Source organism: Esox lucius, chromosome 20, assembly GCF_011004845.1.
Source record: "Esox lucius isolate fEsoLuc1 chromosome 20, fEsoLuc1.pri, whole genome shotgun sequence".
Taxonomy (NCBI): domain Eukaryota; kingdom Metazoa; phylum Chordata; class Actinopteri; order Esociformes; family Esocidae; genus Esox; species Esox lucius.
The window spans coordinates 5,736,185-5,880,363 of NC_047588.1; the positions used below are offsets into that span (position 1 = coordinate 5,736,185).

The 144,179-nt window shown below is 43.1% G+C and overlaps 2 protein-coding genes across 7 annotated transcripts; one reads left to right on the top strand and one right to left on the bottom strand.

The window, feature by feature from the left end:
• Window positions 1-2,372: 2,372 nt before the first annotated feature.
• Window positions 2,373-9,705, top strand: LOC105028213 (riboflavin transporter 2). Of its 2 annotated transcripts, none has more exons than XM_020040754.2 (4): window positions 2,373-2,527; window positions 6,410-7,465; window positions 9,015-9,138; window positions 9,405-9,705. In XM_020040754.2, the coding sequence occupies exons 2-4, from the start codon at window positions 6,450-6,452 to the stop codon at window positions 9,615-9,617; spliced, it is 1,353 nt and encodes a 450-aa protein (XP_019896313.1). In that variant the 5' UTR covers window positions 2,373-2,527; window positions 6,410-6,449; the 3' UTR covers window positions 9,618-9,705. The 2 variants fall into 2 exon arrangements, with proteins under 2 accessions (XP_019896313.1, XP_010899089.1); XM_010900787.3 differs by lacking the exon at window positions 2,373-2,527 and adding an exon at window positions 5,133-5,479.
• Window positions 9,706-27,216: 17,511 nt separating this feature from the next.
• Window positions 27,217-88,156, bottom strand: LOC105028214 (nuclear factor of activated T cells 1). 5 transcript variants are annotated; one of them, XM_034289099.1, is made up of 11 exons: window positions 87,643-88,156; window positions 82,788-83,916; window positions 80,607-80,763; window positions 70,746-70,948; window positions 67,585-67,757; window positions 65,773-65,913; window positions 57,919-57,974; window positions 55,344-55,476; window positions 47,155-47,799; window positions 29,172-29,333; window positions 28,775-28,849 (listed from the first exon to the last, which is right to left on the bottom strand). In XM_034289099.1, the coding sequence occupies exons 1-10, from the start codon at window positions 87,770-87,772 to the stop codon at window positions 29,206-29,208; spliced, it is 2,895 nt and encodes a 964-aa protein (XP_034144990.1). In that variant the 5' UTR covers window positions 87,773-88,156; the 3' UTR covers window positions 28,775-28,849; window positions 29,172-29,205. The 5 variants fall into 5 exon arrangements, with proteins under 5 accessions (XP_034144992.1, XP_034144994.1, XP_034144990.1 ...); XM_034289102.1 differs by having other exon boundaries at window positions 87,597-87,651; XM_034289100.1 differs by lacking the exon at window positions 87,643-88,156 and adding an exon at window positions 85,687-85,900.
• Window positions 88,157-144,179: the final 56,023 nt, after the last annotated feature.

Below are 144,179 nucleotides of genomic sequence, written 5' to 3' on the forward strand. Positions count from 1 at the left end.
ATGCAGTACGTGGTCTGGCATTGTCATGTTGGAAAATGCAAGGTCTTCCCTGAAAGAGATGACGTCTGGATGGGAGCATATGTTGTTCTAGAACATGGATATAACTGTCAGCATTGATGGTGCCTTTCCAGATGTGTAGGCTGCCCATGCCACACGCACTCATGCAACCCCATACCATCAGAGATGCAGGCTTCTGAACTGAGCGCTGATAACAACTTGGGTTGTCCTTGTCCTCTTTAGTCCGGATGACATGGCGTCCCAGTTTTCCAAAATGAACTTCAAATTTTGAATCGTCTGACCACAGAACACTTTTCCACTTTGCCACAATCCATTTTAAATGATTCTTGGCCCAGAGAAAACACCTGCACTTCTGGATCCTGTGTAGATACGGCTTCTTTTTTGACCTATAGAGTTTTAGCCGGCAACGGCGAATGGCACGGTGGATTGTGTTCACCAACAATGTTTTCTGGAAGTATTCCTGAGCCCATGTTGTGATTTCCATTTCAGTACCATTCCTGTATGTGATGCAGTGCTGTCTGAGGGCCCGAAGATCACAGGCATCCAGTATGGTTTTCTGGCCTTGACGCTTGATGCACAGAGATTGTTCCAGATTCTCTGAATCTTTGGATGATATTATGCACTGTAGATGATGATAACTTCAAACTCTTTGCAATTTTTCGCTGAGAAACTCCTTTCTGATATTGCTCCACGATTTTTCGCTGCAGCATAGGGGGAATTGGTGATCCTCTGCCCATCTTGACTTCTGAGAGACACTGCCACTCTGAGAGGCTCTTTTTATACCCAATCATGTTGCCAATTGACATAATAAGTTGCAAATTGGTCCTCCAGCTGTTCCTTATCTGTACATCTAACTTTTCCGGCCTCTTATTGCTACCTGTCCTAACATTTTTGGAATGTGTAGCTCTCATGAAATCCAAAATGAGCCAATATTTGGCATGACATTACAAAATGTCTCACTTTAAACATTCGATATGTTATCTATATTCTATTGTGAATTAAATATAAGTTTATGAGATTTGTAAATTATTCCATTCCTTTTTTAATCACAATTTGTACAGTGTCCCAACGTTTTTGGAATCGGGTTTGTAACAATACAGCCTCTGGAGTTTGTGGTGTTTTGAAAATGGCTTTCCTGGCACTCAGCTCTGTTGTGCGAAGAACAGCTTAGATGCTTATAACAGCTCTTGGCCAAATACCAGACCCATTCATGCTTTATCGTTTTGCAGACACACTCAAATTTGGGTAAATGTACTCTGCCTACCAGTGCTGCTGCCCAACATTCCCCCTGAGGGAAAATGTGTGATTTTTTTTCAGGCTGACCATAGTCACTTTCTACAGCACAGTTAATTGAGAAGTTTTGTCCAACTTTGCAGGCTCAACACCCCAACTGTGCTGATAATGAAGGGAATAACAGCCAAGCAATTAAACAAAGTTAGCTTGCCAGTTTGGATCATTTTCCTGCCTTAAACTCATGGCTATGTGAAGCATGAATCACACACAGGATTAACTCAAAGAAAATCCAGGGTAAAAGTTATCAACATTGTTTTCTCTGAACTCCATAATGTTATCAGCATAAAACAAAAGTACCCTGCATGAAAATCAGTTTGTACAGAATTTGTAATATGTTGAATGTAGATTTTCGGTCAGGTTTACTTCTACGCACCAATGTAGGTGGGCTGTGCGTGTAAACTTCAAAACACTTTTTGTCTCATGTTCAAAAGTAACAATTTAGATAAGGATTAGAATGAGGCATTACAGGATATAGTTAGGTGTAATGGTTTACTTTAAGGTTAGATCTTCGGGGTTATGGTTAGGTTAAGGTTAGGGTCAGAGTAAGGTTTAGGATTAGAATTAATACTTTTATTTAAAGACAATCATTTTTACTCTCCCCATTTAGATACCTAGATTGTGTGTGTGCATGTGTTTGAGAGAGATGTAGAGGGGCACTCTATGTCTGGACTGAAATGAAATCTTGTCAAACTCCTGGGCCAATCAGATCCATTCAGTTGACATCATGGAATTCTTGCTGAACAAAAGCAACAATGGAGCCCCTATCAGAAATTGCCAGTTGCCATCCAAAGCCGTCTAATGGTTGGCTAAGCTGTTACTGCGCACTAACCATCCCAACCAGCAGGTTTGGCATAAACCTGCTACTCCCCACCCAACTTCCAAAGCCCCCCAGTTTCCCAGCCAACCATCCCCTTTGTGGCCTCTTTAGCCCAGGAATTGTCTCCCTGACCGGACCCCTGTGATCCGTGGGTCGGCCCTCCGGAGTCACGTGAGAGTCTGGTACTGTAACCGTACACAGACAAAGCATACCTCCAATGTTATTTTACAAAAAGTCAGACACATCAGCAACTTGCACAAGGTTGTTTCGGAGTGTGTTTTATCAGCACTATAGCCTCAGAGACATAATATCAAGGGACATTGAGTGCACTGTAGGACTCAAACTCCGGCAACCAGCACATCCAACTGGGACTGATTGATAGAGAGTTTACCGTGTCAGGTAAGGGGAATTCTTTCAGGTTCTGATAGTTACTTTGAGAGTGGAGTAATTATACATTGATTTAGTCCTGAAGGTGTTGACAATCATGTTAGATCATCTGAGGAGGATGGCTGATAAGGATGATTTTTTTTTGTGGTTAGATGTCGTTGTAAAATCTTTGAATTTACTTTCTATTTATTGATTTAATATATCAGAGCTACTTTTCAGCTTTGTGCATAACTATAATTTTTCAGCGTCAACAATTATGTCAGACCGACAATTTTGCAATGAGAGTAGCTGGTCCATCAAACCACTGTGGATCGTATGCGGAAAACAAATAGCTGAAAAGTTGAGATTGACAGGAGCAAAAAAGTGAATTGTGTCTGCTGAAAAATGTATTGAACATTCTATTTTCCTGTACCAAGCTGTACTCTATGTACTTGGCAATGGTCCCAAACTAACCCCATCTTCAGAGTTGGAAAAGCTCTGAGGATTTAAATGTCATGTCACGTTAAATCCTTAAACCACTTTTCTATTAGTGGTGCATGGCTGTATGTCCAGTATGAAGTACAGTGTCGCTTAGTTAGCTCTACTTTTTAGCAAAATGGGTGACAACTTAAAATTATGCACCAAACTAACTGAAATTGTTGATATCCAGTATGGATTTTGGGTTTCACCTGGTAGTTGAAATAAAATTGCCATTGCAATGCAGGTTCATATAAAAAACATTTGAATATCCAAAAATGTTCCTAATCCCAGTGGCTTTCTCTTTCATAGCTTTCTGACACTATTTTATAATTGTCAACTCAATGACTTGCAACTCTTTTAGCACATCTACTGTTATACTGGCAACAAACTGTGTATGCCATTATATTTTAGTAATACAAAAGGCCAACTTGAAATTTCTGCTGATTTTAGTGTCAAAAGTATAATTATTATTTAATAACTTGATTATATTATTTTTTCAAACTGATGAGGAAGTTCATAAATTTATGTAATTTGCGCTTCACAGCAAATTCTACATACAAGTTTGTCTGACTAAATCCTGAATCTGGTTTTTGGCTTAAACAGCAAGGGTTTGAAGTAATACCTGCTGTTTCTTTTGAGCAAAATATATTGAAAAGTTAATTATTTTTCTGTTATTGTGGAGGCTTTCCTTTTGCATGGTTTATATTCTTTGTTTACAGAAATCGTCTTTATTCTTTAGACCTCATTATATCCTTTAGAAAATAACAATGCTGGATTAGGTTTCACTGTCCAAGATGCATCTGAATCAGTAAACAATGGGAATTACAGACCACAGAAAGCAAACTGAATCTCCTTTTTAAAAAACAAATTGTGTAGCCTAATGGTTAAATTGTGTTGATATTCTAATTCCTCGCATTTGCAACCTTAAACAACTCTTTAAAATTACAAAAAAATTATATCACACAGGTTTTTCAAATTAATGAACGATAAAACATAGGCCTATCTTACAAATCATAAAACTTAGCACATGTGGCCTGAATACAAACAACTATTATATTCTCTGAAAGAGAGAAACAAATACAGAGAGCGCAAGGTCATAACGGATGGCTGTGTGAATGGACCATGGAAATAGTAACCTACTAAATGTCTAGTCAAAGAGCGTTCAAGGACACAGTTGTACATATAAATGATTCACAAAGATGTCAGAGTTTCATATTGAGTCGAATGGGTTAATCAGGGCACTTTAGTAACATGTTTCATCATCACCCTTCAATGTGATTGCAAATGGAAACCTGGCATAAAGTAGTAGGAGCGTTGCTGGTTACGCCTCAGGTTACAGTTATGAAATCAGGCGGTGTCAGAACAACCCTCTAATCACAAACATAGGTTATGTACATAGACTGTATATGGTTATGTATTGTGGTATTCAAACTTATGACCAGTTAGTAGTATTATAATGGGCAGATACCTTTGTCCCATTGTCTCTCTCTCGCGCTCTCTCTCGCGCTCTCTCTCGCGCTCTCTCTCGCGCTCTCTCTCGCGCTCTCTCTCGCGCTCTCTCTCGCGCTCTCTCTCGCGCTCTCTCTCGCGCTCTCTCTCGCGCTCTCTCTCGCGCTCTCTCTCGCGCTCTCTCTCGCGCTCTCTCTCGCGCTCTCTCTCGCGCGCTCTCTCTCGCGCGCTCTCTCTCTCTCGCGCTCTCTCTCTCGCTCTCTCGCGATCTCTCTCTCGCTCTCTCGCGATCTCTCTCTCTCTCTCTCGCTCTCGCTCTCTCTCTCTCTCTCTCTCTCTCTCTCTCTGTTGTCACTTATACACCAACATTTATAACCCCAGCTTCTTCCTTTTGTGTACTTACAATTTAATAAAAAAGAATAAAATCCAAATAAAAAGAAAACCTCCCTTATTCTACAATTTACAAAATGTTCAAATCCACAGTTACCTCAATTCCTAACACTCAACTTAAAATAAAAACATTTTAAAATAATTTTTGACTGTGGCTGTGGAATCTGACATTGTTGCTACAAGAGTTGACAGTCTAATTAAAAGAATTTAGTGAAAAGCCTCTCAGGCATGCTACAGCCAGTACTTCCTGTTTAGGGGGCTGGGCCAAGGTCATATTTTTTTGAGCTGCAGGAGAGGGGGTGTGGCTACAGAAGCTGTCTCTCTCCTCCCCCCTGCTACGACAGCATGCTGTAGAGCGGCAGAGAACATGGCTCAGAGCTTTTGAAAAGAGGGAACTTTAAAGCTGGTGAATTTGGGTGTCGTATATAGGAGGGGCGCGGGCTTGCGTGCCTACTGCTATGTCAGGTGCATATGAGAGACACGGAAGCAGAGGACGCATGATCCAAGTGTATGCGGAAGAGAAAGGGGGGAGCGGGGAAAAAACGGAATTCGCACACTTACGGGCTGATGTAAGCCGGCCATACAATACTCTGATCACAATGGAGTGAGAGGTTTCCTAAGAGGAGTAGGTGATAGCAGCTGTTACCTAACTGACTCTTTCATAAGGTAAGGATTCTCTATGCTCTTGGCACGTGGGCATTATGAAATAGGTTTTTAGGGACATGTTAAGAGCCAAATGCTTTAGTCCAGTTGAGCTGGTAGTCTGGTAGTTAAATAATTAGATGGGATGTGATGACAATATAGACATATATAGCTCTTGAAACTGTTTGTTTGATCCAGGTCAAACTGTAAATGTGTTCCCTGAGGTTCTGGCTAAGATTAAGCCAAATTGGTCCCCTTAAGGCAAAAGGCAATATCTTTTTTAGGGGTTAGGTTTGGGGTAAATGTTACATTTGGAGTAATATTTAACTTTAATGTTTAACTTTGTTTAAGCTTAGGATTTATGGGGTTTGGTTTACTGGTTTATGGGAATAATGATAGTGAAACGTGTGTGCGCACCTCCAAACAGTAACTGTGTTTCTCTCTGCTGATACATTTTAATTTCCTCGTCACTATGAATCAGCAGACTCATAGAAGCTTTAACCACATACTGTGTAAAAGTAGTGTAGTATTAACATAATGGGTGAAGATTGTGCAGCTAGAGATGTGTGCGCACTGTTTAGAGACTAGTGTGTGAAAGGTCAGTGTGGCACATGCTAACTAAGTACTCCGGAGGACTGTTGGGGGGGGCAAGGCTTCACCCGGCCTCATGGTCACCCAGAGCAAAGGCTGTCTCTTGTTACCCACGACAACGTGCGTTCCAGATGGCCTCGGATAATTCCATTAGGAGGCTGGAATGAGCTAAACGCACAAGTTCATATAATGTTTTCGTTGTGTTATCGTGACCTCACCAAATAACTGATCTATCCGCATCCCGTAATTTTGATCTATTAATGCAACAAAACCCAAGGATGCTTTTTTCATGTTGTCGTGCTTGGCTGATGGTGATATTCGTCAATGAAACTGAATGGCCCTTGTGTTTCTTCTCATTTATAGAAGACTACAACCAATCTCTGGCTGTGCCCTTTCCATCGCCATGTCTCTATTAACCCACGTGCTGGCCTGCCTGTTTGGCATGGGCTCCTGGGTGGCCATCAACGGAATGTGGGTTGAACTACCCCTAATTGTCCCTGAACTCCCAGAGGAATGGTACCTGCCCTCCTATCTCACCGTGCTCATCCAGATGGCCAACGTGGGTCCCCTGTTCGTCACCCTCATGCACCGCTTCCGCCCAGGTTTGCTGGACGAGCGGCCAGTCATCTACGCCATCGTGAGTCTGGGGGTCGTGGCCACGTTCCTTTTGGCCTTATTCTGGAATCACACCGTGCCCCTCGGGGGCACTATGCACAGCGTGGCCCTCCTGGTCCTCTGCTTCCTGTTGTCAGTGGTGGACTGCACATCGTCTGTGACTTTCCTGCCCTTTATGATGCGTCTTGGGCCTCAGTACCTCACTACGTACTTCGCCGGCGAGGGTCTTAGCGGCCTCGTGCCCGGTGTGGTGGCTCTCGTTCAGGGTGTGGGCTTAGTGCACTGTCAGAACATTTCGGTGGCGAACCCTGGTAACGGGACCTCGGACGAGGGCACCGAGCTCAAGGGTCAATACCAGCCGGCCAACTTCTCGGCCCGGGTGTTCTTCCTCTTCCTCAGTGCCATGATGGCAGTGTGCCTGGGAGCCTTCCTCCTGCTCAACCACCATCCGGCCATAGCCAGGGAAAGGAAGCGCGAACACTACTTCGGCAGAGCCCTGGCAGACGAGAAGAGCGACCAGGCCCTGTCTCTGAGTCGCAGGGGTCCGGAGGAGAAGCCCATGATCAGCCCCCAGGACAGCCCCGCCCGGCAGAGCTCCTTCGGCACAGGCTTTTACAGTGTGCCGGAGGTGGTGTTCATCTTTGGGGTGTTGGCCTGGGTCAACGCCCTGACCAACGGTGTGCTCCCCTCGGTCCAGTCCTACTCCTGCCTGCCCTACGGGAACTGGGCCTACCACCTGGCTGCTACGATGGCATCCGTGGCCAACCCCGTGGCCTGCTTCATCGCCATGTTTCTGCCCCTAAGGTAAGCCCATAATGTGAGCATCATTGACAGATCACAGCCTGTTTGTTGTTCTTGTTCGATGAAAGATGGTGGATTAGGAATGGGAGTGGTTATTGTAGTCTGGAATGCATGACTGATGCGGCACTGAATCTGGGCTTTCCTAAAAACCAGATCACGGAGAGTTTGCTGCGGAGCCACTGGGCCTTGAGATTCCCAGTGGTGTCTAGGATGCAGCCCAGCGTGTGAACCAACAGGAAATATCCCTGAAACATTAAAGGCAACCCAACAAAACATGCTGATTGGATGGTCTAAACCACCGTCATGTCTTCAACATTTTAACTTCCTACCCTATCCCCTGGCTATCTGCACAGTATGGAATAGCACTGAGTAAAACACCTAAGTAGTAAGCTTACATGGTAATGCTTCATATTGAACATGAATCTCCATTTTAGCCCATTCGCTAACCATGATTTGTGTGAAATGTTCTAAACTGAAGTGAGGTGGATCAATAGTGTATGATGAAATAACTTTGCAAATAAGAATGCCTCTTGTTTCTTTAGCCCAGTAGCATCAGGGATGGCAGGTTCAAAGAATGTGGGTTGAAATAGATCTAGTATTCTTGTAAGTAAAGCTTGCTTTTATGTGAGCAAAGAGTTAGGTAAATGAAAAATAATGACCCCTGTTCTGAAGTAGTGGGTTGTCTAAGCTGCTGCCTCTGAAAAATAACCACCCCTGTCCTGGAGTAGTGGGTTGTCTAAGCTGCTGCCTCTGAAAAATAACCACCCCTGTCCTGGAGTTGTGGGTTGTCTAAGCTGCTGCCTCTGAAAAATAACCACCCCTGTCCTGGAGTTGTGGGTTGTCTAAGCTGCTGCCTCTGAAAAATAACCACCCCTGTCCTGGAGTTGTGGGTTGTCTAAGCTGCTGCCTCTGAAAAATAACCACCCCTGTCCTGGAGTAGTGGGTTGTCTAAGCTGCTGCCTCTGAAAAATAACCACCCCTGTCCTGGAGTTGTGGGTTGTCTAAGCTGCTGCCTCTGAAAAATAACCACCCCTGTCCTGGAGTTGTGGGTTGTCTAAGCTGCTGCCTCTGAAAAATAACCACCCCTGTCCTGGAGTTGTGGGTTGTCTAAGCTGCTGCCTCTGAAAAATAACCACCCCTGTCCTGGAGTAGTGGGTTGTCTAAGCTGCTGCCTCTGTTGCATCAATGGGTTCCAGTCTGGCCACCTGCTCTTTCAGCAGAATCTTTCCTCACTTCCATGTCCAATAAACATGACAACAAACATGTCATAAAAACTACATATTTAGATGACTGTCAAAAAATCAAAATATTTATACAGTACCAATCAAACACTTATTCAAGTGAATAGGTGTGCCCAAATCTTTGAATGGTAATGGACATGTATAACTCTCTCTCGTGTGTGTGTGTGTAATGTACTTTATATATAGTATAAAAAGTGATAGAGAGTAATCTGTTTTAAAAGCACAGTAATGGCTCATATCCTAAAAATACTTTATTTTAACAAGAATTTGTAACACCTCAACTCGTCCATCTCCTCCTTGTCCTTCTCCAGGTCATTGGTTCTGATGGGTCTTCTGACATTAGTTGGGACAGTATTTGGGACTTACATCATGGCCATGGCTGCGCTGAGCCCTTGTCCTCTACTGGTCCACAGCGCCTCAGGAACAGCACTTATTGTAAGACCCATTTTTTTTATCGATTGGGATAGATTAATACACTCAAATTGGGGGGGGAGATCTGGGGTGTGAATTTGTGCTTATTAAAACAAAGTAAAAATGGGATGTCGGAAGTCAAACAATGCTACTTAAACAGAAGTCAGTAGTAATAAACTAATGAATACTGTTAAGTGCGTAGTTGAATTCTGCCACTTACCAAGGATCCTCTAATAAACTGTGAATGTTGATACATTTTGTTTGTAATGTTTATCTTTTCTATGCTGTAGGTCATTGCCTGGATCCTGTTTGTCCTGACCCTTTCTTATGTGAAGGTGATCATTGGAGTGATCCTTCGCGATGAGGGCCACAGCGCCCTTGTGTGGTGTGGAGCAGTAGTGCAGCTAGGCTCCATGCTTGGAGCACTGTCCATGTTTCCCTTGGTCAGTGTTTATAGACTGTTCCAGTCTGGGGATCCCTGTAACACCAAATGCCCAAAGTAGGAATCAAGATCTGGCCTACAATTGAAAATTACAATATAAAAAAAAAAAAAACCTAGTCAGATGACTGGCACTGAAAATATGACTTCATCATACAAGTTAGACTTTAAATCACATAAGTTAGGCATTCAATTGTGATGTAACCAGACTATTGAAAAAGTTTTGAAACATATCCAAATGCTTGCAAAATTCTCTCTTTTGGCAGCAAATCGTTAGCTCAGGTCACGTTCTGTAGGAACTGAATGGAACCAAACTGCTCATTTTTAATACAGTGGGGAGAACAAGTATTTGATATACTGATGATTTAGCAGGTTTTCCCACATACAAAGCATGTAGAAGTCTGTAATTTATCATAGGTACTCTTCAACTGTGAGTGACGGGAATCTAAAACAATAATCCAGAAAATCACATTGTATGATTTTTAAGTAATTTGCATTTTATTGCATTACATAAGTATTTGATACATCAGAAAAGCAGAACTTTATATTTGGTACAGAAAACTTTGTTTGCAATTACCGAGATTGTACGTTTCCTGTAGTTCTTGACCAGGTTTGCACACACTGCAGCAGGGATTTTGGCCCACTCCTCCATACAGACCTTCTCCAGATCCTTCAGGTTTCAGGGCTGTCGCTGGGCAATACAGACTTTCAGCTCCCTCCAAAGATTTTCTATTGGGTTCAGGTCTGGAGACTGGCTAGGCCACTCCAGGACCTTGAGGTGCTTCTTACGGAGCCACTACTTATTTGCCCTGGCTGTGTGTTTCGGGTCGTTGTCGTGCTGGAAGACCCAGCCACGACCCATCTTCAATGCTCTTACTGAGAGAAGGAGGTTGTTGGCCAAGATCTCGCGATACATGGCCCCATCCATCCTCCCCTCAATACAGTACAGTCTTCCTGTCCCCTTTGCAAAAAAGCATCCCCAAAGAATGATGTTTCCACCTCCATGCTTCACGGTTGAGATGTTTTTTTTTTGTACTCATCCTTCTTCTCCCTCCAAACACGGTGAGTGGAGTTTAGACCAAAAAGCTCTATTTTTGTCTCATCAGACCACATTACCTTCTCCCATTCCTCTGGATCATCCAGATGGTCATTGGCAAACTTCAGACGGGCCTGGACATGCACTTGAGCAGGGGGACCTTGTGTGCGCTGCAGGATTTTAATCCATGACGGCGTAGTGTGTTACTAATGGTTTTCTTTGAGATTGTGGTCCCAGCTCTTTTCAGGTCATTGACCAGGTCCTGCCGTGTAGTTCTGGGCTGATCCCTCACCTTCCTCATGATCATTGATGCCCCACGAGGTGAGATCTTGCATGGAGCCCCAGACCGAGGGAGATTGACCGTCATCTTGAACCATTTTCTAATAACTGCGCCAACAGTTGTTGCCTTCTCACCAAGCTGCTTGCCTATTTCCTGTAGCCCATCCCAGCCTTGTGCAGGTCTACAATTTTATCCCTGATGTCCTTACACAGCTCTCTGGTCTTGGCCATTGTGTAGAGGTTGGAGTCTGTTTGATTGAGTGTGTGGATACATGTCTTTTATACAGGTAACGAGTTCAAACAGGTGCAGTTAATACAGGTAATGAGTGGAGAACAGGAGGGCTTCTTAAAGAAAAACTAACAGGTCTGTGAGAGCCGGAATTCTTACTGGTTGGTAGGTGATCAAATACTTATGTCATGCAATAAAATGCAAATTAATTATTTAAAAATCATACAATGTGATTTTCAGGATTTTTGTTTTAGATTCCGTCTCTTACAGTTAGAGTACATATACAGACCTGTACATGTAAGTAGGAAAACCTGCAAAATCGGCAGTGTATCAAATACTTGTTTTCCCCACTGTACATTAAAAAAAAATTCTGTGCGCTCTAATGAATATGACACTGTGCCTAAAGTGTATTCATTAAACATTGGCACTTTTTCAAAATGTTGGCAAATATTTATTTTGACCAATCAGATGTTTTCACCTACATAGATATTCTAAGAATATCATATTGAAATGGATGCTAGCTTAGCTGGTTCCTAAATGTGTGAATGTCTCAGACAGCACGAGATCTGCTATAGGCTGCATTTACACAGGCAGTCCATTTCTGATATTTTTTCCATGAATTAATATTTGACAAATCACATCAGATCTTCTCACAATTAATTTTTTGGAGCTCATCTGATTGGTCAAAAATATTTATTAGTGGAATAAATATCCAAAATGATTTGTCTGCCTAATTAAAACCCAGTATAATGGTTCTGGACCGAAAATATCTTATTTTATTTATTTTATTGCTTAGCTTTTTACAATTCTTCTTTAAAAGAAGATGAAAGCCATCTTTACTTGAAAGGTAATGAAGTATACTGTTATGATAATAGTGATGATCTTTGTTACCTGGCCCTAACAAAACAGTGCCTAAGTTTTACAATCTCTAGACTCCAAATGTCAACCAAAAGGTCATTTATGTTAATTGTTTTACGACTCTATTATGTTGTTTGTTTCTTTTCCTAAACCAAAATATGTTACATGCCTGGTATACATTGTCACTGCAATTATTGTGTTGCGCATTGTGAAAAATGTATTTCTCATTGTGATTAAAAATGTATACATATCTATTTTCTATTTCACTCTGAATTGCTTATTATTCACGTCTTGTAAGCTTTGTTTTTCATGAGCATGGATATAAAGCGTTACTATAATCCTAATCATATTTGAAATATATTGCTTCTTGTATGTGACCAGTAGATGTCAGTCTAGGATAACATGATATACAACTCAAGATGAACCTGAAACACGACAAATAACTTGAGCCGGGGGTTAAAATCTTAGCATATAGCTCATAGGTATACATTTAGAATAGGCCTTCAACCCACTAGCAATAGCTACTATTAGCATTAGAGACAAAAAGCATGTCTTTGTACACTCTTGTACAGTATTCAGAAGCTGTTCTGCTTCTGAGCAAGTAAACCCCTAAAGCTTTATATTACTTAGTGTATTTTTGTACCCACTACTTAAATGATTGCTTCAATTAAATAACTCCATATTGTTGTCAAAAATAAACAGGTTTCCAGTAGGAAATATGCATTCCTTTTCAGGCAAGGTTGCACAACTCTGTACAGACATCCACACGGGCTAGGATTTTTGGATATCAGGTAAGTTACAAGTAATCAGAATGTACAGGATTTCAAAAATTCTACAGATTTTGGGGCACAGTGGAAAGGTTTTCCTAGCCTGAAGGAAATAATGAAAAAGGATTTATTAAAAAGTAGCAAATGATCATTTCAAGTGTAATTATATTGTAATTGACTGATAATATTTACACCATTTTAGCTTGATCGACTGCCCACTCTCGTTTTAAACAAAAATATCTGGTGACAAAAACCTCTAGGAGAACAGGACACAACTTCCCAAGAACATCCTAAAATCCTCCTTGGGTATGTCCCCAAGACCAACCAGGAACTAGACAAAGCCTTGAGGGGACCCTGAAAAGACATCCTTAAGCCATTTTGCAATATCCTGTGTATGTCCTAAGGAATTATTGTAACTCACAAAGAATTAAAGTTGAAATCCTAAGAACTTCCTGCAAAATATCCTTATTGATGTCCAGGGAACTGAAAGTGAACTATACAGAGAATATTTGCTTAGGTCCATCATGCAACTTACTAAAGGCTTGAAAAAAGATCATCCTTGGAACATTTTTTAAAACTTCTTATGTACAGGGAGCCTACCGACAACTAGACTAAGATATGGGTATTATGTCCCTGAGTTGTTTACCAAGAGCAGCACATTTATACTAAGTAACATTCCGGGATGTGTATAAATGCACTGAGTGAATGACAGCAAGTCTGGTTCTGACAACAGTCCCACAGAGAATGTTTACTTAAGACCAACATGCAGCAATATATTATAACCTTCTCTCAAATCTTCTATCATGTGATGGCTACTTGACCAATAGAAAACATCCAGTGGATAACTTTTAAAGGACATAAAGGACACATTGCCAAATGTAATTAGAATGTCCTGTTTTGCTATTGGAATGTTTTCTGGCCATATTCAATTCTGTGAATAATATAGTTTGACTTTAAAAATGTTTATCATGTTTAATCATGCCAATTTGATGATGAAGAATTGTTGTTTATGCAGTGACACACCTCTTGACACACCCAAAGACACACCTCATTCTCTAATTGCCTTTCCTTATTCTTTTTGCATGCTTCCTGAAATGGCTCAACTAATATGTAGAAGTGATACATGCCTCTTGGGTATTTCCCCATGCCGCAAGAGTCCCTTCTCTATCATTTCCAGAATCCTACTCCCTCACATTACCTCAGCCAGAGTGGTTGATAGATGCAGGTGTGTCCGCCTCTTCACTCAGTCGCAAAAGATAAAGAACGCTGAGAAACCCAGTCAAAGTCTTATTCTGACAGCGGCCCCAAAGGCCTTGAATGGACATCTGGGTTCAACATTTCCTATTGTCACAAGCCATAGTTAAGCTCTTGTGTCTCTCTGTTCCTTTAAAGTTTTAGATGCATGCTGGGGCCTCGAATATAACATCAACAGAGGTGGTGAGGACTAGGTGCAGTCATTTATTTTATTTCTTCTTTGTTTATTTGGGTCGTTCCCATAGGCATGATTTTGTATAGACAACCCGGGCTGTTTGCCGTTTTCTTCTATTTTTCTCTTGTATGTACTCTCTTCAGTAAATGTTTTTGTTTTTGTTTTGTGAATGCACAATCTATCATACAGGTGCACAGAATGATTACTTAAGTGTGGATTAGCAGCACTCTCTCTCTCTGTCTCTGTCTTTCTCTCTCTGTCACCCAGTTTGCTTCTGTTAATGTCTCCCACTCTCTCCCTCTAGACCCAAATCTCCCTCTGTCCCTCTCCAGGTTTCTTGGCTCCCTTGGATTATGCATACGGCAGACACCAAGATCGTAATTTCAATTTAAAACATATGAGGGGAAATCCTAGCCTGCGTTTCTGTTTAATGGCCCTACATGGGATTGGAGAATGCAGAGAATGATTGAATTTCGTGTGAAGGCCAGGAACAATCAAGTCTGGCCTGGCGTTATGCAATCAACCATTCCCCCTTCACAACGTGACGTCTGGTACAAAAAAAAGGGGGGGGGGGGGGGCTGGAAAGCTTGACGTCTAGACGAGTCCAAAAAGAGAATTCACTAAACAAATTCGAGACAAGATTCAAAGAATGCTCAGTGATCCTAGAAGCCAAATTAGATTTCATTCACCACTTCAAATGAAGCGGCAAAACGAATGCTTGACATCCTATATTTCCTGACAGATGGAAACGTAAGGACTTCATAGGAACTCTGCCATGCACTCATCATTTATAAGATTATGTCACGTATGTTTCCGTTCTGCTCTTTCCACCTGCTTTGCTGCGTATAAAAGTTTTAGTTGCAAAGGCTGGCTAAATCCCAGGGGTTAAAACTACCACTTTGGTCAAACTCACCAAAAAGACATTTACTGCAACATCATTGTTGCATCATCTTTTTTTGCATCATCTTTTTGGCCCTTTTGGGATGGCTAACGATTTTTGTTCCAATCTTTCCATTATACAGTTGTCATGACCCTGGTAACTCTTACTGTGCGCCAATGTACACATTATCATAAGGTAAAGAAAACACTTAAGGCTTTTTGCAAAAAGCAATGCTTTTGTAAAACATTAATATGGCCTCTATTGTGTAACAGGAGGTTCCCTATAAAGATTACAGGGTTGTCTTGCAGCTAAATACATTTTGGGCTGCAAAGTAGATGGATATGTCAGATGTCTATAGCTCCTGCTACAGTAATAGTTGGACTTGTAGCTATATCTTATTATATATCTTGTTATAACTTAAACATCCATAAATGTGTGCAGGATTATTGAAATTTGATTAATATCTGAGAAATTGCATAGTCCACTTTACCTAGCATGCGTGTACGCATTACATTGTCACGCAGCCCCTAACCTGGAGATCACAGCACCCAAAAGCCACCAACCTAACCCTAATACCTGAACCACTTCTGTGAGGTGGCATGAGGAAGCAATTCCTGAACTACATATGCTTTGTCTGCTTTAGTTATTGGAGTATCCTAAACATCTTGAGAGGCTTCATTCTCGTCTTTGTCACTGGTCCTAAACCCTCCCATTGCACCATGCTACATAATAACAAAAGTAATTTAGTGATGTTGGTATTTTTCTTTGCCAAACAAAACATGTATGAACAATCATGTATAACTATGATGAAGAATGTGTCCTTCTACATAACTGGGATTTCGGCAGGGAGAAATATTGCAAAAGTTCTAGCATTCATTGAATTAAAATATGGTTGATTATAAGTTAACTAGTCTGTTTACTGTAGGCCTGATTTATTCAATATATAAAGCATTTCAGACAGGATATTAGTGTAACATGGGTTATAATAGCAAAATTGTCCTTCTAAGAGAGGGGATGGATGTGGTATCAGAACAAAACGAGGGAATGTATTTGTTATAACAGTCCTTTAAAATCCTTTAAATCTAAAAAAATAACAGAATTCTATTTAAGATGAGGTGAGATCACAGTGTGAAATTTAGCATCATTTAAAAAATGGTTCTCTTTGTGGGGATTGGCTTAATGAAAGATTATTTATTTGTTAAACACAGTTGACTAGCTTTGCAGGAATTCAGAGAAAGCTGTGTGATAAGCCTATGTTGTATGGCATATTATATAACGGAAAGAAAAAGAGGTCCTGCCCAAAAAGACTGCCTAGTAGGTCGGAAGAAACCTAGAGAGGAACCAGATTCTGAGGGGTGACCACTCTGGCTCTCCTGGGTAAAGATTTTAAGAGTGCAAGATAATAATAAAAAAATGCATGTGGGTTGTGTCCCGAGTAAACAGAATCCAAGTAATCTGCATGACAAGGTGGAAAAGGACAGGGACAATAAAGAATCCCTCGAATCCCTTCCCTTTCCAACTCATAGAAAATGATAGGAGATGACTCAGAGCTTTTCTCTTGGCAAAGGGAGGGTACACAAAGTATTTAATGCAGGGGTGCTAGTAATTCTGTTACCCATGTTCTTGAATAAAATAATAAATATTTTTTTTAAATCAATATTTAAATATTAAATCATTTTTTGAACAATGTCACGTATGACATTTATAGACTAACTTTTAGTTAGATTCATATTATTGTTTGAGTGGATGTTTAACAATACAACATTTTTACTTAGGGTGCCAATCATTCTGGAGGGTAATGCATATACATATATATTTTTGAACAGACGAATACATGAAACGAATACAATAACTAAACTCTAAAGCATTCAATATTATGACTGAACTCTAAAGCAGTAAAGTGACTGAACTGTAAATACGTGCAATTACTATGCATGCATTACATTTTCAAAAAGAAAGGGACAGTAATGTCACATAGGCAGTTTATAAGTGTGCAGAGATAAAAAGTATACACTGTACAAAATTATAATCAACTTATTACAGCACCAAGGCAACACTAGAAAGGCAATTCATTCTGTAAGAAACCCTGATCCTAACATAAAAAATACTGGGAATGTTTAAATCTTAGATCAATTGGGTTATATATTACTGATTTAGCTCTCTTATCCAGATAGTTTTTGTGCATTGTGTTAGTCCAGTTAGTACTTATATTCAAAGCTAGCTAGGCAGGATTAACATGCAGCTTAGTAGTAGTCCACTAAGAAGAAAAAAAACACTCACAGAAAAGGAATTGCTATTGTTTTTGGCCCCAGGCCTAGGTGTACCTGAGCCAGCAGTCAAATATTTTGAACAGAAAGACGGAAGACACATGAATTAGTGTTGACATTCTGAAGTTCAGGGTTATTCCGAGCATATTTCCCTAACTTCAGAGCCTGTAACTTCCTCAACCATTCTACTAATTAGCACCCTATAAAGCACAGGCATAAAGCACACATACTTTATATTTAATTGCCTGCAGTTCGTAAGCATGTCGAAAATTAAGGGTCTATAAACTTTATCTCAATGTAAATGAGACTATTTTTCAATGTAGAAACTAACAATATTGTTCAGCTATCCCCAGAGCAGTATGTTTGAAGAACACTACTGCATCCGTAAACAACCGTTTCCACAGAAGATTCCATGTGGAACCTAAAAGTTGTTCTGTATAGAAACCAAAATTGTTCATTCAAAGAGAGAAGAAATAAGGGGTTGTAAATAATTCAAAAATGTTGTATGCTCTACAATTTCAATTTCCCATTTCAATGCCTGTTATGTAGCTGAAAAAAGGCTAAATAAATACATTCATATGGACAGCTATAGGGTAGTGTTACCAAAGTTCACCTTTCAAGATGAATACGTTATTAGGTAGTAGTATGTATGAGTGACAGTCTGTTCTGCTGTATCTTTTATAGACCATGAAGACAAACACGCTTATACACATTCACACACACACACACACACACACACACATAATCCCATTGCAGTAATTTAATGGGCTTCTGTTAACATAATAATCAGCTTTTATATCAACGTATGCCTGTTTCCAGTGTTACGTGAGTGAGACGATGAAATAGAATGTCCGAGCTGCGTTCAGAGTAGGAAATACCTCTGCGTTTACTGGGACTCTACAATATGAAGGTACTTCCTTGTGAGTCTTCTGCCATTTGTTTTCCGAAGTTGATGTATTTAAATGACTGGGTCCCAAACGGTTTTAGATTAGGGACACCCTGATGGATCACAAAATGACTGAGTCCCAAACGGTTTTAGATTAGGGACACCATGATGGATCACAAAATGACTTGGTCCCAAACAGTTTTAGATTTGGATCACCCTGATGGATCACAAAATGACTTGGTCCCAAACGATTTAAGATTAGTGACACCCTGATGGATCACAAAATGACTGGGTCCCAAATGGTTTTAGATTAGGTTCACCCTGATGGATCACAAAATGACTGGGTCCCAAACGGTTTTAGATTAGGGTCACGCTGATGGATCACAAAATGACTGGGTCCCAAATGGTTTTAGATTAGGGACACCATGATGGATCACAAATGACTGGGTCCCAAACGGTTTTAGATTAGGGACACCCTGATGGATCACAAAATGACTGGGTCTCAAACGATTTTAGATTAGGATCACCCTGATGGATCACAAAATGACTTGGTCCCAAACGATTTAAGATTAGTGACACCCTGATGGATCACAAAATGACTGGGTCCCAAACGGTTTTAGATTAGGGTCACCCTGATGGATCACAAAATGACTTGGTCCCAAATGGTTTTAGATTAGGGACACCCTGATGGATCACATATGACTGGGTGCCAAACGGTTTTAGATTAGGGACACCCTGATGAATCACAAAATGACTGGGTCCCAAACAGTTTTAGATTAGGGACACCCTGATGGATCACAAAATGACTGGGTCACAAACGGTTTTAGATTAGGGACACCCTGATGGATCACAAAATGACTGGGTCCCAAACAGTTTTAGATTAGGGACACCCTGATGGATCACAAAATGACTGGGTCCCAAACGGTTTTAGATAAGGGTCACCCTGATGGATCACAAAATGACTGGGTCCCAAACGGTTATAGATTAGGGACACCATGATGGATCACAAATGACTGGGTCCCAAACGGTTTTAGATTAGGGACACCCTGATGGATCACAAAATGACTGGGTCTCAAACGATTTTAGATTAGGATCACCCTGATGGATCACAAAATGACTTGGTCCCAAACGATTTAAGATTAGTGACACCCTGATGGATCACAAAATGACTGGGTCCCAAACGGTTTTAGATTAGGGTCACCCTGATGGATCACAAAATGACTTGGTCCCAAACGGTTTTAGATTAGTGACACCCTGATGGATCACAAAATGACTGGGTCCCAAACGGTTTTAGATTAGGGTCACCCTGATGGATCACAAAATGACTTGGTCCCAAACGGTTTTAGATTAGGGACACCCTGATGGATCACAAAATGACTGGGTCCCAAACGGTTTTAGATTAGGGTCACCCTGATGGATCACAAAATGACTTGGTCCCAAATGGTTTTAGATTAGGGACACCCTGATGGATCACAAAATGACTGGGTCCCAAACGGTTTAAGATTAGGGACACCCTGATGGATCACAAAATGACTGGGTCCCAAACGGTTTTAGATTAGGGTCACCCTGATGGATCACAAAATGACTTGGTCCCAAACGGTTTTAGATTAGTGACACCCTGATGGATCACAAAATGACTGGGTCCCAAACGGTTTTAGATTAGGGTCACCCTGATGGATCACAAAATGACTTGGTCCCAAACGGTTTTAGATTAGGGACACCCTGATGGATCACAAAATGACTGGGTCCCAAACGGTTTTAGATTAGGGTCACCCTGATGGATCACAAAATGACTTGGTCCCAAATGGTTTTAGATTAGGGACACCCTGATGGATCACAAAATGACTGGGTCCCAAACGGTTTAAGATTAGGGACACCCTGATGGATCACAAAATGACTGGGTCCCAAACGGTTTTAGATAAGGGTCACCCTGATGGATCACAAAATGACTGGGTCCAAAACGGTTATAGATTAGGGACACCATGATGGATCACAAATGACTGGGTCCCAAACGGTTTTAGATTAGGGACACCCTGATGGATCACAAAATGACTGGGTCTCAAACGATTTTAGATTAGGATCACCCTGATGGATCACAAAATGACTTGGTCCCAAACGATTTAAGATTAGTGACACCATGATGGATCACAAAATGACTGGGTCCCAAACGGTTTTAGATTAGGGTCACCCTGATGGATCACAAAATGACTTGGTCCCAAACGGTTTTAGATTAGGGACACCCTGATGGATCACAAAATGACTTGGTCCCAAATGGTTTTAGATTAGGGACACCCTGATGGATCACAAAATGACTGGGTCCCAAACGGTTTAAGATTAGGGACACCCTGATGGATCACAAAATGACTGGGTCCCAAATGGTTTTAGATTAGGGTCACGCTGATGGATCACAAAATGACTGGGTCCCAAACGGTTTTAGATTAGGGACACCCTGATGGATCACAAAATGACTGGGTCCCAAACGGTTTTAGATAAGGGTCACCCTGATGGATCACAAAATGACTGGGTCCCAAACGGTTTTAGATTAGGGACACCATGATGGATCCCAAATGACTGGGTCCCAAACGGTTTTAGATTAGGGACACCCTGATGAATCACAAAATGACTGGGTCCCAAACAGTTTTAGATTAGGGACACCCTGATGGATCACAAAATGACTGGGTCACAAACGGTTTTAGATTAGGGACACCCTGATGGATCACAAAATGACTGGGTCCCAAACAGTTTTAGATTAGGGACACCCTGATGGATCACAAAATGACTGGGTCCCAAACGGTTTTAGATAAGGGTCACCCTGATGGATCACAAAATGACTGGGTCCCAAACGGTTATAGATTAGGGACACCATGATGGATCACAAATGACTGGGTCCCAAACGGTTTTAGATTAGGGACACCCTGATGGATCACAAAATGACTGGGTCTCAAACGATTTTAGATTAGGATCACCCTGATGGATCACAAAATGACTTGGTCCCAAACGATTTAAGATTAGTGACACCCTGATGGATCACAAAATGACTGGGTCCCAAACGGTTTTAGATTAGGGTCACCCTGATGGATCACAAAATGACTTGGTCCCAAACGGTTTTAGATTAGGGACACCCTGATGGATCACAAAATGACTGGGTCCCAAACGGTTTAAGATTAGGGACACCCTGATGGATCACAAAATGACTGGGTCCCAAACGGTTTTAGATAAGGGTCACCCTGATGGATCACAAAATGACTGGGTCCCAAACGGTTATAGATTAGGGACACCATGATGGATCACAAATGACTGGGTCCCAAACGGTTTTAGATTAGGGACACCCTGATGGATCACAAAATGACTGGGTCTCAAACGATTTTAGATTAGGATCACCCTGATGGATCACAAAATGACTTGGTCCCAATTTATTTAAGATTAGTGACACCATGATGGATCACAAAATGACTGGGTCCCAAACGGTTTTAGATTAGGGTCACCCTGATGGATCACAAATGACTGGGTCACAAACGGTTTTAGATTAGGGACACCCTGATGGATCACAAAATGACTGGGTCTCAAACGATTTTAGATTAGGATCACCCTGATGGATCACAAAATGACTTGGTCCCAAACGATTTAAGATTAGTGACACCATGATGGATCAGAAAATGACTGGGTCCCAAACGGTTTTAGATTAGGGTCACCCTGATGGATCACAAAATGACTGGGTCCCAAACGGTTTTAGATTAGGGACACCCTGATGGATCACAAAATGACTGGGTCCCAAACGGTTTTAGATTAGGGACACCCTGATGGATCACAAAATGACTGGGTCCCAAACGGTTTTGGATTAGGGACACCCTGATGGATCACAAAATGGGAGGGAATGTGGACGTCATTGACGTCAAACGTCATTGGTTTTGGAAAACTTTTTAAAGTGAAAATAATGAACATTCTCAATGGAAGTGCAATATAAATTGTTGTTATGAAGGGTGAGACAATGGCTATGTTTAATCTGTTTTTCTCAAGTTTCTCAGAATTGTACACCTTCATTCAAATTGAATGCATTGTTCCTGATTTACCGATTTTCACGCTAAATGCAACATATGGCGGTTCAATCAGATTTAACTTTTACATTTTCATATCAGACACACTACAATAGAGTTTCCTGATGACTTTAAACTGTAATCAGTGGCTCGGGTAGAAAGGCAAGCGAAAACAAACCAATAATAAAGATCAAAACAAATACAATATATTGTATTTTGTACCACATCTTTAAATACTCAGAATATGTTCAGTTACATCTGAGTCTCTGCAGTGTCCGAAACACCTAATTACAGAGCAACCCAGTATGTGGATGAATGGATTTCTATGTTATCTATCTTATTTACTGTATTCTCACTGAGACCCACTCTAAAACCTCCTGTTGAGAAGTCCCATAGCCTCCTCTCTGTCGGGAAGTCTATTCACCAGGGGTGTGCCATCAGGTCACCCATGGGTCATGCCGGGCATCTATTAGAGTGCTTATTTAGTGGATTACTCCTTTAAGAGGAGCGATTGGCCTGCTAAGAGAAAGAATCATTACCCCTCTGCCCGCCCCCACCATACCAACAATCAATACAGAGGCATCATTAAAATGAATAGCTGGACATTCCCCGTTTCTCCGGATACTCGTTGTGAAATCAGTGTCAGGGGAAATGAAGATGGATCCAGGAGAAGGCGTCTAAAAGCCTCTAGTGATTGTCATGAAGTCATCTTCTGCTCACTGCAGAGAGAGAAAATGGGTACAAAGCGCCCACCTGAACTCCAACAAAGCCCCGTGCTCTCAGTTTATTAAGAGCTGCCTTTGAGTCTGGTACAGTAGGATAAACAGAACGTGGCATGTACAGTGGTTGGGGGGAGCCCATTGCCCCTCCCTGATTTTGAGAATTTTAAAAGAATCGAGCGGGTGTCAGAATCCAACGTATTTGATGGATTGGCACCGGACCGCCTTAGCGGTCACTGAAGGGTTCTGCTAAGACTTTTAGTGATTTATCTGAAGGGCTGAAAAGCTGGATTCTGTTGTGGTAATTATTACACTTTGATGCGTGGCTAAGGTCACGTTATTCCAATACGTTCTACATTTGATTTTGACCTCATCACACCAGATAATCTTTTTCCTCATGCTCCTTCAGGGGGCAGGTCATATGCCTTTTACTTAGGAGTGACTTCCTTCTAGCAACTTTACCATGAAGGCCTGATTAATGTGTGAGTGTTGTAAAGGTGGTTGTCTTTTTGGCAGCTTCTCCTATCTCTGCAAAGAAACTTCTAAGCTCTTTTAGAATGGTCACTGGTTTCTTGGTCAGAATCTGTAAGTTTCACAACAAACTAAGAATTTGTTCTGGTCCGTTAGTGCAGCAGTTGTGTACTAAAGAAATAAAAACAAGACAAATCTACAGCCCCATCTTGAGTTGTGTATTGAGTTGTGGTTACCTCCATTACCAATTCCCTTATAGACTAGTTATTGAAAGGTCTTCTCTGGGAAGGTGATCTCTAGGAAGAGTTTTGGTGGTTCCAATCTTCTTCCTTTTCACGATGATGGAGCCCACTGTGCTCCTGGAAACCTTCAGTGCCTTAACATTTGTTGTTGAATTTCCTGCAGGTAGACTTCTAGAGACAATATATGGATTATTGGAGGACACAGGATGCAGTTGAGCTCAATTCAGAGTGTCACGGCGAAGACTCTGAATACTTACGTATGTGAACCTAAAACCGTGTTTTAAATTAATAAAGTATAAATTAAGTCTATAAAGAAAACATATTGTGGAAAAAGTGAAGGGGTCCGAATTATTTCCAAAAGCACTGCATTGTTGATTTTGCAAAGAAATTCACGATCGCAGAACTGCGGAAACCTGGAGGGAGTGCCTTATGAAAATATAGATTGTAATTTACTAGTCAAGTCACCTCAAGCAAAACAGTATGTCCTTGTCTAAATTTGATAAATTCTTGCACGACATTTCACGCATCGCAAAAGAGAGAAATGGTGAATAAGGTTGAATGATTGCAGATGGAGAATGAAAAAACATGCACATGATTTTTCCAGTCCATCTGTTTGTCTTTTTCAGTGTCTCTTAAAGTGTCTATTAAAAGTTGATTTGTCTGCGTTACCGTGGTGATGTGACCGTGTCAGCGGGTCATCTGTTAGGCTTGTCACATGTCCAGTGGGCCCATGGGAAGTGTGCACCTGTGGACACTCCTTCCCCAGACACATGCACTCTCAGGAAGAAGCGTTCCAAAAAAGTTATTCGGCAATCTCCATAGAATAGGCGTTTATGGTTTCCATAAGAACCGTTTTAGATTTTAAGTAGAATATTTTTTCCTTTCTATGGAACCAAAAAGTGTTGCAACTGAAACCTTTAAGGGTTCTTCAAAGGGCTATTCCCATGGGGACAGTTGGAGAAACCTTTTTTGTAAGAGTGTACTGAATGTACACCCAGATGCAGGCATAAATATACACACACAAAAACACACATACACACACACACACACAGACAACTCTCACCAACCCCACTTCGTCTTCCTGTGACAATCTTCTACTGAATCTTCTTCATGGCAAGCACATACTGATTACCGTTATCCTATGAAATATTCATTAAAACAAAACAACTTTTATCTCAAACACACCCTTTTTTGTGATAAAATACCACACAGTTTTCCCGTTTACATAAAAGATGAAAGTAAATGTACAAAAAAAACTAGCTTAAAAGGACAGCATATCAAAGTCCCACTGTATGTTCAAGCAATCATCTCTTAAAGCATCTCCTAAATTCACCCCCATGGTTCCCTCAACATGCCCTTCATAACAGAGGTATATGCCAGATTTACGATCTGCAGATGGCTAGACATCAGGAGAGTAAAGAGGAGGATGAGAAAAGCTAAGACCTGTACTTCTGTGCCTAGCTAAGCACCCACTATATAAAAGCAGAAATCAAGGGCTCTGTGGAAATACAATGGCAGAGGAAGCTGGGCTTTAAACAACCTGTAAATCCACACTCTGAAACGTCTTACCAGTACTCTGGCCAGGTGAAAGGGTAAAGGGGACAGGTGCCCTCCCAGTGGGCCTAATGGCTCGCGTTAGAATCATTATGATTTTTTAACCGCTTACAAATGAAGGGGAGCCAATAGGGAATCATGCTGTTCTCTTCAAAATACTCCAAAATGAAGATGATAGGACCATTTCTCTCCGTCTGTCTATTAAAATAGATTTTTAAATCAACTGTGTGGTTCCCCTACCTAATAAAACAATACTGGTTCTCAATGAATAGTCAAATGTGTCAAAGGTCAGTGAGGAAGGTCTAGGTGAGAGCGGGTGCCAGGAAAAAGAGGCGTGACTGCGTCTTTTAATAGAGGGGATATTTTGAGACTGCCATGGGCGTACAAGAGGGAGCATCGTCCAGGCCTGCCTGCCTTCTGTCACAGTGACGACAGGGCATTCACATCTTCTGTGCTGGATGGAAAATGTCTGCAGGACCGGCAGGTGGCACACAGGACTGTTCCCATGGTGAAAGACAATGCCACACCCACCAACTGCACTAACACAACGCAGCACTGTGTAGGATATCCTTGAATGGAGACACACCTGAAAGAAATACACTCTTATTTGAGTGATGGCAGGCTGCACAGGATCAGTCTAAACTGAGTTAACGGCTTGAATCCTCAGCCGAGGCCTTATATTGCATAAAAAGAAGAAGAAAGTCAAACAATGGCTGTCTAATGGCCATCCTTTTCTTTTTGAAGATATGTTGTCACACTTTTAATTTTTTATTGGACAGTGAAATGTGAAAGATATAGGAGAGTTTTAGAGAGTTTTAGACTGAAAAAGCAGTAGGTCGCACTCAAACCTCGACCGTGGCAGTACATGTGCGCTCGAGGTAAAAAAAAGAAGGCAATTGTTAATGGAAATTACACTGCTGGCCCTGTACTGTACTTTGTATGTGGTTTTACGGGGCTGCATAAAGCCATAGTAAGATAGTAGAATGTGTCCCATACATGTGATTTTCCTTTCAGCATTTATTGGGTATTAGGGGACAGGTCTGAAACCACCCGGTTTTACTATGGTCAAGTAGTATTACACAAAAAAATCTAAATAAATTGAAAGCTTTCGAGTTCAGAGAACGTCTTAAACTTGGACCTGAAGCACATCCACGTGGCCCATTATGGATGGAAAAGGCGGTGAAGCCATTCAATGTGCTTTTAAATATCCAATAATGGTAAGTAATTGATTTCGTATTGCTGCATGGAAAATACTGTTTCTGTGTTAAGGGGTAGTTTGATATCTGAAAAATGCTTTGTCATTCCAGACAGTGAGTGATAAAATGGCCTATAGGATTTCTGGTAATGATTTGTGCCGAAAGGAAAATCTTTTAGAAGCATAGATAGATTCATGGACAATGGCATCTGGTAAAGACACCAACATACAGTAAAACAGTTAGAGTTTCAGTGCATGTGTGTATTCATGTATGTGTGTGTGTCTGACTTGTGTGTTACTGACATGTGTGTGTCTGACTTGTGTGTGTCTGACTTGTGTGTGTCTGACGTGTGTGTGTCTGACTTGTGTGTGTCTGACGTGTGTCTGTCTGGTGTGTGTGTGTGTCTGACGTGTGTCCTTCTGGTGTGTGTGTGTGTCTGACGGGTGTGTGTCTGATGTGTGTGTGTCTGACGTGTGTGTCTGACGTGTGTGTGTCTGACGTGTGTCTGATGTGTGTGTGTCTGACATGTGTGTGTCTGACGTGTGTCTGTCTGGTGTGTGTGTGTGTGTCTGACGGTGTGTGTGTCTGACGTGTGTGTGTCTGATGGTGTTTGTGTCTGACGTGTGTGTGTCTGACGGTGTGTGTGTCTGACGTGTGTGTCTGACGGTGTTTGTGTCTGACGTGTGTGTGTCTGACGTGTCTGTGTCGGATGTGTGTGAGTGTATGTCTGGTGTGTGTGCTACAGAAAAAATCAAATCCATTTCCTAATTACGGCAAAGCACAGATCAACATTTTTATCAATATGGCATTTATTAATTCATTTCAGAGAACACATTGAGTGTACATAAAACACCATTATAATTTCCATAAATATTTCATATTAAAGAGGAAATATGTTTCACTTTGTGCCTGGATAGAAAATAGTTAAGAGTTACAATCATGTTGTAGCGAAGAGATGTTGGAAAATAAGGCACAATATATATCAATCTGTTACATAGAGCCATGCTATTATATTCCACATGTATTAATGAAGCTAGGTAATGGTATAGTAAAGCGAAATCGTGTCTAGCATTAGTATTCTCGGCATGCCGAAGAAAGACACTGTAAGTACGACAACATAGAAAAAAAAATGTAGATATGTCCTCTTTTTCAATGAGAGACCGCATAGCTCAGATACGGCTGTCTAGTCTATCACACTAAGGATATTGGTTGTCGTTCCTATAACGTTTGGTCAGGATTGTGGAGAAACCTGTGCTGTTACTATGGTAAAGTGCATACTGAGCCATTGTCAACCTGCAACAGTGAATAAGCCTGAACAATAAATTCACCCGAGGTAAAAAAAAAAAAAAGTATATATTTCATACATGAATTATTGCCAAGCGGTAGTCTCCATTCAAACACCCCTTCTCTAACTTGATTATACAGCCGAGAGGGATGCGATTATCATAGGTGGTCCTTATCATTATAGATCATGAGCATGCAAAGTTTTAGATGTTTTGGTATCTAGGCTATCGTCTCTGATTGTCTAAGCATTTCTGAATATGGTATAAAGAAAGGTTCTGTAGAAGGGCAGAGTCAGGTGCTGAAGACTTGAAGAGGCACTCAGGATAGATAAACAGAAGAGCCCTACAATTTGGATCCTTACAAATGGGGAAATGCTAAAAAGAAACAGGAGCTTAGCTAAAAAACTGCATAATAGATTTAAGGCAATCATAAAGTACATTTCAAATACGTGTTTATACAAAGAATACAATACAGAACATACAGTATAAATGAACGCAATAATAATAATAATAATAATAAAAAAAAAACACAAGTCTAACCTATACACAAGTCCCTACATATTTTCCAGCCATTTTTAGTATCCCTGTAAACGAATGATTGAAATGATTTAAGCTGACGTAGACATAAGCACGCCCGGTTCGAATGAGACAAAGACGGTTGCATTCTATTCAGTGAGAGGTGTTGTAAGGCACCGCTTGTGTTCCTGTGGTTTGCCGGAAGACTCTGACCGACATAAGACCGCCAGTGTCCCTGAACATACACGCCAAGAAGATGCCATTGATACAGAGATCAAGTATTCACATCTGACTGTTTGGTCCTTGGAAGAGCAAGAGTTGTCATTTAAAACGTGTTTGTAATGGCCACTGTCCGACCCGTTATATAGAAGGCCTCTTGTTACATCGGTTCAAATCAAGCTTCGTAGTTTCCTGTCGCCGACCACCAGCCGGCCGATCGGTCTGCAGCGTCGCGAGGAGCCAGCGAATTGGGCATCGGCAAAATGCAGGGATGAGGAAGTGGCGTTGTGAAAGCTCTCTGTCGAGGGTTTCCTCAGGTAGATCTAGCTTTGGTTTGTGGTCCCCTTGGTCTCTGCCTGGTCATCTGCAGAGAGTTTATGCACTGAGATGCACTGAGATGCTGGACAGGTCATTTCTGATGATCTCGTTGACTGTGGAGACAAAAAAAGAAAGACTGTTACTTGAAAATTAACAAGAAGATCCATTTAATCTTTGTTGGAATAATTATCATCTACTTCTTCATCATCGTCATCCCTTTCTGTGGAAGCACCTGTATCAGATGATGTTTGGAAGTTAAATGCCGTCTCTTGACTTTTTCATAAATCAGCATGAATGCGGTAAAAAAGGGAATGTCATTGTTTTTCTTCTGATCGCTTATAACACGTATTAAGTGTTTTTCTTAAGAATTCTTTGTGATGTATAACAGAGCTCTGAAATCACCACAGAGGGATTTAGGCACAAAGACACACTCACAAAAACCCTTGTTCTCTTTCCTGTCTTTCCTGTTCTAGATCCTGTGCCCGCGCATTTCCCACAGTCGGGCAGACAGAGAGCAGTCCCCTCTTCTTATCTGCTGTGTGCTTTGGCACATTGGGGGGAAATGGCTGAAGATGGCAGGGACCCCGGACCCTTGGACTGAGAGCAAACAGGAGGATCCTCAATGCACCCGGTGACAGATCAGAGGAACAGACAGAGAGATAAAAAGACAGAAAGGGGAGACAGACAGAGACACACAGACACACAGAGACCAAGATGAGAGAAAAATTCAGAAGGAGACACAGACAGAGACACTGAAAGACAGAGATGAAGAGAAAGAGGAAGCAAAAAAGGAGAGGAAAACTGAAACTCGGAGAGAGAAAGAGAGCGAGGACGACCACTCTGTCTGGACTTCAGTGACACCACCATCCACACTACGGAGCCAGAACTGGAAGTCCGCCCTTCCCCGTGTCCAGTGTGGCTCCCCCAGAACAAGGCAGAGTGGGCCTTTCTTATCAGCCTCCGGCTCGCTGAACAAACATGTCCACAGCGGAGCCGGTCCTGCCCACACAGACATCTCAACCCCCCCAAAAAACAAAACCACCTACACACAAAGAGAGGAGAGGGCACTTATTCCAACGCCTTCCTGCCTGTTGTCAAACAGTGTTTTTATTTCATCGCCGGTGTTTTGGTTATGGTCGGCATGGCTAAGGAGAAGGTCGAGAAAAGAAAAAAAAGAAAACACTCCAAGCATTAACGGACAGAGAATGTTCACCGATGGACCTGCCCGCACACCAGGTTAGGGCTTACCTCCATGAGGAACTTCCATTGGAAAAACTCAACGTGATCCCAAAACCTTTGGCTGTTTTCACCAGCTTTTCCGCTCCGGGGCTAAACAGGCGTTTCCCCGCCGTTATTTTTAGGTCACGCCTCCGCGGAACAAGAAAAAAAAGGAGCCACAAATGCATGTAACAATTAAATGATCAAACTTTAATGGAAGCCTTTGAACTCCATGGTTGTGAGAGACACAGGAAACAAGCTCTGGGCCCTGAAGTGTTGTTGAAAGAGGGAAAGCCCAACACCTTGGCAGTCGTACCGTGCAAATGTACCATCTCTGTTCTTGTCAGGCATTGTTAAAAACAGTGCCATTGCCACCCCCACATATTAACCACAGTGTTGTTATTCTATCCTTTATCAACTAATATTTTCCACTTTTTATGGCCCGAGATCTTCCATTGTGATTTGATCTTTCTTTGCTGATATTTTTTCTCTTCTTCTCAGGTATTTTAACCGACCTGCTCTGTTGGGGCCATGTTGACGTTCAGAAAGCCGCAGAAACAGGATGTGGCCAACTGTTACACCACAGATCACACGTTTATTTTTAGCTAGCCCGTGCTGTTGATGATGCCGCTATCAGTTTGCTCCGTCTCTGAGGGAAATTTTTAAGTAGGCGATGAAATTATTTACTGACCAGGGACAAATTGTTTGTCGTGGAATTAGAGTTATACTGTGCGTTCTTATATTATGCTAAATGGCACTTGCATTAATAAAACATGTCTAATTGTAAGGAAGTTTGTATTTCATCTTTATACAGTTGTCACCAGGAAGGAGCTGATGGATAACTTTTTAAAAACATTTAACATTGAAAACCAACATGAGTATTTCACTGGACAATACCATGTAGTTTCCCTGTTTCAGACAGTTTTCATTTGGCAAGCTACCTAATAATCACTTTGCAATTCTCTACCTTAAGTTACTCTAGGCCTTTAGGAAGAACAAAAAAATCATAAAAGCCCCTAACTCTCTTCACTTCTCCAGCCCAACTAACTTTCTCTAGTATAAATCAGATCAACAACAAACACACAGTAAACATTGTGGCAGATTTGAGAGGGAACATTTTGTTCAATGGGATAGCTGCTGAATCTTACCCTGTAAAATTTGTAAAACCTTTTCAAAAAGAGTAATAAATGACAATACATATCACGCATGTAATAACTTCATCCTTTGGTAGATAGACTGCAGGTATTCACTGTAGTTTGAATGATGATTTCCATCCAGGAAAATCAGTTTCTGTTAATACTTTCACAATATTATTGCAACCACTTCAGATGTTAAGGCGTGCTTCTCCTAGGATCACAAATTGATGGATGAAGACACTGTGTTTTATTGTGTAACTCCAACCTGTTTGAAATGCTTCTCAAAAGCATCGGAAACTTTTTTCTCTCTTTCCGGTTGCCATTCACATGCATGGAAAACTACAAGAGGGAGAAAGGCTTCGGTGAATAAACAAAAACAGTGGAAAATTCTGCTGAACACATTCCACTCAGGCAAAACACTGCAACCCTCATCTCTAGAAAATGAAAAATAAATAAGGTGACACTCGTTATTAAAGTTCAGAGAGCCTCTCTGATGATGGGGGGGGGGGGTTGTAAAAGTTACAAAAGAGATTGGTGACACTCAATTGTGATTCCTCACCACCTTGGTGCGCCTTCTCGAAAACATCAGGAGGGAAGAAGTATCCATCAGTGCATACACCCACGTTCACCCATGGTATCTTCTATGGGTTTTTGTGGAGTACACATCTCTTTGCACTTCTAGGGATGGACATGCATGGAAGGAGTACACATCTCTATGCCCTTCTAGGGATAGACATGCATGGAAGGAGTACACATCTCTATGCCCTTCTAGGGATGGACATGCACGGAAGGAGTACACATCTCTATGCCCTTCTAGGGATGGACATGCATGGAAGGAGTACACATCTATATGCACTTCTATGGATGGACATGCATGGAAGGAGTACACATCTCTATGCCCTTCTAGGGATGGACATGCATGGAAGGAGTACACATCTATATGCACTTCTATGGATGGACATGCATGGAAGGAGTACACATCTCTATGCCCTTCTAGGGATGGACATGCATGGAAGGATTACACATCTATATGCACTTCTAGGGATGGACATGCATGGAAGGAGTACACATCTATATGCACTTCTAGGGATGGACATGCATGGAAGGAGTACACTTCTCTATGCCCTTCTAGGGATGGACATGCATGGAAGGAGTACACATCTATACGCACTTCTATGGATGGACATGAAACAGAAGATGTATTTATCTGTGTGTTCTGCTCAGTTTCTTCTTATTTCTCTGTTTCAATACATCAGGGAAGTTGCCGATTTCTCTCAGCCCTCACTCTCCCCATGGGGTGTGGCCCTCTTGAACAAGCATGCCCAGAGCTCTCCAAGGTCCTCACTCTTTTGGAATAAACGGTTATTTGAAACAGCTGTGAAGCACCTCCGAAAGAGCAGAGCTCAACTGCAAAATCATTTGAATGAATAATGTTTGTCAGGTATTAGAATGTGGCATGAAGGGACCAGAGGAGGACAGGGGAGGTTAGGTTACACACTGCTGTTAGGTTGAGCTAACGTAATGGGCCTGAAATGACCACCAGAAAAGAAGGACCCCACAAAAGGTTAAAGAGCTTGTCAGCGTATGGCCCTGATAAAGACTGATCCCAGACCAACGGTCCATCAGACCAGCAGTGAAACAATTTGGCCTTCTTGTGATTCAATTATCCGGGCAGAAGCATTACCACTTCATTTGGGGCCAGGGGACCAAGTCACACGAGTCGCTCCGGCCCAACCGGACCCGCGTGGGGGGGACTGTACCTGACCCCCATTGGGGGGACCGAACCTGACCCACGTGGGGAGGACAGAGTCCGAACGAGCGGAGAGAGCGTCATCTCCGGGTGGTTCGATAGTATCCAGGCTTCCTCGTAGAACGGAGGATAGCCCCATGCTGCAAGGAGACGGAGACGAGCTCTTAGCCGTGAGAGCCCACGGGGGTCTCCGCGAGCGTAACCCGATCTCACCTTAACCCAGTCAACGTCTGACAGGGAACGACCCGGTGGCTGACTTCACCCACCTCCTATTGGACTTTCGAAACCACGACTCTGGGGTGTACATGTTCAAGGAGAAGCACCCTGACTGAGATTTTCTTTTCATGAGGGAAGGTGTAGTTGCCTTCCTGAGCCACTGTAAATAAACGACATGAACTGCAGTGGTGTGAGGGTCGGAGACCTCAGCGCTGCATGGAGGGGTAACACTTCCTAAGATTACAATTCCCCCACTCCTAAAGTGCCCTATCATGCCTTGTGAGAAACACAAGCCTGGCTTCCACCTATTGTGTATTTCTGGCCCCCTTCTGCATGTGAGGAAATGTATCTGAGTCACTGTGATCATTTATATAAACATATAGAAACAAGGACACACACTGGCACACAGGCATACATACACACACACACACACACACAAGCAGAAACACACACACATGCAGAAGCACGCACACATGCAGAAGCACGCACACACATAGTTACAAAAACGCACACACACATACACACACATACATGCAGAAACAAACAAACACATGGAGGAGCACACACACACACACACGACGGGCACACACACACCGGTGTTGTGCTGAACATAGCATGACAATGTGTACCATATAGGAACAATGGGAACCTACAGATCATTGCTACTCTTCAGTATGGATGAAACCTGTACCTCACCAAATGTACAAAACAACGCAACCCATTCAAAACCTTGTATGAACTTGTCGTGGATGGGAAATGGATTCGTCAAGGAAGCTGAAGTGGAGTTGAAACTGCTGAAGAGGGACAATTGAATTTCCTGCTACATATGATTTGTTTCCCCACAATATCAAATCTGCTCTCGGTTTCAGCTGAAATGCTAAACGGACAGTTTGCAGCGTCCCACACACCTTCTGAGACAGAGGGAAGGGTTGTTTGCGTGTCAATGAAATTTTCACAAGTGCCTGTAGAAGGCGAGTGAATGGGTCGATCTCAAAACTCATAACCCCACGCACGCCGTCGCTATAGATCGCTGTAGATAAAAAAGTGCTAGTTCACTTCATGTATCATCTTCAGCCAAGCAGGTAGGCAACAGTGATCTGATACCCTGAGAGTTTAAGGATGTGATGATCTGGACTGAGAAACTCTACTGACATGTAAAGCTGCCCATGTGGAAGCACTCAGCCAGACAGCACACAGGAAGGGCAAAAGACAGAGAAAGATAGAGGGAGATGGGAGGGAGACAGGGAGGGAGACAGGGAGAGAGACAGGGAGAGAGACAGGGAGAGAGACAGGGAGGGAGACAGGGAGAGAGACAGGGAGGGAGACAGGGAGAGAGACAGGGAGAGAGACAGGGAGAGAGACAGGGAGGGAGACAGGGAGAGAGACAGGGAGGGAGACAGGGAGAGAGACAGGGAGGGAGACAGGGAGAGAGACAGGGAGGGAGACAGGGAGAGAGACAGGGAGAGAGACAGGGACGGAGACAGGGAGGGAGACAGGGAGGGAGACAGGGAGGGAGACAGAAAGGGTGAGGGAGATAGAAAGTGAGAGAGGTCATTACAGAGATGCGATGGCTGTTTAAAACAACTGGAGCTGGAGTGGACCTTTAGGCTTTCTGTTTGAGTTTTATAGCCGTCCTGCTGCAGCTGGGCCAGAGCCAATCAGACGTCCCCGTATGCGGGGCCATAGTCAATCGGCTTCCTCCGTTGCCAAGGTGCAAGAGAGGTAAAAAAATAAGGGGGGAGGAAGAAAACTAATGGTAAACAGAGGCTGTGGTCAAGCCACGCTGGCGGAGAGAGAGAGGGGAGGATAGAGAGAGGGGAGGATAGAGAGAGGGGAGGATAGAGAGAGGGGAGGATAGAGAGAGACGAGGAGAGAGAGAGAGGAGGAGAGAGAGAGGGGAGGATAGAGAGAGAGGAGGAGAGAGAGAGAGGAGGATAGAGAGGGGAGGATAGAGAGAGGGGAGGATAGAGAGAGGGGAGGATAGAGAGAGAGGAGGATAGAGAGAGACGAGGAGAGAGAGAGAGGAGGAGAGAGAGAGGGGAGGATAGAGAGAGAGGAGGAGAGAGAGAGGGGAGGATAGAGAGAGAGGAGGATAGAAAGAGGGGAGGATAAAGAAAGGGAGGAGAGAGAGAGGGAGGGATTCCTTGAAACTCCAGAAAGATCCCCCCTGATTGCTGCTACTGCTTGCTGAAAGCTCTGAATACTGAACACAGCAACACGGGAGGTTGGAAGGAGAGATGCATTGACAAAGGCCAATGCCATTTGTTTTCTGAATACCAGCGTCGAGCACAGAGTGGTACTGCTCTCATCCCACCACCAACTGTGCCTTCCTATGAGAGCCTCTGATGTGCTCCTGGTCTTCTAGACAACCGGCTTTATTGGTCTCCCGAGCCAGATGAATCCCGCTCGTTGCCAGGCGAAACAACCCCAGGCCCCTTGAGACAAAGCGCTAGCGAGGCTCTGAGCTCAACCCAGACAGAAAAACACCAGGCAGTAGCCGGCAAAACTGCAGCAGCCGCATGGACCCGAAACAGGCTGACGTAACAGCAGCTAACCACCCTCCAATCACACAGCCAATCTAGAAACAACAGCCAGCCAGACTGAAATTAGAAGGCCAATCTAGAAACAATAGCTTTTTTCCCCTTTCGTCACGGAAAACCGCCCTGTTTGTTTTGGCAAAGAGGTTTGCCTTTGATCTGGTGATGGGTGCTGCTATATCTTCAGCGCCTCCCTATCCTTGTTCGTTGTATATTGGCACTGTCACCGCCACCCTGTCTTTCGCCAGGCTCTCATCACTTCCTCTAAGGCCCAGAGGGACTGTAGGTGTGTTCTCTGGGAGCCAGTCTCTCGTGCATGAAGACAGGCAGGTGTTTACATGGGTTGAGCTGTTCTCCCGCTCTATGTGCTTTCAACAACTGACGCTACCAAGTAAGGGCGTGATAACCGAAAAGTAAGGATATGTTTGATGGCACAAGTGTGTGTGTGTGTGTGTGTGTGTGTGTGGGGTTGTAACCTAACCTCCCCGGTGCTACTATGGTCCCTTCATGCCACGTTCTAATATCTGACAAACATCTCATTCTTTATGCAGCGCTCTGTAGAACTTTGTGAGATGATGTCATTCCGCAGTTGCTATTGCAAGAGAGAAAAAGAGAAAAGTAGGAAAGAAACTGCTATTTGTAAATGGTGACGTGCACCTTCACGGGTGACACGATTTACAAAAACAAACAAAACGCAGCACAGCCAAATCCCAGCCAACCATGGTGTCTGAGACACAAATACACAGTCTGCATGGTAGAGTAGTGAACAGAGATTAGTTCAAAACGACTTGGCATGCCACACCGACTAAAATGCTAAATTAACTATATCTATAAGGCCTACCCGGTCAGATTGATTCTGTGTCGGAAAGACGTGAGGCAACCGCGGCTACTGCCAGACAATAGAGATCTCTCTTTTTGAATATGGTGGAAAAGCCAAAACACCTTGAACCCATCACACTTTGTTCAGTTACAACCGTCTGAGTGGGACTTCTGCTGTACACCTGAATATAATAGAATTTATGACATCGGCATTCGGATTCTGCCTTATCAAATCTCATGTGGCCAGTCAGCCATAATGCCGGATTTCAGAATCCTGATTTTATGTCGAAACCACATTTTCCGCATCCTAAAAGGCTTACCTCAGCCTAACTTTTATTAGCCGTTATCTATCCCAGAAGTAGACCTTAGAGCTCGACCTCGCCATTTCTGTCAAGAGTGTGCATCTCATATGCTTGTTAAGAGAGCCAGTCCTTGATCAAGACAATACGCTCCTGCACAGCCCATCCAAACACCAGGAGTGATGTTGTTTCAATCTGTCTCAGTGGCTCGTGGATGTGCAGCGGACAACACAAGAAGCTTCCAAAACTTTCTAGAGCAGCACTAAAACTCAGCTGCGTTGGCACAGAATCCACCAAAGACACACCTCCCGAGGATCACCCCCCGTCTCAGAACTCCTGTTGAGGTTTTGCTTCTGACCTTTGGCGTCGGATTGCCACAGTTTGCCGAACCGGAATCTGCACTGAATCGACAACGCTTTAAATCTTCTCCCACCTGCATTGATATCAACTGAGCGGTGAACGGGTCGAGTCAGGACGCCCTGTGGTCTATGGAAAGAGCGAACGGGGTAGCTTGGCAAGTCCTCGCGTTAACCTTCTTTGGTGCAGACAGAGACAACCTTCCAACACCTGGACCTTCTGATAGATCATTTCAAATCTCTGGGGACCCAGGGATATCTGTTCCAGCATCTTGATACTCACATCACAGCGTGCACCACAATCACACACTTTTTCAAGTCTGCACATGCAGGAACACACAACGTAGAGTTGGGCGGACGCACGCCTATCTGCGCTGTCACTGGTAAATCATAGCCAGCAGCTTCACCTGGCTGGTAGGATTTCAACACCTGTGGATATAATGCTTGGCTTTCCTTGGGGAGTTTGCCACAATAATATCTTGGCAGCAAGGAGCCTGATCCTCCTTCGAAATACAGTAAATCTTACTGATTCAATTAAAGCATGTAGTTGTGACAAGACCGCCTCACATGGAGCTTTAACAACCAAACTTATTTGACACGGCAAGTATCGCTTGGATTTAGAATTGACATAACTCATTTAAAATACATAACAGAGAGAATATCAATCAACCTATACCAAAAAAAGCTATATAAAGAAAGTTAAAAAGACTGGGGATTCAAAATATTAACAAAAAACATTAAGGGGTGCAAGATTAATTGTAGATTCCTTAATATCGCTTAGTGGTAAGTATTTTTTTTTATGTATGGCAGTAGACAGAAATAGCTTCATTTCCCAAAAAACTAAAAAGATGAGAACTTCTGAGTGCCGGAGAAAGAGGGCGGTCTGCTGAGATTAGGGACTAATTGAGATTTACATCCTCCACGGTTCATATGTCGGCCATGGAAGACTGATCGCTTGCAGGTTATAAACGATCTTTGGAAGCGGACCCATTCGACCACCGCTTGGTGGATGTCGACAGTACAGGTGCTCAGTGTAACAGGGAGAGAAAGCAATAAACCGTCCACACATTTTTCTAACCATTGGTATCGATTCCTTTCTTGTAACGGTTTCATGTGAAGTACAGGGACCCTGGAAGAGACCGCCAGGGATCTCTGTTCCTTCACAGAGACACACACGGACTCTTCTCTTTCACAGAGACACACACATGGACACTTCTCTTTCACAGAGACACACACACGGACTCTGCTTTTTTACAGAGACACACACGGACTCTTCTCTTTCACAGAGACACACAGACTCTGCTCTTTCACAGAGACACAAGGACTCTGTTCCTTCACAGAGACACATACAGACTCTTCTCTTTCACAGAGACATACACAGACTCTTCTCTTTCACAGAGACACAAACACTCTTCTCTTTCAGAGACACACACACGGACTCTGCTCTTTCACAGAGACACACACACTCTTCTCTTTCAGAGACACACACACGGACTCTGCTCTTTCACAGAGACACATGCAGCTTCTGCTCGAAGAAGCTTCTTGTGGGTCTGCCCTGTTAGTGTCTGGTTAAACATTGCTAGATCTAAGCAAGGGGTCGAGAGTGGCTGCACTTTCTCTCATTTCCAGGTACTATGTTTCTGATTCTATCTCATGGATTGATTCTCTGTCCCCTCTCGCTGATTCTCTAGCTCTTTCCCTCTCTCAGACACCCTCACATTCCTTCTCTCTGTTTCTCTTGCCCCTTTTTATTTTCTCTTTATTTCTCCCATAGCTGAAACTCTACGTGATTACAGAAAGAAATGCAGAGTAAGTGAATAAAGGACGGCACGATTATGAGTCTGTATACGGGAAAACTAACTTTTCACTCCCCTTTTCTGTTTAAACAGCTGTGTATAAGATGATTTGTGCTATGGCCTGCACCACAGAAACAGGGAGTTATGTGCAGTTCTTTACAGGCCTGGGGCCGAAGCCACTGCCTCGTTCTACTGCCCCTCCATGATGCTCTCCACCCACTCTCCATTTCTCTTCACTCTTCCTCCATCTCTCACCTCTATCTCGGCTCTGTCTTTTATCTCCCTCCCCTCAGCAGAGCACATTGGAGACGGGGTGCTTTGCCAAAAAGCAGAAAAGCCTCACGGCTCTCCCCACCCCGGTTGGCTGGAGCGGCCCTCTTCTGTCGCATCTTGGATACTATTTCACCAAGCTAACGCATTTCAGATGGCGCCTGCTTTTTCAGAACCGGAGATCTGCTTCTGTTTACCGATGCTGCAGGTATTTGCGTTCCCTAGCAAACAAAAAAAGGAGGGGAAAAACACTTCTGCGGGGAGTGAGAGAGCGGAGAATGAGCGTGTGGCCATTGAGAGGACCCCCATTTTACAGGAGTTAACGGAATGACACCCGAGGATAAACACGAGGATTTACAGCGTAGCGCTCTGAACGCGCTATGTCAGCGTTCTGCAGCTGAGGAGGCTACCGTCCCATTTAGCATTAATGGCTTTGCCAGGCGGCAGATAACCTCAGCGGCTCACAGGCAAAACAAGAGTCAAACCAGAGCCAATCGAAGCCTGCAGCCATTGGTCGGTTCTATAAACCATGCACCCATCAATCATCATTGGGGAGAGAATGCACGGCGACCAGAGTTACCGCCTTAGCCACCTCCAGTGGCCGCTCAGCTGGAGGCACGACCCATCCCGGGCCAAGCCACGGGCCCCTCTGCGGGTTCCTGACCATCTGCGATCCGCGTGGCTCAGTGGCTTTTGGAATGTGCCCTCCTGGAACCACAGAATGTAAGTCGTCTAAACAATCTTATGGGGAAAATCTGTGAAAACTAAAAAAACAAAACACACACACACACACACACTTACAAAGGCCCTCAGACACACAGGGGTGCGAGCACACACACACTCACACGCACGCACTCACACCTTTCTAGCACCCTACTTGCCACTCCACAACATTAAGACCTCTCTTTGAAGAACAGGAGTTTCTGACGCCGTAGAAAGGCTCCCACCGAAATCAGATCGCCTGTGGTACTTAACCACGTGCGCACATCATGGAATAATCAGACACTTTCACTGTAACAAATCGGCCTGACGCATTCCGGACATCTGAGCATTCTTTCGCAAACACAAAAACCATTCGAAAGGATATCTGGTCTGCCATCTAACTTCATCAATCCTCAGACATGGAGGAAACCAACTTGTTTGGACGTAGCGCGGCAGTTGCTGTGCATAGTGGACTGATTCTGTCACATGAACATGCATTATGACGAAATGGCTGATAACACAGAAGGCTATGTTATGTTTTAGCTGCCAGGCCGGACAGAAACTCATGAGAAAATTTCAAGAGCCTAATTGAAGGTTAAGTTGACATTTAGAAAGGCGATATGGAAATGTTGCCTCTGAAAGTGTTCTCTAGCCAAAAGGTATACCCCAAATGAACAGAAATGTTGGCCAGAAATGACTTAATTGAACAGAAATGGGTACAGCTCCCACCCTTCTTAGCAAAATAAACACACACACAACTACATGCTGGACCACCCCAACACACAAAATGGAATGTACAATATTTACATTTTGACAAAAAACATTCCAGGGAATGTACATTTACAACAATGTTCTACAACATAAGAATAATGAAAGTTAACTCTCATATTTGAGATGGTGCTATCTGTGAGGTAATTTGTTGAGCAGAGAATAAGGCACTGACAAAATCCCCACAAAAACAAGAAACCAGGCAAGCCTAGTTCAGCCGGCCTGCAATAGAAAGTGTTTCCACCTCGAGATTCAAACCCGGGTCGCCCATGTGAAAGGCTGTGTTGATAACCACTACATCACAGAGCTGTACAGTTGCTGGGTGTCAGTATAGCCTCTTGTCTCTACCCTGAACAAATCCTCTTTTGCCACTGGCCGTTTTAATAGTTAAATGGCTATTCGTGAATGACATTAATACAATTAAACTGACTAACGTTTCTTACTATGTATGCCGTTTGTCACTGGCCGGTAATAAGCTTTACCGGTATCTACTAACTTACTGGAATAGTCATAAGAATTGAGCAATTGCTAGCAAGTCTGCCAAAGCTATTTTATTTCATGGCATAACAACGTACTTTTCATTTGTGAATGACATTTATAAAATAACTATGAATAAAGGCGAAGATAACTAATCATAATAATCATAAGAATGGAGCTATTTCTCGCGAGGCTGAAGATGAACTATTCCTTTCCAGAAACAGTCGCAATATAACCATATGCAGTTTCAGCCAGCAAAGTTTTCGCCAATACGGAATAATTCACAATGGGTACTTCACTTCACCAAAAAGGAAGTATGAACTCAGGACCTATAGTTCACAAGTCTGCTTCTCTAACCACTACGCTATTTAACAAGAGTTAGTCTGTCAGACACTCACTTAGTAAGAGACATTGGCTCTTCTTAGGAGGCTCCGCTTACGTGGTCCGGCAAAAAGACAATGCCACAGCCTTCTGAAATCCCCAATAGGTATAAAGGAAGACTAGTAGGTTGACATGACACCTTTCAGTCAAAGGTAAACTCAAACATATGTTATTGTCTATGGCTTAAGGTGATCCAGCAGATTGCACCGCTGCCTCCAGTGCACATGTACTGCTTCTGCATGGGTACGGCCCACTGCACCTAACCCTAACCATGACCCTCTCCTCCCAATGCCTCGAATGTCTTCATTCAATATAGCACAACATTTCTAACCTCACATTTTAACTGGGACGCAACAACAAATACTCAGGTGAATTTGAAAGAACATTGATTGATTTGTCAGACTTCTATTCTGCTAGGTTTATAGGTTTATATGATTTTAAATAACATGTCCAGTGTGAATGGGAAGTCTGGGATGTTACCGGGATGGTAGCAATTTTCTCGGGACAATTGGTCCATTTTCAGATGAGTATGAAATGCTAATGATGGCATGTCGTAATAGAGGGAACATGCAGAAAGCTCATGATCCCAAACAGGAACCAGAGAGTTTCTCAAAGCCTCGCCAAGAGGACAGAGATAAAAGCAGTCGGACAGAAACCAGAACACAAGAAATTAAGTGAAGGTAATCCAGAGTGCTTCAACTCCATACAGTGAAGCCTCACGCCGAATATGACATCATAGAAATAATCTGAATTCAGGGTTCCATTGAGTCCAGATATGTTTTTATTACATTACGAGACATCAAATAACTACATTAAAAATGCAAGGACTGGAAAGATCTCTCAAAAGACTCGCCTTGGTTTTGACTTAATCCTATTACAAAGTAATTACCTATAATATCCTACTATATATGTAATATGAGCTGAGAAAGTATATTAATCATGACTACGACTGCATTGGATCAGTCTGTGATAACAATAGTAAAATAAGAAAAAGATGTTTAAATCACTGGACATGTCTTCCTGATACTATAAAACTATATGGTCCTGTTAATCTTTCTAGTTTCTTTGACCGTCATCAATGTCTCTCTGAGGCCTAAATCAATGCATTATTTTTTCCTACAATTATAAAACTTCCCAAAAACCTACGGCCGCCTTTATTCGCCATCGGTTCAGGGCTCCTGCCAGGAAAACAGGATTCCTAACAAGAAAACGCAGCAATAATAACATGAACAAAAACTTTGCTTCCTCTCTGCGGTCATAAATAATAAAGAAGCCATCACCCTTCTGTAAGTCAATAACATTTAGGAAGCCAAAGCCACGGGAGGGGAGGTCTTGACATTGCATCTAAACAACAGACAGCCCTGCTCTCTGTGCACTATAAGCCCTGGCACTGCCTCCTCCAGGCACAACCCAGGGGTCAAAGGGCGAGTGTTGTAAATGCACAGGCTATTACCGCTAACCGCTGACCATCGGATGGCGTACCTCAAGACGCGCGCGCGGGATCGCAGACACCAACGCACACACCGACACAGACCAGCGCTGGCGCACACACGCAGACACACAAAGACAGACGTGCCACACTTAAACACACACACATACACACAGTAGCAACTTAGCAGCAGAAGCTCAGAAGTTCCGTCCCATCGCATCTACACATCACACGCCAAACCCCAATGCCAGCTACTTTCAAGAAACCCTCCACCTCCACTGTCTCCTCACCCCACCCCCTCGCCAGCCTTGCGGCACACACTGTCTCTCCGATGTTAGCGACTCAGCATGTTTTTTCGGAGAGCGCCGCGGACGCGCTCTCAATCATCATTAGGGGTTTTGCGGAGTCCTGGGGTTCGGGCACCCTGCCAGGATGTGTTAAAGTTTCCATGAGAAAGAGCCCGGAGCGCACCGTTGAAAGGGGGACGCTGGCGGAATAGGGGGGATCCTCAGAAAGCATTAGAGAGTTGCAGTGTTCCTTTTTTTTGGGGGGGGGGGGCTAGGGAGAGAGAGTGGGAGAGAAGGCCCTTCTAGAAAACCTCTTGGCCACCGACGTCTCACGACTGTTTTAGGTTTGATAAAAACAACGTGGGATTTTCGGTTGTAGAGAAAAGACAAGTTGAGGAAATGCTTGTGTTTTGCGGAGGGCTGGACGGAGTGGGTGGGACGGGGTGGGCGGGACAGGGTGGGCGGGCAGGGGTGTGCGCTCAGGGGTGGGTGGGACAGGGTGGGCGGGCAGGGGTGCTGACCCTGAAAAAGTAAGGCAATCAGAATACATGTGTCAAGTATCAGAATTCGAATCTCAGTGGGTTGTTTTGCTCATATGGATGAATAAAGCCTCTCTGTGTTCAGCTGTTAAGGCAGCTGGTAAGAATCTAGTTGGCTGATTAGCTTTAGCCATGTTAGCCACGCGCCAGTTCAGCAGCCCTTCATGACATCACCAATCACAACAGGAGCTAATGAGTAAAGACAAACAGCAGTAAGCCGCATTGCTGGATCGAATATATGCCCAGGGTAGTATACCCCCCCCCCACACACACACAGGCACAAAGAGGCCTTTATAAGCACCCTGCATCGAGGACTAGGGCGCGCAATGTGGCCCAAAACCTTAAAATTTGCTGTGTAAACAGCAGCCAAGCTTATGATCAAAGAGGATGTGTGTGTGTATGCGAGCGATGGGAGGGGGTATGATGTCACCACAACTGCCGCTCAGCGAGGACGTGCGATGAAATGCGCCACCATTTTATAGGTTAATTAGCCACGCTTACGGGTCTGCCGCTGCCGTTTGCGTGACACTGAGGAGACCGACGTTTACAACCTAACGCGAAAGCTCCTCAACAAACTCCGGTTTAGTGGCTCGAAACAACATACGACACCTCTGAGCCCTGTTCTCCCACACCCCCTTTAACATACATCTTGCTTTCATCGACCCTGAACATCAATCCATGGATCTCGCTCCTCCTGGCTGTCACAAGAAAGAACCAACGGGGGCCGCCGGCCAACACTTCTAACTAGAGCGTCGGCTAAAGCACTCCGATCAATGGAAATACAACTGCAGCTGCTGTACATTACCCAGAAGGCCCTGGGGCAGACACTGTTACAGACGCTGCGTAATGGTCCCCTGTAGCTCACTCGGAAAGAGTAAGACGCTAGGAGCCCCGGGGTTGCGAGTCTGACTAAAAAAAGTGGAAAATAACAAAGTTGCTCTGTCCATGAGCTAAATAACGTCAAATGTAACGGCCTGCAGTGAGCTAGCTTGGGGCTCCACTGCTCCATAGTGAGTAGTTGCTGTGGGAGGACTGGTGATAGCTGGAAGGGGGGTTAGCAGTGTGAAGGGCTGTCGGAGTGGGGTTCACGCTCAACTTGTCATCCCCTCCCTGCTCTTTTCCTGCCCCCCCCCCCCCCCCACACACACACACTGACAACACAGCTCCTGGAGGTGCAGTAGCTCTGGCTGTTGATAGGTTGAGTGATTTCTTGGGGGCTGGGTTTATCCGTGCAAGCAGGAGGCCCACGAGACAGACGTTTCCTCTGGCCAGCGAGGGCCTGAGGGGCCCCCTGAAGCGTGGGAGGCGCTCGGATCCAGGGAAGCTCAAGTGTCCTCCTACTGCAGAAGCCAAAAGAAGGGTTTACACAGGCTACGCGGCTAACGCTAAATCACCGCCCGACCAACCGCCCGGTGAGATCATCCCCAACCGTCGCCTCTGTAATAGAGGAACCCGGCCGGCGTACAGTAACATGGTACGGTAATGACTGCGGAAAGGGGAGATCGCCACCCGCCATTCCATCCCCGCTTTAGTTTTATCTCATTTGAGGGCCAGGGGCTGGGGGGCGGGAGTGAGCGGTGCATGGTCCAGATGCCGAAGGAGTATGCTGTTACCACCGCACACTTACCGGGACTCCAGAAGCCCCTGTTAGCCGACCACAGATGCTTATTCAAGACATTAGGCCAGGCGAGATTGCAGCACAAGGTTTTTACCAGGGCCGCCTTGGTGGGTCCATGCTAATCAATACGCATTCCTGGGAGTTCCTAATGCAACTGTAATCACAGGTCCAATAACATCTGGCCACTGGGTCTGGCAATATTGGGACTGCTAAAGTGACAGTAGATTGGGCGGTGGTGGTCTCGGTGAAGCAATAAAAACAAGCCTTCTTGGGTTATGACTTAAGGACAGGGGGAAAATTTGGAATATTTCCATCCAGTCCAAATTACTGCGTAAAGCGAGCCCCTAATGACCTTTTACGTAGCACAAAATAAAGCTCGAGTTTCACTATCATTCGATTCTTTTCTCGTACCTCGGGCTCCTTTGAAGGTCTGAACTATGGAGAAGTTTGAGAAAGGATTGACAAATGTAGCCGACTACTCTCCTCCTAATCAGATTTCTTTGTTGTTTAGCGCCGGGGTTCACTTGTTTCAATTAACCGCAGTGGGGAAATGTCAGGAGCCAGCTGCCAGTCGAGAGATCAACCCTCACTGTGTATGTGTGAAATGACACAAAGACTAGGACAATGACTTATCCCACAGGTACCGAAACTCATTTTACCGAGTTGATAACGGACAGGCATGTGCGTGGCTCTCTCTAATGTGTTTACGAGGTGGAGTTCTAACAGGACTTATCGGGACTGACAGATTTGCTGACAACCGTGTTTCAACTCAATTACAGCTCCACTACAGAACCCCAGTGGCCCTTAATGCCCATCAGACTTGAGCTACCTTATTAGCAGTGGAGTGCACACACACACACACACACACACACACACACATACACACACACACACACCACTGTAGGAGTGAAACTAAAGGTACACAGGAAGACCGACGTTCCTGAGTTGATTCGCTCGGTAGAAGACTGTTTGGATGAAGGAGGACTTTATCTCTTCGGCAGATCGCCAGAGACGGTGCCTTTACTGCGCACACAGAGAATAACAGAAATTTGATGAGCGACCCCGAGGGAGGCATGATTACAGGGGAGGTTGTAGGGGTGTTAACGGGGAGGGAGGGATGGCCCTTATCCAATCAGGGGTTCAGGTGTCCCCCTCCCCTGCAGCCTTCGGCAGCCTCCCTTGATGACGTCGGCGCCAGCACCACACCTTCCACAGGGAAAACATAGGAAAACAAAAAAATGGCTCCTGACATCCCTCGCAGTGAACGAGGGGAAGGGGGGGACGAAAAAAAGCTGAAGCTCAGGAAACCCCGAGCCATTGTTTTGCTTCCTTCATTAGTCCTTGTGTCAACAGCCCGGTCTGGGACGCGTGTGCCACTGGTTATGTTCGTACGCTCCCTGCCTGACCTCTCCGACTCTGATGTTTTGACAGATTGTTTCGAAAAATCCCATCGAGGCCCAATTGCCTGTTAAAATAAAGCTGCTACTAACTCCGGCAACGCACACGGTAGCATGTGAAAACAAAAACGAATTGGGACAGTCTAAATTGAACACGTCCGTGGTCCACCGGGATTCCAGAGGGAGACGGGACATGCCGCGAAAGGGCGTGGATGAATATGTCGGTGTGCAGATAAGCGAAGGCGTGAGGCTAATCTCATCTGCACTGTAAATGGAACATTCTAAAAAGGTTCTCTGTTTTACGACCCGCTGTTTTCAGAACCAGAAACAACATGGCGACGACGCTGAACGACCACGGCTTGGTTAGACGATCTACAGCTAAGGCCGACAGGTCTGGGGAGACGCCTTGTTCTAGACACTCACCGTCGTCCAGGTACATTTGGTCCAACTCCTGGGGCTCCTGCTTGACAGTGACGGCCAAGGACGTGGGGCTGGCGTCCTCCGGGAGAAGGCTCCGAGGGCTGCTTCTGGCTTGGCTCCGGGCTGGGCTGTAGGGGGGCGCCTGAACAAACGGGCTCTCCCCTGGCGTGGACGGGTTGGATCCGGGCGAGGAGGAAGAGGGGCTCCCGTTCGGGTAGACCGGCTGGTAGGCGCGGGGCCCGCCCAGGTGATGGGGGCTGCCGCCCTGGGAGTGGAGCAGACCGACCAGGGGGGAGCGGTCCGGCGAGGACGGCTGGGCCAGAAACGCGGGCGCCTCGTGGGCGGCGGATGCGAGGGGCCCCGCGTGGGCGTGTGTGGGGCTGGCGGACAGGCACACGGGGTAGGTCACAGGGGACAGGTCGTGCAGCGTGGGGCTGGATTCGGGGGACGAGGCGGGCACGCCGCAGAGGCTGACGTGGCGGGCTGGGCAAGGAGGGTAACCTCTGACCAGGGAGCTGTCGGCGCCCCCCGCTGGTTCGACGGGAGCGAGCCGAGGCTGTCCGTAGTAGAAAGACTTGGAGTGAACAGACAAGCCCTGAGCCCCCAGAGACTCATAGTCATCAGTCGGCTCTGTCTTTATTACCGGGACTGGAAAAAAAAAGGACAGAGAGAGCGAGGGTAGGAGAGGGAGAGACACAGAGAGAGAGAGAGAGAGAGATAAAGAGAGAGGGAAGGAGAGAGAAAAAAAAAGTTTAGAAACGTGAGGCCGGTCCACGTGGCTCTGTGAGTGGTCTGACAAGGGAGCCGGCACTGTGGGCTGGATTGCGGCTTGGATACCCTCAAGAAAACAACAAACAAACAACTGTCAACGAGAAGAGACTGTGTCACTGTCTTGGCCCCTCTTTTGCCAACTCAGAATCCCCCCCACCTACACACACAGACACGCGTGGACACACTCTAAACCCCCAAAAAGGGAGTAAAAAAAACTAGATGAGTCACCAGTGCAGAAAGTCACAGCTGGCTCTAATCACGAAACAAACCTATTTTCTTTGGACTCTCCTCAGGCTCTGATATGCTATAAAATGGTGCTTTAAAGCGGTCAAGCTTCTGCTGCAGGAGCCCAGCACCTCTACAACTCCATGCTTTGAAAGTAACTGTTTGCTCTCAAGACAAAAAATGCAGTAGGGGTGGGGGGTTTAGGAGGATAACAGCCATATAGAGATAGACAAAAACACAAACACAGAGACAAGGAAAAATGACAGGCTGACAAAAACGTAGAGACAGACCGACAGAGAGTGACTGAGGTTCAGAATGATGGACAGACATAGACATAGAGACAGAAACATACAGACAGGGCGAGCGAGGGAGGAGGGATGATTTAATTTTGATTGGGGTGGTGTGTTCTCCTTAAGAGAGTAGAGCACAGCCTGCGGTTTCAGGAGCTCTGACTGCTAATGCAGGGGAGAGTGCAATGACCCCACTTGCCGCTGCCGCTGCGTCCCTCCAACTCACTCAGAGTGCATTCAGGAGAGCTTTCCACCCTTCGCTGATTAGTTTGGACTGACTGTCAATCGTCCGGCTCTGGGCTTCCTGGACGCGCCGATCGTCAGGATCGGTTTTCATTGTTCAGAAACGTACCTCGACGGATGCACTATTTATTGAATATCTAAACATTGCTCCCACACAAACACACACACACACACAAAGACCCAAATTGAAAAGGGCTATGGCTCTCTACGAAAACCCCTTCATAAACACCCGCACGCTCTGATTACACCCACATGCTCAGATTCTGCCACGAGTACTGTGACAAACTAGGCCTGGATTGTGACACCCAGATGAATGAGAAAGAAATAGCTTTTTAGTAACAATACGTGCACTGTCCATCACTATTTCTGCACATGGTTAAATGTGCTAATGAGTGCGGTTAGCGTTTGATGCCAGTCGTAAGTGTCCTGGCATAGTCTGCATTGGTCTAAATGTCATCTACTCAAACACTCTATTTTGCCCGAAACAAATAGGCCATCGTGAGTGTATTTCTAATGACACATAGTCTTTGTTGCCACACAAAGCATGCGAAAGTGAGTAAAAAAATTATCCTGACAAAAGGCACCCTGGTTTCCTAGTATTTCATTTCCATTTTCCTAGTATATACATTGCCTAGTATTTAGATTGCCCCCCCCCCCCCCCCACACACACACATATTAGCACATGAAAACCAGTCCAGTCAAGAAGTTATGATGATATTATTGTCAAAGCCTTAGATTTACATTAACCTTTAACCGCGCCCCCTCTCCAGGGAGGAGACAGGAGGTGTGACTACCCAGTGGGACACCAGTTTACGTCAGTCCAGTCTGAAGGAACTAGCCCAGGTGTCCCTGCGGCACTTCCAGATAGGTTTGTATCCTTAGGACAGTCCCAGGATGTCACCTCCATACACTTCACAGAGAATATCACACTAGGCCTCATCACAGCCCGGGGGGGGGGGGGGGGGGGGGGGCAGGGGGGGTTGCTCAGCGCTTTACAACATCTGACCAGTAGCTGAAGGCCAGTGTCAATGAGGTAACAAGAACACATATTTCTCCCCGGTTGATGCATAAAATGTATCAACCCTGCCTGTCTTACAATGAAGCCGGTCGTATTTAAACCATCAACGTGGTTCAACGAATGCAGTGTGGACCCTGGCACTGCGGCCCGGTAGGAAAATTACAGCGCAACAGCTCAACAGATGGCCGAGCCATGTAGCCTGGTGCTCAAGGCCTGTCACAAGCCAGTCGTTTATTTCCCTCTGAGATCTACATCAACAACGGTGCCTTAAAGGCCCAGCCTGGATGACTATGACTGGATGATTGGATGACTATGACTGGATGACTATGACTGGATGATTGGATGACTATGACTGGATGATTGGTTGACTAGGACTGGATGATTGGATGACTATGACTGGCAGGCCAGCTCTCCATCCTGCCTATTTGGAAAACAAAGCCGAGCTTGGTTTAGGGGCATAGGGTTGACTCCTCTATCATTATCGCCGAGGCCTGAACGTTCTATCCTCATATGTCTAAAATCTGAGGAACACGGGAAGGATTGTGTTTTCATAGAAGTACTGGTTCGATTGTGCAGCGGAAAGAGAAGGTTGCAATATACCTAAGTAACACCTTGCTCTCAACTCTCTCCTGTTATAGCCCAAAGCTACAAGTCAAATTCTAGTCAGGTTACCTGGTTTGTAAATAATAAAAAAAATTAAAAGTATACTGCCGATATCCTATCGCTTCTGAGCAGCCCTGACATTCAAGACAGTGTTGTTTCCCCTTCATGGTGGCACTTTGGAACTCACAGGTTCCAGATTACAAACCACCAACAGTGGTTGCAATCTGGCTGATGGCTGGTCTCCTGGTTTGAGTGTGTGTGTGTGTGTGTGTGTACATGGATGTGTGTTTTGTTTGTGTGTCTGTAGCTGTGTCTGTCGCTGACCAAGAATGGAACACACGGAAACGTCTCCAGTTTGGATAAGGTCCTCAGGGAGAGATTCACGGCGTGCAGTATGTTAAGTTTTCATGTACGTGTCTCGTTTGTTTCTTCTGAAGCGACCCGTGTTTCAGACCACAAACCTATGGCCCAAAACCAGAAGCAGCACCCGTTTGTGTTAATAATAGAACCTGATACAATGATGGAATCTCCAAATGCCTTGTAAAAATAAAGGCATTCTGAGAACTGACTGTAGTAGGGCTTTTGTCACTGCCAGCACTTTTGGCGTTTGTTTTTTTATGTGGTTTTCATGAAACTGTTTCTTATTTAAGGACGATGAAAAGGAGGACACGTCACGTCTTTCCTCACGCAAGAATGGTTGGACGAAAGTTTGGAAAAGAAAAGCAACGCTCATTCACTCACAGGCATGAGCACACACACACACACACACACCAAGAGCTAGACAATGACACTTGTGCTGTATGTTCAACAACATCTGATATGTGGTCATTTATACAAACCACAACTGCTGGCTACAGCACATTTCAGAGTCTGAAAATATTGAACTTCTCTGTACAATAATCTAAAATCTGTCTCGTTTTAAATGTTGGACTCCTGACAAAGCACTCCCTGGACTTTACTTGTCAAACATATTGGGCCAACCTGGGACTGTAAAGAATTGCATGAACAATGAACAGCATTTTGACAAACACAAAGAAAATCTACATCCCTTTGTTCTAGCATCGACGTGCAATGTTGTTAATTGCAAACTTTGAAAAAATAAATTCCCCTGGATGAAATGACGAATAATTTTCCTGATTATATTTGGAATAATCAATGGCTCAACCGTTCCACTTCAGTCATGCTTATATCGGACAAAAGCGGCCTACAACTGCTCTTTCAAGCATATCTTCACCTGTCAAACTCAACAACGACGTAATCAGTTGCAATATTATTAGATGCAGACTGCATCTAATAATAATATCTGCACAGAGCAGTTCTGAGGCATGACTAAACTGAAGTCCAGATAAGAATCAGATGATGTTAAGACAAATGAAAAAAATCCATCCCCCAAGGAGATGAGGCTGTTCAATTTACAAAATGGAGGAAAAGATTCAAATGCTCGTCTCCTTAATTGGGCATCTCGACATGTTTTACAGGGTTTATGGACCCCGGTGTTAAGGGTCTCAATGAGTTCAACATGGCATTTCACTCACCCGGGAGATTTTAGTTGAAAGACAAGTGAAGTGGCATGTGACAACAGTGGAAAAAAACAAGTTGTTTTCAATAGCAAACTGTGGACCGCAGATTGTTTGTTTCGTCCTGCTGCTTTTTAAACAAGCGGAGCTATTTGGAGTGGCAGGTTTGCCTTATTATAGACCAGCACTGAAACCAGCAGACACCCGAGCCTGAATGAGATGTTCTTTTTAGAAAGCGTCATCGATGCAACCACAACTGTTCTTGAAGTGGGCTGCGGGGCAGGAAGCCCCCCTTAAAACAGAGGAAGTGATGACAGCAACCTCTATGTTACAACTTCTCTCACAAACACACCATGTTTTTGTTCTAATTCCAAAACCTATAACCTTAAATCTAACCGAATCCTAGCCCCAAAACGTTAACCTAACCCATAAGCCTAGAAAATACTTATTCTAAACATGTTTTGTCTATTTTTGGTGACATTTTTGGTGAAAGTTGGTCCCTTTTTACTATAGGGAAATTCCAGCCTTATGGATGTGACATTTTAACACAAAATTGGAAATAATTTGCCTCAAATAAATTGCTCACCATAGATAAATGAACATTTTAACGTAAATATTTGTAGAGATAATAAAAGGGGCATTTTGGGAGAACATAAACATTCACAGATGTCTATGAACCTTAAATTCTCACAGTAAAAAAATGAATATCCATGCTCAAAGGAAGCCTTGGCAGCATACAAAAACCACTATTTATGAAAATGTTAAACATTTTATATTTACATTTGAGAGCAAGATTTACAGATTTCAAATTCTACTTAACGGATGTAATATTGTGAAAAAGTGTTTCATCCATGAAAAATTGTTTAACAAAATGTCTCTTATAATACTTATGTTGTCATCAGAAATTTTCGTTTAGAGAGAACTAAGAAAATGGCCCAAACAATATATATTTAAAGTTAATAATTGGAAATTGCTTTTCATACTAAGGTTGACCTTACTGTGGAATTGCCCTATACTTTTTGGGACTCAAAACATATTTCCATTAAAAAGAAAATATTCCCTATCCCTAAAATCAAACCAATCTCCAATCTCTGACCTTAATACATCAATAACCCAAAAACCATGCCTAAAATTGCTGGCAAATGTCCTCAATGTTACAGATTTGCCATTAGTTACTATACTTGTGAGGACTTGGGTTCCCAACAGTATAGCAATTCCCACAAGTACACACAGACACTTATCTGGCCACAGTGTTGAGTAGTCTCTCTGTATGCTTTCAAACACAATCAAACAGTGAAACCCTCAAAAGCAAACAGACAGGTTTTCCTCTCCCTCGCTATTTATACACGTATCACTGCTATAATTATCATCATTATGACTTAGAGATCTGTTGGCTTTGATGACAACCTGCATCTTATCTGGGACATACATAATTAGGGCTTCTCTCACCTCAGACCAATTTAAATGTTGCTCTTTTAAACTATCCTATGCATTTGCACCATTTTAGCTCTTAATGTTTTTTTTTTTTCCCAAGTTGTGTTTTGTCTTGTATTTGACTATGTACTGTACACTGCTTTACTTGGCCAACACTCACTTGAAACGTTTACATGAAGGATGAAAGACATATAGGACAAAATTGCTGTTTTGCCCCGCATATTGGAGACAGTTCACTGACACAGGTCCCCACTGGCAGACAGATGAAGTAGACTGGCGGAGTACTTTAACAAAGAAGCGCGTTCTGATTAACATTAGAAATGAAAGGCAAATATGTTTGGATTTCTACAAACCATCTGTAATATTCTCAGTAACGCTTTATTGTTTTCTACTGATACCTTCATAAAAAGAAAACTACATTATTCTAAGTAAAATACATGCATGAGACTGAGAAAAGCAGTCCTCACCGGCTGGAAGGATGGTCCAAAACCAATTCTGTCCTTTCTAATTTTAAAGGACTTCATTGTCTATGTTAAGGATCAACACTTATTGATAATAGTGCTTAATTACATGGATACATGGAACAAGAAGAAACACAATCTGCTGAACAACGTCAAGCACATTTGACCATGACCCTAGCTGGACAACATGCTCCGTCATAAAGAACCAAGCACCACTTGTGTGGTCCCAGCTGCACTTGGAGGTTTATTGGCTGGTGGTGGCGTCCATTCATCTGTTGGTTGGATCATGTTGACTCTCTGTGAAAGTGACTTGAGGATGCAATGCTCACAGGGTGATAAGTCTTCTCCTTTTATAGCTAATCTCATCTCTCTCGCTGGTTCAAATGGGGCTCCTATATATGGCCAGAGTTTGTCTGGCCTCAACTCCCATCACCGCTTGCTAGGGCACATTACCCAACATGCCCTACCTCATCCACTCTCTCTCTCTCTCTCTCTCTCTTTCTCTCTCTCCATTTCTGTCTTTCTCACTTTCTCTCTCGCTCTGCCTACTTTGTGTCCTTTTCAAATCTCCAAATAGGGCCCGTAGTTTGTTGTCAACGTGTTGATGTGATCTTTCTCTCTCTCTCTGTCTCGTCTAAAAGCAATCATAGCTTCTTATCTCTTCCAGGCTACAATAGCAGCTGGTTACCATTGAAGTGTGGGAGTCTTATAATCACATGTGGTCGGTCTTAAAGGTGAAGGCTGCATTCAAGTACTATTAGACCCTAGTACTATTAGATTTTGAATCGACATGGCATGAAAAGAATGAAAGAGAGGGATACAGCAAGCTGTGACAAATGAACAATGATGTTTCTGCTCTCAGTCATACATCTCAAACAATACAACCTTTTATCCTTTAAAACTTGGATTTGGCAAATCAGCTACTCTGAGCACGGAATGAGATGTACGTATTTTGTTTAAAGTTGCTGTAAGATGCCGTCTCTGACAAACAAACTACTTATGGCAAATCACTTTTTCACATTCCAATGTCAAGCCAGCCATGAACGTTGGAACCTGGGGGACGCGAGAGCGAGCAGGAACCTTCAGGTCTCTACACGAAGCGAGCACAGGTCGGTCCCTCGAGTCGAGTGCTGAGGTGAGCGCGAGGTTGATGGTTCAGAGATTGACTTCTGAGCTCAACGTCAACAACGCTCGGAGGCTCTTGTCAGTCAACAGGTCCACCTCATCGCTGGAGAACGCCAGCCTGCTACAAAATAAACATGCTTCACATCTTCTGCTTCACATCGGCTGTCTTTCAACAGAGGCTGTGATGCAGCGGTGTCTGGCATTGCCGAAGTTCCAACCGTTCCAACCGATTGCTTGTGTGTTTTGGCTTGTTCTGTTGCATTTGAAGTTGCAAGCATTTGAACGCGTTGCTGCAAAGTTTTATTTACGCACACCAGACATACCTGCAATTGTAGTGTTGTCTAAACGACTCATCTCGTACTTTGGCAAGCGTTTTTAGGCTCTGAGTCGAGACCTCTGATTGCGCCGCAGAGCCTTGACTTTTCAAGCAACATTTAACAAAGGAAAACCAACAAGTAGATTAAAAGCAGGTGAATGAAAAGGAGATAACGGTATGGAGGGTTACCGTTTGGGGGTAGGTAGGTGAAGCGCTGGTACTGGCTCCTCTTCCTCTTGCCATTGCAGACGTAGAAGTTGACCTGCACCGGGCTGGATATTCTCTGGTTCCGGTATGGGGGAATCTCCACAACCAACCCGGTCTACGACACATACAGACAGGAAACAGAATGGACACAGTCATGGATCCACCCAGACTGCGGATTGACACACTTTACGCACACGTGTGTACTGGATTCCAAAGCACCACTGGCATTGGGTACCTCTCCCACTTGCTAGGCCCATAAACCGTTAAAACCGAGAGCATGATTCTTACAGCACGATGGTTGTGGGTTCGAATCCCATGGGGGTTCACCAATAATAAGTATGAAAATGTGTTTAGTCACTGCTGTGAGTAGTTCTAATTAAGTGCGACATTAGTTAAATATAGAAAAATTTAACACTTCTGAGACACACACTACCTCAATGTTAGTGTGAGCTCATTAATGTACAAGTTATGGTGGGTTTGCCTTCAGGGTAACTGCTGAGGAAGGTTCTGAATGAGCTGGCTGTTCTGAGTCCCTATCCCAATATGGGTGGGCTGAATGGAACCCGCCCCCCTCCCTCCCTGTGCGTCAGGTGTTAAACCCCGTGACAACAGGGGGAGGAACGTGTTTTGTTTTCACAGCCCCCGGTAGGCACGCTGACCCCGGGGCGAGGCATCCGTGAGCTGGGACGGACGTGAACTTTGGGCTGCTTTCGCCGGCTGCCCAGGCTCAGGTTGGCCTGCAAGCCAGGGGCGGGGGGGGCGTGAGCTGGTGCGGCTGTCTGCTTAGTGCCGGTCTGGTTCTGTTTCTCTCTCTGGGGGCCTGCTCTGGCCATATGGGGCGGTAGTGCAGAGCAGGAAGCCGTTCCCTGTTGCTCAGCATATTTTCTGGGGTCGGTCTGCATGTCTGTCTGACGGCGTGTCTGTTTACAGGCCCGGTCTGCTCCGGACTGACAGGGGGTAGAGACGGCACACACACTAACAGAGGGGCGCACACCACACACACAGGTGTCGGTGACCTCCCCACCCTCTTCTCCAGCCCTTCGCCCGGCACAATCCAAAACGGGAATTATAATTAAAAGAACATGGCAGGATGAAAGATGGATGGTTTCCTAGCACTGATGAGCGGCAGGCCGGGAAGAAAAGGCCAACTATTTGGTCTGCGTTCCATTTAAGCACACACTATTTGTCTTTAACCTACCAAAGCCAACCCCTCCTTCATAAACCCGGCGCTGTAATTTTCCAACATGAGAGACTATCCCTAACATCACCAGCCCTTAAGGCCAATTAACTAACGAAGCACCAAAGCGGAGTCTTCGTTTAGCTTTTCTGATGCAACGAAGCTGTTCACCTGAATGAAAAAAACACAACAGTAACACCCTTGAAGTGCCGCCGTAGCTAAACATGTTTATTCTAGACCCCTGCAACTGCCAATTGCAGCGGTTTGTTTACAGGAGGGCAGACGGCTAACGAGACTTCACTGATGAAAGAAGGGAGAAGAGGAGGGGTACAGATGGTCTGAAACCCACTGTCGTCACACACGCCCTAATGCACACTGGAATACACACACTCATGCACACACAAACTCCCTAGCACATAGATCCATCTACGTTCCGGTACAGAAACATCTCTATATTGAAAGCAGACTGAACGAGTCTCTCTAAACTATTCTTTAATTAGCTCCAGATGCATGTGTCGCTTTCCTATGACACGTACAACAACATTCACAGTCCCCTTCGGACGAATCCCTTCTGCCTTTTTTCCGCCCCCGTTTTTCTATGAAGAGGACGTAGGCCCAAACGTGTCACTGAGCATCTGTGGCTCGATACACTTGTTTATTTTGTCGTTACCTTTCTTGTGATAGGTGAAAAGGGAGAGGACCAATGCGCTCTCCTCAAGAGAAACGCCCGCGAAAAGACGAGGTGATTACCCCTTTCCTTTATCTGAAGTCAGACTGAACGTCTGACTGTGTCAGACCAGCAGGATGGAGGAGAGGGGGACAGAGACTGAGGTGTTTTGGTGGGGCAAAAGGTCATGCATCGAAAGCACTGTTCATCAGGAAAAACTGACTGTACGCGAAACTGTTCAACGGAAAACGTTGGTTTTCCCATAACCGAATGTTTTTTCCGACGCCGCGCCTTTTTTGAATGCGACCCAGTGACCGCGGTGGTATCCTCGCGCTTATGCAGTACGCGCGAGTGTTTGTGTCAGAGGAGGGTACGTGTTAATGGCTGTGCAAGATGTTGTGGGCGCCGATCGCTCTGTTTACGGCGTATGTGCCGATGAGGACGGAGAGGAACAATTGGTGAAAATTCCATTTGCTATTGCGTGGAGTAATCAACCCAATGAATCCCCATCCCTGGGTAATGTATTAGCAAAGGTTACATCAGAGGAGCAAGAGGAAGAGAGGGATGATCGAGAAGGAAAGGGATTGGGGCAGGAAAAAGTCTCATGTCGGAAAAAAGAAAGAAAAAGCGCTGAATGGATGGAAGAGAGCCCGATTGCAATCTTGAAAACATCTAATACAGGATTTGTCCTGAAGAAAACAAGGACTACTTACAGACTTGAAGGAGTCTTTCTCGACTTTGGCTTCTGTCTCCCATAAATGGTGTCCATCTGAAAAATAGGCAGAAAATTAAATGTTATGTATTAACACACAATCGGCACATTTGACTTTGCGTCAAGCAGGAAAAACCAGCAACTGTTCTAAATTCTGCTTCATATACTACTATATGTTCCCTGCTTTGTTTCACGTCGAAAGTGTGCTGTGGTGTCAAGGTTTCCCTGTCAAACCAGGCCTAGACATCTGCAACACCAGCCCGCAGCTCCAGCCGTCCTTTCACATGCTTTGGGGTCTTAGTGATTTAGCGCTGCACCTTCGTGAACAGATGGCTCTGTTTTTGCAATCAGGCCTCCGAACCCCCGCCCGTTTTCTTAAGTCCTACGACGCTCATTAGCGGCTGTCACAAGTGACTGACGTTATCCAGTGCATGCGTCTTCACGTGTCTGCGGCTCTGCTGTGCCGTTTATAGCCGTGTCGATGGGAACTGGCATTCTGTGTCGGGCTAATGGCTGTAAATGAGGGCCCACGGCAATGCCACCTTGTGTATGGAACTGGCTGAAGGCACTGGCTATGGTACTGGCTGGCTGACGTAATTTGCAGAGTACTGTGACGTATGGTTGAAGTGGCACACACTCAATACATTAAGGCCATTGGGCAGCTGCCGTAGGATGACTGTTGAGAGAGTGTCGAGCTGTGGTCTCCAGACCGTACTGTTCTCCCTCCGCCGTGTGTTTCTCAAATAAAAAAATAAACAGGCCTTTCCCGGTGCCGTTTAGCCCGTTCATCTTCGGTGAATACGGGTGGACTTTGGTTTGAGCGAGAGCTAATGAAGGGGCAGATCACCAGATGTTTATTCCCAAGTTAAATATTAAAAGTTCGGAAAAGAAGCAGTGTGTATATTTTAGAAACATTATTTACTTTCGCCGTAAACGGGGACCGCAGGAGCGTGCGAAATTGAGTAGAACGAGAAAGAAAAGATCCAAACACAACTGTTTCGTCTCAGTAGGGTGGCAATTATGCTAAAAAGGCTGCCATGTGGCGTAATGGAATGTGAAGGTGATATGTCTGTACAACTGATCTCAGGCTGCGAGAAGCAAGAGAGAAAGACAGAGGGAGAAAGAGAGAGAGAAAGAGTTGTTGGAGGATGCTCTTTCCTCGTATTACGTCTGGGGAACCAAGAGGGAATCTCGCCCGCCCCCACACTGGGAGCCTCTCCAAGAGGGGAAACCTTAGACTGCAACGTCAACCCTTCACAAGTAAACATGTTTTTCAGGTTCATATCTCCCTCTCTCTATCTAATTGTCTATCTCTCTCTCTGTCTACTTCCTCAAACCCATATATCTCATTCTTCACCACTCTGATTTAATATCCAATCTCTCGTCTTCTCAGTCTCCTTAACTTTAACGTGCCTCAATCCCTTCATCTTTCTGTGGCTCCGCCTTACTTTCACTCTCTTGCTGTTTCTCTGCAGAAGCCTAAAGGAAACACTCCTACTCTTCTGAGTTTGCTCAGCTACAAAAAAGAGAAAAGAGAAGCAGGCGTTTTTTTCCCCTCACTCTTCCTCTCTTTACCTTTTGCTGAATATATACAGCCGTATGTGTGGCACACACAAGCCGGGGAGTGCCGTAAGACAGATAACCGCAAAACTTTCCATTCTTTCTCTCTCTCTCAACTCTCTCTCTTCCTCTCTCTGCAAAATGCTTCTGTTCCTGACAACAGTGCAGCCCCTCCTCCCTCTGCAAAGCCCCCACCCACGCGTAACCCCTCCCTCCCTCCGTCTCTACCTCTGCCTCCTTTTCAACTCTCCGATCAGACGATCGCAGGCGAGACATAGCCTCCCTTCAGTCTGAATCGACAGCCTCAGCTGGGACACGGAGCAATGCTGGCGAGAGAGGCATGATTCCTCACACACTCGCAACCATGCTATCTGCCTGTGACCATGCTGTCTGCCTGTGACCATGCTATTTGCCTGTGACCATGCCGTCTGCCTGTGACCATGTCTAAGCGGTTGGGGGAGAGTCTGTGAACAGGGGTTGTATAGTACAGGAAGCACACAACAATGATGAATGAAGAATGCTCAGGAGACAGGGACACGGAGAACTTTGAAATGAGAGTCAGCCAACTCCCTCCTATTTCTAAGCAACGACACACTGTTTATTCAGTGACTAATGTAACACGGTGCCCCCCGCCAAACACACGCACACACATGCACACACACACACGACAACAACAACAGCAATTATCTCCTTTTTACTTTGATTTCCTGGGGTAATTACTAAGATGTTTGTTTAACAGAGAAATGGATGCCACTGTCAACTGCAGCACACGATGGGACCACTCCGATAGCGACCGAAGAGCCGTTGCTCTCGTCACCTGGGCTTCATTACACTTGCCCTTCCTCTGACCTTTGGTATAAACCCAAACAACAAGAGAGAAAGAAAGTGATAAAGACGAAGAGGGAGGCAGAGAAGCATGGCTGGAGAGTGTGATTGTGATACGGGATAGATCTCTAATCAAAACCTAGAACAGGGGCAATTCAACAACAGAACAACAACTTCCACTGGCCAAAGAATGTTCACTTTGGTGGTTTTGGGGAACGGAAAATATGATTCACCCGGACTTAATTGCAGAGGCACTCGTGAAAGAATCCAGTCCTATTTCTCGGCTTTCGTCCTTCCCCAAGATCATTTCTGAGGCCTATTTTCCCCTTCTCTATCCCTCTTTCCTGTTAAAACACATTCGGTCCGTTATTTATCAAATTGTGTCAAAATCTTGATACCGCCTGGCTTTCAAAGAACATTAAGTACGTCGGGAGCCAAAATAGAAGGCAATTCCTCGGGCCAAAAGGGGCCAGATTACATTGGCCTCAGCTCCTGTGTGACACCTGGTCCATGCCAGGACTGATCCTGGTGGAAAAGTGACATATCTGTCAAGAACGTGGAGAAAGAGAAGTCTGGGTAGGCAAACGAAACAGGGAGAAGGTAGACGATATCCTTGAAGATATTGTTGAGTGACCGACCGCCAAAAGGCGGGTCGGGGACGTCGGGGGACCCAAGGTAGGGGGTGCCGGGTTCGGGGCAGAGCGGATTTAAATGCTCCCTCCTATTTCCCGGCTGCGGAGCTATAGCGTAACGACGCGGGGCTCCCAGACCTCCAGGCACGGATCCAGTCGCGCCAGATGTAAAAGCTATCCTGCTCACGAGGGAATTCCCTCCCCGTTCTGAGTCAGAGCGTAGGCTTTCCCCAGCGCCTCCCCCACCCCCCTCCAGCCATGGAAAGCCGGGCAAGCCAGAACCCACAGTCGACGGGGTGCGCCAGGTATTCTTTTCTGCTCCCGCGCCAAAAGAGAGGGCTCCAGCGAAGTCAAAGCTAACGCCAACGACGCCCAATAAAAACAACAGAGATTAGACAAAGTCAGGCCGAGGGAAAACGCAAAAGGCTATGGAATATCTCAGCGACACAGAAAGGGGGTGGAATTTCTCTGAGACGTGGAAAAGGAAAATAATCACTCACAAGGCCTATAAAACCCTACTTACTGGTACAGGGCGTGTTGACTGTTGAATGCAGACTGAGACGCATCCCGGTCGACGGGATCTTTTTCAAACCACATGACACCCATCATTTAGGCCTCACTGGGGAACAGGGCGCCGTGTACATGAGGGTCACAACAATGTCAGAAATAGATGTGAATTCTTCCCTAATATATATATATATTTAAGTTCTCGCAAAGTAACTACTTTTCGGTGGCAAAAATACAAATTGTCTTTCAGCCATCTCAAGATGCACTAACTGTAAGTCGTTGTGGATAAGAGCGTCTGCTAAATTAGTAATAGCTCTAAATGTGATGTACAATGCAGAGGACCGCAGGGTTGGCAGCACAACATCGGACCCTTTAGGTGTACAACTGTATAATGCATAATAGAGTGGCAGAACTAATACAGTCTCAGACGATGGGACGCAAAGAGAATATCCCTCTAGCGTCTCCAAAACCTTGTTGGGGACTCACAAAGCAGAGCCAATTGTGTACAAGAGATATGGGACAAAGTCACCAGCCCGGTGGGCAGTAACCTTCTGTGACAGCCCTGAAGAGCCCTCAGTCTGACCCTGCCTGAACCCCTCCACCTCCCTCCAGGGACACTGACATATTCCGCTTCGCCCCTGTTCAGGGAATCCCTTGCAGATGAGTCACTGTAAACACTTCCTACCAAGCAACAAGCCTGTAGGCTACCAAACACCTGAGTGCCACACACATACACACACAGCATTGAACACACATTCTGGGTAAGGCGTGCTGTGTGCTCTCCATGCAGAGCCATAGGGTGCAGCGTAAAAAATGAATTATTATTCCAGGCACATTAGGACTTCCCTGAGTGCCACCAGCCATACGCTTTGCCCTTCTCCTACGGGGGAGGTCTCAGGAGGGCCAGGAGGAAAGAATAACAAAACAACTCAGGAGGATGGGGAGGGTGGGGGGGTGGTGGTGGTGGGGGGGGGGGTGCAAATATACAGAAAATCAATAGTCTCTTATATTAACAGAGGTTGACGAAAAATGTATATTACTCAGCACACAAATAATTTTGAGTTGTAGAAAGGACAATATGGTACTTTGAAACCCAGCTCCTATACCGTTGTGGCCAAACTATATCCGGAAACAGATGATGCTGAACACCAGGCCAGTGGGTTTGATTCCAGGGACCACCTGCTTAGCTTAATGTACTCTTGCATGCCTGTCAGTTGCTTTGAGAAAACTGTCTGCTATATGGCATATATTGCTGATATATAGTAGTTTAAAAAACAAACAAACAATTGTTGAAACAACGGAAATTCCTACAAATGAAGAATGGAGAGTATCGGTTATAACTACATCTCAAAATGAAGTGTCAAATATAAAGCATAAGTATGTACAAAAATTAAATATACATAAATAAAAACTAAATATACAGGCTGGTATAGAAAGCTGAAGTTAGGTCAAGGCACTGTCTGTTGACGAATCGTGGAATGTTTAGTGAGGTGTTTATTGGAGCAGGTTTCGGAAATTGAGCAACCTTTCGAACTTTCATCACCACTGAAGTTATGGCTGTCACTGAGGATCACAAGCAGTGATGGGTGTTGTGTTATGGAAAAGGTTCAGTTGTCTGTCAGTGTGTGTGTGTGTGTCAGTGTCACTCTTGAAATGTGCGTGTGTTTGTCTGTCAGTCTTGGTGTGACTGTATATATGTGCAATTAGCGTAATTCTATGAATGAGATGTCATTTATTGGGGCCTTTTATTCAAGAAGTTTCCCAGTGTAATAGAAAAACAGATTTATGGCATTCGTCTTTAATATAATTATATTTTATTACCGCCTTTTTAATTTTACCCCATTTTTGTCATATTCAAAATCAACAATGAGCGACGTCAATCGAAAAGCATTCCCAGATGGCAAGGACTGATCAAAATGTCAATGAAGTAGGTTCAATTCAAGGACTGATCAAAATGTCAATGAAGTAGGTTCAATTCAACATAATAAAGCATGAGCGCATTTCACCAGATGCATAAACTCCTGTAAAGTAGTTATTATGGAAACTTCTGTGTCTGTGTGTGTGAGACAATGAGATTTGAGCTGGAAGAGCCCTGGATCTAGCAGGTCATTACTGCTTACATAAGAGACGACCACGCAGGCAGACTCTGAGACGGGTCAGGGAGGAGGAGAAGGGGGGGGGGGCGGCATGAAAAGGAATCCCTCACTTTGTGCACCTTCTCGGAAGTCTCACTCTCTGGGCGCCACGGAGAGGGGAAAACAAGCCACTGAAATGGGGATAGCAGGCAGATGTGTGGGGATCCCTGGAGCACAGAACCCCACGCCACCCTGGCTAATGGTTTTAACGGCCCGGGGAGAGAGGGGGAGAGAGAGAGGGAAGGAACAACGAAATACAGCCACAGAGAGAGAAGGAGAAGGCAGAGAAAGAGAGATAAAGAGAGATAAAGAGAGAAAGGGACAGACAGATAGAGGAGAAAAAATACAGAGAAAGGGAAAGGTATAGAGAAAGGGAGAGAAGAAAAACAGAAAATGAAGAATGAGGGTGACAGAGTTGAAGGTGAACGGGCTGAAGGTGAAGGGGTCAAAGGTGAGCCGGGTTAAAGAGGTAAGGAAGAAGGCTCTCGACTGGGAGGGCTTCCTTCTCTTCCCTCTGTGACCTGACAGCCCCCCCCCCTCCACGTGGAGATAATTGGACATGGGGAGAATCCAGGGGAAGTCAAGCTAAGTATTCTAGGGTTACAGTTAAGTTCAAGCCAATCTCTCCCCTCCCCCTCCCCCTCCCACGGTGGGCTCCGAGGGGCTAAGGGGGGAGCCGGCCGCCCGGGTTAGAGAGACAGACACAGCTGTGAAGAGTGTGGGGTGGAGGGGGGGTTTCCATGACGGAGAAAAAGCGAGGCTAATATATCACTAGCAGGCGCAGAGGGAACCCTCTCAGAAAAAAAAAATCCAAAAAATAAAACACCAACAGGAGCCAACACATCGCAGACTTCACCTGGCAGAGACCGGACACGTCTCAGGAGTTGATCGGGGCCAGCGCTGATGCTTTAAGTGTTATACCAAACCACTGCATAGTCCTCGGGTAGGGATGAAACCCGGCTTGTGGTGCTATCCAAAATCTACCCAAAATGTCATAGGTGTCAAACCTGTTCCACGGAGGGCCATGTATCTGCTCTTTCATTTGGTGTCCAACTAAGACCCAGACAACGAGTTCCTAACTAGTTAATCAACTTAATCGATTAAGTACAAAGGAGGGAAAACCGTCAGACAGACACTACGCCCTTCATTGAATGGGTTTGACACCTGTGCTCTGAGGGGATTTTAAAATATATATATTTTTTAAACATAACCAGTGAGTTTATCACACAAAGGAATATCTACCACCGATATAACGTATTGCAATCCACCAATCATCATCGTCACTATTTCAATATTTTTCATTGGCATCTTCATCACCGTCTTAATCATCCTTAATCATCATCATCATGCGTGTTCAGAACGCCGAATTGCCTTTTGCCACTGGAAACGATCAAGGAAATGACTGTTTGTAAACTTCATCAGTGTCTTTGCGCAGTCATCTCTCCTCCCCCTCCCACACAAAAAGGAAATGAATGGCAAACAAATGTAATGTAAAAGTAATAACAAATCACTCTGAAAAAAAAGGGGGGGGGGGGTTTATGACAGTATGAAAAAAGAGTGTGAGAAGTGATAGGGAGGAGAGGGAGGAGAGGGAGGAGAGGGAGGATTAGCAATATTGTGGGACAAAGGTAAGAAGGGAGGTTGAGTGGTCGAGATGCGAAAGACAGAGAGAAGGGAAGACAGAGCGGGAGAGGAAGAGCGAGGGAGAGAGAGAGGAGAGACGTTGCACATGCCCTGCTCGTGATTCATTCCTTAACTTGTGGCGAGCGTCACTGAACAGGCAATGGAAACTTCTGCAAATGTAAATACGGTTTGGTTAAAAATATAGTGCTTTAATGCACACCACATGTGGCTCCCTGGCAGACCAGGTTCTGTTTTGACGGGAGCAGAGACAGAGGGAACGCAATGAAGGGAGAGAGAGAGGAGAGAGAAAGACCTAGAGAGAGAGAAGGAGAGGGAAGGATCTATGGAGAAAAGAGAGAGGAGAGAGAAGGATCCAGAGAGAGAAAGATCTGGACAGAGCAGGATCTAGAGAGAGGAGAGTGAAGGATCTAGAAAGAGGAGAGAAGGATCTAGAGAGAAGAGAGAGAAGGATCTAGAGAGAAGAGAGAGAAGGATCTAGAGAGAGGAGGGAGAAGGATCTTGAGAGAAGGATCTAGAGAAAGTGGCTGCTGTGGTCCTCCTTGTGTATCTTACCTTGGGCCTTCTCTACAAACACCACCTTGGAGTCCGGCAGGAAGTTATGTCCGCTCAGAAGGATTTTCTTCCCGCCAGTGGCAGGGTAGCTTTCCAGACTCTGCTTCTCTACCAGGGGCAGCTCCTGGGCTGAACGCTGGGCTGGAGGAAGAATAGACAGGCAGTCAGACAGGCAGTCAGACAGGCACAGAGGCAGGCAGGCATGGAGGCAGAAAAACAGACCGAACATCAGAGAGACAAAGACAGAAAAACAGTGTCCATTCACATCCAACTATGTCTGGCAAAAAAGTTGAACCTAAAAAAAATGTTTTGCCCAAACAATGGGTGTATCCATCCCTTAATTCTGACATTCTGCTAAAGCCGTCCTAACCCGGTCTCCATCAACACCTGGACCTCCAGATCCCCCAACCTCCACAACTCTGCATTATATAGCAGGAGTTGGTAATCCACTTAGATTTTCTAATAGCTTTTTACAAACACAAGCTATTTTCTGATTTTTTCAAAGTATTTTTAAGAGAACAAGTACTATTGATCAAAACAATATTTCTCTGGTCACCCAAACCGTTATTTTCAGAATTGGCTCTCCTTCCCAACCCAAGACAAACTCGTATTTAATCCACCGCGTGCTTTTATCAGTGTGCCTCCGGGGCTCCGTCCGCGACCACCACCCCCTTCGTAGTCACTCAAGGCTCCCGTCACCACATCACAATTCATTAGACCAATTCAATGTAAACACCACCCACTCTTGCAATTGAACAAATATTAGGGCTAATTCCACGTTGGGTACTGAATATATGGGGAAGACCCAGAGAATACCCCGGGTACTTTCCATGAGGATTGTTCTCGACGCGATGTAAAAACAGGCTTGGGCGCTATGGGTGTCCATAGCATCAACAAGCCAGGTCTAGAAACTACGAGACACATTCCTACCATCCACCCCTTACTGTCTCACACACGTAAACACTCACACAAACACCCCACACACACACACACACACACACACAGCTTAATGACATAGTTAGAGATTTCCATACACGCTTCCAGGTGCACCAGACATATGGCTTATAAAGAAATGACTTTTTATTATAAACCTGGAATAATAAGGAAGCTGAAAAACAATATGTTAGGCATAAAGTTCTAGAATTCACAAGGGATAAATAACATTATGTGCCTGACTTCCCTGTTATCAATTAAAGTGCAATGCATCCAATGACTTGGCGAATTGCTTTCATTATAAAAACACCAGTAAGTCTAAAAGAGCTGAATTGGGTCCAACAGGCCACCTTGTACAGATTTCCATGCTAATGTGTGTGTGCATAAGGAACAGTCATAGTTGTTGTTTTTTTACATTATAATAAGAAGAGATTCTTATTTACAGCAACGACCTTGGAGAAATTAGGGTCAACTGTCTCACTCATAGACAGAACTGGACATTTTTCCCCCAGTCAGATTGGAGATTAAGAGTCAGCAACCTTTTGTTTACTGGTCCAATGCTCTTCAATCAATCACATTTACTTCATAAAGCCCTTTTTACATCTGCAGTTATCACAAAGTGCTTTTATAGACACCCAACCTGCAACCCCGAAGAGCACGCAACCAGAGTTAATGCACAGTAGCTAGGAAAACCATCCTAGTAGGGTCCAAACTTAGAAAGGAACCTAGACAGGAACCAGAATCTGAGGGGTGTACAGTCCTCTTCTGGCGTCCCTGAATGTGTCCCGGTTATTTATGTGTATCCGTGTGTGTGTTGTATGTTCATCTGTGTTTGTGTTTGTATAAGTATTTATGTGTGTGTGTGTGTGTAAAACTCACAGCATTCAATTGGATTGGAGGAGGCCTGAAGGGAGATGGTCCTGCCATTGGGCTGGCTGATATGCACGCGGAACACCATCCTCACGCGGGTGTTCTTGCGCCCGATGTCCGTCTCTCCCTTACGCAGCTCGATGTCGGAGTTGCGCAGCTTCAGAATCCCTGCGCAGTCGATGCTGTACCACACAGAAAGGAGGGTGCATGTCAGTGTTCTGCATTCGCTAGTGCATTTCAACGACTTGTGTTAGGGCAATGCTGAAGTAGTTGAAGCCTGAGGTAATTTCATTGATGCAATATAATACGGGTTATTATATATACACCGTGTATATATACCAGACTATAGACCAGTTCTTTTTTCTTCATCATAATACATTAAAAAAAAAAAATTCAATCACATTATAGACCATTGAGACATCTATACTGAAGAAAAATAGTGTGTTGTCAGGTATTAATATTTAGACCATAGCGACATCCATACTGATGAATAACAGTGTTTCATCAGGTCGTCACTGTTAGACCATGGAGGTATATGTACTGTACTGTGGATGAACAATTGTTCAGTTTTATTTGGGGAAATCATTTCTCCTGCAAGGATTTTTTTCAGCAAGTGCAGGCAAATGCATGTGATGATGAGGTGAGCTGGTCTGGGATGGGTAGAGGTCAATCCACAGATCAGGAGCTCTAAACTATTTCCAATGAAAATTACGATTGCCTCTTCACTAGCATTACAGATAATAGATATCCAAAGTGCTGTCACCCATCTGTAATTTCTGTAAAGTTTAAAGTTATCTTATAGTCTACATGTGCCTTTAAAACACTCTGAAATTATTTTCTGGGCTGTGCATTAGGGTATGCAACATAATGTGGCTTACTTTAAAAAAACAAATGAGTGTTCCTGATTGGACTAGTCAAGTTAGTCAAACCCTGTAGTAGATAATCCTCTTGTGTGCCTAACGAATACGGCCCAGGCTCTTCCCAGTCTTTTCCCAATCTCTTCCCAGAAGAAAAGCCCATTGGCTTCCACCTGCATTCTCACAGCCACTTAAGAACGCTCTACCTTTCCCCCAAAGCCTGCTCCCTTCACAACATTCAAGTCTCACACTTTTAACATTTCAAATATTTATACAGTTTCACCCTTATTAATCAATGCCACATTTATCTGCAGTCTTCTCTTTTTTCTTCTTCAGTCATCTTTTTTATTTAACTTAATTTTTTTTGTGGGAGGATTTTCCTTCTGGGTGGAAACTTTTCAAACTGGCCTTCAAGAAATTGAAGTAAAACCAAAGGGTGGCTGGTAAAAAGTCAAGGAATACATATGGGATATGGCTTGGCATGTACATTTTACACTGGAGCTTTTTGGGCGGGATTCCTGGAACATGTTAAATGTCAAGTTTTGCACAAATCTATTTTTCCTCTTCATTTTGGTCGGCCTGAATTTGAATAAATAAAAAATAACACTCGCAACTAGTTTCTTTAGCGCTCGTGCATGATGTCAGTGTTCAGTCACGCAGCTAATGGTTTTAAAACAAACACATTAGGGCTGGTGTGCTGTGCTCTATTCTATGGTCAAACGACTGTTGGAATGAACATTAACGTCTTTCATGGACCATGAGGCGACGTGGAGCAGGCATTCGTGGCCCCTTCCAACGATGCGTTGAACTCGGTTTAGAGTTGAAGTTTGTAGTGACAACACTGTCTACTCTTGGTCACAATAACATAATCACAGCATCGTCGGTCACAATAACCATGACCAAATTTATCATACACTAGTGGTGGGCCAAGGGAGCCAAAAGTGACTTACTGCCAGGTTGAAAGGTGGCAGAAAGGGATTACAAACCAAACAACTTGAATGACAAATTGATGCCTGACTTGAAATGTATTTGCCACATCAAAATATACCGACTTTAAGAACTGAGTGACTGTTAGTTCTTTTTTTTTGTTCAGTAAATGTACAGAAAAGTGAGACCTGCTATCATAGCTCAGACTTTCCTAGATACTTGCCTAGATTGTCCAGATACTATTCAATGAAGTAGTTTTCTTCTGGCTAGAAAATGGTTGGATGGTGGTCAACAAATAAAACATTGTCAGTCACAAGAGGAAAGTAAGAGATAGACTGATAAGTGTCTGTTGTCTGACATCTGTTGTCTACGTGATGTCAGTCAGCGAGAAAGGAAGGAGCTGGCCAGAGGGTTATCGGGGTGGCTGTTAACAGCTCAATGGAAAGACTCTGTCAGAGACCCTTCGAAGACAGACTCTGGCCTTTCAGTTAGTCAGCAGAGAGAGAAACCGGGCTGTGTTCCTAAGGTACCGAACGGAGGAAAACATATCAAAACAGGACAATCCGGATGAATCCAATATAAAACTCTGTCTCGCTTGTATGCATATACGGCCACAACGTCAAAAAACTGTTTAAAATAAATGTGAACACTATTTACCTCAGTCTGTCTGTTATAATGGTATTGACATATCATATGTGCCACCAAAACTGTGAACTTCCTCCCGCCACACAAATACAAGCGTTTCTGCATTTCATGGGTGAAAACAGACAATCTAGATGTCTTGGTTGTGACCAAACCACAATATCCTGAATCATCTCAATGTGCAACTCTTCTTGTAATAAAGGACCATAAGAAGAAGTGATTGTTTTGCACTCTCAAAAAGACATAGCTAGAGAGCTCCTGAATATCTGTAAACAAGTACAGCCCTTGTTTGGCAAACCCTACACTTGAGATTGGGAGCAAGGCTCCTGTAAGGCTGCTTTACAAAGCCAGATAAAGTGTATACCTGGTTATGATGCTAGGTTGTGGCCGTTAGGTACATTGTTGAGACTAGTGACACAACTGAACAAGGACAACAATATCTATACAGAGCCATAAGGACAAAGGTGTGAACAGAGCCCCAGGACAAGGGCTGCTGCCTGGGCACCCTGGCGAGCAAAATTACCTGGCCAGCTGGAGAACCAGACTTGGGGGTAGGTAAAACCTACATTCAAGGATATTGAGAATCCTGTCTTTTTATGCAGTGGGTACAAAGGGGAGGAAAGCAACAGAAATGTCCTTTAATGTCTACTATGGACTGTATTGAGAGATCAAGAGGGATTTGGAGATAGTGAGAGATAAAGTGATTGATGGAGAGATATAGAAGGCTAGAGTAAAAAAACTCACATTGCTCTCATGTTGTTCTCAGGCAGCAGTGGGATCTCCAGAACCTTGGTGCTGGACTGGAGGGCCTCATGGCTGGCAGTGGAGACCGTCTTGCCTGTAATCCGGTGAACCTGGTAGAAGGCGTGTGGACGCAGGAGGCGGTCGTCTGCGGTCCCGATGAACAGCTGCAGGGTGAGCGGCTCACTCTCCATGTAGCCATAGAGCTGGCGGAAGAACAACGAGATCCAGGTGAGACTCAAAGGCAGGTTTTAAAGCCCCTCTTAAACAACTTGTTTGTGGAAATATGCATTGAACACCACATTAGGTACTGATAGTAAATGGAACTTTAATCATATATTTTAGGAAATTTATTGAGAGAGAGGTCATTTGGTCATGTTTGTTTTTTGGTCTTGTTGGGGACCAATTAGCAAATTCAAAGAGTCTTCTGTTTTTGAGTTTTAAAGTGGTTTGTTAAAGTTAAAGTGAATTCCTTAAGGGGAGGGTTAAACGAGCTTTTTCATCTTTTAGACGTAGTCTGTCTGGGGTAGAAATCTCCAGGGCAGTGAGACACAAGCACTGATGAAGAAGTTGTATTCTCACAACTTCACTGTTCATTAAAATCTCCCAACCGCCATGAAAAAATGCCCAAGGAGATGTTAGGCTAGCAGTCGACAGTGATTCAATGGAAAGGGATCCTTTTGGAGACAAATATGAAACCAAGAGAGTAACTTCAGTGTCTGTCTCTGAGAATGATGGACAATGTTTTCAAGATTTTTGAAAAGCCTAAAGTAATGCTGGCTCCAAACATAAACAGTATTTTGTCAATCTGTATTGAATATTTCAGGTGGTGCACCAGACGTATTTTAACCTTTATAAAACTGTTTTTTAATGTGATCAGCAATTTCTCCACATATGTGTTTGATATATCGCTATTTTACAAATGTTTATGAGAAAAAAGAAATTCCTAACAAAATGTTTAATAATTCATTTTCATAAAATTTCAGAGGTCTCAATGTTCATTACATTAGGTTGCAAAAACTTCCAATAAAATCTGAATTCACATTTACCTGGACAAAAATAACACCAGATCAAAGTGAAAAAATGGCTAGCATAATTTATTCAACCGCCATTCTCACCTGTGATAAGTTGCTTCTGCCTTTGGGAACCTTCATGGCAGAATTTCGCTTAGCATGCTGACTACTCACACAACACATTGGCCTCTGGGCATTTATGAACACGCATTATGATTTTCATGGCCGATGTAGCTCTGGAATGGTGCGGTGTCGCACAGAGATGAAAGACATACTTGTATCTGTAGCACCACTTCAAACAGGTACCACTTCCTTTCTTCTCTTCACCATTAGCTTCTACATGCTTCCCCAATAAAAGCAAATACAACACCCCCCACATCCCCCCAAAGCGCTTGCTAAGCCTGTTACTGCATCTTCTGGAAAGTACAACAGACTTAGCAGTCAATCATTGCGCAGTGTGTTCTCCACAAGCCTCAATGCCCAAAGAAATGTAGAGTGTGAAGGCAATGTTTGGCGGTTTGTTGAACATTTGTAAAACAGGGCACATCTACAGTCACCTAAAACAACTACAGAGGAACAAAGACAACTTTCTGGAACAAGGACAACCTTCTGGAACAAGAAGGACAACCTTCTGGAACAGAAAGTACAACCTTCTGGAACAACAAGGACAACCTTCTGGATCAAAAAAACACAACCTCCTAGAACAACAAGGACAATCTCCTAAACAACCAGTGCAACCTAGGACAGCCATGTAACATAGAACAAGTACAACCAACTGGAATGTTGAGAACTCCCTGGGACAAAAATAGAACAACCATTTACCCAACAACTACAACAACTGACACATGGTCTGCAGAAAGAAGCATGGGAGATGGTTGAAGTCCACATGAGAAGAGGAAAAGACTTCTAACCTCAGAAAAAGTTGGCAGAGGACCACATTCCTCAATGTGGTGAAAGTCACCAGATATTTTGGGAAGAAGCTTTGCCTGAGACCATTCGCTAACCCAATCAACCACTTCTGGTGGAACCAAACCTTTAGACCTCCCAGTGTGGACTTGAAGGATTCTCCAAACCTGGAAATCCTCATAAAATCTGCGATCAGTTCTGAACAACATCCGAGATAAATGTTTTACTGGGCAATGGTGGACAGACCTCCATGGTTCAATACAGCTGGGTCTTTGACCACATCAAAGATTGTCACAAGAAATCATTTACACGAGACGGTTCTAACCAAACAAGGTCCATGTGAAAAAAAATCCCACAAATTGCTCAATTATCTTCCCATTGCAAGTGTATCATTTCAAAACCCCCATCTTGAAGTTCATTCTTTTGGAGGTTCGGCCCTGTGTCCGAGGGAAAAAAGTCTGTCAAAGGGAATAAGCGACCCCGTGTTTATTTAAGCAATTGAGTCATGTAACAAAACACAGGCCACATGTAACCCACGACACAGCCTGATTAATGGATTTTTAATGACCTTTGCAATGGGGTCAGGGATTGGGGGAGTAAGCAGAGGTGGACAAACACGTCATTGGAATCTTTTGACCATAGTAATTGTGTTGCTATGTTGGCCATGTTGCCACTTGGTGACAACCAAATAATTAGGACCCCACTCCCGAAGTGTAAAGCAGTGAAGAAATATCAAGCAAGACAAAGAGATGAACTTGCCAGCTGACTGTGAAAAATATTAGTCCAGATTGTCTACAAACTGAAAACAAAACAAGATAGATGTGAAGATCTATAAACTGATGTTGAAACTAGTTAGGTTAGGTTGTCTACACATTTGTCTATAACTGTTGTATATAACTGTTGTTCCATGAAGGAAGGACTGAGGACGGCGTTTCGCTGAGTGGTCGACTGAAAAGGAACTAACGATGTTGCCTTATCCACTAACCCTTCAATTAGCTTTCCCTAGGGCAGTGAACTTTGTTCACTCAATCAGAGAATGATGGTTACATACATTACCAAAAATTATCCTCAAGCATACCTAGGCAGTAGCTAGCTTAATCATTCTCTACAGAGTATTGTACAGAAGTGATGGAGGCAAAACCTACAAGCGTCTCAATACAAAAAAAATCTATCATTACTTGCTTGATTCAACTATCAAGGGAACTAGGGATACTAATTAGGCAGGATTGCTTCCTCCTCTCTTTCTCCACATTCCCCATTTTGTACTCCTCGATCTCTGTTCTGTCTGCAGATTGTCTCCAGCAGCTGTCCCGACCAGCGGGCTAGTCACACATGCTAGTCATCAGTGAGTTACACTAGGGTCAGGAGCTTCTTGAAGTCTCCACATCCCTAGAGAGCACTTCATCCTTGTGGTGATCTCACCGGCAGACACACACCCCCCCCCCCCACTGCTCGCCTTGTTATATTTTACTTACGGTGTCACCGATGGTAATTGTGCTCTGCCGTCACGTGCTACCAGTTACTTCCAACACAGACGAGTCCACCGGGAATGAGGTAAAGAAAAGGTATCATCAACAGCATGAGGTAGAAATCAGAAAAAATTGGAACGGGCTGTTAAAAATTGCATTACGTCTCTTTAGGGTTTAATAAAAGCAAAGTCTCTCACATCTGCACCCACTGTCTCTTTTGTACTTTGCTCCTCGATCGGCTTGGATATTTAACTTCTTTGTGACCACTAACCATTACCAAAGACTCCACGTGGCTTCTTATGGATAAACCACCAGAGAATAAGGCGGGTGGTCTTTTTCTATGAGGGATAATAGGGGGTGGTCTTTTTCTATGAGAGATAATAGGGGGTGGTCTTTTTCTATGAGGGATAATAGGGGGTGGTCTTGATGCCTTTACTCGGCCATGCTGCGCTAGCCTACAATGGCAGTGGCATCCTCCGGTGGCGTCAAGAGCCACGGTGACCTCACAGACAAGGAGGAAGTGATCTCTCAGTGACGCTGGTCTTCCCGACAGCAAAGGAACGCAGATTCCTTGGGGCAAAGTCCTTTGATTCATTTTCCATATGTGCACCCTTGACCCCATTCTTTCCCCTATATCTTCTCGATCTCCTCCTCTCTTGGCTCCCTCCAGTCCAAACACACACACACTAACAGGAATCCTCACAGGAGCGATAGCAAAAGACAAAGTTGAGGAACCGTTGTAAAGTTTAAGTGTGATTCGACGAGGGAGGCTTTGCGCACCTGTGAATCCTACTCAATGTTTGTGTCTTCAGTCGGCCTGTGTGTCTTGACAAAATACCTAATTTTGACCAGATGAGCAAGGCTAAGCTGTGAATGTACTCAAGCTGGACTACATATATTTATCTTTGGAATAATCTAAACCGAATTTCAATCAAAGCGTGATTTGCTGCCATCAGAATGTGAAAGCTTCTGCCACTGGATGTGCCATATTCGTTTACACCCCTGACCACCATCTGCTGGCAAATGAGACAAGTTAGACAACTTCTCCTCTTTCAACACGTGCCACGCAGGATAGACCAAATCTCAAATAAAACAGTTTCTACATGTCAGCTGAAGCATTAATTGTGTAATTGTACGCAGCTGGTTTGTCTAAGTCGTGCTTGGTTTCGATGATGTGTAACTGTGACGGTGTTGAGCTCAAAAGCAGAGCTCCCAACGTCCTTTCCAACATTCATTTCACCATCCATCATGACGGCTGCTAAATTTCAGCCCTGAGACGGTGTTGCTCTGAAGAGGTTTTTCCTTTGGGATTCAAACCACGTTTGCTTTGTTCTCTAAATGGGAATCATATGTCCTAGTCAATGATATCTTAATGAAGTTGAGGTTTGTGTTTCTTAATCCTTTTTCATAGTTTCATAGTTATTGGTAAATCACCTAGGTTTACTTACAATTTAAATTTGAAAAGCCGGGATCTTATATCTGTTCAGTTAAAAAAAAAAAAATAAGTTTGATGGTAAATGTAAACATATAATTTGCATATCCCAAATCATTTTTATCAACACCAACTCTGGAGCTAATAGGTTTAAGTGTTTGTCCAGGGTAGATGGACAGATCACCTAGACAGCTCTGGGTTTCAAACCAGAAACCCTTCAATTACTGGCAACCTAGCACCCATCACAAGAGGCACAAGATGTAAAAACTTGCACTATGCTCTATCTTGAGCCATTGACAGACCTTGTTTAAATATGGTAGGAAAAAAAGACATTCACTTTTGTTTAAGAAAGTGTCTTTCTGGTGAACGTAGCAGCATAATCTGTGCTGTAGAGATTGTAGAGTGATTATACAGGCCTGCACTGAAATGATGTCTCTCTCTCTTCTCTCCACCGAGATTTCATCACTGCCTGGAGAATTATCATGACTCGTAGTCCACGTGGCGCATGCAGCAAGGGGGAGAAAATGCTGGAAGCCGGAGAGTAGAGGAGGGGATGGGAGGAAGCAGCCCAGGCTTTTCCCATTATCAAGCTCCCTCTCCAGTGCTGACAGTCACACAGCAAGCCTTTGCCGTACCCAATTTAATCCACACTCATCAAAGTCGACTCTTTCCCTTCCAGACTGTCTGGTCTTTCTGAGGTGCATCATGGTCGTATTACAACGTACCGACTTGTTAATATATCGGGTTTTCCGAGTTCAAAAATGGCACTTCTCAAAACGTCTGTGTCCATCGCGGCGTCTACCGAATCGAGTGGCTCAGTGTTGTCATCGAGGGCAAGGTTTCAAGTCATGACCCATGTCTAGACCAGCTAAGGACCAATTTCAGAAAAAAAAGGAACTATTTGAAGACTAGCCATCAAGTCATAGCCAACATTCAAGGGTATTACATTTGGGCCGAGTGACGTATTGATGATTTTCAGGCTGATATAAAGGCTGGCCACCGATGTCTTACTTCATAAACCCACCGGCTTCTGGTGGCCATCACCTCAAACCATTTAAAATGCTGTAATTTAGTAAAATTTTTTCCAGTTGATGTTCAATGGTAATTAGTGGTTACCCAATATACCAAGGCTGTGAGTAAGGGAAGCCCCTTCGGAAGCACAACCACAGATTCAGAGGAGCCTAACTGCTCCACAGGGCAAAGGAAAACTGCCATGTCTGCCTCTTATCGAGCAGAACGTGCTGCTGTTCAGTGGGGGCATAGTAGATGCAAAATGTTGTGTGATTTGAGTATTTCATTTATAGAGTGTGTTTCCTATGAGCGTGCTATCTGTGCTAAATGCCATACTGCACTATAAGATCTTTTCCAAGGAACACTGTTTTTTATCTCTGTGGAAACAGTGGCGGTCTCCACTTTACACACTGTGGCATGTGCTGAAGACATCACAACCGGTGAAGTGTCTAATTGAAAACGTGCACACTCGAGGTGTATATGGCAAGGTCCTTCATGACTTCATGAAGTATAAAGGTAGCTGTACTGTAACACATACCCAAAGGAGAGGAAAATGTAGACATGAATGCGTTAATTGGGATGAGAGCCATGTCCTGTTGAAAATTACAGCATTGGATTTACCATGTCTTTCTTTTCAAAAGGAAGAGTTAATGACGGAGTGAGAAGCCTGTCGTAGACAAAGGCCCTGTCATTATAATTACACTATATAGTCTATCCATATGTTGCACCTACGACACTGTGTGTAGGATCTAATTCTTCACAGGTGTTGTCTAACGCTGCACGGGTGTCTACGTGTTTCCAAGGGTTTTCCGGTCTCAATGTAAACCTGAATGAAATGCCTTGGTTGCCTCAATGTCTCTTCCACCACAGTTCACATCCCAGAGGACCACACCCCCCAGGTCGCTTCCCCTTCAATCCAAAAATAATTCCATGCAATTCCACTTTGGCAATCATTCGGGTTCTGTCATAATATCGGTTTCTCCGGAAAAAGACATCCATCATGAGGAGGTGGTCTACGGTGTGAAGGAAGGTAGTGGAGATCAGGTTGGTGATCTGAGCATGCCTTTTGGAAAACGTCGTGCAGACGTCGGACATAGCTGTGGTGAGCAAAGGGGAGCCTGGAGAAATATGGGGGGGGGGGCAAGGGGGAGGGGGGTGGCTCGTTTGGATCGGCCACCGGGTTCAGGACGTGGTATGCCATCATGAGAAGTGTGTGAGAAGAGGCCTGCAGGACAGGAGGTCTTACACACAGGAGTAACAATGAATTGAGGAGCCAGGGTGCGAGACGGCAGTGGAGCTGAGGAGGCGTGGGGCGGGGTGAGGAGGGGTGAGGCGGGGGGGGCGGGGGTTGCAGCTCGGGTTCTGGCGTCTCCAATACTGCGAAAGGGGCCGGTGGAGATCGGCGACCACTGTTACAAAGGAACGTCACCAAAACAAAGAAGAGCCTGTGCATTGGGCGTCCGGGGTTAGAAATAACACCTCTGTTCATTATGCTGGAGGTATAACAGACACTGAACAGTCGTGCCGACGGGGACGGTGGGGGTAGCTTACACCACTTCGAGTAACTGTTTTGTCACTCAGCTGTTCATCAGGCAGTGCTCTTGGGGTCGTGCCGCGACGCCTCATTAACCGACAGGTCAAAGACACAGTGTGTCTTTGTGTTTCTCCCCCTTGTTGTTTTTCAACCATGATGAATGTGTCACAAACACTCGCCTGTGATTTGCCTGTGCAACACCTGCGATGTACCGCTGTTGCCGTTTGGGGAGATTCAGCCAGCACTGGGAGTGTTTGTGCCACGAGAGAGGTTTGAGGAATGGGTGGCTCACCGGGAACGACATCGGCAGTGAAGCGGTAGACCCCCTGGGCCCTTGGTGGTGGTGGGGGGGCAACCCCCACCCAAACTCCTCCTCTTCCTCAAACCACCAGCCAACCCAAGTGGCCAACCGGGGCCCTAATCAGCAGGAAGCAGCAGGTCTCTTGGGGTAACACAGCTGAGACCCAGTTGCCTGCCTGGTGACTCCCTTGCCCTGCATTTTTCCTCTTGCCACCCTTGCGCCTCTTTCTGCCTCCCGTATCTCTCTCTCCCTTCCTGTTCCTGCCGAGGTGCCTTATTCTATCTGCCGAACCACTGTACACTTACACCGCCAGCCCCTGCCAGTCAATACCCAGCCCTGCAGGCTACCCAGGGTCTATGGTGGGCCCTTTTACAGCTTGCTTGGTGGCTGCACAGAATGAGTAAGAGTGTGAGACTCATAGAGAAAAAGAGAAAGAGAGAGAGAGAGAGAGAGAGAGAGTGAGAAAGCTTTGTGATGAAATACTGTTTTCACTTCACGTTGCATAATTTGCCTGACCTTCAGTGTTGTCTGCCAACAAACTTCCAGTCAGAGGCTCAGTTCTTCTGACATCCTCTAGAGATGTTATACTGGAGGTATTAAATAATTGTTGAGTCAAAGTCAAAATAGCATTAGAATGGCTTCAATTGAGGAGCTGAAAATAAGTTTCTCTAAACCACAAATATTTTACCACCATGATCAGGCGAACAAAGCCGTTAAGTGTTTTACAGTATGTGATAAGGTGTAGGTGGAAGTAGAACCTTCTCCATTACAGAGAAGATAGGATGTGTTGAACAGAGGAAAAAGGAAAAAAGGTGACATTGATGTCTGTTGTTCTTAATAGACCTCAAACAGAGTTTCTCTCAGGGTTTAGCAAATTGGAACTTTCAATTCAACTCAGTTCCCACAAGAGTGTCCGTATAAGAAGAAAGTACACCCATCAACTTCACCCTAAAAAACCTCTGGGAAAGACTTCCCATATGAACAAAGGTGTCATTCTAAGTCGCCACTCCTGACTCACCACTGAGACCCCCTTAAAAGCTGACACACTGTGTGAGTCACTGAGTAGTGTAAACTAAAGTAAATCAAGTCTAGTTTAACCTGCCAAAAATACTCAACTGGTCACTCTCAAAGAACCCTGGGCAGATGGAGGAGGAGAATGTCCACATCTCAGCACTATGTTGAAATACAAGTTTAAGGGTTGTCACTGGTTTTATTTAGAGGGAGAGACTTGACATGCTACGTATATAAAAACTTACTTGGGATGCAACAGCTGTTGTGAAAATGTAGAAACTCAGCAGGTTGGGAGAGGTTGCGATGAAAACATACATTTTCGAATGATGCCTCTTGCATGCGTTGAAGATAAGTAACTGGGGTCTGCCCGTTGCCGAGGCAATTTGCTACATGTGTTTTACTGTGGTACATCAACAATACATGACAAACCTTGAGGTGACACTGTTCTTATAAACTGGTTACAAACCAATGTTTGGCATACCTGTAGTATATGGTCTATTTTAATCTGAGTACTTCAAACCCATTGTGCTGAGATATGGTATATGAGGCAGGAAACCACCGGTATCACAAGAAAGCCCTGTTCTAATGTACCTCAAAACCCCTAGGCTACTGGTATTACCGGTATGTGGCTAATATATCATGGTATTTCGCTGTACCCAATGCATTATGAACAGCTCTTATATTAACCATAGATATATTTCAGCACATCAGCATTCGGTTTGAAACTACACAGTTTATAATTCCATAGTATAAAATACACATTAAATACATATGGACAAACACACAAACACACACATGCACACAATCAGCCCCACCCTAGCCCTACACAAGACCATCTTAGTTCCTTACCGGGGTCCCCGCCTTGAGTAAACCGAGACGTCTGAACAGCGTGACAGGCTGAGAGAAAGGAGCTCTGTGCTGGGCCGCCGCCGTGGCGAGGGTGACGTGACTTCTAGGAGCTCTGCCAAGCTCAACGTTGAGAGGTGACGGCCGTGTTCCGCGCTAATTGGGTCAATATGTCCGACCGCTCCTGACAGGGAGCCTTCACCACAGACGTAGGCCGACTGCCTGACTTCAAGGGCCATTCATAACAAAGCGCTCATGTGCTGGCATAACCACGTGCGATCCGACCCCCCCTATACACACACACAAACACACACACACACGCACGCTAGGGAATCAGGTACCTGTACGACGGGGTGACCTCCGGACGGCGCTTTGACCGCCCCTCGGCTCCCTTCCGTTTCGTAGTGGGCCCGGTGGTGGGATTTGGGCTGGACCTCGATTTGAAGACTGTACGGGCCGGAGCAGGAGGGCAACTGCCAGTCCAGGGCGGGCAGAGAGCTATGACAAAGAAAGACAACGGTGGGTATATCCGTGGAACAAGCAAATAGTCTCTTACAATGAAATCCCACAAACAATCCCAGCTGCCTGAATAATGAGTTCCAGTTAGCGGTTCTATACCTGTCACGTCGTACATGGACATATATGCGCTATGTTGAAAATAATAAAAAAGGTGGTTAAAATGCAACCCAGATTGAACAGCCAGACTAGCTACAAATGCACGCAGATGGATCAGATTCAGTTAACTCCAGATCTGTGTTTGCCTTGTTAAACAGTGTCCCTGATCCTTTCCATTCCATCACCGGCGCGCTGGCTCTAATCGAATCACTTGAAGTCATAGCCTGACGTATGTAATTCCTAAAGCCCTGGCAATAATTGGTTGCTCCTTTTGATGACCGCTAAATGAGAGAAGCATGTGCTCTGGTTAGCCTGCAGTGGGCTATTTTTTAATCAGGTCACGGCGACAGGTGGGGAGCGGACAAGTGGCTGAGGTGTTTTCACAGCACGACAGTACAAGTAGTTTGTAGGCTTAACGTAGATGAACGAATGCATTGGTGGGACTGTAAATGATGGGAGGAGCTGTCACCCCTTTGCCAATTTGCCAAACTTATTGCTCCGGCCAAATGCCACGTTTACAAATGTTTGTTCTCCTCAGTTAGTCTGGGTCATGCTCCTTTGCAGATGATTTCTAGACTGCAAACACATTCTAACCATTCGGATCGGTGCCAGAGTCAGAACCCACTAACGGACTGCAGAGTTTTTGGTATGTGTCATTGATTTAGAAAATCAAATAGATCAGAATTTTTGTGCATTTCCACATCATCACAAACAACTTCAACAGTCTCAGACTGAAGTAAGAATTCAGTTGTAGTCAACAGGCAAATCATCAAACCAAAAAAACCCAACACAATCCTTTATTTTGAAATAAACAATGTAACCAATTACCCCGGCAACTCCCTGGAACACCCTAAAGAGCGTGGTATCTGTCACAGCTGGACACTCATCATTTCCTTGTTCAGAAGCTCTGAGGGAATTATCCCAGCTTCTCATGCGAAAGACTGCCGAGATATCGAACCAAAACAAACATTCGCCAGACAATATTTCACTGTGCCGGATGCCTGTGAAGCATAAAACCCCTGACCTAAAGACTTGCCACGAAAGTCAATCTCTGGCATCCTCTTGGAACTTCCAGGGTGTTTGTTGACCCAAAACGAACTGATTTCCCCTCTCTCGGACTTTATCAGCCCTGGCCGAACATGACATCATGTTCAGCGGCTGAAGAGAAAGGGCTGGACAAGACAGCATACGGGAGCCGGCTATGAGATTACCCCTCCGACCACTTCCTTGGCCAAGCTTGTCACCAGCACTTCCTGTTTCTCCATTATCTTAATCAAACACTTGATTTCCGACAGGAAAGTGTGCCAGAGAGGGAAAGAGAGACAAAAAACAGCAAGGTCTGTTGTGAATTGAAAAGGTTACCCAGTAAAAAAACGGGATTTAAAAAACAATAACGCACGTGTGTGTGTTTTTTGTGTACAGGGTTCCTATGGTAACATGCTCAAGTGCTCCTCCCTGCGAAGTATAATTTATGAAATGTTTTTTTGATCTTCAAAGGAAAGTTTTCTTGGAAGTGGTTCAGCGAATGCGCTTGGACAGCTCCCTTTCCCTGTGTTCTTTGAAGACCAACAATGTTATACTCGCGGTAAATAAACAAGTTTAATTTTAGAAACTGACAAGTAAAAACACAGGATGGCTTAACACCAGCGCAGGTGGGGGAATTGTTCTTCGTGGGGAAACTAATGGGTTTGACCCAGAGTCGGATGTCAAATCATAAATCTTATAAATCGAGTAAACACCTTGATGAACTGCATTGTCTTTCCCAAGTCTACATCAAGACAAAAGTCTAATTATGATCTGAATGCTTTTGTTTCAAACAGTTGGTTTCAAACAGTTGATAACAAATTATGACATTATACCATTCATTAACCCTCACCCTCCTAGTTCTGCATCCTGTACCAACCTACCTGAGGTAAGGTTTGGGCTTGGACCAGGAGTAGGGGTTCTGTGGGACATCCAGGAAGCCTGCGCAGTAACCCTCCTTCTTAAAAGGCAGGCGGGAGATGTAGTCCTCCTGGAGGAGTTCGCTCCCACGGACCATTTCCTCCCCTTCGGGCTCCGTCTTCAGGCTCACGGTGGGGCTGTGGTCTAGGTTGGTTTTGCGGGCCTTGATAGGGATGCCCTCGCCCATATCTACCACTCCATCCGTGGTGAGAGCGTTGATGGCCGCCACAATGGCGGAGTTCGTGTACTGGTTGGTGTTGGTCTGCCAGTTTTCGTCGGTGACGCTTACCCTGGGCGAACCTCGAGGAGAGGGGGTGGGGGACTGGTTGGGCGTGTATGAGGGCTGCCTGTAGGGAGCGCCGTTGAAGCTGTACTTCCTTTTCCCAGCGCCGCTGCTGCCGCCGCCGCCTCCCCCGCCACAAGCCGGGGAGTTGGGCCTGGAACTTCCATGCTGCCCTTGCCCCGCCCATCCCTCCTCAGCCTGGGACCCGATCTGGGGGGAGGTGGAAGGCGACTGGCGGGGGGAGGTGGAGGGAGGCCCGAGGGGTGCGTGCGGGCACGAGAGGAGTGAGGACGAGCCTTTTGGGGAGACGCAGGGCGACTGCCATGGTGAGTTCTGGGGCGAGTTGTCGTAGTTGTAGAAGCCTGACTCGTAGGACGACGCGTCTGAGTTGCAGCTGCGGGAGGATGCGCTGCTAGCCGGGCTCAGGCAGCTGGGGTCGCGGTAGCCGTCGGCGTTCGGCAGCGTCAGGGTCACGATGGAGTTGACCCCGCGCTTGTGGTGGACCGTGTGGTCCAGGCTGCCGCTCTCCTCCACCTCCTCCTTGGGGTACTGGTGGTGGTAGGTGGTTATCTCGATGCGGGGGCTCTCCAGGGCCGGGGCCCCGTTGGGCCTCATGCCGTGGGGAACGTAGTAGCCCTGGGTCGGGTTGTGGTGACTGTTGTCCTCATGGAGGCCGTAGCCTGTCTGGTGGCAGGAGGACATGGAGATGACAGGGCTGGACTGCATGTTGTGATACTGGGAGGCCAGACAGGGGTTTCCCATGCCCAACGGGAGGGACAGGCTGACGTTCGGAGTGTAGCTAAAAGCCTCTGAAAAACACAAACAAAAAAGTGCACCGTCAATAGGCCACTATGCAAAACTTTCACCACAAAAGAAGCTGCCTTTTTTTGACTGTGTCAATCTGCCTAGACTAAGGGTGGGAGGTAAGCCTAAAGGCTAGCGCATCTGACCGGTATCCAAAAGGTAGCTAGATGTCATCCCAGACCTAGCAAGGCAAGAAATATGTCACTATGTCCCTGAACAAGGTGGTAGACACTAATTCCTAACTAGGTCATTGCTATAAATGTGTTCTCCGATAAAACAAGGCTAAGACAATATCCAAGGCAGTATTTGTCATGGTTATTTATTAAAACTTTACTTCAGGCTATGCATATCAGGTAAGTCTTCATAAAAACTAAATCACAGGTACAAAATAAACAGGCCCAAACATTAATTCTATTGAACAGATAAGTTCCCCTGAAATGTGTAATATTTGTAGATTTTTAACAGTCCATCTGAAACCGCGTTGAACTGACTTTGGCGACTAGAGCACCCACGACAGCAGAGCAGTGACAGATACTTTATTTGATTGATAGCTTCACTCACTGTGTGAATTAGGACTCTCCCCTATGGAAAGCTAACAGCACTCTGCACATCTCTGAGCTTGTGATTAAGTCCGAGAGTTTACAGCTGCTGAGGCACATGCATGCGCACGCACACAGAAATACACACACACACACACACACATGCACACAGAAATACACACACACACGCACACAGAAATACACGCACACAGAAATACACACACAGACACAAATAGATGGACGCACCCATACATGCAAACCATTTCTAAGGCACATGCTCACATACATATGCCAGCACGCACTCACAGACACACACTAGCACGCACTCACAGACACACGAGAAAACACGCACCCACACCACGAGCTAACACTCACTCACATCCACGAACGAACCCTCACACACACGCACTCACTCACAAAAGCAAACACTCACTCACAAGCAAATACACAAACAGAAGGCAGCAGCAAGTTGGCTAAAGAACAAAAAAAGTATGTCTTCGATTTTGAAGATTTTATATAAGATAGTCCTTTGTATCATCGAAACATCTACTTTTCAGGTGAAACTCAGGCTCACAAATGAAAACCACACAACCATCGTTCAGTCACAGCAGTGCACTGAACTAGGGCAATCCCCCGCACCTTGTGAGCTATATTTGTTCACCACAAGTCTACGCAAACAGGACATCACATGAAACAAACTTGTCATGCACCATAGAATATGCGGTTAGACTGTCTAAAATTAGTTAATGGCAGACTATTTCCAGAAACAGTCGTAGGTCAAATTCAAATTGTTTGTGGTAGGACTTGAGTTTTGTTTTTCTGCTACTGATCAACAAAGCAATTCGTAAATCTTTACACCAGGACCAAGAGAAGTAACAACATGACCATCAGATTATGCTAGAGAAATATAATTGAAATAAAAAAAAATAGCCAAAATAGCTAGATATTTTCTAATACTTATAAATGATGTGGCTGAATATCACAATGAAAAATGATGGTAAGCAAAATGCAACAAATAAAAAATAGCTTCCTATTATGGTTTAAGTTACGAAATATATATATATTTTTTTTGTTGTTGTTGGAATAAGACACCTCTCACAAAAAGCTGAAAATAATAACACTGGGCTCACTTTCATATAATACAGAACAGAACCGAATAAATCACTCAGACAGTTTGCAACCACCACAAGTTCAGGACCACACAACAACCCCGTCCTGAGCCCCAACCCCACCCACCTCTTTCAGGCCTGTGGTCACGCTCTCCCCCTTGGCTGTACTCAAACAGAAAGTTGAAGTCAAACTCTGGTTCATCACGAAGGGAGCTCATCCTCGCTTCGGCTAATAATGAGAAAGGGTGGCAAACTCTTCTTATTTTTGTCTGTCAGTGCCGTCTGTCTCTGTCAACATCAGAATCCCTCCACTAGAGCTAAACAGATGCTGATACCCTGAGAGAGGGTAACACCGTCTGACTACAGATTTGACTGCACTATGTTTTTCCTTGTCTTTTTCTGTGTGTGTGTGTGTGTGTGTGTGTGTACTACACTAAGTCTCAGTAAACTCTCTGTTTCAAACACATAAGCCACTTCCACCCACACACATAGGGACATTCGTTCAGTCGTGTTATCTCTGCAGATGTTAAATGTTGCACTTCCAGGTTTGCGTCAGCTGCGCGCTGAACTAACACAGTGTCAGTTTGGTGGAGGGGTAGTGGGCTTGGGGCTCTCCAGGGAATAAGCAAATGCAAGAATAACAATCAGTGTGACTTGCTTTTTGGACGTTAAGGTGCCAGAGAGCAAACAATTCATGGGGTGAATATTGCGCTGTACACGCCATTTAATTTGTCTCCCTCTTTGTCTTTAAAAACATTCAAAGCTCTGACATTGCCACAACAATCCATAACCCTTTCTGCCCAATACACGAGGAACCAACTAAATCTAAAGGTCCCTAAATAGCATCAAAGCCCGCATCTGCTGAGAGTCTTGGTCTAAAATCAGTTTTGCCTTTAGGCCTGGATAAGATTATATGGACAGATCCTGGACGAGCACTCCATCTCTGAGGTGCCCACGCTGGGTCCAGACAGAGTGATCCCCCGGATCAGCTATGCGGTCACAGCTAAAGTCCTCTGTAGGCCCTTGTAGTCAGGGGTTTAGGGGCTTGCAGTGACTGATCACGAACGCCTGCTTGTGGCCAAGTCCCCGTGGAGAGAGGGTCTGCGTTGGAGCAGGCATGTTCCTCTGTTGGTTACCAGAGGAAGGGGTCTGAGTGTGTGTCTGCAATACTGCTGTTGTCAGCAGACTGCTGAGGTAGCGGTTAAGTGTACGCCCCGGCCAAGCAAGCTCCAAGCTCGCGTTCACACACACACACACACACACATGCACGGAGAGAGAGAGAGAGAGAGAGAGAGAGAGAGAGAGAGAGAGAGAGAGACAGACACACACGTGTCTGGTATCAATTATGAGGCTTATGAAGGACTGAAATGAATAAGAACACACCCTCAACCAGTCCACCATCTCGAAACCTCAAAGACAAATGAAATCCTAAATCCACATTAAGTCAATGACATCACTGGAAGACATGTTCAGTCTAATTTATTAAAAGTGTCAAAGTTATATCAATGAGGTGAATGGTCCAAGAAAAGATGCATGAAGTCTTGCATGCATTCAATTGTTAAAAAGAACAACCATAACAAAAAATACGAATGCATTTTTTCACCCTGACCAAATAAACAAAAATAAGTTGTAGTAAATGAATGATTACTATCACAGGGCACAATATTGGACAGCTATAAATAAATATGGTACCCTACGAAAAACAGCGTTTAATGAACATACATTTAGTTGCTAGTTAAAACTGTTAGTGGCGCAGTGACCTGTTATGGTGAACAAATTAACACTGGCTTGCAGCTATACCCTTCCAGTATGCTATGGTTATACGCACTTTATAATGTGCGCGCCGACAATGAAGGCACCGACACCTATTGGTCGTGACGAAAACCATAGCCTACCACACAACTGCAACTGTAGAATACACGCGTAAAACGTGTGTAAAACTTGATTATAATTCGCATGCATGAATAAGAAACGGAGGATTTGAGAAATACTCGTGTAAAAATGGATGCTGTAAAACAGCGAGATCATAACTTTTACCGTTGCCACGTCAAATTAACGTAAACACAAGTCCAGAGCCGGTTACCTTCTTCTGCAGACTTCATCACGGCAGCAAGGGTGGTGAGAAACTGCAATCCTCTTTCCTTTCCCAGTGCGTTTGGGAGGACTCGTCCGAAATTGAACTTGGGGCTGCTAAAACAGCTGGTATCCTGCATTCAACTAGCGACTAGTCTACTTTTGTGGTAGCGACGGTTAGTAAAAAAAATTCAAAGTCAGTAGCTTGCTCTACGAGGACTGCAAAAAAATTATATGAATGGTATGTTTTAGACTGAAAAAATGTGTGTTAGTCAAAATAAATATAAACGAATCATTTGCAAATCAAAGAGTAAACTCGAATGCTGATTTGAGATTAATTAAACATTCGCATCCATGTGCCAGCGCACCGAGATAAAATGAAATGGAAAAGGCTGGCATCAGAGTAGCCTAAAGTATAAATGCTTATCTTCACAGCAGTTCTCACACTCGTGGTAGCCTGTGCGGTAAGATGAGTTTTGCTGTCTTTTAGGCTTTAGCCTAACCAAAAGGACTCCCAGACCCGGTGGCTGTGACGCGCAGGGCTTGTCAGAAGGGGCTGGCTCCATCGTTTTTAAAGCTGGAAAACACCTCATGTTAGATGCACCGCCCCTTTAGGAATGACGTTATCTCTGCCTACTAGCTTGCTTTAGGACTCCATCCATTCCGTCGAGGGATTCCATAGGACGTGGGAGGGTTGAAGGAGACAGCGGTGTTTTGGAGATTTTCTTCTGTTTATTATGTGGTTTTCATTCCTTTTCGGTGATCTTGCGTCGTTTTGCGCAAGGTATGATGAATAACATCCATAGCCACATTTAGGCTCCTCAGTCATGATAATATTTATATTAGCCAATATGTCTAAAAAAAAAAAAAAGTAGACTGTTGACTCTGGTAAAAAGTGAAATCACTCCACAAAACCCAAATTAGCCAAGACCTTGAAAAATGTTGGTTTTGTGATAAATGCAGTTGATAAAGACTATGAGTAAATTAGATTGGTCTGGATGAGGAAGCTGACTACTAGGGTCAGTTGCAATGAAGAAAAGCAACAGCAACAACAAACCTTTACTGGACTTTAAACAAAAGCACACAAATACAATCAGTCCATAGTCTTAGACCTGAATTCTATTGATTAAGCAGAGGGATTTGACAAGTTGTTATTCCTCCCCTGAGACCAGGCTAAGTTTTATTATCAGGGCCATTTCAGGACATTTCTCCTACCCAGCAATACCACATTTGTCTTGATTATTTTTATTTTTATTGTTATTTTTATTGTTTTACCAAGGCTTTGATTATAACAGAGTTGTGCTATGACATTGCTGAAAAAAGCCCTCACCTGGCACCTGTTGAAAATCCAGGTAGGTCCTATACAATTAAATATTCAGTGTATATCGAGCCTATTCTTTTGTAATACATATATCCTCATGACGCTTTCTAGTAGACAGTCTTCAAAGTAACTCAGGCACCTATTGAAGGAGAGACCTTCAAAGTAACTCAGGCACCTATGTGAAACAGACAAATCCCAACTTTCAGTAATAATAACACAACCCCATTTCCAAAAAACCTGGGATGCTGCGTAAAATGTAAATATAAACAGAATGCAATGACCTGCAAATCATTTAAACCCTATTTTCAATATAGACCACATATCAAATGTTGAAACTGAGACATTTAATTGTTTATTGAAAAATATATGCCCACATTTCAAAACAGTCGGAACAGAGGCAACAAAAGTCTGTAAAAGTTGGGTAATGCTAAAAAACTAAACCTGGGGGAATAACACATAACTAATTATGTTAATTGGCAACAGGTCAGTAACATGATTGGCTATTAAAAAATGATTCAGAGGGAATGGGTCTGTCAGAATTGTGGAGGGGTTCACCACTGTGAAAGACTGCGCAACAAATGGTGCAACACTTTAAGAATAACGTTTGTCAATGTAAAATTACAAAGAGTTTTGGGATCTCAACATCTACAGTACATAATATCATTAAAAGATTCAGTGAATCTGGAGAAATCTCTGTATTCAAGTGACAAGGCTGAAAAAACAATATTGGATGGCCATGATCTTTGGGCCCTCAGGCGGCACTGCATTAAAAACAGACACGATTCTGTAGTGGAAATTACTGCATGGGCTCAGGAACACTTCCGAAAACCATTGTCTGTGAACACAGCTGCATCCACAAATGCAAGTTACAACTCTACCATGCAAAGAGGAAACCATATATAAACAAGATCCAGAACCACCACTGCCTTCTCTGGGCCCAAGCTCATTTAAGATGGACTGATGGGAAGTGCAAGACTGTCCTGTGGTCTGACAATTTTTTTTTTGGGGAATCATGAACGCCACATTCTTCAGACTAAAGAAAAGAGTGACCATCTGGCTTGTTATCAACACACAGTTCCTGTCTGCAGTCCAGACCTGTCACCCACTGAAAACCTTTGGTGCATTATGAAATGAAAAATACGACAAAGGAGACCCTGAACTGTTGGGCAGCCGAAATCCTATATCAAGCAAGAATGAGGAGACCAAAACTACAGTTATTGGTCTCCTCAGTTCCCAAACAATTACAAAATATTGTTTAAAAAAGAGGTGATGCAACATAGTGGTAAATATGCCTCTGTCCAAACGTTTTTGGGAATGTGTTTCTGGCTTCAAATTCATAATGGGCATATATTTTCTCAGTTTTGACACTTTATATGTTGTCTTTGTACTATTTTCAATTAAATGTAGGGATAAATGATTTGCACATCATTGCATTCTGTTTTTATTTGCATTTTATGCAGCTTCCAAACTTTTTTGGAAGCTGGGTTGTAATAAAACTATCCATAGTAAACAGTTGGGCTGGACACTGTATGCCCTATTAACTCTGACTCCCATGTTAGCTGTCCTTTCAACAGAGATCCTAAACATCAATATCTGTGCAGCTACTCCCAGCGGTCCGTATTTAGTGACAGTTTGAATAATAGGCAGAGCAATTCTTCTTGAACCAGCGCTGAAAACTTCTGGGTCCTCCCCCCCGAACCTGAAAAAGTAACTGGCAAGTTAAGCACAGAGGATCATCACACATAATCATCAGCAGACGTCCCGGGCGTTGTGGGGCGATGGTGTGTGTGTGTGTGTGTGTAGGGGGGTGGGGGCTGGGGCAGCGTTAGCACTCTGGCCAGGGATGGGGGGTTTAGTACGCTGTTTTCTTTGCCTACATTAGCTGTCTGGCGTCCACTGTGGCTTGGCTGCCTCACTTCTCCGAGCTTCTGGATGAAAAAGACATATCACATACTTAAGAAGATAAATTGTGGTATTAACCATTGGTCGGAAAAAAAAAAAGGAGCTGCAGAAAATCAGAGTCCAGTATCATTTGGTTGGGGTCGGGGGGGGGTGGGGGGGGGGGGGGTTCTGTTACCCCTTGTTTACATCTCCAGTCAGATCGGGACTTTTTGCTCCTTGGCAAGTACAGTCTAATTGGAATGTCATTCTGAATCAGAGAGAAAGGCCATGACACCTCCTAATGCCACGACTTGGTCAGTTCTCTACCATGGTCTCAAGTGTCTTCATGCATGTATGTTGTTTATCGAGAACGGGGACGGCGAGGAGTATTTGGAGGTAATCGTGTTTACTTGAAACGCAACGATTCCCTTCCTATGAAGACGTCATCATTCATAGCACGTCTACATCTGGCCCAGTGTGTGCTTTGTGCGCGCTGAGACACACACACACACACACGATGAGCAACCACAACATGTCTGCAGAGAGCATTAGAGACACGGCATGTCTTAGGCTGAGATTTATGAGCAGTCTGCTCCTCGCTTGTGTTTTCATGCAAAAATGATTATTGCTCTGTCTTGTAAACAGACATTCACGGTTTCAACGTTTAAGGACTGAAAGCTGTTGCTGCGGTCGCTTTCACTGCTTCACTTCTGTGGTCAGTGGATGCAAGCTTGGCATCAGTTGAACTGCACAGTAACATACACACACTTACACACATACACCCACTTACTGACAGTAAACGTTTGATCTTAACTTTCTTGTTTGGCTGAAGTGTGTGCATGTTTGTTTGAGTGCAGTGAGTGAGTCTGTTTTGGAGAGTTTTAGATAATCATGTATTCAGTGCTGCACACTTAGCCCCTCTTGTCTCAAACCAAATAGAAAAGACTTGCTAAGTATTCCTACTTTACTGGGGCGAATACAGTCAACGAAGGGTGGAAGTGGAATTGTGTTTATTTGAGTTATTATGGAATATTAACTGCATGTTATTGCTGTCTTACCATTTTACCATGTACTTACAGAGAAAAGGTCATTTAAGTGCCATAAAAGAAAGTTTATAACCAAGCTGCCTACTGAATAAATCACACATGTTTGTGCTGTTTGAGAATACGTTTCTGAGGGAGCAGATTTGAAAGTAATAAATAAAAAGTAAAAAAACATATTGAGATGTATTAACCTAAAACTACCAAGGGATCTTTTTGATTGGACCCCAAAGGCGATTTATAGAATTTATTCTAATGTTTCTGACTTTGTCAGTCAATTTGTTCTTAATAAAACCAAAATCATAGTTTAGTGTTTCAGCATCAGTAGACATTCTTTGGGTTAATTTTGACTGCTGCCTGAAATACCTAATTCTGTGTAAAGTCATTTCATAGGTAGGACATAGCAGGTTATTAACTCCACCAGGGGGTGGAGAAAGACCTGTATCAGTGATTTTGACCAGGGTTACTTCAATGTACCCAAGGTTGTTGTTTTTCTACACCACGTATCATATGACTCTAGAAAACTACCATGGTTGTGTGCATATAGAAGTGTGCCAATTGTAAACAAAGTATTTGAGTGTTATATAGAACTACAATATTAAACTCAAATACCTTCCACAACCACACAGAGAGTTAACCAAAATATATCTATTTAAATCCTGGTTTAGCGAAACACAAAATAGGAAGTGTCCATAAATGGTGGTGGGGGAGATGTTGCTATGATCTTGACCAAATGGACAGACCACCTGGACAAATGGAGTAACTTGGGTGAATAGGGAACCACATTTAAATAACCTAAGAAATATGTTATCTTGCAGTCAAAACAACTCAAATAACATATACTAATATAATTAAAAAAAAATTGTTTCATTACTAGAGATACTATAGCTGGCTGTGGGGTAAAAAAAAATACAAACAACAATGCCATATTTTTGTCATTTGAGATCAATGGATGAATCACTTTTTGAAAATCATTTAAAATATTGCTGTTCAAGTGCCAGTCTTATTTCTCTCGTAAATGTGAAGATGTAAAATCTTCAGAATTATTTTTTTACTACAATCAAATGATGGTGACTCTGTTTGACACTACCAACATGGATTTTACTTTGAAGAAAACTCTTTTATTACATGAGGGAATAAATATACAGTATCTCACAAAAAGTGAGTACACCCCTCAAATGTTTGGGGGCTGGGACAACACTGAAGAAATAACACTTTTCTACAATGTAAAGCAGTGAGTTTACAGCTTGTATAACAGTGTAAATTTGCTGTCCCCCCAAAATAATTCAACACACAGCCATTAATATCTAAACTGCTTGCAATAAAAGTGAGTACACCCCTAAATGAAAATGTCCAAATTGGGCCCAATTAGCTATTTTCCCTCCCCGGTGTCATGTGACTCGTTAGTGTTACAAGGTCTCAGGTTGAATGGGGAGCAGTATGTAAAATTTGGTGTTATCGCTCTCACACTCCCTCATACTGGTCATTGGAAGTTCAACATGGCACCTCATGGCAAAGAACTCTCTGAGGATCTGAAAAAAATAACTGTTGCTCTACATAAAGACGGCCTAGGCTATAAGAAGATTGCCAAGACCCTGAAACTGAGCTGCAGCACGGTGACCAAGACCATACAGCGGTTTGACCGGACAGGTTCCACTCAGAACAGGCCTCGCCATGGTCGACCAAAGCAGTTGAGTGCACATGCTCAGCGTCATATCCAGAGGTTGTCTTTGGGAAATAGACGTATGAGTGCTGCCAACATTGCTGCAGAGGTTGAAGGGGTGGGGGGTCAGCCTGTCAGTGCTCAGACCATACGCCGCACACTACATCAAAGTGGTCTGCATGGCTGTCGTCCCAGAAGGAAGTCTCTTCTAAAGATGATGCACAAGAAAGCCCACAAACAGTTTGCTGAGTATAAGGAGACTAAGGACATTGATCACTGGAACCATGTCCTGTGGTCTGATGAGACCAAGATAAACCTATTTGGTTCAGATGGTGTCAAGCATGTGTGGCGGCAACCAGATGAGAAGTACAAAGATTGTCTTGCCTACAGTCAAGCATGGTGGTGGGAATGTCATGGTCTGGGGCTGCATGAGTACTGCCGGCACTGGGGAGCTACAGTTCATTGAGAGAACCATGAATGCCAACATGTACTATGACATACTGAAGCAGAGCATGATCCCCTCCCTTCGGAGACTGGGCCGCAGGGCAGTATTCCAACATGATAACGACCCCAAACACACCTCTAAGACGACTACTGCCTTGCTAAAGAAGCTGAGGGTAAAGATGATGGACTGACCAAGCATGTCTCCAGACCAAAACCCTATTGAGCATCTGTGGGGCATCCTCAAATGGAAGGTGGGGAAGCGCAAGTTCTCTAACATCCACCAGCTCTGTGATGTCATCATGGAGGAGTGGAAGAGGACTCCATTGGCAACCTGTAAAACTCTGGTGAACTCCATGCCCAAGAGGATTAAGGCAGTGCTGGAAAATAATGGTGGCCACACAAAATATTGACACTTTGGGCCCATTTTGGACATTTTCACTTGGGGGTGCACTCACTTTTGTTGCTAGCGGTTTAGACAATAATGGCTGTGTGTTGTGTTATTATGAGGGGACAGCAAATTTACACTGTTATACAAGCTGTACACTCACTACTTTACATTGTAGCAAAGTGTCATTTCCTCAGTGTTGTCACATGAAAAGATATAATCAAATATTTACAAAAATGTGAGGGGTGTAGTCACGTGAGATACTGCATATTACTTTTTTGACTCTGTTTGTCTCTACATTAGGAATGTTACATATGGAAAAGTTTGAGACATGAATTTGGATTCTGGCTTTGTCAGCATTTATGGTGCAAATAATGTGAAACCATTATAGATGAGACCGTTAACTAATGCACGATGGCCATAAATAACAAGGAAGCTAGTTCCAGACAGTCTGCGGAAAGCCATACAACCCAACCTCTGTTTTACAACATGTAATTTGGATTTGACACACATCACCCATAGTCCAGAGGACTTTTTGTCTTATGTATCCTCTGCACAATTAATATACATTCCCCAAGCAAACACTCTCAATCAATTTATGTGCTGTGAAACCATATTACATTTCATATTGAACATAGATGGCAGTTGTAAATGCTTAAGGTGAATGAACAGACATTTCGTCACCTCAAGAAAAGACCAATTCAGTCTGTATTATCACCAAACGTCTACTGCAGTAATGGCATCTGTTAATTTGAGTAGTGTGTAGGTCAGTGGAGCAACAATGTATTTTGCTGAGTTTGTCAAAAGTGCTGGAACACCATATCCTGAAAGCACCACTTGGTTCTGTCTCGTGACCCTCGTTATTTAGGTGTAACAACGGGAAGCTTTATAGTCTCACTTCCTTATGTCCGGGCTGAGTGTGTCTACCACAGAATCCTCATAGGGTCGCTCTGAAGTGATTCAACAAAATATTTTACGTAAAGAGAAGTTGTGAATGATTGTGGTCAGCTCCGTAGTCTTTAATGGGTGACTGTGGCTCCTGCTCAGTGACAACTGTGGGGCCTGTAACTGCCCAGCCTCACACTTCCCTCTCTCCTCTGTTAGGTTTCTATTTATGGAGCTGCATTCTTCGCTGTCTTACAGTTCACAATGAAGAACTGCTGGAAGCTATCTTAGGCATGTCTGGACATCGCAGTATGTTTAGCAATAGACTTTTTTTCAACTTAAAAAAAAAAAAAAGATTCCTCATAAGGGTAGGAAGTGCAGTGGTGTGTTCGTCTGGCTCCTAACCTCTGGGACAAAGATGGTCATTGTCACACGGCCATTGACTAATATGCAATCAAGACCTGTCATACATAGGACCTAGTGTGCTGGCAAGGCGATGGAACGGCTTGATTTATAACAGTTTGGATATTATTCCAAGTTGGTCTCAAGGCAATTGGAATCATTGTGTATTTATATCTGTGACAGTGCCATGCTGTATGCCTTCCGTTACTTTAGGTTACATTGTGAATGGAATAAAAATATTCCAGCATTATACATATTGTGGAATGTAGAATGTCTTACTCTGTCATAAAATAACATTTGTTGCACTACGACAAAAGTGAAAGGTAAAATAACGGTTACTCTGTGTAGGTGTGAACCTTAGCTCTCAAGAAACAAAGAGATTTGCTATCAGATCTACACATTACATTACACAAAATTCTGTCTGGGACCTCTGTGTTATTCTGGACCCTGTTGTTTTTTAATCAACATCAAATATTTTTGAAGAGCAGCTTTTATCAGAAAATGATGCACAACAACGAGTCCACATTTTTGTTACTTAGACTATTGCAATGCTCTTCTCTACCCTGATAGGACACTAAATAAACTTCAATTTGTACTAAATACAGCTGCTAGAATGACCTAGAACCGAAATGTCATCATAATACTCCAGTACCTGCCCCTAAGCCCTGGCTGCCTGTTACATTGCATGGACTTGCTCCTACTCACCTCTCTGAACTGGTCCTGCTGTAGTCACAGTGTACCTTTAGTATGCCTACACTCTGAAAAGGTTCTAGAAGTATCATTGACCTGTAACTGTCGGGGAACCCTTATAGGTTATTCAAAGAAAAATGCCAAAAGGTATCGTAAAGAACTACTTAGATTTATTTATTATTAAGTACCCTGAACAAACTACTCACTCAGAAACCTACCCCAAATTGTTCTTCAGATGATTCTTCGAAGAACCCTTTTAAATTGTTTTTGGAATAACATACAGAGGTTCCCCCACAATTTAGATGTGAATAACCCCTAAATGACCCCCGAAGAACCGTTTCTTTTTAGATAGTAGAATTTCTAAACAGCAGGGCCCATGGCTCTTGCCCTTAGAGCTCTATTATTGTGGAATAACCTGCCAATGAAAGTTAGAGACACAGACTCAGTCTCATCCTTTAAGTGTTTACTGAAGACTCATTTCTATAATTAAGTATAGTCTGACCTAGGGGTATGAAGGTGAGTGGCATGTCACTGGATTTACAAACCATCTTTGCTGTCTTTGCCTCCACTGGGATATCTTCTCTCAAAAGCCGTTTGGGGGCTGAGTCACAGGGTTACTAGTGTTGCCATCCCTCCCACATATGATCTCTGCCCTGTTTCACGGTGGTTGGTGGTCTGGTGTGCCAGACAAAGTGGGTGAAGCTATTTCCTGCCTAGTCGGCCCTGATGCTGGGTTATCTTCGGACAGGGCCACAGTGTCTCCGGACATCCCGTCTCAGTCCCTAGTTTTACCCTGAAATAGTTTATGATACATGGGACATGGGTAAGTCTCAATTATATATTGAGGTATCCTATTGGATCTAAGGAATGCTCCCTCTAATTTCTCTCGTGTCCTTTTGAATCATTGGTGGATTTGAGGCCTTGGACCATACCTTAGGAAAAACTGGCTTGGTGACTACTGGCTGTCCCTGTCCAAAGTCCACCTGGTTGTGTTGCACATCTGGGTTCTGTCAGACATTTCCTGCTGTCACTGCCCACAGCCCACCTGGTCATCCCTGTATTTGACTGATCTCAATTCTGCTGAAGCACTGTGGACACAGCCCATTTCCATTTTCTGACACGTTGGTCATCTGAACTTGCTGAAATATATTGATGTGGTCCAGAAATGTGAGCACATTGTGACAACCGCTGAAGTAGAATTGGCTTCATAAAATACATTTGACTGATTGATTAGAGGATTGTTACCTGTTGTCATAGTCGAGGAACAATAATATCCTCCGTAATCCAGGAATTCAGAAATACCACATATTACAGATTTAAGATGGCAGAACTAGGCTTGCTAAAAGTAACGTTGACAATACAGAGGGTTAGCTATGTTATTCAAACTCACATTTTGAAAAGATATTCATGTATTTGCTCTATTTTTATGTTTGTTGCAACGGTGCAAGTTCAGTAATGAAACACTGAAACTTGTAAAACTTGGTAAAATACATCTGACTGGCCTGTTTATTATTCAGATTTCAAGAGTTGTACAAGTTATTTAAAAAAAAAACATTTGACAGCACCTTAAATGAACAGTATATATTCCTCAACTTCAGCCTGTACCACATTTGTATCATCAAATTGTATTATACAGTACCATCTTGGTCTTTTGTGACTGATATTGTCCTTTGTATAGTAAATTATACTGTGGATAACCAAAGCAACATGGACGTCTGCGTGTTTCATCCAAACCTGAGGCCAATAACATGCAGTGTCAATTCATATAGATCAGTTTTTCCAACAGGAGATTTAACAGGGAGAATCATTCACCGTACCGGAGAAGGAAAAACATAATGTCAGTTTCAGACAAGATGATATTATATGAATAATTTTTTTTCCTTAAAAAAACTGCATTCGTTCAGTTTTGTTGCAAATCCTGTAATGATATGGAATTACAAGCGTGGATGGTTTCAGTTTCCTTGAGCTATGACTGTCACATCATGCTCTATTACGCTGATTTAAACACAGGGATTTATGCCAAGGCCATTTTTATGAAGGGGCTCTTCAGGCCATTTGAAATACATTAAAATGCTGTTACGTAGTCTTGTGCAGTGAAGGCCTTGTTCATGCAGATGTAAATGGTCTCTCAAAAAATCAAAATCAGTCACCAAATGTTGTTGTGTTGTGTAGGCCGCACATTGAATCAAGCTGCTTTCTTTCATTTGACATTGGCATTGGCGAGTTGTCAAATGAAGTCTGGGTTCCAAAGCTATTTTTGAGCCCTAGTTTCCAAGCAGTGTCCAACAGGTGAGGAACAGTTCAAGGTTTGTAGGCTACATTGTCAGTATGGCCAACCAGTTCTCCCTCAATGCTGAATGTAAACATGTTTTCCTGTTGCTTTTTGTATATATTTTCCTTGATTCTTTTAAATAAAATGTAACTAGTATAAAGTAATGGGTTCAAAAGTTTTAATAATGAGCGGTGACTCCAAAAATAGTTCTTTAAACTTGTATTTGAAGTTTCTATCACGATTAATGTTTCTATCTATTTTGCCCTTTTTATTTTATATAAAGTATGTTCTCGATCTACCCTTTTTATTTTATTAATTGCATGTTCTCCATATATTGCATGCTGTTTGAGCTGCTAAAATATAGGACATACCCTCTACAGTTTGTTGCATTTTACTCTGTCTGAATACTTTATGATCCCTTCAGGTCATAAACATCCTCTGTACAGAATATTATGTTTATGTTTTAACATGAGGTTTCCCTATCGAATGACTGAGTCTCTTTTTACAGGCAAGTCTAAACAAGACCTTATCTCTTCTCTATTGTACAGGGAAGTTCAACACATGCACTTGAGATGACTGATATGTTTCAGAATCTGTATTTCACACATAGTTTGGAGGACCGAACAATGACTCTGAAGCGGAGGGCCATGTTCTGAGCTGAAGGGTGTCACGGCTGGGGGGGTGGCCTTGCACAACAACTATTGTTTTTTGTCTGTTTTAATAGCAGTTTGTTAAAAAGGGGACGTAGATCAGTGTGCACACATACTGAGGGCTTATATGTTTACTACTTTTGCTACGCTGACATGTCCTCCGTTGTCACTATGGTGACATGCTGTGAAAAAAACCATAAAAATAGCCTGGTCCTGCCTGTTGTTGTAAGTCAAACTTTTGTTTGGCTTCTCTGAAGGGTTTTCCACTCTAGCCTGCCAACTGCCTACCCTGAACTTTACTGTGCTGCCTTGGGTGTGATCTTTACACATTGTCCTTAATCGAATGGTTCCAGCGACTACGGTGTAGGTAATATCGGGCCAGAACAACACGGCTTGGTTCCTCTGGGTTCAGTAATGTGAAAATGATATAGCTTGTTCAGTTATATGTAGCAGAAATGAACTTAATACCGTTGTCCCAAACAAATGCTGTACATATTTGTGTGTGGAGGATGATGTGGTGGTGGGGGGGGCACAGGGTTGTCCTCTTTTTCTCCCCTTTTCCTGTTTCTAGTCAATGCTTTCCTTTCCCGCCGGCCCTGTGACGGAATCCCCTCGCCTGTTTCCTGCTGTTTGAGCTGGTTGCTGGGAAACCATGGCAGCTGTCCAGTTGAGAGGGTTTTTGAAAGCACAGAGAGAGGAGGGGGAGCGGGGTTAAGGGGTCAGGGTTCAGGGGTGGGCTGTCTTGTGTTTGTTTTGTTAGTCCAAAACAACAACAACAACAAAATGCATTATGTATTGTTGATGCTAGCATGCTAGAAAACTAATTGTCATTTGGAAGTCATTTGGCAGTTGCAGTCTTTTTACAAAGAGACAAAATGACCAACATATGCTCTGTGATTCACACTATATTTATAGGTCATCCTTTGATTCACTGACATCTGGTTTTGATATCACATGAACTGTATGACTGTCCGATGAAGACAACCATGCTTCATGTACAGCTGGCTAACGTGCCACCTGGATCAGCCTTTGTAGAGGACAGTGTGGTCAAAAATGTTAGCTTTTAGCTACTCGTTTAAATGCCTATACAGGAAAACGCCAAGACATGTGCACAGACAGCGAGGACACAGACAACACCCCCCCCCCCCCCCCCCCCACACACACACACACACACACACACAAGCCCACACAGTCACACAGTGTGAGAAAATATTTGTGGCAGGATAAATGCCTCATCAGTCCGTCGTGACTCAGAGGTCACGCATTCCGTTCAGTCAATCTAACAAGCACATGTATATCAAGAAACGCACGTACACACACACACAAACGCACACTCAGGCACAGATTTAGGATGGACACCAGTCCCATCTCAATGATCCACACTTTAGCACTGTAAATCAGAATAGACATAATCGCTATCCGCTGAAAGACATCCCCCCGTGGGGAAAAGGGCTCCACAAACGACTGTGCATATATTTGATGTCATACCCGACCTGCAGCCAACAGCTACTTGATGATTTCTGGTAATATTAGTCGTTGCCGTTTTTCACTTTCCAAGGGAGGTACTCCAAATATCCAGACAGTGATCCCAATCAAGTAGAAGACCACTGATGGTGCTGCCTGCTCTCTACACTGAAACCAAATAGTATAATTGCGTAATGAGGGTCCTTCCTCAGTGGAAAACATAGGAAACACAGGAAAATCCTACTGCAACTACTGCGGATTGTTGATTCGTGGTTTTACAGCTTGGCGTACAGTGGTGCGGCAATATTTTACATTTGTCGGGGGAGATCTGTTTTGTTTTACGAGTTTCGCCATCGATACGTAACCCGATACATGCTACGCCAACATCTCAGATAACCAGACAGGTTATGTAGAATGAAATACTCAAGTTTTCTATAGCCTCAAGTATAGGCTTCCACAATTTTTTTTTATGAGAAAAACAAAGCGTAACACACTTGGTGCAATAGCTCTGTATACACCCGTCATTAAAATTCATCCTTCATCCCGATCTTGACCTGATCTGCTTATTTTTGTCTACACCTTTGAAAATGTGGGCACAGTCAAAATGTGGACAGCTGGTGTCAGTACTAGTAAATCACAGGACCAAAGAGAATACAAGAATAGCCCTCCACTCTAGTCCTCCAGGGCAGGACTATTGACATGCAGGAGAAGGGTGTTTAAGCAACAGCATCTCAACCTTCTACAAACAAAAGGCCCCCCAATGTGGCCTGGCTTGATTCAAATTGTTTACGGATACAAAACACTTTCATTTCAGGAACTGGACCTTTAAAGGGACAGACAGTTTCATGTTTGATTTTCTCGGTAGGTTACACATCTGAGTGGGCAGGTTTCAATAATGCTTCCATATTCGGGATAAAGCCTTTGTTAAACATTTGCTAGACATTCGGACGCACATTTCCCGCCGGCTCATTTCCATCCACGTGTACAGTATGCCCTCTTGTTCGAGCGCCAAACGAGTTACACGGTGTGGGCCGAGGGACGGAGCGTGTTTTGCAGGAGAGCCATCGTTACAGTGCTTCCCTGGGCACTCTGGTTATGACGTGTCCCTCCCCGGTACATTCAGAGTCGGGTAAAAGGGGTTGTGAAAGTCTGCATACCTTCACGGTTTGTTGGCCTGCTCTATCTGGCAGCAGGAGGCACTGTTACTCAGCTGCTCCCATGTGTCACGACTTACGGTTGGCTGCCGGTCTGAATGTGTGCTTGTGTCTCTGTGTGTGTGTGTGTGTGTCACGGGCGCAGCTCATGGCCGCTACCTACGTAACCACGGGGCTTCTGGGAAAACGTCTGGGCTCTTAATCATTTGCTGGTAAAGAAAGATCGGGGAGAGCAACGCTGCCAGACGAGCATGCAGACAAACACGCACGCGTTCAGAAATAGAGTTACTGGGTCAGACTTTTGGAAGTGAAGAGGACTCTGCAGAGCCTCCTAGTTGCCGGTTCCTTTATGAGAGCTTTTATTGAATAGTGTGTGAAGAACTGTGGTTAAAAGTGATCTCTCTGGATTCAATATTGGCATTCATTCAATCTCTGTCGATAGAGAATACATCAAATAGCTGGTGTCACACACTCAAGATTCGTCCCCAGATTACTTACAGGCACACAATTAATCAACCTCAATTTCTCTCACACACACGCGCACACACACACCTTTCATGAAGACCTCCAGTCCTCCCTTCCCTCTGCTTATATTCTGTTTAGCAAGGCTTTAAGTCTTGTCAGAGGGAATCCCTGCTAGCCAGACTGAGACAACACACACATGCTCCACAAAGGCCTCCACAGACGCAGCACTTCCCTCTCAACAGTCCCTGAAGGCTCGGACCCAAAGTCTAGAGTGACTCAGAGTGTGGTTCGCTTTCCACACTTCCCGAAAGAAATACCAGGTCTGAGTTGGACAGAGAAACCTCTGGACAGGCTAGGCATTTCAAATTCTGCCCTGGGTCTCTGTCGGGACACATTAGTGTTTCCAGTGTGTGTGCATTTCCATCTAAAAGCCCCTTAGATCATGAGTGAAGTAGAAGGTAAAGAAATTGCCTCCTAAATCCATTACATCTGATCATGCATTTGAACTGTCTGGCTGGAATGGAGCAGGGTTCTTATATTTAGACTTCCGGTGTGGCATGGCCCAGTGTCGAGACGCCTCTGGAACTCCTTCAGGGAACGTGTTGTCATAACCCAGATATGTGCTGTGGTTCATGAGGGCTTCCTGGTCGTATCCCACCTCTAGCTCTATACCAACCAGGCAGCGGATCTGGGCATGCCCCTGGGACTGATGCTTGGCCCTCTGGAGGTGTTTTGGACCGACTCTCAGTCAGAGTTGGGTGTAATGTGTTTTTGTTCCGCCTGGTAGATGATGTGTTTGTTTACCTCAGGCACACTCAACTGTTAGCAGCATAGCACCCTGCATCCCACTGCTGCTGTGCTAAGTAGGGTCGTCGTGGTAGGTCCAAGGATAGGAGACCAGATGCTGCTGGAAGAGGGTTTGAAGGTCCAGTAGAGAGCTCTCTTCCCTCTAGTCTAAACAGAAATTCCATTGACCCAGGTCAGTGAAGGCCACATTGCCCTGTGTAGTTTGTGACAATATGACTTTAAACACTGACATTTCTGGCTAAATTTCCAATCTGCTCCTCAAACCAACAAGGCCACTTAATAATATCCAGCTTCAAACTCTCATTCATCTCCTCACCTCCCACATAACTATTCTCTAGTTTGTTGCTGTAAATTGAAATATATTACAGTCAACTTACTTGATGAAATAAGGCGGAGCTATGTAAAAGTAATGGATGCGTAAAAATAAGGACCTCAATTTTTAAATCAGTCAATGTAATTATTTTCTTGATATGACAGACAAGCAGTGGTGAACCGAGACTATTGGAGCTAGGCCCACAGTAGCGAAAATAGATCTGACTTCATACAATACATACAGATAGTTAATTTGCATGCCTGTGTATTCAGAACATGACCTGAGACCTTTCTTTTGCATGTAGGAGAAGCAATTATTTGATGACAGAGTCAAATGGTCCTATGCCACACCTTGGCTGTGGCTCACAAAAGCAGCACAAGTAGGCTACACAACGGTTGCAAATACTGATAGCAGGAACCACGTTACAACTGTTGTTTCAAAGGAACAATTGCCAAAAGAGTCACTCAAATAATGGCACAAGTAATTCAACACACAACTACTCACATTACCCCACATTCATGAAACCTTTCACCGAAAAGATCTCAGATTCGAACATAGGGAGAGACTTAGTATCTCCAACTGTGATTTACGGAACTGTCGCACCTCTTCGAAATGAGTGTAGATGTTATCGCAGATGTCTGAATCTCAAATAGCATACTTGAATATTATATAATATGCCAGATTATTATACGAGAATATTAGTATGTCTCAAAACGTAGTACGCTGAAAATATGCCAAAAGTTCCTGGATGGTGAAATATTTCAGGTAGGCATCCGTGCATGCTTTTTGGGGTAATATAGACCACAGCCCCTTGCGCAGTAATAGAGGGGTTTCCATGATTCTCTAATCTTTTCACTTGACGAAAAATTCAGGTATCATCACCTATATTCACCTATTTCATTCAAGAATGAAATTAAAACTAATGTTTTTGTGCCATGAAATGAAATTGCTTTGGCCGTGTAATGTTTTTCTTCAGTCTCGATAGCAACTGGCCAATTCTTATGACTATTCCAAGTAGTAAGATACTAGTAGGCCTATTACCCCATATGGAAAATAAATATATTTTTGCACTGCAAAATGTATGTAGAATATATGATGAATATATGTCGAGCACATTTAACTTCAACTTTCAGGAATCAAAATGTATTACACCTTTTATACTGAAATGTATTTAAAAATGTATACGTACATTTATCTTTATTCAAAATACATTTCAGGTATCAAAATGTATTTACATTTCAGCTATCAAAATATATTTCAGCAATTTGTCCGAAATGTATTTGAAAATGTATAAATACATTTCAGTTTTGTCCAAATGTATTTCACCGTCAAAAAAGCTTTTATTACAATATGTATTTTGTATAGAAAATACATTACAAAATGGATTTTGAAGCCCATATTAAAATGCATTTTTCAGATCCTGTGAAAGTAAAAAGATTAAATGTAATTACCGATGTATTGATTATATCAGATTTAGGTGAAACACATTTTATAGATATACATTACCAAAACATTACCACAAATATAGTCTAACTTACTAAAGCAAACATTGTAATCCTATTTGGAGTAGTGGTTAGTGTGCCTAACTGTGGAACATAAGATTTAAACATGCATTTTTACATTTTTTATAAATATATTTAAGCGGCCAATTTCAAACATTTTTACATATTTTATATATTTACCAAATGTATTCAGGAATATATTTAAAATAAATTTATTTTCCATATGGGACTGGCTAATAAGCTATTAAAACATCCAGTGGGAAAAGCCATACAGTTTATAGATGCTATTTGTGGTGGAAATAAAGTTCCTAGGAAACGTTAGTCAGTTTAACACAATGCTTAATGGCATCTTGCTATATATTCAAACTTGATGTTAATGCGTGAACAAATCATCTAATTTTATGATGAGGTAGTATGTCCCAAACGGTCCCAATACTGGCATACTAGCTTACTATCTACTCAACACAGTATGAACTTCACCATCATCTGCAAAGTACCTGAAGTAAATCCAATAAAGCCGTGGACACGAGAATGTGCTGCACTTGTCCTTATTTACATACGCCACACCGGTTATTCATACTGGTGTGGCGATCATCAACCTATGAATTGACAGTTTTCAGCATAAACATTAGCCTAATTTGGCTAATTAACCATTCGTCATTCTCCATGACAAAATCAGCGCAGTTAAGGAACACTCTTTCACATCTCAGCCCAGGGCGGTAGTCCTTTAGAAGAGCTCAGCCATCATTAGGGTAACTGTTCGGCCTCGAACCACTGGTTTTGTTACACTCTCACTAGTCCATTTAAGACCTGTTAATTAATCAAGATGCCAGCCACCGAAATTATAATGACCATTTGTGATACTATAGGCCTGAGTGACTTACCAAAACCAAGGCAAAGCATGTTTATTTATCAAGCGCATTACATAGCCTACACAAAGGCAATTCAAACCTTACTAACGCATGAAAATGAAAAATAAAGTGAAATAAATAATAATACATGAATAGTAGGGACGTTTGGGGTCCCTTGCTGGAGCTGCTGTCCCCGCGACCCGATACCGGATAAGCGGATGAAGATGAGATGAATACAGTAGTGATATAATATTTTATATTAGGCTACATTTGTATATTACCTATTCTTATAATTCTAATTGTGGTTGTTACTGAGGCTGTTACGATTGTTGTTTTTCGTGAGAATGATGGTCTTGTTTTTCGTGAGAATGATGGTCTTGTTTTTCGTGAGAATGATGGTCTCATAGCGAATCAAGCATCATCTTATTTTTTTACGTTGGTTTACACGGTCTCTGAACAGACGAGAGTTTGAATTTTAATATTGATGAACACCAGTTCTGTCTGTGAAATTATCAAACAATCATTTTAATATCAAATTTGATCATAAACACGTTTCATTAATGAGGGCCATTGTTTCAAGACCGCAGACAGTAAATGCTGTCAGAGAGAAGAAAGTTGTGCTGTATTCGATGTTCTCCATCATGCAACAGTGAAAAAATGCACCACAACAGGAAATGTCATGTACTCAGTTGTTCCAATTGCAACGTCATTACCTTTGATTTTACCACATAAACAGTAGTTGTGCTCATAAGTTTGCATACACTGGCAGAAATTGTGACATTTTGGTATTGATTTGGAAATATGACTGATTGTGCTAAACAAAATTATTTTAATTAAGGATAGTGATCATATGAAACAATTTATTATCACATAGTTGTATGGCTCATTTTAAAATCATAATGATATGATTTTACATAACCTTGAATGGTTGGCCTTGATACAAACACACAAGGTGACACACCTGTGGCTTTTAACAATACGATGATACTTACAGAAATACAGAAATTAGCTGGATGGTCAAGTTGCCAGAAAAAAAGCCTTTGGTGGCTCACTGATGTTTTGGGGGGTGTTTGAGCTCTAATGGCACAGGGAATCTTGTAAAAATTGATGGCAAGATGAATGCAGCATGTTATCAGAAAATACTGGCAGACAATTTATATACTTCTGCACGAAATGTGTTTTGCCTGCACACTCATGTTTTCTTTACAAATGGTACATTATTACCTATTCGCCAAGGGTATGCAATCATACTCCTACATCAAGGAGTATGAAAAACAGACGGGACAGTTTGTGCCGCATTCACAGACTCTCAGTCCCTTAATGCATTTTGGGTACACAGATTTGACTGACAAAATAGTTGGACACTGCTGATAAAACACTGCTCTGTTCTGTGTGCACAAGCTAAGTTCTTAGCATTTCCCCAACTTCATTATGGTAGTGGACCCACATAAATTACCCTAGATGGAATACAGCATAGCATCGATACAATAAACATTTGTATAAAACTATTACCCAGTTGAAAATATTTTATCAGCTTAGACCATTGTGACTTATCACATTAAATTAAATATCTATCAAAATGCGAATGTTGCCAGGCTGTCTTTACTCAGTGGAGCAAATAAGCCTTGGTAAGTGGTATTTATATTTTCTTCTTACTTTTTAATATATAATATTGCAGATAACAAGAATAAATGTACTCCTTTGAATTGATTCTGATAAAAAAAAATCCTATTAAAATCCATAAACACTATCATCAGTATATGTTTGACCAAAGCAGCATGTAAAACTGTATTAATAGGCATTAGCAGTCAATGTCAAGATGTGCTTTAATACTTCTGTTTCAAAGACATCACTTAACACATCTCATGGCAGAGGGAGACCACAAACTTTCAATCGCCGGAACCACCAGGAGAATATATCAGATGGAAACCATAGGTCAGGTCGGAGTTTCGTTTCATATAAGTGAGAAGGATCTGAGGGGTGAAGGGTGTGGGGGGGGCACCTTCACGATGGCACCTTCATGATGGCACAACCAGTCACTCACAGGCCACAAACATGACATCAAGGGGGTTTACTCTTCCTCCCACAGAATGTGAGAATTCAGGACTAAAGGTTTTTATTAAGGGTGTGCCGACTTAAACAAGTATTGTTATGGATATTTGTTTGTACTCATTTGCTGAAAACCAGATTCTCATTTCACTTACACGGTTTGGAATCCTGAGCTCTCCTTTGGTTGGTTGGGCTATCACTAAAGACATGGGAGGGGAATTCATTAAGCCTGCTGCTTCAATTGGATTCTAACAAGTGGATTCCGGATGATGACCTCCATGTCCTGGAGAAGTGGTCGCACACACACCGTCTCCACTTGTTTAAGTGATAAACTCTCTCAATTTCTTTCTCAAACACATGGTGGAATACTGTACACAGTCAAATATGTTTATTTACTGAAACATACATAATATTTGAAATGTAGGACACACTGAATGCCTGTTTCATGGGCCATTGGCTCCATCTCCTGGTCTTTATAAGCAATGCATGAAATCATACAGTGCTTATTTAATCCGGTGCAGAAATAAATAGCTTTTTAAATCATAACTGCAATGTGAGAAAATGTGTGTGAATTGTGAATTATGTGAATTTATTTTTTATTATTCAATATAGAAATTAGGAAGAAAGATCACACAGATAGATGTTCACACAACCATTTGCTTCTGATATTTGGATTGGGCAAATTGAACAATTGTTTTATTGATCAATTGGACAAAGCACAATATATTAGGTATTTCTTTTCTGATTTTTCACCATAAAACCTGAGTGTTCCATGTGTGCCTGTGGGCCTGTGGGCCTAATGTAAAGATGTTATAAAATATCTATTCTTCCATGAACAATATATTTAACAAACAACACTGTCAGACACATTGCTTTCTTCTTATAAAGAAATTTATTTTTAACAGTTTTGATAAAAGCAGAGGATTTTCTTGTTTTGTATTACCTGCTCTTGTGTGATTTGTCCATTAAAAGGACATGAACGGATTTCTTCTGGAAGAATAAGCATAAACATTGTTGACCTTTTTAGAGTACATGTTACCTTTAAAGTTAATTTAAAGAGGTGTATCCACAGAAAATACAGAAAATAATTCCCTAGTCATCCATAACAAATTTGGTGCTGAAACCTTCCTGGGAAGGTGTTCCGGGCCGTCCCACCGGGAGGAGACCCCGGGGAAGACCTAGGACACGCTGGAGGGACTATGTCTCCCGGCTGGCCTGGGAACGCCTCAGTGTCCCCCCGGAAGAGCTGGAGGAAGTGTCTGGGGAGAGGGAAGTCTGGGCATCTTAGACTGCTCCCCCCGCGACCCGGCCCCCCCGCTTTTTTACATTTGTGATTAGATTTGGCTGAATCCTTATTTTAAATCATGACTAATTTACTGGAGTCCATGCTGGAAATAGTATTGCAACCATAGAATCCTCTACTATGGGTGTTACACCAGGAACCAGCCTCTGTCATTGGATGTTGAGCCATGAAAACCATTGGCTTATTCAGTCTAGGTTCAATTTGAATATTGCTCATAAGGAAAAGAGAAAATGTATAGAAATTCCTTGCAGATTCAGCAAAAACTGAGGCCATAAAATACAGCCAACATTGTTCACCTTTGTGATATTCGAAGTACTTGAATGAGTCTGTGTTTTATCCCTTTTTAATTTGATAATATGTTTCTTTATCAGTCAGATACTTTTGGCCTTTTTATATGCTTGGGTGTCTTCCATTTCAAGTATATATTTTCCCCAAAAATATATATACAGATTGTCTGGGTTAACGAAGTATAGACAATCATTTAATACATAAAAGGAATCATCATTATTATTTTCCCCGTTTTTTTATTTCTCATAAAGGATCTTCGATGTTTCTGACATGTATAGCATTTTGTGGTTCGGTTTCTGTGCATATCTTTTCTTTCCCATTATCTTTTTTGTGACTCGATCTCTTCATTTTTAACACACACCCATTGTTTACTTTCAAGTTTTCTAAACAATTGATGTCTACCAGTACAAATTAAATCAATAAAGTAATTGTTGAATGTGGCCCATCGTAAGGCAATAAGACAAGGTATTTAACCTTTTCACGCGTGAGTTTCAAATATTCCTTACCGACCCCCCAGCGTGAGTTTTTTTGCACGTGACTTCGGTACTCTGCAGCATTTGAACTCACGCCAGCCTTTGAACAGTCACCTTGCTAGGTAAGGAACACTACATGCATTGCATTGCAAGCTTCTCTCGTTGACTCGAATTCTAAGAGCTACAAAAGTTGGTTGATTTTTTACTGTAGCTAGCTAGAAAACGTCAGCTAACCGCTAGCAAACGTCAGCTGCCTGCTAGCTAACAAATCGTGACCAGTTATTCAATGCAGTGAAAATGAATAAACTATATAAAATGCATACAACGGGGAACGTAACTTCTAGAAAGTTTTTGCAATGGTTTTGATCGGTAGTAGTCGCTAATATAATTCGTTTTTGTGCATTAGTGTTGGCTGTCTGTTGGTACGTAACTAACACTTCTTGTCCCGATTTGAATGCTTTCTACCTGGTTAATATCATAGTATGGTCTTGAAACAATTACAATCAGGAAATATAGTTATAAACACTGTTTGAGCTAAATGTGAGTAAATAATAGCGCGGTTTTACCAGCCATTGTTACGTTACTTGTAGCTAGGTATGCTAATGGTGCGTTCTAAACATGACGTTCTAATCACACCAGTGTGATCGTACGCTCCAGGGACCACTCTAGATTGATCACACTGGTGTGATCGTACGCGCCAAAGGGTTAAGGATAGTCATCCAACTTCTTGTTATCAAAAAAGAATTCTAGCTTCAGGAGACACTGACCCTGGTATTGGGGAATGACCTGTCTTCTGACGCCCCCTTCCAATCTGGTCAGCAGATTACCATTCTGGTCCAGCTTGGCAATTACTTTCTTGGTTCTGTCTTTTTGCCACCAGACCGCCTCCTCCCTGGTCAGCATCTCTCCATTAGGGCTAATGGACAGTTCTGAAGTGCTCAGGTGCAGTTCGGTCTCCACGCTGAGGGACCTGAGTGCTTGTAACAGGTGCTCCGCAAACAGTAGGTCCTTTCCTAGTGCACAGCATGCCAGACAAAGTGTGCAGACCCCCATCTTCTATCTCCATAGTCACCACAACCTTGGCAAGCTTGTCTGACCCAAAAAACCCCAGTCTGGCCACCCGGTTACTCCCCTTAATGCCATGACCCACCCGAACCACATGGCGTTTTTTTGGTCAAAGGGGTCTGAGAGCCCCTGACGACCTGCAGCGCCCACCTGTGGTATCTCATGAAAGTTGACACAGAGGGTTGCTTATTAAAAAGGAATTAGGCTTATTCCATGACAACAGGGTCAGGATCTCCTCTGAACTGGTCATATGAAGTCCAGTGTTCACGCCTGATTAATTGTTCAAGTGATGGAAAGACTGCCAAATTAGAAAATTAAACATGAGAATTGATCTGCAATGTATTACACAAGAATACAGTCTGAAGTCAATCATAAAGGCCATGAAGTTAATGCAACCTTTAAAGTAACTTATTCCTACAAAATGTGTCATGCATATTGTCATTTAGACCAGTTGTAATGTAATGAACACATACACTTCAGTGTCTGATATACTTTCCAGGACTGTACAGGTCTTTTAATTGAATATCAGGTTGGCAAATTACCAGACTAGCTAATAATTAATTTGCATTATTTACAGACTCAGGCTAATAAAACGTTACCTTGTATTCTGCAAGGGGGTAACTATAGGTCTGTGTATGCCGAAGGTTGCTCTGGCTAGAACCCACTGGTCTGAAATACAATGATTGGTATTAAAAGCATCAATGGTTAGGTACAGAAATATTTGGACACAAACACAATTTTAATAATTCTGGCTAGGTACGCCACCACAATGGATTTTAAATGGGAAAAAAAGAGATGCAATTGAAGTGCAGACTTTCAGCTTAAATTCAAGGGGTTGAACAAAAAATATCGTATAAAACTTTTAGGAATTGCAACCATTTCCATACACAGTCCCCTTATTTTAGGGGCACACATGTAATTGGACAAATTAACACAACCATAAATAAAATGTAAATTTTTTATACTTTGTCGAGAATCCTTTGCAGGCAATGACAGCTTGTAGTCTGGAATGCATGGACATCACCAAACGTTGAGTTTCCTCCTTTATGATGCTTTGCCAGGCCTTTACTGCAGCTGTCTTCAGTCGTTTGTGGGTCTTTCTGCTGTAAGTTTTGTCTTCAGCAAGGGAAATGCATGCTCAATTGGATTGAGATCAGATGATTGACTCACCCTTAACCCTCTTGCGCATGGAGTTTACCAGAGCACTCATTGAACCCCAGACCATGACACTTCCACCATCATGCTTGACTGTAGGCAAGACTCACCTGGTTGCCACCACACACGCTTGACAACATCTGAGTCAAATAAGTTTATCTTGGTCTCATCAGACCACAGGACCAGTAATGGTTCCAGTAATCCATGTCTTTAGTCTGTTTGTCTTCAGCAAACTGTTTGCGGGCTTTCTTGTGCATCATCTTTAGAAGAGGCTTCCTTCTGGGGCGACAGCCATGCAGACCAATTTGATGCAATGTACGGCGTATGGTCTGAGCACTGACAGGCTGACCCCCCACCCCATCAACCTCTGCAGCAATGCCGGCAGCACTCATACGTCTATTTCCCAAACACAACTTCTGGATAAGACGCTGAGCACGTTGGTCAACCATGGCGAGGCCTGTCCTGAGTGGAACCTGTCCACTGTATGGTCTTGGCCTCAGTTTCAGGGTCATGTCAATCTTCTTATAGCCTAGACCATCTTTATGCAGAGCAACATATCTTTTGTTCAGATCCTCAGAGAGTTCTTTGCCATGAGGTGCCATGTTGAACTTCCAGTGACCAGTATGAGGGAGCGTGAGAGCGATGACACCAAATTTAACACACCTGCTCCCCATTCACACCTGAGACCTTGTTACACTAACCAGTCACATGAAACCGGGGAGGGAAAATGGCTAATTGGGCCCAATTTTGACATTTTCACTTTTGTTGTCTCAACATTAATAGCTGTGTGTTGAGTTATTTTGAAGGGACAGCAAATTTACACTCTTATACAAGCTGTAAACTCACTACTTTACATTGTAGCAAAGTGTCATTTCTTCAGTGTGATGAAAGATGAAATCAAATATTTACAAAAATGTGAGGGGTGTACTCACTTTTGTGAGATACTGTATATCCCTATACACTACAGAATTCATCCAGCTGCTTCTGTCGTCTGTCACATCATCAATAAACACTAGTGACCCAGTGCCATTGGAAGCCATGCATGCCCATGCCATCACACCTCCTCCACCGTGTTTTACAGATGATGAGGTATGCTTCGAATTATGAGCCGTTCCAAGCCTTCGCCATACTTTTGTCTTCCCATCATTCTGGTACAGGTTGATCTTAGTTTCATCTGTCTAAAGAATGCTGTTCCAGAACTGGGCTGACTTTTGTAGATGTTGTTTGGCAAAGTTTTATCTGGCCTTTCAATTCTTGAGGCTTATGAATGGTTTGCACCTTGTGGTTAACCCTCTGTATTTGAGATAGCTAATGTTCTTGCTATCTTTCTGATGGATTACATTTTTTTTGCATTGCTCAAGGATGGCCTGTTTCACTTGCATTGAGACCTCCTTTGACCGCATATTGTGGGTTCACAGCAACAGCTTCCAAATGCGAATGCCACACCTGGAATCAACTCCAGACCTTTTACCTGCTTAACTGATGAAGAAATAACTAAGGAACAGCCCACAGCTGTCCATCAAACTGCTTTTGAATAATTTGTCCAATTACTTTTTGGTCCCTTAAAAAGAGGGGGCTACATATTAAAGAGCTTTATTTCCTACACCCTTCTTGTAAGCTTAGAGACTGCACTTAAAGCCCATATTCATTGTTTAAGTGTAACTTGAATACATTCTGTTAACAGCCAAAATAAAAAAACTTGTGTCAGTGTATGTGCCTTCAAAATGTATTCAGGCCCATTTACTTCATCCCTATTTTGTATCAATGTATCATTGATTATAAATATTTTGGCCATCAATCTACATATAACATCCCATAATGACAAAGCAAAAACACATGTTTAGAAATGTGGACCAGTTAATAAAAAATAAAAAAGCTGAAACAGCTCATGTACAAAGGTATTTAAACTTTTCATACAAAATACTTCAACCACAGTTTCAAATCTTCTTGGGTGTGTCTCTATCATACCTGGATTTCAGCATCATCTCTCATTCTTCCGTGCAGAGCTCCCATGCTCTGTCAGATTGGATGGGGAGCTGAACTGTGATCTTGCAATCTTCAGGTCTCCCCAGGGATGTTCAAACAGATTCAACTGCAGGTTTTGGCTGGGCCACTCAATAACATTCACAGACTTGCCCCCGAAACCACTCCAGCATTGTCTTGGCTGTGTGCTTCAGGTCATTGTTGTGCTGAAAGATAAATCTTCACACCAGACTGAGTTCCTGTCTGCTTTGGATCCTGTTTTCTCTGACATGCACTGTGAGTTGTGGGAAGTGGGTGAGCATCAGAACTGGACCACGGGGCAATGGAAGAAGGTGGCCTGGTCTGATGAGTTATGTTTCCTTCTATACCACGTGGATGGCCGAGTGCGTGTGCACCACTTACCTGGAGAACACATGGCACCAGGATGCACTATGGGAAGGAGGCAAGGCGGCAGATGCAGTGTGATGCAATGGGCAATGTTCTGCTGGGAAACCTTGGGTCCTGCCATTCATGTGGATGTTACTTTGACACGTACCACCTACTGTTGTACTCATAAGTTTGCATACCCTGGTAGAAATTGTGAAATGTTGGCATTGATTTACAAAATATGGAAAACTGTCTTTTATTTTATGATAGTGATCAAATGTTGTTTGGCTCCTTTATAAAGTTCCATTACCTTGTTACGCAGGTCTTTGGACAGTTCTTTTCTGCTCTCCATGGCTCAGTATCTCGCCTGCTCAGTGCATCCACATGAGAGCTAACAAACCCAGTGACTATTTATCCTTGCCTGTTGTTGTTGCTCTTACTTATTAACTCCATCACCCATCCATTCATCTAATTTTTGTCATGTGTTCATTTCTATCATGTTCATGTTCAATAATTTCATAAACAAAAACAAGACGTCAGATCGTTTTTGTTTTTATGTTTTTGTATTGTAGCTGAGAGTGTACTGATTACCTAGCTATACAATATTTTCATAACAGAAATTAATATAGGACTCAAAATGTCCTAGTCGTGACATTCGGCTGAAAACTGCCCAAGACAAAAAGTACTTTTTAGAAAAACATTTATATTGTCTTTACCTGGATTGTTCTATTACTATTAGGTTTTAGCATTTTGACGAGATGTTGGGTGTTCTTTTATTGGGACTATGCCTATCTGTTTGAAGATCAAGGGTAGGGAAAAATACTTAAAATTAGGATGTCTCCTGTATTCATACATCTTGCTGTTCCCAGGTCATACCTGTTGAAAAATACAGACAAGAAAAAGAACAGAACAGCAGGAACAAACAGAGAAAAGAGACAATTGAAAACATGAATACATTATATTGAACTGTCTGTCAGAAATCAATGACAACAGGAACAGGGACTCACTTTGCCAAATTCCACCATGCCAGACCTTTGGGAATTATGGTAATGCCACAACAAGGATAGGATTCTTGTCCTCCATAAAAGTTGTTTTTGTATATATTTTCAAATACATTCCAATACGTTTCTATTGTTTGACAAATGCATTTTAAATTTATATACACTATGTTAGAAATCAGTGGCTACGTATAGTGGTCAAATAATGTAGAACCCGTATCAAATCGTGGGAGAAGTTTGCTTAAGTTTATTTGAAAATGTAATTCGGTGGATGACACCTTTGCCAGAGGTCAGTTTGTGAAATTCTGCCCTACTAGATCTGCCCAGGTAAACTGTAAGTGCTATAATTAGGGGGCCAAGCAACAAAGTTGCTGGAAGCCTCTTATGTTTGTATGTTTTATTATTATTATTATTATTCTCCTGGGCCATTTTCAGAGGTCCATATCTCGGTCCCCTCTTGTTCAATACACTCCAAACTTTGCCTGATTGTAGACGGCCAAGGTCCGAATGGAACATCAAACAGCTATGAAACGAAACACACTCGTACATGTGTCTGTCCTGAATGGACAGAAAAAGTCCTATACAAAAATACCTCTTGGGGGCGCTATAAACATCACTGATGTTATTCAAGATTTTGCCATTAGTAAAAATACACTTAAACGACATCTCCTCCGAAACCACTAAACAGATTTGGTTGACAATTGGTGTAAAAGACCACTGGACCATTGTCTTTAAAAGCTATATAAGAAAAGTTGATTACCTCCATTTTGACTTCTGTGAAAAACACGTTAACATCTCTGAGACTGCGGAACGGATTTGCATGCTGTTTGGTGTGAAGGACTGTTGAACCATTATCTTTAAATGTTATATAAGGAAAGTTGATATCTCAAACAATATGGCCGGAATCAGCGAATGAAATTGAGCTGGGCGGGTCTATGACTTTAGACATCCATTAATCCCAAATGGAACATCAAACAGCTACTAAACGAAACATGCTCGTAAATGTGCCTGCAAAGAATGGACAGGAAAACTCCCATACAGAAATACCGCTTGGGGGCGCTATAAACATCACCAATGTTTCTCACAATTTTGCCGTTGATTAAAACACACTTAAACAACATTTCCTCCGAAACAGCTGAATGGATTTGGATGACAATTGGTGTGAAGGGCTTCCTGTGCCCGGCTTGGCCCCCTGAAATTCTGCTTGCAGCTTTAATTGTGAAGAGGAAGCGTCTCAGAGGAGCCCCAACACAAAGTGTTAGACCATGCAAACACATGGAGTTGGGCTGCCACGTGCTGAAGCGCATACGTGCTGACCTTACAAACACTCTTCCTAGAACAGTGGCAGCTATTATACCTGCAAAGGGGAGGCCAACTCCATGTTAATGCCTGTGTGAACGGACAGCAGGATGCAACATGGAAGAAGGAGAAGACTAGGGGTCCGCGTTGCTGTGACTCTGGTATAAAGCCTACAGTGGTTTATATTGTTTGTCTGACTTTCGTTCACTGCACTGGACCGTGAGAACATTTGCATAGCTTATCTGCGAGAATGTTGAAGGCACAATGGGACTATTACTCCCAATGAATTAAACATACAGTAAGATTGCAGTTCTTTTGAATGCAAATACTGAAATTAAAAATAAATCTTTCGAAAAACAAATGTAGTAATTCATAACAGATGCATCAATAGCCTCTATGAGGTCATTCACTAACACATTCCTAATCGGATTAATTTGGCCAAAAGCTGATTATATGAACCCTGTACGTGCATAACATAGTTCTTGAATGAAAGCAATGACACTTTTTAACATAATAGTCCTTGTACAGTCCAGAGGGTTGTTAAAAAGTTAATGAGAACAAATGACAGTGCATTATAATAATGATAATAATTATTATTATTATACATATTTTTGTTTGTACTAAATAATCATTCATAAGTTTGTGGCAGGTCCAAATAATAAAGTTTTATGTAAGTTGGACTGCATTCATGCCTTTAAGTTGTACCCAGAATGTAATCTTTTGATGCACACTTTTGACCATCTTCAGAACATTTAATAAACACATTTTTATAACATTGAAATGTGTTACTGCGACACCTGGTGGACATTAAATACATTGACTACTGTAGTTCTGTTCACTGTTGAAGGCAGTGTTAGTCAGGAAGGTTGTATTGTACTGTTTTGTATCACTTTTGTATTTGTTTGGATATAATTATTATGGAGCTCTCAGTGTTGATCTAATTAATACTATGTAACAATGCTGTATTTACAAGAATTTGTGAGAAAAGGCAAACATGTTATCCTTCTTTTTCACTCTCCCTAGCCACCATCTGTCTTTTGATATCAGTTTGTCAAGATATTTTCCATTCTTAGGGCAGGTGGATGGGCACTTTAAGGTATTCAAACCCAACCAAAGGGTAGTTACTGCATATGTTTCAGTAGCATGCTGGGATGTATTTTCCTATCGGATTTGAAAAGAAACAACATGTTTTCTTGGACAGAGTTAAGGCACATACTGAAGCTAACAGTGGGAAAGTGTTCACACAGTACACTGTAAAAAAATTGTCAATTTACTGCAAATTTCTGGCAGCTCAGACGCCAGAAAAAGACTGTTAAAAAACAGATTAATATTGTATATCAAAATACATTAATAATCTGTATGACTCCGTATGAATACACTTAAAATTAAGTATATTCCTGTAATTTCACAGCAAGAATTTATTTTCTGACCCAAGTTCTCCCTTTTGTTGCTTCAATCTATCACTTTAAAAAAAATTCTCCTTTCAAGTTAATTGTATTTATACATCAGTTATTAACAGTGATGGCCAACCAAGGCTTCATTAGCGTTATTTTAGCAGCAGAACAGTATGCTGCTAGCCCTCAGATTTTCTTCAGCACAATAAAAGCCATCATTGAAATTTATAAGACAATATAGTTAACAATTAAATCTGTAAAAAAGAACAGACACAAACAATATTGGAACGGACATTAAACATAAAATGTACAGACTGTAATGAACACCCAGACCAGGAGGTGGAGGCTCCAATTCTGGAACAAATTGGAAAAAACACAAAAGGGCACAGGCAGAACTCAAAAACCAGAGAGGCAAGCAGGCAGGTTCGGTAACAAGTGGTCAGGACGAAAAGGCCACGGTACAGGTTACCGGCAGGCTGGCAGGACAGGCAGGCAGGTCAAAAGGCAGGCTTCTAGACATGGAGACAGACGGGAAAGGGGCAAGGGAAGAAAACCAAAACAGGCAGGAAAATAACAGTTATAGCTCTACAACGATGCAACGGCTTGGCAATACCTCACGAACAATACCTCACAACCAAGGGGTGGCGTAGGTCTGTCTTAAATGGGGAGAGAAAATGAGGCACAGGTGTCTAGTCTTCCGGTGATTGCAATCTGGAGTGAGAGATGCATTCAGGTGCGAGACGTCTTGAGTGTGTGTCGGTAACAGGTAGAGGGCGTGAGAGGGTGGAGATGGGGCAAGGACGTGGCGAGCACCTCACAGACTAGATTGCTAACTATATAGCCTTATATATTTCAATGATGGCTTTTAATTTGAAAAACAAATTCTCAGCTCGCGCCGCAAACATAATATCTGGCTGCTAGAAGAAGGGTAATGAAGCCTCTTATGGGCATCACTAGTTATTACTATTTTGACAACGTACCAACGTCTACCAGGCACACATTTAGCAGAAATATGCAAGAGTCAGAGCTCTGCTTTGTCAGAAGTCATGAAACAGTTTGTAAAGCAGTGAAGTAAACCAAACAGAATCGTCTTCATTTCTGTGGTTGGCACACAAACACGACCATAATCCCCCAAAACATTCCAAAGCATAACACCACATAAATAACAAGATGGCACAAAAAACAAAAGCTCTGTCACCTTATAAGTAAGAAGCAACATAAACATGAACAAAATGAAATGCCATGCAAAGCATGAGATATGGATAATAAAAGATAATTCAAAACAGAGTTTTTCAGTTATTTTACAGGACTAAATATCGAATCAAGGTTTTATTTCTAATTAAAAAATGTATTTTACTGTCATTGTGAAATGCAAAGAAATATAAAGTAAATTACCGTAGAATTACATTTATTTTTTACAGCGCAGGCCTAAATGACATATACAGAGTAGACTTTCTCTAGAAAAATGCAATATCTAATAAGATTTCACAGAAAATATAAAAAAAATGTTTTTGCATCGGTCAAATTTAACTTGCAGCGGGTATAATCATTTTGTTATTTCCTTTTTTTTTTGCAATTGCCAATAGTAAACATTTCACTTAAAACACTGGTTATTTTGAATTATCTGTGAACAGCTTATCAACTAATGTAATGACAACTCTTTTCTCATTCTGTGACGCCTACTGACTGACATTCCTCATTGGTCTCTCATGGAGCAACACTAAGTGGTAATGAGCATGTGTGTCCATCAGCCACATGCCTAATACATGTCTAAAAAGCATGCCGGCGCAGTACTGAGTCAAATATTATGCCCACACAGACACACACTGATAGATGTGGATCACATCACAACACTGCCACCAAGTGGATAACTAAGGACATAGCGGTTTCCTGTAGTTGTGCTGTTTTGGGAGAAAGGTTGTCAACATAAGACACTGGCACATTCTAAGGCTTACATGAAACACAGAACAAAAAAAATAACATTGTTTAGTAAAACTATCTGTTACAAGAATAATTGTGCAGTAGAAATTAAGCACTGGACTATTTGATTCCGGATATGGCATGCTCCTTTTTCAAATTAATGGTTATGTTTCTTACATCTCAGTCATTTTGCAGGTGCTCTTTTCCAAACTAACTTACAGTTAGTAGTCAGAGGACATACATCTAATGAGCAGAAAGAACAAAAGGGTGGTGAACAATTACAGATGAACAGAATCAAAACCCTGGCAGGAATCTACTAGTTACTTCGCCTGAGCTCAGAAGGTCAAGAAATTATACTTCAATATAATCAGTGCCTCTAACATTCTAATTGTAAATTGCAGTCTTGAGGGTGTCATTTACAACAATGGTGTATTTATCTTTTTTGTACAATCCAAAACACATTTATATGTAAATTATATATAAATCATTATGTGGGCAAATTAATTAGCTTCCTTTTGTAACACATGCAGGGTTAAGGGCACGTTCCCTCAATACAAAACCGAACAACAACAACAGCAAAAATCTGCCTCATTTTCCACCATGCTATGTGCAATGGCTAAATGTCAAGTTAGCCTTGAATTTTATGTGATTGTGTTGTTTCATTAAATCGTGCGGTGACAGAGGGCAAGTCATCAAATTTTTCTACATGCACTCTGAAGATATGAACACAGGAGCTTCAGGCAACAAGGGCCCGCCTCTTTAGATATGCACGTGTCTGTTTCTAACCCCTGGTCTGCCACTGTCAACACACCAATATAAAACAAAAGCAAATATATTATTGCTGAATAAATTACTTGAGAAAAAGGGTGGAAAAAAAGAATGATTTTGTCTGGTGGCATGAGACCTTTTTGCTCCTTTTAATTTTAAACCCAAACAATGAATTATAGATGAGTTCAGTCAGGAAAATGAAATGTTATGGGGTGAATAACTTATTAATCTAATTTGGTTAGAAAAAATGTGGTTCTCTTTCTAAAAGAATATAGAGTATTCAAAATAAGCTTCCCTCAACAAAATCAATGGATGGAAAAGAAAGAGAACCACATAATAAACAATAAAATATAGCTTTCTATAGTAATATGTAAGACCTGACAAACACTCACGCCCACCCACACAAGAAGCTGATATTATGGTGACCTCTACATTATTAACACCATTGTTATGATTATGACATCTGGCCTCCATCCATCCACTCCTGTGAAAGGAGCCTAATCGTCCCACTAATTATATAACGTTGCCCTCGGCTTGTATTGACTCGTAAATATAGCCAATACAATTATGAGTGTGCGCTCCGCTCAGCGACCTAGCCGGCCCCTGTGATAGCTGTCATATATCCAGGCGGGTTGCCCTGACAGTGACTGGCTCTGCAGTCGTGACACATGGAGCCACGCAGGTGTGGAATGGCAGGATCCTTATGAAGCACTACGACAAGGCTTTTTAGGCCGGAGAGTGGCGGATTATTAACGTTCACGCAGTAAAACACGTGCTACTCACTTCACACTCATTGAGTTTGCCTCCTGTTTGCATACAGTAATTAGTGAAATAATAATTGTCTTAAAGGGAAAATAACGAAGGCCTGCTGAACAAAGGATCTAGTCATTAAAGCATGTACATAATTTCATCTAGAGATCTCTATGTACAGTGCAACGATGCTGAAAGCTCCTAATCCGCTAAACAGCTTAATACAGTAACCAGACACATACAATTATGTTATAAAACCTGGTTGCGCTGGTACGTGTTGCTTGTCAAAACTCCACGACGGCGGCTCCAGAGTGTTAACCCTTCGTAGCACGAATGGAGAAACATACTACCCTGTTATGAGTACAGTGAGGAATGCAGAGCTAAATGTTTTTTGATGAGGTAGCATTTCATGACCATTCAAAACAAACTCCCACACACACACAAACACAATGCTGTCTATAGCCTTTTGGGGACACTACGCAAAATTGAATTTGGGGCTCCCTCTCCCATATTGGTTGGGGGCTCCATAGCGGTCGGGGGCCTTAAGCGACTGCTCATGTTGCTTATGCCTGGAGCCGGCCCTGCACACATCTGTTGGTATGACTGGATATGGAGACAGAGGAGACTTCTCCAGCAGGGCTCTTCTACGGGTTTTCCTACAGGTTCTACGGGTGTCCTGGACCGCAAAGTCACCTGAGGAGCAGTGAGGTACATCCAGCACCCAGTCAAAGAATAACACCCATGTCCATCAGGATTACTCAACCGCTGGGTTGTATGCTTTGGGTCACTTGGTTGGGATGTTTTCTGTTATTGATGCTGGATTATTGAGATGTGACCAAGCAGGAGTTGTAGCTCCCAGATGGTTCCTTTTGGCCGTCTGTGAGACGACAATTGATTCCAGTTCATCTATTGTCACATGTTAATGCTGAGCACTGACTCATTCCTGGGTGGATGAAGCCTTACTAAGTTCCTCAAGAGGTTATGCTCATCCCGGTGTTGGCATGCTTACCATTGTACTGACAATAAGTAAATATTTATATTATTGTTTTGACATTAAAATACAGAACATAAATGAGATAAATGACCCTCTGCTGGGTCAGACCAACATGAAAGAGATTACAAACCCAGTTAACAGATACATTAACACATTTCAGTCCAAGCAACCAACACCCACACATACACACTCAACAGCACATACATGGTTAATCAAATGTACATTGCACTGCAAGGATCTATGGAGGCATATGTGAAGCACGTGTCCTGTCAATTAGTACACAGACATTTCATTGCTGCGGTCATGGCGCTGGCACACTCTGGATTCTCCATGTTGTATTTCTGACGATAACAACACTTCTACCGCTCAAATGTCAAAGACAGTAAGAGACAGAAAGAAAAACCGAAAAGACTGAGACATTAAAAAGAAAAAAAAGAACGAACAGCCTCGTTCACGCCTCACCTCCTCTTTCAGTGTGACATCGTTTAGCATAGGGGCTAATATGCCGTGTTTATTCATGTATTTAATGTTAATCTCTAAATGACTCTTAATCCGTAACATGATTAACCACGGAGATGTTTAGAAACACTCTGTTAGCGTCAACAAAACAACAACGCTGCCTGAAAGAGGTTGAGCTCCGCAGATTGTCAATGACGTCTGCCCCCCCCCCCCCCCCCCCCCCCCCCCACCCTAAGAAAGCATCGACACCGTGGTGTGACAGGAACTCTGAGCGAGCATGACCCGGGTCGGAGGTCAAACTAAAATTTATGTCACAGCCTCGCATTGACATGGCCTGTTGCATAATTACTCAGTTATGTACATTTAGATAATGTGTCTCCCCCTAATCTATTAGGGACCTCTCTGCGTCCTCTTCGCCCCAAGACCCTAATGCACTCGAATGTATTTATGGTCAATAATTAAAACGGAAAAAGCATGCATTAAAACCGCTTTCTACTTAACAGATCTTAACTAATGAGATTAGGATAATGAATAGGCCACTTTACGAGGGCTGGTCTCGTTACAGTGGTCATTTTGCAGACGACTGCTATATATGACAAGGTTTAGCAATATAACCCTTTTATGCTCAGGGGTTTAGGCATAATTCTCTGAGAACGGGAAAAAGAGGCCAGTGATTTGTATAAATGCATTCACAGGAGAAAAAATAATCCTGGATCGGAGCTCCTTGTCAGGAAATCATAATTAGATGAAAAATGACTGGCTGTTGTTTGTGTCTGAAAACCTACGAACACACAAAATGGCTCTGTTTGCTTCAATTTGTTACTTGGGTGCTGGGTGGATTGATGCTAAGTGGGGAAAGACAGACTTAGCCCGATCCAAGCTAATATATGTTTAAATTAAATAAATGTGGGAACAAGAGAGACGAGGAACTCCAGAGCTCCTCACTCCCTTGACGCCCAATCCGATCAATCTCTTCCTGAGTTCCACTGCTAAAATTGCTCTTGAAGAGTGAAGACAATTCAAATAAAGCCCCCAGAGTCATAAATATGATCCGGTTTCATCGCTGTTCTTTCCTCCTCTTCTTCCTTCCAGCATTTTCTTCTCAGCAGAAACAGTGTCTGCTTGCCTTGCGCAAGAACACAGCCTCCACAGTAAAATGATTTAATACCCCAAATGTTCATTTTCAATTTCAAATGTAAAAGTTTACCATTCCATTTTCACCAGTAAATACGTATGTCCGTCTTGAATGCCCTATGATTTTACCTAGTGTTGGATATATAGCTGGCTATATTTGGTGGCTGCCATTTGTTTATTATGTTATCAGCCTGTCTGAATGAATGATTCAGTGATTGAGAGAGGACAAGAGTGTCGTGATTGAGATTGCGCATGGGAGAGAGAGTGTTTGAAGAGAAAGAGGGAGTGGGTTCGAGAGGTAGCGTGAAAGATATAGGGAGCAGGTTGAATGAGAGAGAGAGCATGGGGAGAGAGAGAGGAAGAGACATATAGAGAGCAGGTAGAGAGAGAGAAAGGAAGAGACATATAGAGAGCAGGTAGAGAGAGAGAGAGGAAGAGACATATAGAGAGCAGGTAGAGAGAGAGGAAGAGACATATAGAGAGCAGGTAGAGAGAGAGGAAGAGACATATATAAAGCAGGTAGAGAGAGAGAGACGAAGAGACATATAGAGAGCAGGTTGAGAGAGAAAGTGGAAGAGACATATAGAGAGCAGGTATAGAGAGAGAGAGGAAGAGACATATAGAGAGCAGGTTGAGAGAGAGAGAGAGGAAGAGACATATAGAGAACAGGTAGAGAGAGAGAGGGCGAGACATATGGAGAGCAGGTAGAGAGAGAGAGGAAGAGACATATAGAGAGCAGGTAGAGAGAGAGAGGAAGAGACATATAGAGAGCAGGTAGAGAGAGAGAGGAAGAGACATATAGAGAGCAGGTAGAGAGAGAGAGAGAGGAAGAGACATATAGAGAGCAGGTTGAGAGAGAGAGAGGAAGAGACATATAGAGAGCAGGTAGAGAGAGAGAGGACGAGACATAGAGAGCAGGTAGAGAGAGAGAGGAAGAAACATATAGAGAGCAGGTAGAGAGAGAGGAAGAGACATATAGAGAGCAGGTAGAGAGAGAGAGGAAGAGACATATAGAGAGCAGGTAGAGAGAGAGAGGAAGAGACATATAGAGAGCAGGTTGAGAGAGAGAGAGGAAGAGACATATAGAGAGCAGGTAGAGAGAGAGAGGAAGAGACATATAGAGAGCAGGTAGAGAGAGAGAGGAAGAGACATATAGAGAGCAGGTTGAGAGAGAGAGAGGAAGAGACATATAGAGAGCAGGTAGAGAGAGAGAGGAAGAGACATATAGAGAGCAGGTAGAGAGAGAGAGGAAGAGACATATAGAGAACAGGTAGAGAGAGAGAGAGCGAGAGGAAGAGACATATAGAGAGCAGGTAGAGAGAGAGAGAGTGGAAGAGATATATAGAGAGCAGGTAGAGAGAGAGAGAGGAAGAGACATATAGAGAGCAGGTAGAGAGAGAGAGAGGAAGAGACATATAGAGAGCAGGTAGAGAGAGAGAGGAAGAGACATATAGAGAGCAGGTAGAGAGAGAGAGGAAGAGACATATAGAGAGCAGGTTGAGAGAGAGAGAGGAAGAGACATATAGAGAGCAGGTAGAGAGATAGAGGAAGAGACATATAGAGAGCAGGTAGAGAGAGAGAGGAAGAGACATATAGAGAGCAGGTAGAGAGAGAGAGGAAGAGACATATAGAGAGCAGGTAGAGAGAGAGAGGAAGAGACATATAGAGAGCAGGTAGAGAGAGAGAGAGGAAGAGACATATAGAGAACAGGTAGAGAGAGAGAGAGGAAGAGACATATAGAGAGCAGGTAGAGAGAGAGAGAGTGGAAGAGATATATAGAGAGCAGGTAGAGAGAGAGAGAGAGAGGAAGAGACATATAGAGAGCAGGTAGAGAGAGAGAGAGAGAGAGAGTGGAAGAGACATATAGAGAGCAGGTAGAGAGAGAGAGAGAGTGGTAGAGAGAGCAGAGAAGGCAACACTTCTTTATCTACTAGATTATCTGTCAGTCTCTATGGACTCTTCACATTGATACTACTTTGCCCAGAAGGGGGCTTCAGGATGTGAGTGTGAAGAGAAGAGGAGGAGATGTATAAAGTGTTGTGTAAGTGTGTGTGTGTGTTGCTCGCTGCAGTAATACGCTAATGGTCAGAATAGCTTGTGTTCAACAGCCATCTCCACCTTGAAAATCTCAACTCTCCCGTAGCTTGCCAACTAGCTTTATTAACCTGTATAGCTGGCTAGATATCTGTCTTACCACTCAGTCAACTATAAATACATAATATTATTATTATTACTATGCTAATAACTGATGATAAGTAATCAACAGACAAAAAGCTGATGAAAATACAAAGATCACATAAAACTGTAGGGCACCAGTGGAAATATTGTAACCATGTTTGTCATGTTTCTCTAGATCAGGGGACCTCTCAATGGGGCAGTGGTTATATCACTTCCACACCCTTGTCTGTGTCATTGGAAAACCAGGTTTGACTCTTGAATGTGGAGCAAATCGGTTTGAGTTACTTATTGAATATGGTTTCCTTGCTTTGTCAAGGTAAAACAAAAGAAAACAATGATCAGACAGAAAACTTAGGGTTTGGTGTATCTAGTTCTGACTGAACTGAAGATTGGGATGATGACAGAGGAAAATTAGGTGTGTGTGTGTGGGCGAGTGTGTGCGTGGGTGCATGAGTGCATTTTGATTGATACTACAGACAGGAATGAATAAGATAACTTTTGTTGAAGGTAATAAGCCCGGGGATGGTGATAAAAGTTCAAAAAAAGGCAGAAACTCAGTTCACAACATTGTTATTGTTCTGCGTGTTTTCTTAAAGCTACACTCAGTAAATTTTTCGAGTTTGGATTTGAACTTTCACATTTGCAATTATAATCTATCCCCTTTTGCCCTTTCAAGTTGTTTAAATTTAGCTTCAGATTTTTTAGCAATGGGACAACAGTACAACGTAACCAATCATGTCTCACTGTCTGACAAGCAGAAATGAGCAAAATCTTAAACAATCAATTGATGAATAATGTTTAGAATGTTGAAGTTCTTTGTTAAGCAAGTTGTGGTTGTAATGTTTTACAACTACCAAAAATGTTTAGTGCCTGAATAATCAGTATTTAGGAAATTCCACGAAAGCCAGCAAAGTTAACCAAACCACTCAGTCATAGCTAGAGGCCTTCATACAAAAGAACAGGGATGCGACTAAACTTTGTAGCATTATAAAGTCTGACCCCAACAGGTGCTTGTAGGATTCTGCCATTAACATGAGCACCTGGCCTTAATGCACCAGCTCATGCAGGATCATCAGCCAACTATGTGGATCACCGATAGAGAACTCAAACAGACCACTGCTTTGCCGACTGAACTATAAAAAACCTGGGTTCCTTTTGAGTCGTCAAGATAACATTTTATCAGGGCCTTCCTTTGAGTCTTGAGGAGAAATGTATTTTCAAAGCGATCCGGACATTCGTCAAGTGGGCGATTGTGGTGTGTAGTTCTGCTTTGCCTTGTATGAAATGTAAATTCCTCTCAACCAATCGGAAATGGGGGTTGAAATGGTCCAGAAACCATCTCCATGTGGAGTGAAATTCCTGGATCCCTTCTGTGTGTGATTACCCGGGGTTGGTGGTGGTGGGGGGGGCGGCGGGGGGGGGGGGGGGGGGGGGTTAGGGGGTGGCAGTGCCCACTATCACGCAGAGAGAGCCTGAATGGAGCCCAGCCAGAACTATCAGCTCTGTTTCATGTTCATCTAAAACTGATAACAGACTGTGAAATCGACCTTTTGCCTTTTTTCTTGTCAACTTTGAGGACTGCTTTACATTCCAGAGTCAAATTATACTTCAATGAAAGAGAAGAGAAAGTGCTTCAATTGTCAATAAGTGTGATTCCTAACCAATAAGGAGTGTGAGACTTATGCAGGGGAACATTCTAACGCCTCAAATTCACATGAAAACGCACTCCCTGGGTAAGCTTCACTTCAGACTGCTCGGGAAGGCCCAGAAATGTTGATGTATAAATGCCTGTCAATTTTAAATGGAATCTATGGCTTATTTATCTTGCTGAGGGCCGAGGTCAGGACAGTAATGGCTTATGTCATTGACAACGACTCGCTTGTCTCAAAAACATTGACAAAGGCACATGATTAGTTGGACCTGACTAAGCAGTTGCTTCAGCACATTATTGGTGACCACCAAGGCACACCTTGCTCATTTTCATTCCTATCAATGCAGTATTTTGTCCCATTATTTATTCTAAACAACGGCGCGGACCCCTATGGCACAATGGAAGCGGTTTAATTGCTTATGGCTAGGGAACATTCGGCAGGTCATAACATTGTGGCTCGTACAGTTTGTAATATGCAACGTAGAACAGATTGTTGCTTTTTGATGATATTTCTATAGATAATGTTCTGGAGCCATTCGTAATGGAATCGTTCGTAATGTTCATAACAGAGTTGTTCGTAATGGAATGTTTCTGCCCTGAAACTTTACCCAGGTGTTCCAGGATCCTGAGTGGGAGTTCCAAACACACCAATGGGTTCAAAACCATCCTGTTCATGTGACCCTTGGGTCATTAAAAGGGCCAAGGACTCTCTGTATGGGGTCAGAGGCCACCAAAGGGCCCTGCTCACGGCATAGCTTGCCAGCAATGGGGCGCAGAGACTCTCTTTATGAACCTTTATTATATTAGGGGTCAGCCAACATAACTCTTACACTCTAACCCTCCATCCCTCCATCACTCTAACCTTCCATCCCTCCATCACTCTAACCCTCCATCCCTCCGTCACTCTAACCCTCCATCCCTCCATCACTCTAACCCTCCATCCCTCCATCACTCTAACCCTCCATCCCTCCGTCACTCTAACCCTCCATCCCTCCGTCACTCTAACCCTCCATCCCTCCATCACTCTAACCCTCCATCCCTCCGTCACTCTAACCCTCCATCCCTCCGTCACTCTAACCCCTCCATCCCTCCGTCACTCTAACCCTCCATCCCTCCATCACTCTAACCCTCCATCCCTCCATCACTCTAACCCTCCATCCCTCCATCACTCTAACCCTCCATCCCTCCATCACTCTAACCCTCCATCCCTCCATCCCTCCGTCACTCTAACCCTCCATCCCTCCATCACTCTAACCCTCCATCCCTCCGTCACTCTAACCCTCCATCACTCTAACCCTCCATCCCTCCATCCCTCCGTCACTCTAACCCTCCATCCCTCCATCCCTCCGTCACTCTAACCCTCCATCCCTCCATCACTCTAACCCTCCATCCCTCCGTCACTCTAACCCTCCATCCCTCCGTCACTCTAACCCTCCATCCCTCCATCACTCTAACCCTCCATCCCTCCGTCACTCTAACCCTCCATCCCTCCGTCACTCTAACCCTCCATCCCTCCATCACTCTAACCCTCCATCCCTCCATCCCTCCATCACTCTAACCCTCCATCCCTCCATCACTCTAACCCTCCATCCCTCCGTCACTCTAACCCTCCATCCCTCCATCCCTCCATCACTCTAACCCTCCATCCCTCCATCACTCTAACCCTCCATCCCTCCGTCACTCTAACCCTCCATCCCTCCATCACTCTAACCCTCCATCCCTCCGTCACTCTAACCCTCCATCCCTCCGTCACTCTAACCCTCCATCCCTCCATCACTCTAACCCTCCATCCCTCCATCACTCTAACCCTCCATCCCTCCATCACTCTAACCCTCCATCCCTCCGTCACTCTAACCCTCCATCCCTCCGTCACTCTAACCCTCCATCCCTCCATCACTCTTACCCTCCATCCCTCCATCACTCTAACCCTCCATCCCTCCATCACTCTAACCCTCCATCCCTCCATCACTCTAACCCTCCATCCCTCTGTCACTCTAACCCCTCCATCCCTTCATCCCTCCATCACTCCAACCCTTCATTCCTCCATCCCTCTGTCACTCCAATCCTACATTCCTCCAGACGTGTTACCCAGAGCCACATACAGTTAGTGATCTCAAGAGGCAAAAGCAAGAGAGAAAGAGATATAAACGCCAGACAGAGAGACGTGAAAAGAGTTAGAAAGATACATTTAGAAAAGTAAGAAATTGAGACCGTGAAGAAGGGGTATAAAGAAATAGAGAAGGAGGGAAAGACAAAGGAAGTGAGAGAGAGAAAGAGGATCCCAGGTAAAAAGAGAAAAAGTCGGCAAAAGAGGCAAGCAGCAAGATGGAGAGCAAGGGATTCCTTACTGTCAGGTGGTGCAGCGCGATTCCACTCCCAGAAAATTACATATTGATCAATCTCAGCGGCCCTCCAACAATGCGGGAGATAAAGAAGAGCATTAGAAAGGAAATAAATAAATATGCCCTTATAACACCTGTCCCAAGCTACAGAGCTGGAGGACTCAAGGGGTGGGGCTTGTAGGTGGGGGGGCTTGGGGGATGGGGAGAGGTGCGAATTTCCCAGCTGGGGAAAATACGGGAACATATATCAGCCATGCCCAAATCATGAGAAAAAAGTTGCATGTGTCTCCTTGCACGAGTGCATTTGTGAGTTAGCCATGACTAACTCCCAGAGAAAACATATCCACACCCTCGGAAAGCTCTATCGGTTAAACTCTGAGCTATCGTCTGCACTTGTGAATAATTAACGAGGTGTACATTTCTATAGGCCTCTCCTGATGAGGAATATGCATCTCCGGGCCCATCCCCGCCTCCTCCCGAACCCCACGGGATAACACAACAACAACACACTCTGATAACGACGTGGCTTAAATCAAATAAATGGTATGGGTCAATGGGCACAGCATTATTAAACCTGCCCGGAGATCCCATTGGAACTAGCAATCTATATACAGTCAAACCTCCTATATCGAGGAAAATGCTGTATGTTAAATATCCATCGTTAGCCATTGGAAATTATGCCTTTTATCAAAGCAAGGCTTTTTGTCACATTCACAATCTCCTGTCTCGTCATTACCTATGAAAGTACACCTACACCGTAGCAAATGGGTAGAGGGAGAAGAGTGCAAACGTGTCGAATTTCTGTAATTATTTGTTTTCCAATAGTCTACAAAGATCTCTTGCCTCTTGGGGCGCTGCCAAACAGGGTCCTTCTCTTAATAGACAGAAATATTCTGTAGGTTTATGTCATTAAACAGAAGGAAACAACAAAGTGCTAAACTTAATATAATATTAGTCGTGTGTGGTTTCACAAATGAATACATGTATCAACTGGATAAAATGAGTAAATAAATCAACAGATATCACTTGAACCCAAACCTAAGATTTCAGCAACCAAATAGCTTACATTAAGCATACCCCGTAACGTTGGTCTTACATTAAGCATACCCCGTAACGTTGGTCTTACATTAAGCATACCCCGTAACGTTGGTCTTACATTAAGCATACCCCGTAACGTTGGTCTTACATTAAGCATACCCCGTAACGTTGGTCTTACATTAAGCATACCCCGTAACGTTGGTCTTACATTAAGCATACCCCGTAACGTTGGTCTTACATTAAGCATACCCCGTAACGTTGGTCTTACATTAAGCATACCCCGTAACGTTGGTCTTACATTAAGCATACCCCGTAACGTTGGTCTTACATTAAGCATACCCCATAAACGTTGGTCTTACATTAAGCATACCCCGTAACGTTGGTCTTACATTAAGCATACCCCATAACGTTGGTCTTACATTAAGCATACCCCGTAACGTTGGTCTTACATTAAGCCGTAAATCCCGATGTGGAGAAGCACGGCGATCTTTAACGCCGGGCGCTTTAGGATTTCCACCTAAAGAAAGATACGCAACAGCCTGCTTCTTCTGTCTCCCCTTTTAGCCCCCGCAGTCCCCCGTGATCCGGAGAGATGCTATCTCCCCACTTAAGAAAGGAACAAACAAGATTAGCCTGTAAGTTATCCTCGATTACTGCTGCAAATCTGGCGGGTGAAAGATGATAAACGGGCCGGCTCCCTTTTCATTTTATTCCCTTTCATTTTGAACACATTTATGTCATGAACAGGTGGTGTCCATTCATGTCACTTAGTAAACAACCAGAAATGAAGTGAAAACCACGTGTCCTCAGAGGCCGGTGGCCTTCGCTTCATTGGTCTGTGCGTGTGTTTGTATGTCTGCCTGCGTGTCAGTTTGTATGCATTCATGCTTGTTTGTGTGTGCGTGAACATATACCAGGAACAGTTAACACCACTGTAAACTTTCTAAACATGCGTGTGGTCGATGTGCCATGACCAGGATGAGAACCCAAGTCGTGGGTGAGTCCGGAGCCGCGACACATCAATGCTGACAGGAACAATGTCAAATCAAACTGACATTTCTGAGCGACCCCGAAAGGAACTCCTTCCATTTGGGCTTTGCTCTGTTCAGTTTTTTCCTCGCATCCGCATCGGCCTGCACTCTGACTACGATTCATCACGGAATGACAGAGCAGAACCGCGAGCGACACCTAGAAGTCTATTCATGTCATACAGTAGAACGCTTTTCTTCTTTTTTTTCTTTCTCTGCCCGTCTCCTCTCTCGCAGCAACCATCAATTTAGCTCCGTGGTGGCCCGTCAGCACCGCTCAGTCCCAGCTGTGTTTGACAGAATTTATCTGCTCTAGTGAAGCAGTTCATTTTTGATTATTAACCTCACGCCCGACAAAAAGAAAAGCTCCTCCAAGGTTAAGACGCAAAATGACAACCTCGCCCGAATCCCCCCCACCTGGGCAATCAAGCACTTGACTGTTACAGCTGCGGAGCTACTCCGTCGAGCCCTCCCTCTCATAGTACCACTCTACACACTCCCACAAGTCTCTCCTCCCTCCTTGCCTCCCTCCCTCTGTGCCTTTTTATCTGTGTTCTTTTCCTCTCTGTCTTTTTCTTCATCCTTCTCTCGTTTATTTTTTTCAGTCTTTGACTCTCTCTGCCTTCTTATCTCCTTTGCTTTTCAGCTCTAGCGGTGTTCTGTCTGTGTGTGTGTGTGTGTGTGTCTGTGTGTGCGTGTGTGTGTGTGTCTGTGTGTCTGTGTGTGTGTGTGTGTATGTACCCGGCCCCTTAAATTATAGTCCTCTGTAATAAAAGGTTGAACTTTCTTTAGCCGTTCATGTGGATGAAGAATCTGCCAGTCTCCTGCTGGTACAAATTCCTCCTTTAGAATTTTGAGCACATTCACGTGCACGCAAACGAGCACGCGCTGGTGCGTTGCCTTCCGGTTGAGGCGCCTGCTATTCCACATATTGTCACAGGACATTTATCTCTTTCACACACAGAAACGCGCGCGCACACACACACACACACACACACACACATATCTCCCTGACGTCTTCATTCCACACACACCGGTGCCATTACGCCTGCCCTTCCAATAAATTAATCCCATTTACTCTTCTGAATTATGTTATGTTTATTGATGCTCGTATAATTTAATTTCACACAAATTCCATTAAAGATTATGCCCTCTGTCACAGAGCGGCGCTTCCAGGAGAAGGAAATCTAATCTGGTTATAATGGATCTGAGAACTGCACTACAGTTGGGACCCTGACAGACTGTTGTCATCTTAATAACGCCAGGGACGTGCAAAAAAGCAAGCACAATAGATCGATGAGCCCCACGACGGAGACGTCAAACTGCACTAAGTGACAGGCTTTTTTTCAGCCTGGCTTGGTTAGGAGTCGACACTGTCCCATAACACAGACGACCACCTGTGAAGTTATGACTACGATCCATTTCACTCTACACTGATGAAAGGCTCATACATGGGCTCATTCATAATATATCAGGACTGTTAAAAATGAACTGCAGAAGTTGAGTCTGGAAGTTTGACTTATAATAGTGTGAATTATAATAGTTTGAATTATAATACTAATCCATTTTTAATCTTTTGCATTTAATATATTTAGTAGACTCTCTTATGCCGGGCCACTGACATGTTTTTGTCTGCTTATGATTCCCATTTGTATTTAAATCCCTTCCAAACTCTCCGGCCTCTCTGCTTTAAAAGAGCTCACAGCATATTCAAGTTAGAAATGAGAAATGTCCTTGTTGTCGAAAGAAAAGCACATTTTTTGTCCATTAAAATAACAAGAAATTGATCAGAAATACAGTGTAAGACATTGTTAATGTTGGAAATGACTACTGTAGCTGTAAAATGCAGATTCTTTATGGAATATCTACAAAGTTGTACAGAGGCCCATTATCAGCAACTATAATTTCTGTGTTCCAATTGCATTTTGGGTTTTCTTATCCAAGTTTATCATATTAAAAATAAATTAAGGCTATTCCATGTGAGAAATTACAAACTGAAGATTTCATACAATGCTGTGTACTACTCTCTTCACTGAACAGCACAAACTGTCTCTAACCAGAATAGAAAGAGGAGTTGGAGGCCCCGGTGCACAACTGAACAGAAAGACAAATACATTAGTGTCTAGTTTGAGAAAAATACGCCTCACAGGTCCTCAACTGGCAGCTTCAATAAATAAGCACCCGCAAAACACCAGCCTGAACATTAACTGTGAAGAGGTGACTCCAGGATGCTGGCCTTCTAGGAAATGTTGCAGAGAAAAGCCATATCTCAGATTGACCAATAAAAAGAAACAAGATGGGCAAAATAACACAGACACTGGGACAGAGGAAGATTAGAAGAAAGTGTTACGGACAGATGAGTCTAAGTTTGAGGTGTTCACAAAGATGAACATTGGTGAGACGCAGACCAAATGAAAAGATGCTGGAGGAGTGCTTGACGCCATCTGTCAATAATGGTGAAGACAATGACATAAAGCACAGCTCCAAACTATGCAAGAATTATTTAGGGAAGAAGCAGTCAGCTGGTATTCTGTCTATAATGGATTATCCAGCGCAGACATCGGATCTCAAACCCCAACAAATTGACAACTAGAATGCCAAAGGTCTGCAAGGCTGTAATTGCTGCAAATTGAGGATTCTTTGATGAAGCACATTTTGAAGGACACAATTATTGTATAAATAAAAAATCATTATTTCTAACCTTGTCTGTTACTATATTTCCTATTCAATTTGCTATATTACCTATTCAAACTAATTTCATGTATATTTTCATGAAAAACAAGAAAATGCCTGTTACCCCAAACTTTTGAACGGTAGTTTACATTGAATAACTTAACAATGAATGATTAGCCATAACAAATATGATTAAATACAATGAAATATAATTGAGTACCATTCATCAGAATTGAATGTGTTGACCTTCTCAATTCTTGCGGTTCGATTGGCATCTTGGTTGGTTCTATAATGTTAACCTTGGCGTACAGCCACTCAACAAGAGTCTTTTGACATAGGCTGTTATATAACGTGTGGTTTTCATATCCTGTGCCAGAAACTGACTGTCTCGTTCCGCTCATGCAACAGTCGAAGCCGAATAATAACTGGAATTAGGCACAAACAGATGATTCTGACGTGCTTGTGCTAAACGCCAGCCAATCTTGAGTCATCTCTCCGAACCATAATCTTCCACAACACTTTTTTTGGGTGCTTCACTGTCACGACAATAAGCATGCAATTTGCCATTATTGCCATACTGATGGGGGGGACATTAATTCAGATACTTAGCACTCTTATTGTTTATTGTGGAACACTGATGCTCAGAATTCTCTAGATTTTTCTGAGATAAAGTAAATTTACCAGTGGTTCTTTGGAAAATACTCTTAACTTTGTTTATGCTGTTTCAATATTTGGTTTAAAAGTTTTGCTTTGCAGAATAACTTTCACTGTTGTTTGACATCCGAAACACGAACAACCCAAGTAGAACACCCTATTATCACAAATTCATGGATTACTGACTCAATTCAGATCTCTTGTCTCCAAACATGTGTTTGGGTCAAAAGGGGTCCTCTAAATGGACGTAGATATTGTCCCAAAATCACTTAATTGTACAGAAAGTGGTGTATCTCCATTAAAGAATACTTTTTAAAAATGTAGGTTTCACCTCATTCTAGAAGATACCGAACCCTGAGGGTAAACACGCACACAAAATGTTTTTTATCCAAAGGCCACATCCCATTTAATAAAATATATACAGATTTTAATACAGATTTTAAATCAGGGGATATGGTCCATATACCTCTTTCAAGTTGAAGAATCAGCCAACAAAATAACTACAAAAAAGTAAAATTCTATTTAACACCCCCATTTATCATGCTCAAAGTACCTTGGTAATGTGAAAGGCTTATTGAGAATAACTTCCTCCCAGTCTTCCCCATTAGTCATTTACAAGGTTTTGGGTTGGAGTTTATCAAGTCTCTGTAATAGGAGACATGTACCCTGGGTCCACAGTCACTTTGTCTTCATTTACTTTCTGCTGTAACATGTGTTGGATAGGATTAATTAGCTGCTTTCCTGTATTAAAAGTCTGAGCTTTTCCCGTAGTATGCTCCCCAAGGTAGATGCTCTTAAAGAAGCTTTTTCTTCATTCCAGCACTTAGGTTTATTAAACATTCCCTGACTGTCCAATTTTAAAGAAATATGCCTCTAAAATAAGAGGTTAATTGTTTTTTACCTTTTTGGGAAGTGGGGGACACCACAGTGCAAACGTTCTGAAAAATAACTGTTAAATGTAATACAGGTTCAGTGTCTTTTCAGTGTTAATGAACACATTGTTTAGAGTTGACGGTGTAACACTTTCTCAGAATTACCTAACACCCGTTTTTTAATTCAAATGTGCATACTTTTCACCAGTAGTTTTATGGAATAACAATTTATATGTAATGTTTAAACAATGCCAGGAGATCCGTTTCCTTTGACAAAATAACTGTTTGTGTTGGGTTAAATGAGGAACGTTACAATATTATTTATACATGTGCATTCATGAAAGCATTTAAAAACACTTCAGAATGGGCAGCAGACATGCTCAAACTTTTACATAACCATAGATCATTTAAACTGGCACAACACTTCCATGCATGTGGCCAAAAATAAAGAATATCTAACTTGTAAGCCACATCTCCAATTTAATTTCCCAGTGTGCCTTGCCCTTTCAAGTGAATAGTAGTTACCGCCTCCCAGGATGTTGACAAGAAATGAATGTGGAAAACACATTTTGCAACAACTTTTTTGGGGGCTATCAGTTACAGGGACAAAAAGAGTTACAAATAACACGTGAACATGCGTAAACACATTCAATTTGCATTCCTTCACTTGTTTGATGACTATTCATAAAATGCCAAATCTGTTCTGCAAATTACAAAACATTTTTTATTCCTACTGGAAACCAGCTACTTACAATATCTAACAGTTGTAGTGTTGTATTGCTCCCAACCTGAATTCGGAATGATAGATTAAAATAGGAATGCTGATAACAGAAACTACAAAAACGGACATAATTTGATCAACCATTGCCCTTAATCTAACTACCTAATAATAATGAATTGGATTTATATGCCCATAATTTTTCTACCAACTGGGGTACAACACCACTTCCAGCAGTATCTGGTCTCGTCTTAAGAGTCCAACCTGTTCTGACCCTATTTAGCTTCAGGGGCAAGACAGCAGTGGAAGTCAAGGGTGCATTGAAAAAAAGCTACACACACGTATGCACTCACTACAATACGCCGCTCCGAATAAGAGTGTCTGTTAAATTATATTAATTTAAATGTATGCTAAGGGCATTGGTTTGATTGGATTATTTTGTCAAGCATAACATCAGTTAAGCAATGTAGAAAAATGCTGATATTGGAACACTTGGCTGGACAGCAATTCTGCCCATAAAGAATCCAAAATGGCCTTAATTGAAAGCATCCCATTAGTTGCCCAGTATCAAAAAATGGAGAACATCTACAAATTCAGAATGTACAGAAGGGATACACTCACCCTTACTTCCAAACGTTAAGTAATCTTTATGTGGCTTCAACTGTCACTTTCATCTGGCTACTGACATTCACATCACTAAGGCATATTACATTTAACTCAGCTAGCCCTTTGCTCTGAAACCACAGCAAGCACCCCAAATACCTACTCCTATTTATGGTAATCATTATGCTGATAAAATATTGTTATTGTTATTATTGTTTGTCATTATGGCTGCAATAACAGACGAGAGGACGTCTAAACAAGCAGTAAACTAAACAGTCGCTCATCTGTGTACATCTCGGACAAAAAAGTTTACACAAATACAAAACAAAAACTAAAGTCCATAAACTGGACATGATGGCACATCAAACCAGACAGCATCTAGTACTTTGTGAAATTCTCTTCCTGTTGTTTCGTGTGGAAGTCTGTGTTTATCACAGACAGACGCAGACACTGAGGAACTTAATTGATATCAGAGCTAAACAGATTGTTCAATGGGGACAGGCTATGACTTGACTTAATCCTTTTGGCTGCCTTGGAAGCAATGATAAATCCACCCAAAGTTGGTGGAATTGGGTTTCAACCACTTGGAATATGTTTACAGGATCTTGGAAATAGGTTGTTGTGATTGATAAAAGCGATGAAAGGCAGCCATGTACTCATTTATTTGTATTCTCCTTCCTCCGAGGACTAAAAAAAGAAGTTGATGCTGGGAGTCCTGGGTGGAACAATAAGTTGTAAATCAGCAAAGAACAATAAAATAAGATATACATTAACAAACATAAGGATGAGGAACAGGACATGCACAGTTAGCTTAAGTGTTTACCTGTCTACCTGTGAGAGATGGACACCTCATCTCAAGAACACAGCCAATGTGCAAAATCACTTTTGTGTCAAACACTTCTGCCACGAGCTGCATACATGTGACTTAGGCGTTAGGTGTTTAGACAGCCAGCACTATTCCAATTTGTTTTTTTCATGCATCTGCATTTTTGATCTACCATATTCAGTATAGAAAAAGACGTAATGTGAAAAATCCTGATGTGATTGGTAAAAATGATTGGCCTAACTTCATCCACAAAGGTTTCTAATTAAGTTCCATATGCAAACGCATCGCAGCCCAGGTGACATTAGTGGCCCATGTTGGTGCTTCATGTTGACAAAATACACAAGTTATTTAGTGTACTCCAAGTGCACTTGTGACCTCCGGGGTTAAATGGTTAAACCCAGCCATCCTGACCCTTCAACTCTTCCCTCCACCAGCTTTAAAATGCACAAAGGGTATGGAGATTATTTTTTATCTACACACTAACAAATGATGTGGCTCCTCATTTAAGCATCGTTATTTAGTCTGCTACTTCAGGTCAGTGTCAATTCGCTCACCGTTCTCCTAGTTAACAGATGTCTGCTGTTGTCCGACCGACCGTCTGCCCGACTTCACGTTTCACGCACCGGCGGTCACAGATACATGTCGCTATGGTAACATCGTTCATCTCCAGATCGCACAGGAAACACGTTCCTCCAATCAAACCTAATTATACCATATTGCTTTTCTTGTCCGACAATGAAGGAGGTTGCTGGGGGTGTGTGGGGGGGTAGAGATTTAATGTAATTATTGGGACACTTCGTTTTCCGCTCAGCGCGGCGAGAGTGAGATGCGAGGTGATGGACGCCGTGTGTCAAAATGCCTATTGATGAAGCGCAAAAAACCCAATTTGCAGTCATAAGGCAACTACCTTCCAATTATGTTAGTGCCAGAGCATTCCTCAAGCCCAGCAACTCCAATCCTTCTCTCTTTTCTGAGCGTCTAGACCATTGCCCTTGGCAGACAGGTACCGAATGGGCCGCTCTCTCCCTGCGTGCTGTCTTTAATGTTTTATTGATTGGCTTAGCATATGCCCCGATTCAAGTCATACACTACCACACTTTCGCCCCTTTATCCTTGTCATGTGACCTGGCCCCCATGAAAATTACGTTACTGATACATGTTAAATGTACGCCCCCTTAAACCACCCACCCCCAACCCAGACAATACCTACTGAAATGTCGTTAAGGTACAATCCTTCACCAACTAATGGTCTTCTACCTCATAAGAGTATTCCATTACTCATCAGATAGGTCGTATGAATCAGGGGATTAAGTAAAAAAAAAAAAAACTAAATGTAGGATTTCAACAGAAATGTTATCTGTACACTAACAGTATAAACAGCTAACATTCCACCAAATAGATAGGAGTATTTGGCAAAAGTTGTGTATAGCATTGGTCAAACACAACTAACTACCTTTCTGACCCTCACTTTGTTCACAAACCCCTCTTTAGCTCTATGTGGATCCCTCCAGTGAGCAGTCACTGGAACTTCATAAAAGGCAGAGTCACTGGCCATGTAGATCTTAAAGTCAGACAGTGGGTACAGCAAGGCATTGTTGAGACTCCTTGAATGGAGAGTGAACTTTGCGGACTGCTTGGCACCGAACAACCTGACCTGCTCATCTCCCCCAACAGACAGATCGCTCTGGGATAAACTGTGAGACTTGAAACACCCAAAACGTTCAACTCTATCTCAGCGTGTTTGTAGTCCAAACTCATTGTTGTGTAGCTGTCAGTTTGCTATTTCAAGCCCTTTGAGATTCTCTTTTATTAAGTGATGACAGGGGACAATTCAATACAGATGTAAACATTACTCCCACATGAGCTTACCTGGCTGAACTATGCTGACACATTTTTTGCACCTCCGTGTCTGCGTGAAAGACGTTCGTAACAGAAGGTCAGAAGAGAAATGGAGGGTGCCGACTGACAGAGAGCATCATGTTACGACGACCAGATCTCTTTTGATTAAGGCGCGCTCAAATTAAAGACTCTCCTTAAGAGGACACACCATCATTCATTCGGTCCGTGTATAGTGGCCGCGCAAAATACCCAATTACCCCAATCTAAGAGGCTATCAGTGAATTCAGACTGAATATTTTACCATTATCTACCCAAACCCCATTAAACTGGAAGAGAGGGATTAAATCTAACAGCCCCCCTACCTTTGAATCTCCTTTTTGAAGGTTTGGTATTGAGGATTACACATTGTGTGTACATTGCATATGTGGTGTCTGCGCTAGTGCGTGCGTGCATCTTTAGATGCGTGTAAAGTACGTGAATGTGCCCGCGTGCGTGGGTGTTCGTGTGGGGGTGTGTGTATGCATGCTCCCGTGTTCATGATGAATATCTGTCGGCTGTGTCCTCGGACACCCTCTGTCTCCCCGGCGACAGAGGCCTAAGGAAAGCGGGAGATCTCAGACAGAATACACATCGGGGACGGACACAGGTTGTTGTTTTTTTTTCACAGGCAATGTCAATAGCTCAAGGGCAAAATCATTTGTCACTGGGTGAAATCACTCTGAATGTATACATTTATTATTGTCATTCTTTAATTGATCACAGCGGTGGGAAGAGAAACACCAAGGGTCTGTGTTACACCGCTATCTCATTTACAAATCACACTCAACAAAGCTTCAAGGGCATTCCAGGGTTCCTCTCTGAGAAAAGGAGTAAAAATCGGTTTTGTTTTCGAGATATTTGTTAATCGGTTTGTCCTGTAAAAGGGCAAAGCTCAATATATAATTCAACACACACCGACAAAAAAGTAGTCTTTTGGGTAAATGAAAATGTGGTAAATATTGGAACATAGGCCTAACATTGATTCATTTAGCATCATTTGGAGTTTTATTTATTCTTAAATGAAATCCTTCGTTTATTTTCTGCAGACTCTCATTAGGGACATAGCATCAGATAGACCCTTTTGGCCACTTGTGAGAGTCATTCTCGTTTATCTTTGTTAAGTGGCCATCTCTAGCTCAGTTTTTAAAATATGGATTTACAGTGCTACGATAGTAGCCATTATTAGTGATGGCCATTCGAGACTTCATTAGCATTATTTTAGCAGCAGGATATTATGCTGGCAGCACTCAGATTTACTTTATCACAAAAAAAGGCATCATTGAAATGTATAAGGCAATATAGTTAACAATCTAGTCTGTGAAAAATAACAAGCAAGAATAACATTGGAATGGACATTAAATATAAAATGTCCAGACTAGATTGTTAACTATATTACCTTATATATTTCAATGATGGCTTTTATTTTGAAAAAGAAAATCTGAGTTTGCACTGCTAGCATAATATCCTGCTGCTAGAAGAATGATAATGAAGACTTGAATGGCCATCACTAGTCCTTATTATCGGTGTCACATATAAAACAAATCTGTACGCATGCTTTGGCTAAAATGTGTATGATGAATATGCTATTGACATTTCTTATGGATGTAGGAAATTAATAGACAGTGTACACAAAATGTGTTACAATGTGTCTGAGTTACAAAGTGTCATACAGATCATTTACAATTTATAGGGAACCAAATTTACTTATTTTGCATTGTTTTCAATCCTGCTCACTCAGAAATATAGCCAACATTTATTGAATTCAACAAGGGAAGCTATGTGCAATGACAGAATGTTAGTTAACCAAACCTTGTTTATGCCTTCCAGCTCATTTGCCTTTGTAAGAAAGTAGACTAAAACATGCAATATTTAACCAAACTGACAGCAGCTAGCTAGCACTGAATAGGATAGGAGATTATCTAGCATTTAGAGTGTCTAACAAAAAGTTGTCGGGTCTTGTCCCAGAACTGGTAAGATTGAAAACCCCTTGTTATGTCATTGAGTGAGACAGTTAACCCTTATTGCTCCTGTAAGTCACTCAGGATAGGAGTGACTGCTGACTGAAATATAAATGTAAACTGCAATTAGCTAGCCTATTAAGGTATGTCTCTGTCAGATCACAGGTTTGCTAAAATTGCTAGTAAGTACTTGTGTCTGAGGTGCTTTTCTATCCAAATAAGTAGTTTACAACTTAGTATGAAAGTTTAAACACATCATACATATGTTGTGCCAAACGTTGTGCAAAATAGAGAACCATATTTCATAGATATAGGAACAGGGTTTTGCTAATAGAACAAATATTGCAATGCTCTGTAATCCACCATAATCCATATCACATTACCAAGCAAACAATGTGCATTGCTTTCCAGCAGACTTAACAAGTCCACACGTCGTAGCATGTTGTCTAGAAATGATTTGCACATTTCAGCCAAAAGGAAACATTCATTGTTTACATAACTGTAATCCAAACTCTACCTACATTTACACAGGCCCGTTTTTTTGAGAAAATTGACTGCATGACCACAATTATGCTATTTACACATTATAGTCAGTTTTGACAATAATATTATATATTACTCATTCTGAATTATATGATGGCACATACTCTACTTTCTTTTAAAGCAAAAAAGTTTTTTTGGGGTTGTGGATACATTACAAGTTGTTGCAGAATTCTCACAGGAACTCTTATGGGACATTTAAATATCTACAGAAGAGTATTTTATATTGACTTTGATGATGGTGTTGGAGAAGGCTGTCTAATACTTTCCTCTGCATCTTCATCCAAAATCGAAGTCAATTGGGCCTGCTCAGCATGTCTATATATGCCACAGTATGCCAGAGTATGCTAGAGTATGCCAGAGTATGATAGGATGGTAACTGCTTAAATGTATCATTCAGTACACCTGTATAGAAGCATCTGCATTAGTTGTTTTCCTCCACTCATTTATTCAGTTTTTCCCTCTAATGTGTCACAGTCTCTCTCTCATGTACAGTGGGGAGAACAAGTATACCAAAAATCACATCACAATGTATGATTTGCATTTTATTGCATGACATACAGTATTTGATACACTGCGAATTTTGCCAGTTTTCCTACTTACAAAGCATGTAGAGGTCTGTAATTTGTATCATAGGTTCACTTCAACTGTGAGAGACGGAATCTAATCCAGAAAATCACATTGTATGATTTTTAAATAATTAATTTGCATTTTATTGCATGACGTAAGTATTTGATCACCTACCAACCAGTAAGAATTCCGGCTCTCACAGACCTGTTAGTTTTTCTTTAAGAAGCCTTCCTGTTCTCCACTCATTACCTGTATTAACTGCACCTGTTTGAACTCTTTACCTGTATAAAAGACGCCTGTCCACACACTCAATCAAACAGACTCCAACCTCTCCACAATGGCCAAGCCCAGACTGCTGTGTAAGGACATCAGGAATAAAATTGTAGACCTGCACAAGGCTGGGATGGGCTACAGGACAATAGGCAAACAGC

Bases quoted from the DNA above. Each gene is read 5' to 3' on its own strand.
- LOC105028213 (XM_020040754.2), top strand. From the start codon at position 6,450: ATGTCTCTATTAACCCACGTGCTGGCCTGCCTGTTTGGCATGGGCTCC. The intron at 7,466-9,014 runs GTAAGCCCATAA...GTCCTTCTCCAG, and splicing joins GCCATGTTTCTGCCCCTAAG to GTCATTGGTTCTGATGGGTC. The intron at 9,139-9,404 runs GTAAGACCCATT...TCTATGCTGTAG, and splicing joins CCTCAGGAACAGCACTTATT to GTCATTGCCTGGATCCTGTT.
- LOC105028214 (XM_034289099.1), bottom strand. From the start codon at position 87,772: ATGCAGGATACCAGCTGTTTTAGCAGCCCCAAGTTCAATTTCGGACGA. The intron at 70,949-80,606 runs GTACCTGATTCC...TTCTTCCGCCAG, and splicing joins GAGGTCACCCCGTCGTACAG to CTCTATGGCTACATGGAGAG. The intron at 55,477-57,918 runs GTAAGTAGTCCT...TATGTGTCGTAG, and splicing joins AGAAAGACTCCTTCAAGTCT to ACCGGGTTGGTTGTGGAGAT.